Raw genomic sequence first — 144179 nt, forward strand, 5'->3', positions numbered from 1 at the left:
ATTAATTTAAGAATGATGGAAGCCACTGTGTTCCTGGGAACATTCAATGCTGCAGAATTTTTTTCATACCCTTCCCCAGATCTGTGCCTCAGCTCAATCCTGTCTTGGAGGTCAACGGACAATTCCTTCAACCTCATGGCTTGGTTTTTGCTCTGACATGCACTGTCAACTGTGGGAACTTAAAAGACAGGTGTGTGCCTTTCCAAATCATGTCCAATCAATTGAATTTACCACAGGCGGACTCCAATCAAGTTATAAAAAAACAGCATGCCCCTGAGCTCAATTACGAGTCTCATAGCAAATGGTCCGAATATTTATGAAAATAGAGTATTTCTATTTATTTAGGAATTTGCAAAAATGTCTACAAACCTGTTTTCGCTTTGTCATTATGGGGTATTGTGTGTAGATTGATGAGGAAAAAAATAAATGTAATCAATTTTATAATAAGGCTGTAACTTAAACAAATGTGAAAAAAGGTTAAGGGTCTGAATACTTTATGAATGCACTGTATGTATACAGTACCAGTCAAAAGATTGGACACACCTACTCATTCAAGGCTTTTCTTTATCTTTACTATTTTCTACATCGTAGAATAATAGTGACGACATCAAAACTATAAAATAACACATATGGAATCATGTAGTAACCAAAAAAGTATTAAAACGAATCAAAATGTATGTTATATTTGAGATTCTTCAAAACAGCCACCCTTTGCCTGGAAGACAGCTTTGCACACTCTTGGCATTCTCTCAACCAGCTTCATGAGGTAGTCACCTGGAATGCATTTCAATTAATAGATGTGGAATTCCCTTTGTGGAATTTCTTTCCTTCTTAATGGGTTTGAGCCAATCAGTTGTGTTGTGACAAGGTAGGGTTGGTATACAGAAGATATCCCTATTTGGTAAAAGACCAAGTCCATATTGTGGCAAAATCAGCTAAAATAAGCAAAGAGAAATGACAGTCCATTACCTTAAGACATGAAGGTCAGTCAACGCGTAAAATTTCAAGAACTTTGAAAGTCTCTTCAAGTGCAGTCGCAAAAACCATCAAGCGCTATGATGAAACTGGCTCTCATGAGGACCGCCACACGAAAGGAGTTACAAGCCTCAGAAATTGCTGCCCAAATAAATGCTTCACAGAGTTCAAGTAACGGACACGTCTCCACATCAACTGTTCAGAGGAGGCTGCGTGAATACGGCCTTCATGGTCGAATAGCTGCAAAGAAACCACTACTAAAGGACACCAATAATAAGAAGAGACTTGCTTGGGCCAAGAAACACGAGCAATGGACATTAGACCGGTGGAAATCTGTCCTTTGGTTTGATGAGTCCAACTGTGAGATTTTTGGTTCCAACCGCTGTGTTTTTGTGAGATGTAGAGTAAGTGAAGGGATGATCTCTGCATTTGTGCTTCCTACCTACCGTGAAACATGGAGGTGGTGTGATGGTGTGGGGGTGCTTTGCTGGTGACACGGTTAGTGATTTATTTAGAATTCAAGGCTCACTTAACCAGCATGGCTACCACAGCATTCTGCAGCGATACGCCATCCCATCTCATTTGTTTTTCAACAGGACAATGACCCAACACACATCCAGGCTGTGTAAGGACTATTTGACCAAGGAGAGTGATAGTGCTGCATCAGATGACCTGGCCTCCACAATCACCCGACCTCAACCCAATTGAGATGGTTTGGGATGAGTGTGACCGCAGTGAAGGAAAAGCAGGTGCTCAGGATATATGGGAAAAGCATTCCAGGTGTAGCTGGTTGAGAGAATGCCAAAAGTGTGCAAAGCTGTCACCAAGGCAAAGGGTGGCTAATTTGAAGAATCTAAAAGCTAAAATAAATGTTGATTTATTCAAACTTTTTGGCCTACTAAACTCATAAAAAAAAAAAAAAATGTCCTCTCACTGTCAACTGCGTTTATTTTCAAACTTAACATGTAAATATTTGTATGAACATAAGATTCAACAACTGAGACATAAACTGAACAAGTTCCACAGACATGTGACTAACAGAAATTGAATAATGTGTCCCTGAACAAAGGGGGGATCAAAATCAAAAGTAACAGTCAGTATCTGGTGTGGCCACCAGCTGCATTAAGTACTGCAGTGCATCTACCTCCTCATGGACTGCACCAGATTTACTAGTTCTTGCTGTGAGATGTTACCCCACTCTTCCACCAAGGCACCTGCAAGTTCCCGGACATTTCTGGGGGGAATGGCCCTAGCCCTCACCCTCCGATCCAACAGGTCCCAGACGTGCTCAATGGGATTGAGTTCCGGGCTCTTCGCTGGCCATGACAGAACACAGACATTTCTGTCTTGCAGGAAATCACACACAGAACGAGCAGTATGGCTGGTGGCATTGTCATGCTGGAGGCTCATGTCAGGATGAGCCTGCAGGAAGGGTACCACATGAGGGAGGTCTTCCCTGTAACGCACAGCGTTGAGATTGCCTGCAATGACAACAGGCTCAGTCCGATGATGCTGTGACACACTGCCCCAGACCATGACGGACCCTCCAACTCCAAACGATCCCGCTCCAGAGTACAGGCCTCGGTGTAACGCTCATTCCTTCGACGATAAACACAAATCTGACCGTCACCCCTGGTGAGACAAAACTGTGACTCGTCAGTGAAGAGCACTTTTTGCCAGTCCTGTCTGGTTCAGCGACGGTGGGTTTGTGCCCATAGGCGACGTTGTTGCCGGTGATGTTTGCTGAGGTCCTGCCTTACAACAGGCCTAGAAGCACTCAGGCCATCCTCTCTCAGCCTATTGCGGATAGTCTGAGCACTGATGGCGGGATTGTGTGTTCCTGGTGTAACTTGGGCAGTTGTTGCCATCCTGTACCTGCCCCGCAGGTGTGATGTTCAGAAGTACCGATCCTGTGCATGTGGTCTGCCACTGTGAGAACGATCAGCTGTCTGTCCTGTCTCCCTGTAGCGTTGTCTAAGTCATCTCACAATATGAATTATCTTTGAAAGACAGGGTCCTGAAAAAGGGCTGTCTTTTTTTGCTGAGTTTATATATATATACACACACACACACACACACACACAGTTGAAGTCTGAAGTTTACATACACCTTAGTCAAATACATTTAAACTCAGTTTTTCACAATTCCTGACATTTAATCCTAGTAAGAATTCCCCGTCTTAGGTCAGTAAGGATCAACACTTTATTTTAAGAATGTGAAATATCAGAATAATAGTAGAGAGAATGATTTATTTCAGCTTTTATTTCTTTCATCACATTCCTAGTGGGTTAGAAGTTTTACACACACTCAATTAGTATTTGGTAGCATTGCCGTTAAATTGTTTAACTTGGGTCAAACGTTTTGGGTAGCCTTCCACAAGCTTCCCACAATAAGTTGGGTGAATCTTGGCCCATTACTCCTGACAGAGCTGGTGTAACTGAGTCAGGTTTGTAGGCCTCCTTGCTCACACAAACTTTTTCAGTTCTGCCCACTCCAATACCTTGACTTTGTTGTCCTTAAGCCATTTTGACACAACTTTGGAAGTATGCTTGGGGTCATTGTCCATTTGGAAAACACATTTGCAACCAAGCTTTAACTTCCTGATTGATGTCTTGAGATGTTGCTTCCATATATCCACAATTTCCCTCCCTCATGATGCCATCTATTTTGTGAAGTGCACCAGACCCTCCTGCAGCAAAACACCCCGACAACATGATGCTGCCACCCCCGCGCTTCACAGTTGGGATGGTGTTCTTCGGCTTGCAAGCATCCCCCTTTTCCTACAAACATAACGATGGTCATTATGGCCAAACAGTTCTATATTTGTTTCATCAGACCAAAGAACATTTCTACAAAAAGTATGATCTTTGTCCCCATGTGCAGTTGCAAACCGTAGTCTGGTGTTTTTATGGCGGTTTTGGAGCAGTGACTTCTTCCTTGCTGTGCGGCTTTTCAGGTTATGTCGATATAGGACTCGTTTTACTGTGGAAATAAATTGTTTTGTACCTGTTTCCTCTGGCATCTTCACAAGGTCCTTTGCTGTTGTTCTGGGAATGATTTGCACTTTTCGCACCAAAGTACGTTCATCTCTAGGAGACAGAACGTTTCTCCTTCCTGAGTGGTACGAGGGCTGCATGGTCCCATGGTGTTTATACTTGCGTACTATTGTTTGTACAGATGAACATGGTACCTTCAGGCGTTTGAAAATTGCTTCCAAGGATAAACCAGACTTGTGGAGGTTTACAATTTTTTCTGAGATCCTGGCTGATTTCTTTTGATTTTCCCATGTCCTCAAGCAAAGAGGCACTGAGTTTGAAGGTAGGCCTTGAAATACATCCACAGGTACACCTCCAATTGACTCAAATTATGTCAATTAGCCTATCAGAAGCTTCTAAAGCCATGACATCATTTTCTGGAATTTTCCAAGCTGTTTAAAGGCACAGTCAACTTAGTGTATGTAAACTTCTGACCAACTGGAATTGTGATACAGGGAATTATAAGTGAAATAATCTGTCTGTAAACAATTGTTGGAAAAATTACTTGTGTCATGCACAAAGTAAATGTCCTAACCGACTTGCCAAATCTATAGTTTGTTAACAAGAAATTTGTGGAGTGATTGAAAAGCGAGTTTTAATGACTAATGACAACCTAAGTGTATGTAAACTTCCGACTTCAACTATGTGTGTGTGTGTATGTATGTGTGTATATATATATATATATATATATATATATACACACACATACACACATAATCATGTTTTGTTGACCCGTAGAAAAAGTTCCGTATGAGAATTTGCTACTGATATGACAGCATTTGAGTGACACTTTGACAACAAAATGACAACCACAAAGTGAAAATGATTAACACCTTTTAATATAGTATCCTAGATAGTCAAATTGGCTTTGAGGTATAGTTATCCAAAACATATAGACAGCTTTCCTGCCACCCATGAGGGCCCACCACCCCATTCTTTGACAGTCTCCTTTGACATTTTGCCAAATGTCAGCCTAACATGTCAGTTTTCAATCAATGAGGGAGTTTGATTGAGTGCACCATGCTATGGCATGTGACGTGAATGGGCAAAGCGGTGAGGGAGGAGCGCCCTTCTCAAATAAGACAGTAATCTGCACATGTTGTCAACAAGCCAGCATCGTTCAGATACATATAACATCTATTATTGTTGCTTAATCTACGTCATTTCTGTTTAAAGCTGAATTCACCAACGGCTAAAATGGGGCACCTGGCTCACGCCCGGGAGGCAGTCCGGCTCCAAAACAAATGTAATCCATGCTAACCCGGTTCACCCGGGACATCAAAATTACTCCCTCATATGTTCTGTGCAGCAGATATGTATCTGGCCAGAAAGTTCTTGACCTCGGAGATGTGCATGGTCTCCTTGATGGTGGTGTCGCGGCTGCGCACCTGCAGTAGGCCACTCTCAAGCGTGTTGTCACTGATCACCACAGTGAACAGCACCCCCATCTCATCATACCTGGGCACACAGGCACCAAACGTAATACTTACAGTTGGGTCGCCACAGGGAAACAGTACAGCTATCGAGATCACCTTCAGTGAAGTCAAACGTCAACATGTTGCATAATTCTGTATACACCAAATTGCATGGCCACTTTTGATGTCAAAATTCTATCAACAATAAACGCATGAAATCCGTTACATGAAATGTTAAACCACAACATAAAGAAACTAAACTATAATGGTATGAAGAAGTTTTACTTTGTGTTCAGCTGCTCCATTGAGGTTGGCATGGTTTCAAGATATCCAGGCCATGCAGAGACTCCCCCTTCCAAGAACTCCTTCAGCAAGCCTTCACAAACCTAAGATGTAGAATATCGTTTTATATCTACAATCAAACATAGTCCTATTGAATAACTTTGTGTATATCTCAATAGTATCCTACCTGTCGTAGTTCCACAGTGGCTCCCCTTCCCATGTCCAAGGCCACTTTGACTGGAGACAAAATAGGATGGAGCTTCAAAACCTACAAGGGCCACAAGATGTCAGTGTGTGTAGCACATTCTAACAATTTCCACCAGTTCAAAAACCAGAAGTAAGATGCTGGATGCTCAAGTTCTCACCCGTGTTGTCAGAGACGTAAACCATACTAAAGCTAATGTGGAAAGGACTTAGGTGTTTCACCTTTCTCTGCTGTAGCCTCTGTTTGCTGTCGACTTTCTTCACTCGCTGGAGTGAGTTGTACAGGTACGCCAACACTCCTCGCTCTAGGTTTCCAGTTACGGAGATGGCATAGGGGACGACTGACTTCCTTCCATCTAGGCACTGTGAATGAGACGGGAAAAATATGGAGCACTGACATGATTAATATAATCTTACTTGAATAACAAAAATATGTTTTATTGTCACATACACCACATTTCACTGCACTTATCCGGTGTATTACAGGGTCAGCCATACTGCCCTACCAAGCAAAAAGGCAGTACCTGTTCATAGCGTGGAACTGAGAAAAATTGCTTTTATTTACTTTGGTTTCACAGAAACCTAGTGCAGTTACTGCTAATATGACCCCCATTTTACTCCAAAACACAAGAGAGGCAGGATACTTGTTCACGTGATTAAGCATGTATTTATTATTCCATTCCAGCCATTGTTATGAGCCGTCCTCTCCTCAGCAGCCTCCTGTGCAACTGACATATTGTGAAAAATGATTAAGATCTACTCCTAAGTCGTTGTATTGTGACAGCATGAGAGGGATAGGGTATTAACTGCAGTGTTGTCCCTGCAGTGAAAGGCAGCATTACACTGACCTGTAGTTTGTTGCGAGCGCTCTTGTGTGTCTGCAGCAGCTCCGCATCCCCTCGGCTCAACAGAGTCTCCAGGGCCTCTTGGCCCCATGGGAAATTGTACACAATTTTCACACCACGAGACGCCCGGCCTGCCAGCTCCTCTTCTGTTATGACACTGCAGCTGAAGTCGGACGGGCCCAGGGCAAACTGGATCATAGATGAAATGAGGGACAGGATTGGATGGACAGAGAGATTAGAGAAAAGTACTTTACTATCCACATTAAGTCAAGTTGTCTTTCAGTATTACAAATATCAACATAGAAACAATGTCGTTTCTATAGATTTCAAATCAAGATTCAGATTCATGTTCAAGATCCAGATTAATTTGCAGACAGAGAAACTTGACCACAATGTATTGAAATTGGATCAGAAAGTGACCCACCTTTCTCCACCACTGCAGCCGATGCCGTGCCCAGTAGTCCAGCCACTGTGAGGAGGTGCGGGGCGAGCAGAACCACACCAAAGAGGACTGGGTAACTTCATCTGGGCTGTCAGGAATGGACACAGAATAGGGGTTAAAGGTAGACTCAGCAAAATGAGAATGCCACAAGCAGCACCGCAGATATTGAGTTGAGCGATATGCAAGACTTTGCTCATAGTCACACACAGCATGTGCGCATATGCACAGGTTCGACATCATGCTGTTGAAATGTCATAGGTACGGGACCAAAACAGTGGCGAAGTTGAACCTCGCACTTCAGCGCTCTTAGTTGTTGCAGGAATTGAACCACTATGCTGTTAACTTTCTGAATGTACATCATATCGCTGAGTCTACCTTTAAAGCGCACAACTACTCTTTAGTCTGCTATAATAACACCTGGGCATAGCAATCTGCCATCTCAAACAACACAAGGACATATGACTTAGGTTAAATATATGCTCAATTAAATCTATTTGCACTTTGAATAACCACAATGGTAAATGATCACAGTGCAGGTGAATGGTTCATGTGATTTGAGGGAGGAGTAAGCCTCACCAACTAGGTCCACCTGATGGCTGGAAGCACAATCCGGTCTCAGCCAGGCCAAACGGCAGCTTTCTGTTCACTAGCTCCAAAGAGGGCACATATTGCTCCAAAGCACCTGGACAGGAGGGAAGAGCATTGTCCATGTTAGCCTGGAAACCCAACGTTGAATTTCATTTAACTCTACGAGTTGATTTCTATGTCCTGAAGCATGCGTACAAGTAAAAATAGCAGAGGTGTTCAATACAACACCCAATGATAGTTACCTTGGAAAAGACTAGTTCGAACAGATGCACCATTCTGGATATGGGTCTCAAGCTTCTGAATAAGTTGATCCTTGCTTAGCTCTCTCTGGGAAAGTATTTGACGAAGGTTCTCGGTGTCAACAACCCTCAATCGTCCATCCCTCTCGGTAGTTCTGTCCTTACTAGTGTGTAGAGTGCTTATCCCAAACACCTCTGCCCTGAACCCTATCACAGAGTTCCACCATTGTTCAAGAACGTTCTTTTTAAGTTCCATACCAAGTGGTCCATATCCACAGTTGGTTCCGCGCTGAAAAGAATCACTATGAAGTTGGCCAGAAGCTATGTAATACCTGTCAGTGCATAGCTGCATCAGTGTTTTGGTGTGGTCGGAGTCCTCAGCAACAGACCTGACAGGAGTTGCAGTACTGCAGCGCTGACGTGCAAAAGCTATCCTGCAGCATAGTGGGGTTCTTGGTATATTCTCACATCTCCAGATGAGTCGTCTAACACCGTAAGTGAGCATGTTTAATGGTCACTCATTTCGTCATTGAAAATAAGTTACGCACGCGCCAAGCTGCAATTAACCTAGCAATGCATTGCGTGCGGTCTCACATTTTAGAAGTCATTCATAGGCTGAAATCACGTTAGAAAAGGACATTTGAAAGTGAATGCAGTTGCCTGCGAATTACACCACGAGTAGTTTCGGCAATGCCTGGCAACTTAATATAAATACTCTTCTATTTCTAAAATACTTGCAACCATGTGTAAAACGTAAAATGGGCGCACCCGGAAGTAAAGCTATGTCTACGTCACTTCCGTGTCGACATGAAAACGAGACAAGTTCTCATCCATTACCTTACGTTAACGTGTTACCTTACGGTTTGCTATATTATTTGTGGCATGATTTAATTGTTTTAAAAGAAAATCCACTAAGATTAAATGCTGGATGAATACTCAATAGAACAATGAACCACCACAAAACTTCAATTTAATTGTTTTATTTGAAGGCCCATGCATGTCCCCCAAGTAAGATCTTAACATATCACTTTAAACATACCACTAACTCAAAATCGGCATTACTAAGTAAAAATAAATTACTGAGGAATGTAACAAATAAAAACAGTCAAGGAGACGTGCACCAGTTAAAGATGCACTTCAACAGCCCCATTGGGACTCATTTCAATGCTTGGGGTTACTGAAGAATTCCAACCCTGCTGTAAGCAAAAAAAGTTAAACAGTACAAAGGATAATAATAATATTAATATAAGATTTAAAGACGAGGGGGGAAAAAAATTGTGGTTTGGTTGTGAATTGTGCACACAATCTACACCTAGTCAGTTACTGTGGGAAAGATGGAGGCATAGAGTAGGGTACCATGGGTGGGGGTTGTTGGGGCTGCTGTGCCTGTGGGTTAAAGGGGAATGGCGGGCGACCCATGCCGTTTGGGGCAGCCGCCTGCGCGGCTCCAAACTGTGGAGGGGCCTGGAAGTTCTGGCCGCCGAACGCACCCACCTGGTTGGTGGCGCCGAAGCTAGCCTGTCCGTTGCTGCCGTAGCTGTTGCCGTAGCTACCGCCAGAGCTAGCGCCCTTGTCATAAGTGCTACCCCCGTAGCCCACTCCGTTTTGGGTTTTTGCGCCGAAGGCACTCTTTGGTCCCCCACCGAACCCCCTGTCGCTATCCTTGTCCCTGTAACTACCACCACCACCACCGTAACTCCTCCCCCCAGAATACCTATCTCGTCTGTCATCCCTAAAGCCACCTCTTCCCCCCCCTCCACGACCTGGAAAACAAGACAAAAACAAGAGACAGGGCAGTGGTGAGACTGTTAGCAGTGATGGGTGGAAAAGACATTTAAACTAAAATGACAGTTGACAAATATGGTGAGAACAAGGTGGGTCATCTTCGTATTTAATTTTTAAGAACCTCTGCCCCAAAACCCTTCAAATAGATTTCTCATCTAGAAAATCGAAATGTCTGCAGATGTAACCACAGCCTTGTTCGCATCTCACCCGCCATAGGAATTACCTCCTCTGGCCTCTGCCATCTGGAGGAGCTTGGGGTTGATAGCCTGGTTAGCTTCGCGGAGCACAGCTATGAGGTCACTGGCCTGTTTCATGTTGTTGGGGGTGAAGAAGGTGTAGGCGGTGCCTGTTTTTTGACTGCGGGCCGTGCGTCCAATGCGGTGGATATAGTCCTCAGAGGAGTTAGGATAGTCATAATTTATGACAAATTTCACATCCTCCACATCTGTAAAGTGTTGCAGTGTGGCAAAAAGGACACCATACAGGATTTTGCACACCACAACAGCCAGACCAAAGGACAAGGTTAGCATAGAGAATGGAGAGCTAAAATGTTCCAGAGACTGGATACTTAGCTGAGCTGCAAAGAACGGGGTTAACCAACACAATCCAAGAAAAACGTTCTACTCCATGGGAATACTACTGTGGGAAGAGAGAAACGAGATGCACACTCCGTTTGCTTACCATATCAAAAAATCCTAAGGCATTCTCCCTCCCTTTTTTAACCAGGGGAGGAAAAGAACTGGATTTGAAGTCTTACCATTAAGGAGTATGCATTCACTAGTCCTTTCCCAATGCAGCGAACTCCCCCACAAATTGTCAAGTGACATCCAGGAGCTTCTACGCAGTAGGGCCGCTATGTGCACTGTTGCCTCCTCGTGTGCCAATATAGGACCTTTCAGTTGGTATGGGTTCTGAAGGTCCTTTTTCCCAGTCACACTCATAAGAAGCTTGCTAATAAAGGCCTCACTGCACGTCTTGCCAAGACCGAATAGACCAAGTACTAATTTGAGGGGGGACCCAAAAAAGGCAAAAATGAAAAAGGTCCAAGTATTGACCCCTGTGGTGCCCCTCAAAGAGCATAAAGCACCCCGCCCCCATCAGTCTCGTCTAGGCAAGATCTTCCCAGAAGCCAGTGTTCGTTCACTTGAGAAAATGTCTCTCGTTGGCAGGTCTCGACATGACTTTAAAAAGCAGGCGAGGGAGGAACTTTGGTTTTTGAAGCTCTTCTATTTGTCACTTTCTCTAGATGTTCCCATAGCCCCTTAAACACGTGCCAGTTTCTCATCAATTTCGAGTCGACAACAGTAAGTTGAAAACTGCTCTCTCCATTTCAAGAAAACCAGTGCTTTGAGTGAGGGAGAAAAATATAGCAATGGAAAGCTGTGACATTCGCAACACCCATGCTTTTTTAAGGGACAAGCTCCGCAACTAACAGAATCGCTCCAAATCTCAAAACAGTGACTTGGAATACAGTGCCCTCTACAAAACGCATGCAAGGCAAATGGTCACGTAAAGCGTGTGTGTGTGTAACGTTTGAGTTGGAAACGTCTCGACGAAGGCATTTTTCAGGTAAAAATCCACGGACAGAGAACAAATAATGTCATGTATAAAAAATAAAAAAAAGATATCAGAAACAAGGCTTAGCCACACTGCCTTTTGACTTGAGGATTACTGGCACACAGAGCTTTCACCTCTCTAGGCCCACTGGGTGGCAGCCAGTGGGGCAACTTCATTTCCAATATGTCCTCCTTCCCCCTCGAGGCCTGGGACTTGTCATGCCTAGGCCCTGCCACAAAGACTGCACCTTTAGGTGAGAAACTCAGAAAATGCATAGAAGTTAAAGAAAGCCAAAACCACTTTCTTTAAAAAGTTAAAATATTGAGGAAAACAACCAGAGGGTTTAACCAAAGCCATACTGACCTAGACCGCGGGAGGCCACATCGGTGGCGATGAGGATGGGGGCCTTGCCGTATTTGAACTCTGTGGAAAGATCAACTTCAATTATACAAGTCCATTACATTGTCGTGACAAACAAAATATATTTAGAAAATATTTCAGGCATACCATTGAGAACCCAGTCCCTCTCCTGCTGGCTCTTGTCTCCGTGGATACCCATTGCTGGCCAGCTGTAACAGACAAACATGGACATCAGAGGCATGACACATTACAAGGAGAATGATTTACCAGTTAAACAAGACACTAGTGTGATGACACTTACCCATCTCGTCTCATCCTCCTGGTTAGCTCATCGCAGCGTCTCTTGGTCTCGGTAAAGATGATGGTCTTGTTCTCCTTCTCGCTCATGATCTCTTCCAGCAGCCGGAGGAGTCTTAAGTGGATAGACAAGAGACCCGGGTTCAAATTGACATGACTCACACTATATCCTGGATGAGACAAATTAATGACCAATTGTAGAGTTCTTCCGTTTGAATTCCTTCAATTATGAAGCAGTGTAAATGTGACGTTTGGCTTTGCTGAGGAGTAGTGTGTCACTCACTTGTCATCCTTCTCTCCGTCGTTGCACACGTCCACTATCTGCAGGATGTTGTGGTTGGCGCTGAGCTGCAGAGCGCCCACGTTGATTTGGACAGACTGCTTCAGGAAGTCCTCAGCCAGCTGGCGCACCTCCTTGGGCCAGGTGGCACTCCACATGAGGGTCTGACGATCCGGCTGAGAGAAGAACAGAGAAAATAGATCACTTAAAGGATTTGATAAAATACTAAATGGCTGATCCTACAGGAACATTTAATCAAATTCTATTTGTCGCATGCGCCGAATACAACGGGTGTAGATTTGACCATGAAATGCTTACTTACAAGCACTTAACCAACAATGCCGTTCAAGAAATAGAGTTCAGAAAATATTTAATAAAGAAGCGAAAGTTTTAAAAAACAAAAAAAATCCACAAAAACACAAAATAACAATCCCAAGGCTATATACACAGGGGGTATCGGTACCGAGTCAATGTGCAGGGGTACAGGTTAGTCATGGTATGCAGACTCTGCAATGATTTGTCAAAGTCCAATGGGAATTCTGCCAATTGAAATCAGCAGCAAGTATTGAGCAAGTCTACAAATCATTGCAGGAATGAGCCTTCATATTGAAGAATTCTAGCCAAAGGAATTGCGTTGAGTCAAAGCCACATACTCTAATTTGGTCCACAATTTTGCGGATTTGGGGCTCGAAGCCCATGTCCAGCATACGGTCAGCCTCGTCCAGCACAAGGTAGGTACATCTGCGAAGGTTGGTCTTCCCAGCCTCCAGGAAGTCAATGAGACGCCCTGGGGTGGCAATACAGATCTCAACACCTAGGGGGAAACAGAAAACACTCACTCAGATGTCTGCCTCCATCACCAAAGTTATTTAATACAGAACCAACGTATTGAGCAAACAAATGAAAGCAAAACAAGTGGTGGACAGATACCTCTCTCAAGGTCCCGAATCTGGGGTCCTTTGGGGGCTCCACCATAGACACAGACTGACTTCAGGCGGGAGGCCCTGCCGTACTCAGCGGCAACCTGCTGCACCTGCTGAGCCAGCTCACGGGTCGGGGCCAGCACCAAACACTGAGAGACAAATATAGAGACAAGTGTTATTCAGCTGGACTCACCCTGTAAAAACTAATAGGGATGTTCTCTATTCAAGAGGCTTATGGTGTACTTACTATAGGTCCGTCTCCATGCTCCAAGAATGGCTGGTGTTGAATGTGCACGATTGCAGGCAGCAGATACTGTGAGGGGGGAGGGGGGGAAACTGAGCCCAAATGGTCCAACTGCACAAATATGTACCAGAAAGATGCTACTAAGAGTAGTTATAAATCAATGTACTTACAGCAAGGGTTTTACCGGAGCCTGTCTGGGCGATGCCCACCATGTCTTTCCCACTGAGGGCCAGAGGCCAGCCCTGAGCCTGGATAGGAGTTGGCTCAGCCCATCCTTGTTTGGCAATCACATCCATCACATAATCTGAAAAAGACAAAGTTAGATTACATATGAGATTCAATTCCACCATTTTATACAACCAGCTTGTTCTTAAGCAAAGTTGGAAGAGCGGTTTTACTCACTTGGAAAATTGGCCTCGTGAAACTTCATCATGGGCTTGGGGCAGTCTCTGCCTTTCACTGTTACGTCTTTACTTCTCAGGTAGTTCTCCACCTCTTGCTGCAATTAGACACATAAAAAAGGTTGTTCATAGGCAAAGACCATTTGAATCAAAAGGTTTAGACCACACTCAAATCAGATGGAAAGAATTGCCTGGGTCACTTACAGGTGGTCTGCGGGTCACATCCGGGTGCTCCTGGTAGAAGTTTTTCTCGAACTTTGGGAGCTCATCCATGTTCCAGTGTTTTTTGCGCAGCCTTTCACCTGGGTTGCCAAATTTCCCCTGAGGGGGTCCACCCCTACTGCCACCACCGCCACCTCCAAAACGAGGCGCACCTCCATACCTGAAATAGTAGGGGGAACAACCTAATATTAGACGACTGAGCATACAGTGAATGGTGGGTTTAAGTCAGATAGTTATGCCAGCTACATTGAAGAACTGATACCCCACATTCCCCCATGAATGCATGGCTTGAGTACTACAACAGATAGCAGAGCACAAGTTAGGTTCCCTTTGTCCAAAATTTGGCAGACGTTACCCCTTAGTGTTCAATAATGGACGAATTGGCTCTGGAAGCCAAACACTCCATCTAAACGTGAATTGGTTATAGAAACAAATCTGTCTACTTTAATATCACGTCAAAATAATTTAACAAATGGAAAATATATTAACTTTTTTTTTTTTTTTTTACAATATGGGGACGGGGTAGTTGGGTGGGCTGTTTACAGATGGGCTGTGTACAGGTGCAATGATCAGTAAGCTGCTCTGACAGCTGATGCTTAAAGTTAGTGAGGGAGATATGAGTCTCAAGCTTCAGTGATTTTTACAATTCGTTCCAGTCATTGGCAGCAGAGAACTGGAAGGAAAGGCAGCCAAAGAGGAGTGGGCTTTGGGGGTGACCTGTGAAATAGCACTTGTTCCAGCAGGTATATGGGTGGGTGCTGCTATGGTGACCAGTGAGCTGAGATAAGGCAGGGCTTTACCTAGCAAAGACTTATAGATGACCTGGAGCCAGCGGGTTTGGCGATGAATATGAATTAAGGGCCAGCCAACGAGAGGATACAGGTCGCAGTGTTGGGTAGTATATGGGGCTCTGGTGACAAAACGGATGGCACTGTGATAGATTGCATCCAATTTGCTGAGTGTTGGAGGATTTTTTGTAAATGATAGCCGAAGTCAAGGATCGGTATGATAGTCAGTTTTACGAGGGTATGTTTGGCAGCATGAGTGAAGGATGCTTTGTTGCGAAATAGTAAGCCAATTCTAGATTTAAATTTTGGTATTTGTAGTTGTCCACATACTCTAAGTCAGAACCGTCCAGAGTAGTGATGCTAGACGGGTGAAGAGCATGCATTTAGTTTTACTTGCATTTAAGTGCAGTTGGAGGCCACGGAAGGAGTGTTGTATGGCATTGCTCATCTGGAGGTTTGTTAACACAGTGTCCAAAGGGCCAGAAGTATACATAATGGTGTCGTCTGCGTAGGTGGATCGGAGAATCACCAGCAGCGAGAGCGACATCATTGACATATACAGAGAAAAGAGTCAGCCCGAGAATTGAACCCTGTGAGAAATGGGGCAGGCTTAGGCAAGTTGCTGTAGGGGGTGTAGGGCTGTTGACCAGGGTAGGGGTAGCCAGGTGGAAAGTATGGCCAGCCATAGAAAAATGCTTATTGAAATTCTCGATTATCGTGGATTTATCTGAGTTGACAGTGTTTCCTAGCAACAGTGCAGTGGGCAGCTGGGAGGAGGTGCTCTTATTCTCCATGGACTTTACAGTATCCCAGAACTTTTTGGAGTTTGTGCTACAGGATGCACATTTCTGTTTGAAAAAGCTAGCCTTTGCTTTCCTAACTGCCTGTGTATATTGGTTCCTAACTACCCCAAAAAGTTGCATATCGCGGGGGCTATTCGATGCTAATGCAGTACGCCACCGGATGTTTTTGTGCTGGTCAAGGGCAGTCAAGTCTGGAGTGAAACAAGGGCTATATTTATTCGTAGTTCTACATTCTTTGAAGGGGTCATGCTTATTTAAAATGGTGAGGAAAGCACTTTTAATTACATGTGTAATGGAACTGAGAGCCTCGATCAAGGGCTGGACATTTGCTTACACATGCAAAGATGTGGTAGGTATAACTACATTCCTTTCTGCGTCACGTTTAAACCAGTTTAGCTGCCATTTTAATTCCGGCCGGTAGAGGAGGAACAAAGGGAGCCGGCATTTTGATTCGAAACAATTTGCAACATCCAAGCTGACCAAACATTCCAGGGTTCTTAACCAACATCACATACTATATTTTATGCGCCGATGTGCAAGTGTGGTGGATATGGTTATTATATCAAATATAGCATAGGCCTCTGAGAATCTCCCATTGCTAATGCGTTATTGAAGTTAGCTAATGTTAACTGCCAACTAAACATTTGCCCGACCTGTTTGTTACATCAATTAGATCAGGCAAAATGTACTTTAACAATTGATTAGGGTTCAAATAAGTCGTATTAACATTGCACATCAAGCCAATGGCATGGATAAACAAAACTTACCTAGCTAGCTACAGTACCGCGTTAAAACTAACCATCGCACCGTCTTTTCCTAGCTAACTACGTTAGCTAAACAGACATTAGCGTTACCTACTTACCCCCTGTCTCTGCCACGATCTCTGTCGGAAAATCCAGGCATGGTTAAGCAGAGTATGAAAGTAACAAATGGTAACTACGTCTATATCTCTAAACCAATCTGTGATAAATATAAGTGCGACACGAAAATAGAAATGCCGGGCAGACAAATGTCAGTCAAAACGGCGTACTAACTCATAACACATAGGAACATATCAACGCGCATGTCTGGTACTACTTTTTCTCCTTATTTGGTCACGGAAGTTAGCTGATTGGCACAGTTTGACGTGTTATTATCCCATTTTTACAATAACCTTCATTATTTGAGCCAAATGAAGTACTAATGTATTACTTTATTCAACATGGTCAATTTATAAATCATTTTAAAACAGCAATGCAGGTAGTAGACGCAACATTGTGTTTACACAGGAACACTACATTAGCTACAACTTCTACTCAATAGTCTACTAAAATAAGCAACAATACAATTTACCCCAAAAAAGAAGGGAACCAAATATGTACAAACGCAAATAGTGACCACCCCCAACGTTTGCAATTAACACCTATCTTCAAATCAAATTTGACCAATGTTCATTTTAATGCAGTCAACAGATAATGGATACCAAAGACAGTAACGTTACAGTATTAAGATGGGCAGAAACTGCTTCTCGAATACAAAACCCAGATTACACATGTAGGCGATGTTAAGGCGACTTTGGCTAGCTCATGTGCAAAAACACGTCATCGTGTTGTGCAAGCAGTCAAATCAAAAGGCACTTCTTCCATTTTTTTTATTTCACCTTTATTTAACCAGGTAGGCTAGTTGAGAACAAGTTCTCATTTGCAACTGCGACCTGGCCAAGATAAAGCATAGCAATTCGACACATACAACAACACAGAGGCAATAAAGGCAATAAATAGGCCATGGTGGCGAAGTAATTACAATATAGCAATTAAACACTGGAATGGTAGATGTGCAGAAGATGAATGTGCAAGTAGAGATACTGGGTTGCAAAGGAGCAAGATAAATCAAATAAATACAGTAAGGGGATGAGGGAGATAGATGGGGTGTTTACAGATGGGCTATGTACAGGTACAGTGATCTGTGAGCTGCTCTGACAGCTGGTGCTTAAAGCTAGTGAGGGAGATATGAGTCTACAGCATCCATATACAGATGTTTTTTTTAAAAATGAAAATGAAAAGTGTCAGTTTGTCACTTTCACGAGGTTGGAGTAATAACATGGCCATCTACTTAAGACATTGGCTCGAATCTAGGTTGTTCCTTTAGATTTTGAGAAAATTAACAACTAAGGAATAATTTTTCACTTCTGTCATTAGCAGGTTTCCATAGACCCAGGTTTATTCGACAAAAGCAATGTTGCCCCCCAACCCCCAAAAACATTTTTATATTTTCGACAGGGGTGGATTTTTCTTTTGTCTTACTTTCTTTTTTTAAATTATTATTATTTAACCTTTATTTAACTTGGCAAGTCAGTTAAGAACAAATTCTTATTTACAGTGACGGCCAACCAAAAGGCAAAAGGCCTCCTGCGGGGATGGGGCCTGGGATAAAAAATAAAACAAATACAAAATAAATATAGGACAAAACACACATCACAACAAGAGAGACAACACAACACTACATAAAGATAGACCTAAGAGAACAACATAGCAAGGCAGCAACACATGACAACACAGCATGGTAGCAACACAACATGATAGCAGCACAAAACATGGTACAAACATTATTGGGTACAGTCAACAGCACAAAGGTCAAGAAGGTAGAGACAACAATACATCACACAAAGCAACCACAACTGTCAGTAAGAGCGTGCATGATTGAGTCTTTGAATGAAGAGATTGAGATTAAACTGTCCCGTTGAGTGTTTGTTGCATTTCGTTCCAGTCGCTAGCTGCAGCGAACTGAAAAGAGGAGCGACCCAGGGATATGTGTGCTTGGGGACCTTTAACAGAATGTGTATGGCAGAACGGGTGTTGTATGTGGAGGATGAGGGCTGCAGGAGATATCTCAGGAGGGAGTGAGGCCTAAGTGGGTTTTATAAATAAGCATCAACCAGTGGGTCTTGCGACGGGTATACAAAGATGACCAGTTTACAGAGGAGTATAGAGTGCAGTGATGTGTCCTATAAGGAGCATCGGTGGTAAATCTGATGGCCGAATGGTAAAGAATGTCTAGCCGCTCGAGAGCACCCTTACCTGCCGATCTAAAATGATGTCTCCGTAATCTAGCATGGGTAGGATGGTCATCTGAATCAGGGTTAGTTTGGCAGCTAGGGTGAAAGAGGAGTGATTACAATAGAAGAAACCAAGTATAGATTTAACTTTAGCCTGCAGCTTTGATATGTGCTGAGAGAAGGACAGTGCACCATCTAGTCATACTCCCAAGTACTTGAATGAGGTGACTACCTCAAGCTCTAAACCCTCAGAGGTAGAAATAACACCTGTGGGAAGAGGGGCATTCTTCTTACCAAACCACATGACCTTTGTTTTGGAGGTGTTTAGAACAAGGTTAAGGGTAGAGAAAGCTCGTTGGACACTAAAAAAGCTTTGTTGTCGAGCATTTAGCACAAAATCCAGGGAGGGGCCAGCTTAGTATAAGACTGTATCATCTGCATATAAATGGATGAGAGAGCTTCCTACTGCCTGAGCTAAGTTGCTGATGTAAATTGAGAAGAGCGTGGGGCCTAGGATTGAGCCTTAGGGTACTCCCTTGGTGACAGGCAGTGGATGAGACAGCAGATTTTCTGACTTTATACATTGCACTCTTTGAGAGAGGTACAGTTGAAGTTGGAAGTTTACATATGTAACCGATGTGAAATGGCTAGCTAGTTAGCGGTGGTGCGCGCTAATAGTGTTTCAATCGGTGACGTCACTCGCTCTGAGACCTGAAGTAGTTGTTCCCCTTGCACTGCAAGGGCCGTGGCTTTTGAGGCGAGATGGGTAACAATGCTTCGTGGGTGACTGTTGTTGATGTGTGCAGAGGGTCCCTGGTTCGAGCCCAGGTTGGGGCGAGGAGAGGGACGGAAGCTAAACTGTTACACATACACCTTAAATAAATCATTCTCTGTACTATTATTCTGACATTTCACATTCTTAAAATAAAGTGGTGATCCTTTCTGACCTAAGAGGGAATTTTTACTAGGATTAAATATCAGGAATTGTGAAAAACTGAGTTTAAATGTATTTGGCTAAGGCGTATGTGTTCTTTCATCACATTCCCAGTGGGTCAGAAGTTTACATACACTCAATTAGCATTTGGTAGCATTGCCTTTAAATACACTGCTCAAAAAAATAAAGGGAACACTTAAACAACACAATGTAACTCCAAGTCAATCACGCTTCTGTGAAATCAAACTGTCCACTTAGGAAGCAACACTGATTGACAATGAATTTCACATGCTGTTGTGCAAATGGAATAGACAAAAGGTGGAAATTATAGGCAACTAGCAAGACACCCCCCAAAACAGGAGTGATTCTGCAGGTGGTGACCACAGACCACTTCTCAGTTCCTATGCTTCCTGGCTGATGTTTTGGTCACTTTTGAATGCTGGCGGTGCTCTCACTCTAGTGGTAGCATGAGACGGAGTCTACAACCCACACAAGTGGCTCAGGTAGTGCAGTTCATCCAGGATGGCACATCAATGCGAACTGTGTCAAAAAGGTTTGCTGTGTCTGTCAGCGTAGTGTCCAGAGCATGCAGGCGCTACCAGGAGACAGGCCAGTACATCAGGAGACGTGGAGGAGGCCGTAGGAGGGCAACAACCCAGCAGCAGGACCGCTACCTCCGCCTTTGTGCAAGGAGGTGCACTGCCAGAGCCCTGCAAAATGACCTCCAGCAGGCCACAAATGTGCATGTGTCAGCATATGGTCTCACAAGGGGTCTGAGGATCTCATCTCGGTACCTAATGGCAGTCAGGCTACCTCTGGCGAGCACATGGAGGGCTGTGCGGCCCCACAAAGAAATGCCACCCCACACCATGACTGACCCATCGCCAAACCGGTCATGCTGGAGGATATTGCAGGCAGCAGAACGTTCTCCACGGCGTCTCCAGACTCTGTCACGTCTGTCACATGTGCTCATGTGCTCAGTGTGAACCTGCTTTCATCTGTGAAGAGCACAGGGCACCAGTGGCGAATTTGCCAATCTTGGTGTTCTCTGGCAAATGCGAAACGTCCTGCACGGTGTTGGGATGTAAGCACAACCCCCACCTGTGGACGTCGGGCCCTAATACCACCCTCATGGAGTCTGTTTCTGACCGTTTGAGCAGACACATGCACATTTGTGGCCTGCTGGAGGTCATTTTGCAGGGCTCTGGCAGTGCACCTCCTTGCACAAAGGCGGAGGTAGCGGTCCTGCTGCTGGGTTGTTGCCCTCCTACGGCCTCCTCCACGTCTCCTGATGTACTGGCCTGTCTCCTGGTAGCGCCTGCATGCTCTGGACACTACGCTGACAGACACAGCAAACCTTTTTGACACAGTTCGCATTGATGTGCCATCCTGGATGAACTGCACTACCTGAGCCACTTGTGTGGGTTGTAGACTCCGTCTCATGCTACCACTAGAGTGAGAGCACCGCCAGCATTCAAAAGTGACCAAAACATCAGCCAGGAAGCATAGGAACTGAGAAGTGGTCTGTGGTCACCACCTGCAGAATCACTCCTGTTTTGGGGGGTGTCTTGCTAATTGCCTATAATTTCCACCTTTTGTCTATTCCATTTGCACAACAGCATGTGAAATTTATTGTCAATCAGTGTTGCTTCCTAAGTGGACAGTTTAATTTCACAGAAGTGTGATTGACTTGGAGTTACATTGTGTTGTTTAAGTGTTCCCTTTATTTTTTTGAGCAGTGTAGTTTTACTTGGGTCAAACGTTTTAGGTAGCCTTCCACAAGCTTCCCACAATAAGTTGGGTGAATTTTGGCCCATTCCTCATGACAGAGCTGGTGTAACTGAGTCAGCTTTGTAGGCCTCCTTGTTCACACATGCTTTTTCAGTTCTGCCCACAAATGGTCTATAGGATTGAGGTCAGGGCTTTGTGATGACCACTCCAATACCTTGACTTTGTTGTCCTTAAGCCATTTGTCCACAGCTTTGGAAGTATGCTATGGGTCATTGTCCATTTGGAAGACCCATTTGTGACCAAGCTTTAACTTCCTGACTGATGTCTTGAGATGTTGCTTCGATATATCCACATAATTTTCCTTCCTCATGTAGCCATATATTTTGTGAAGTGCACCAGTCCTTCCTGCAGCAAAGCACCCCCACAACATGATGCTGCCTGTTTCCTCCAGCATCTTCACAAGGTCCTTTGCTGTTGTTCTGGGATTGATTTGCACTTTTCGCACCACAGTACGTTAATCTCTAGGAGACAGAACGCGTCTCCTTCCTGAGCGGTATGACGGCTGCATGGTCCCATGGTGTTTATACTTGCGTACTATTGTTTGTACAGGTGAACATGGTACCTTCAGGCGTTTGGAAATTGCTCCCAAGGATGAACCAGACTTGTGGAGGTCTTGGCTGAGGTCTTGGCTGATTTCTTTAGATTTTCCCACGATGTCAAGCAAAGAGGCACTGAGTTTGAAGGTAGGCCTTGAAATACATCCACAGATACACCTCCAATTGACTCAAATTATGTCAATTAGCCTATCAGAAGCCTATAATTTTCTGGAATTTTCCAAGCTGTTCAAAGGCACAGTCAACTTAGTGTATGTAAACTTCTGACCCACTGGAATTGTGATACAGTGAATTATAAGTGAAATAATATGTCTGTAAACAATTGTTGGAAAAATTATTTGTGTCATGCACAAAGTAGATGTCCTAACCGACTTGCCAAAACTATAGTTTGTTAACAAGAAATTTGTGGAGTGGTTGAAAAACGAGTTTTAATGACTCCAACCTAAGTGTATGTAAACTTCCGACTTCAACTGTTAGCAAACCAGGCCAAAGACCCCTCAGAGACACCAATATTCCTTAGCCGGCCCACAATAATGGAATGGTCTATCGTATCAAAAGCTTTGGCCAAGTTAATAAAAATAGCAGCACATAATTGGTTAGAATCAAGGGCAATGGTGACATCATTGAGGACCTTTAAGGTTGCAGTGACACATCCATAACCTGGGCGGAAACCAGATTGCATACCCAAGAGAATACTATAGACATCAAGAAAGCCAGTCAGTTGATTATTGACAAGTTTTTTCCAACACTTTTGATAAACAGGGCAAAATATAAATAGGCCTATAACAGTTAGGATCAGCTTGATCTCCCCTTTAAATAAAGGACAAACTGTGGCTACCTTCCAAGCAATGGTAACCTCCCCAGAAAGCAGAGACAGGTTAAAAAAGTTGGAGATATGCTTGGCGATGATTTGGAAACAGTGTTTTGCGACAGACGATTATGGACACAGTGTTTTTTTAATAAATTATGATTGGTGAATAACTTTGAATGTACACCGGGCAGGTGATGTTATCAAGTAACTAAAAAGCTAAATTTCACATTTACTAAATGCTTACAAAATGATCGTTTTAAACTATACAAATAATGTTTCTTTGCAAGACAAGGATTGTCCTGACTTTCTAGAATGCCTGAATGCTTCGCCTTGCTTTTCTGTTTCGCTGGCAAGTTTCTCCATCCAATTATTACAATGGCACATAAGAATTAATGGAATATGGCAAATATTAGTCAATTCTCACATTCTATCCATGCAGGCTTTTGCAGCTACCTGAGACATTAAACAGATAGGTAGGAGGGCATACAGGCTGTCCGCCAATTTATTAATTCACAATTTGCCTAAATGGGTAAACACTTCAATCACTACATTTTTATTTGACACTGTAGTTGTTTGTGGTGTCATTATATCCAGCTGAGATATATATATATATTTAATTTTCATTGAAAGCAAGTCTAAGAAGCGGTAGATCTGTTCTATGTAACTATTTCTATGTTTCCTGTTAAGTTTCTCGTACACAAGCTGAAAACACAATATTTTTGGTTATGGGAAATATATTTTACAGCCGTTTAGATCAGTGTTTCCCAACCCTGGTCCTCAAGTACCCACAACAGTAAACATATTTATTGTAACTCTGGACAAGCACACCTGATTCAACTTGTCAACTAACCCACAAGCCCTCAATTAGTTGAATTAGATGTGTTAGTCAAGGGCTACAACGAAACTGTGTACTGTTGGGGCACTCGAGGACCAGGGTTGGGAAACACTGGTTTGGATGGTACAATGATTCTCTACACAATGACTGCTTATTTTGTCACATAAACTGAAATAAGGCGAACTATTAGAATGTTTGCAATCGGAAAATGGCGGAGTTTAAGTTTAAATGTACCCTAGCAGGCAATTGTCGCATCTATTTTCTATGCGAACTTTGAGTGTAGAAGTTAATGGAAACAAAGTTAATGACTTCTCAAACCCAGTCCTGGCCTGCTTGGTCTGTTTCGCTAGCCATCCCGGAAGTCTCGCGACGTTGGGCCTCTGGGTTTAGAAACTCTGGGAACTACTTTAAGACAGATACTCGGGAGAACACCCTGTCTACCATGTGATATTTTTATAACAGTTATGGTTAATTTATTAAATGTCTGTCTGTGCTATCTTGTAAAATAACTGAAGAGTCAACTGGACTAACTAGAACAAAGAGAAAAGAGTACAAGGAAGCAATTGTCCCGAACATTCATAAGCTACTTCCGGAAACAAAGTGCCAGTTTACCATGGTTGTCACTAGTTACCACAGCCACAAAGTCATAAATCCCGCCTATTTCTACAATGCATTTTCTTAAAATGTGATTTTAAACGTAACCCTAACATTGACCACACTGCTAAGCTCATTTCCGACTCAAACATCAAATTAAAACCAAAAAGCACATTTTAGTTTCATGAATGTTTACAATATATACATTTGGACTTTGTGTCTAGGGTAACTAGTGAAAACCGTTTACCACCCAATCAGAAAACACTTGCATTTTAAAATGTCGATTACTTTCTGGTTGGCAGCCGGCACCCTTTTAATTTCCGTTCTCATTATGAAGGTTAATCAGTGAGTGACTAACATCGAAATCTGGAAAACGTACTGCTACTAGCTAGCAATGCTAGTTCTTCTTTTCAGAGGTCAAGGGAGACAGTATTGTTGCTAATTGCTTCACTTTCGTTGTTGCCAGCTCGGCTGACTACCACACAGCTAGCAATCTGGCTAGCTTGCTAGTTAATGCCGAATGGGAACCCAAGAAGATGAGCGAGGTAAGCTAACGATTGTTAGTTAGTAAATTAACTGAGAAGAAATAGCACCTAACTTGGTGGTTACTGTGTTTGGTAGCTAGCGATACCAATCAGGATAATAACTACATATTAGGCTATTTAAGGAGTTATTCAGTACTTTTCACGAACCTAGCTATCTAGCTACTGTAACATACATAGCCAGTTTGCCAACTACAGTAGTGCTCTTTGCATTAATATTAACGTTAGCTGGCATACCACACTGTAGTTGGTGTTGCTAACATTTCTAACGTTAGCTAACATACTGTGCCTGCCTTCTGCCCGCGCATGCCCCCAAATTAGCCGCCAGTATGTCAACAATCATGTTGGGATGGTTGCTACCAACTGAGTAGTTTTGTTGTGCATTTCTGTCAACGTCTGTCAACAAACTGAATCAAATCACATTTATTTATAAAGTCCTTTTTTACATTAGCTGTTTTCACACAGTGCTTATACAGAAAACCAGCCTAAAACCCCAAACAGTAAGCAATGCAGATGTAGAAGCACGGTGGCAAGGGAAAAACACCCTAGAAAGGCAGATACCTAGGAAGAAACCTAGAGAGGAACCAGGCTCAAAGGGGTGGCCAGTCTTCTTCTGGAGAAAGGGTCAAAAACAGCAGGTCTGGGACAAGGTAGCACGTCAAGTGAACAGATTAGGGATCCATAGCCACAGGCAGAACAGTTGAAACTGGAGCAGCATCACGACCACATGGTCTGGGGTCAGCGACAGCTAGGAGTCATTTGGCCAGGTAGTCCTGAGGCAGTGTCCTAGGGCTCAGGTTGTTCGTGAGGAGAGATATACTTAAATTCACACAGAACACCAGATAAGATAGGAGAATTTCACCAGACAGGAGAGACTGACCCTAGTCCCCCGGCACATAGACTATTGCAGCATAGATAGTGGAGGTTGGGTCGGGGGACACTGGACATGATACCCCCGGACAGGGCCAACCAGGCAGGATATAATCCCACCTACTTTGCCAAAGCACAGCCCCCACACTACTAGAGGGATATCAACAGACCACTAACTTACTACCCTGAGCCAAGGCCGAGTATAGCCCACGAAGATCTCCTCCACGGCCCAAGCCCGAGGGGGGTGCAAAACCGGACAGGAAGGTCACGTTAGTGACTCAACCCACTCAAGTTGAGTCAAGCGAAAAAAGCCTCGCACGACGTGACGCACCCCTCCTAGGGACGGGATGGAAGAGCACTAGTAAGCCAGTGACACAGCCCCAATAGTTTCAGAGGCAGAGAATCTCAGTGGAGAGAGGGGAGCCGGCCAGGCATGGACAGCAAGGCGGTTCGTCACTCCAGTGCCTTGCCGTTCACCTTCACACCCCTGGGCCAGACTACACTCAATCATAGGGCCTGAAGATGAGTCTTAAGTAAAGACTTCAAGGTCGAGACAGCGTCTTCGTCTCTCACAATGATAGGCAGACCATTCCATAAAAATTGAGTTCTTTAGGAGAAAGCCCCTGCCTCCAGCTGTTTGCTTAGAAATTCTAGGGACAATAAGAAGGCCTGTGACTTTTGACCGTAGGTAGGAGCAGGTCCATGTAGCAAGTCCATGTAATGCTTTGTAGGTTAACAGTAAAACCTTGAAATCAGCCCTAGCGTTAACAGGAAGCCAGTGTAGAGAGGCTAGAATTGGAGTAATATGATCACATTTTTTGGTTCTAGTCAAGATTCTAGCAGCTGTATTTAACACTAACTGAAGTTTATTTGGTGCTTTATCTGGTTAGCCGGAGAGTAGAGCATTATAGTAGTCTTAAACTGGAAGTGACAAAAGCATGGATTAGCTTATCTGCATATTTATTTTGCAAAAAGTTTGATTTTTACAATGTTACGAAGATGGAAAGAAGCTGCCCTTGAAATATTCTTGATATGTTCGTCTCAAAAGAGAGATCGGTGTCCAGAGTAACGCAGAGGTCCTTCACAGTTTTATTTGAGACGACTGTACAACCATCAAGATTAATTGTAAAATCAAACAGCAGATGTCTTGGGTCCTAGAACTAACATCTGTTTTTTCCAAGTTTAAAGGGAAAACATTTGCCGCCATCCACTTCCTTATGTCTGAAACACAGACAGAATATATAATGAAAACAATGGTGGTCCTAAAACAGAATCTTGAGGAACACCGAAACTTACATTGATTTGTCAGAGGACAAACCATCCCACAGAGACAAACTGATATCTTTCCAACAGATAAGATCTAAACCAGACACAAACTTGTCCGTGTAGACCAATTGGGGTTTCCAATCTCTCCAAAATAATGTGCTGATTGATTGTGTCAAAAACGGCACTAAGATCTAGGAGCACGAGGAAAGATACTTGGTCTGATGCCATTAAAAGGTAATTTACCACCTTCACAATGCAGTCTCAGTACTATGATGGGGTATACAACCAGACTGGAGCGTTTTGAATACATTATCTGGCTCCGGGAAGGCAGCGAGTTTCTGCTCAACAGCATTGTCAAAACATTTTGAGAGGAATGGGAGATTCGATATAAGCCGGTAGTTTTACATTTTTCCGGGTCAAGGTTTGGCTTTTTCAGGAGAGGCGTTATTACTGCCACTTTTTAGTTTTAATGTAGCCTAGTTCATAACTGCTCCAAGAAGTATGATCTACACTATGTACTTTATTCATAAATTCAAGGTCTGCATTATGTTTGTAATGTCCCTTTTTACAGATTGGGTGGACGTGGCAAATGATATCCTTAGCAAGTGTCACATTAACCTAAGACTGAAGAAGGTGACCGACTGTAATGCCAATGTTTTTGCCACTTTGTATGAGGCCATCTTGGGGGAGAAAGTCCCAGGTAAGTTTACAACAAACATGACACAATAAATATGCCCACCAAAAGAGCACTATGTGTTTTTTGAGACCTATCAACTGTCCCATGTTAGTTCATGTTTAGATTTTTTGTTAAAGCTTCTACGCTGCATGCCGTTTAGGCCAACAACTGAGTGCTTTAGAGGAGACTATTCTTAGAATTTCAAGAATGCCACACAGTGCTACTTATGATCGTCAAACCTGCCAACACAAGGCTGTGTTTGTCAATGAGCTAGTAAGTTGCCAAAGTGCACAAGAGGTTGTGATTTGGAACCGTGTGTGTGTGTAGACTACATCGCCGCACCGAGCAGTCAGGAGGATGATGTCCACAACATCCAGTCTGTGATCGACTCCCTGGCTCTGGATTACCTTCAGATCAGCCTTTCACACATCACAGGTGAGCAGCTCTTACTCTTGACTCACTATTCACTAGTTAATTAACTAGTAACTACTAATTTATTCCCTAGGTATTCACTAGCTATTCAGTCATTCATCATCTGATCAAGTCAAATGTTATTTGTCACATGCTTCGTAAACAGGTGTAGGCTAACAGTGAAATGCTTACTTCCAAACAATGCAGAGAGAAATCAAATAAAAATAAAGAATAAATACACAATGAGTAATGATAACTTGGCTATATACATGGGGTACCAGTACTGAGTTGTTGTGCAGGGATACGAGGTAATTGAGGTAGATGTGTACATATAGGTAGGGATAAAGTGACTAGGCAACAGGATAGGTAAAACAGTAACAGCAGTGTATGTGATGAGTCAAAAGAGTTAGTGCAAAAAGGGTAAATGCAGATAACTAAATAGTAACCAATAGCTAACTATTTAGCAGTCTTATGTAGGGCTGGGCGGTATACCGTTTTGCGAAATACCGGTATTGATGCACGGACCGGTTTAGGTTTTTACTTTACCTTCTATTCCGGTATTTGAATGTTTGGTTTGTTAAATGTGACACGCAGCGTGTAACGTCCATTTTTATAGTTTACTTCTCTACTTGAGTCATCTCTCTCCACTCTCTCTATGCTGCTTTCCACACAGACCTAGCCACGCCCCCTGTAACTCAAGGAGCGCATTTGATGTTCGTCAAACAAGAGACACTTGCGTTCAGTCTGCATGGTCAATATGAAACACTGTTGATGACAACGATGCAGTGGGCACTTTGCTTCTTAATATAAATCTACTAGCATTCAATAATTACACTATTAGCTTGTGTTTCTTACATCTGCAAACAGCTAGTTTGTATTTTCTTAGCAAGTTGTTCCTAAATCTTGTTAGCCGCTGATTGTTAGCTAGCTAATAAATGTACCGAGTAAGAGCATGCGTAATTGGCTATACAGCCTGATAATACCAGGGGTTGTGTAGAGCTATATCAGCATGTTTGTGCAGCAGTGTCTTCTAAATTAAAGAGGTAAAGGCAAAGCAAGAATAAGAGAACATTCAATGTAGCCAAACATTATAGGGTCCCCCAGGAAACACCTATCAACACACTTCGTTTTTACCCTGTCACAATAACTCCTCCCTGGCATTTTCATTCGTTGTCATGTCAAACAACATTGTATTAAAAGTGCCCACTATTATATTCCAACTATATAATTATAATAGACTTTCTATTCCCATGATTCCAACAGTAAACCCAAGTGTTTTGCTCCAAATCGCAAGTGAAATTGCAGCATTTGGTTAAAAATAAGGCCCAGATTACTTGCCCATATCGTGCAGCCCTACGTGGCAGCGTGGAAATGATTTAAATGCAGAAATGTATGAAAATGATAATTTGTGGGGGGTTGAATTGAACAGTATAAAACAATCAGAATGGAGAAAGACCCATTGAAATCACTTAGAATGTATGTGTTGCCACCCTAGGGTCACACACTACTCATAAAGCAAATTTATAGCTTTTATTATTAAAAAACCTCAAATGCTGTCATTTAAAAAAATAAAATACAGTGATATAATATTTTGGCCATATCGCCCAGCCCTAGTCTTATGGCATGGGGGTAGAAGCTGTTCAGGGTCCTGTTGGTTCCAGACTTGGTGCATCGGTACTGCTTGCCGTGCGGTATCAGAGAGAACCGATGATGAATGCTGAAAGAAAATCAAGTGATCTATTTAGCTACAACCAGAGGGTCTCTGGTTAAATTGCTGTTTTAGATTTCAAAGCACAGCCTTGTTCAGAGCAAACACAGCCCTCTTTTTTTAGGAAAATTAACCGTAAAAAGATGCAGACTAGTTGGTTCTATTAAAAGGACAACAATGTGGTGTTGATTATAGTTCCACTGATTCATCGCTTGTCCTAATGGGTTTTTCCCCTGGCTCTAGGCGAGAACATTGTACGAGGGGACAAGGAGTCCATCAAGAACCTGTTGGAGATCTTTGACGGGCTGCTTGAGTATCTCACCGAGCAGATCAGTGAAGAGGAGTCGCAAAATGGAGGTAGACAAAAAAATCTTATTTTACTCCATTACCCTCTCAACTGTTATATTTAGGCAAACCTTTATTTAACCAGGAAGTCTTATTGAGGTCAGAAGACCTGCCTGGAAACATACCTAAACATACAGCTGTTCTTCCTGATCTCATATCACACCATCTCCCTCAAACCTTATTTGTGTCACTGAGTCACTGAGTGTCACTGGTTGGTGACTTGGCGTGAGTCCAAAAGGAGCTGTGAAGTATTGGCTGATAATCCACCGATAACCGATTTTTCAATCTATAGGATGAAAAAAGGGACTCTCGTGCTTACCTTAACACTTGCAGCCATTCTCATTGTCATTCATTTCACAATGTAAGAAATCGACTTTTGAACCATATTTCTTGGGCAATTGTTCTTTTGAGTAGCATTTTATGCGAATACAGTGTGGGGAAATTACACTTTTTAATTTCCCAGGCATAAAACAGTATATCGGCAGATACATAGGTATCAGTAAATTTTGTACCCCCCAAAAAATCTAAACCGCCATCGGACCCAGAATAACATATCGCCGGGCTCTAGTTTAAACCTCTTTATATTTCCAATTACTGGGATAGGCTATGCATGAGTCACTACAGATAATGTTACTGTCACACTCAATGATCTCTTCGATGCACTTTCACAATGACATGGCTAGAGCAGTTGCTTGTTTCACTTCAGCTTTCGGAAATGAGGTTGGATCATTGTCTATGAGCTCCAATGTCTATGGATCGCTATGTTCCGAGTGCTTATTCTACTACTCTGACCGAGTCCTTTTAATGCGACTTAAATATTTGTATAATTACGGACTGATTGGTAGTCTGAAAGTCGACTGGTAGCTTGTTCGTTTCGTCATTGCATCACAGCAGGAGCCTGTCAACTTCACCACATTGCGCCACACTGTAATCACCCTTATCTTCTTCAATCCTCCCCCTTTCCTCCTTCCAGACAAGGAACCAAACGGTGTTCCTGTTGAGGATGCCCCCCTCCCTACAGGGCCAGTGGTCCCCCAGACAGAGGAACAGGAGGCCCTAATGGAGAGATCCTCCCAATATTCTAGTGTGCAGTGAGTGTTTTCAAGACATTCCACGCTACAGGTTCTTTGTACATTTCCATGGTTTCAAATTCAGTTCCGTGTTCAAGCAGGCTTCCAGTTCTGTTGATACAACTAAAGACACCACATCACGAGACAAGACACTTATATATGCCATTTAGCAGACACTTTTATCCAAAGCGACTTAGTCATGCATGCATACATTTTTCATATGGGTGGCCTTGGGAATCGATCCCACTACCCTGGCATTGCAAATGTCATGCTCTAGCAACTGCACCAGACAGGACCACTTCAAATGTCATCATTGTGTACGTGAAGTCGGTTCATCCGATTGACACAACAGCCAGTCAGAGAGCACAACACAAATGTCAACAGTAACGGCGAATGCTAAGGTTGGACACGGAACACAAACATCTGTGACATCACTATGTCTACTCAGCCTGTTCCGTTGGCTGTCGCACAGAAAGGCTGGCTGGAAAGTCAACAAAGCTGAATGAGTCATTGTGGGTGAGGTAAACCTCTGCTCCTAAACCAGGAAACCCGATGCATTGTTTTGAATAAGTGCAAGTTGTACTTGTTCTAACTAACTGGTGTCACACAAACCAGACACACCGATGCACTTCCATTGAACTGTTTGCGTGGTCTTTCCTTTGATTTACTTTGATAGTGATACATCGGTAACTTTACGATGTTTCTTTTATCTTCCAGCTCTGCCGTCCAGTCTAGCAGCAAGCATTCCCTCCACTCTTGGAATGCAGAGGAGACGGGCTCGACCAATGAGCTTATCCTCCTGGGAGACTCCGCCCGCACGTTCACGGCCAAACAAGAAGGTAGGCGGAACCACGAGCTTGTTCCTGGCCCATGGCATAGAATGCTGAAAAAGGAAAAAGCTTTCCTCTGTCTTTCTGTATTTACATTTGGGCTCAAATCCCATTTTATTTGTCACATGCTTCGTACACAACCGGTGTAGAGTAACAGTGAAATGCTTACTGACGGGTCCTTTTCCAACAATGCAGAGTTAAAGATAGAAATAGTAACACAAGGAATACATACCCAATGAATAACAATAACGAGTAAAAAGAACATGGCTGTATACAGGGAGTACCTGTACCGAGTTGATGTGTAGGGGAACGAAGTCATAACATTTACATGACATTCAGACGCCCTTATCCAGAGCGACTTACAGGATTGGGGTTAAGTGCCTTGCTCAAGGTATTTAGCGATGTAGCTAATTGAGGTAGCTATGTACATATAGGTAGGGGTCAAGTGACTTGGCAATAGGATAGATAATAGACAGTAGCAGCAACGTATGTGTTGTGTGTGTGTGACGTCAGTTCATGTGTTGGGGTGTAAGTATGTGTGGGTAGAGTCGGTGCAAAAAAGGGTCAATGCAGGAAGTCCTGGTAGATATTTGATTAGCTATTTTTTGGGGTCTTCGTCCAACACCGCCTGGTATACAGGTCCTGGATGGCAGGGAGCTCGGCCCCAATGATGTACTGGGTGGGACTCACCACCCTCTGTAGCGCCTTGCGGTCTGGTGTCTTGCATTTGGTGTAACAAGCGGTGATGCAGCCAATCAAGATGCTCTCAATGGTGTAGCCGTATAACTTTTTGAGGATCTGATGGCCCATGCCAAATCTTTTCAGAGAGGTTATTGTCCTTGCACCACACCGCCAGGTCTCTGACATCCTCCCTATAGATTTTGTACATAGGTTTTTCTATTGTGTTATTGACTGTACGTTTGTTTATGTGTAAGTCTGTGTTGTTTTTGTTGCACTGCTTTGCTTTATCTTGGCCAGGTCGCAGTTGTAAACGAGAACTTGTTCTCAACTGGCCTACCTGGTTAAATAAAGGTGAAATAAAATAGGCTGCCTCGTTGTCGGTGATCAGTCTTACCACCGTTGTTGTCAGCAAACTTCATCCACCTTTCGCTTATCAAACAGCACATGATGCTGATGAGGTATCCAGTCTTTCCAGTCTTTTTTTGCTGTCTTTCCTATGGAATTCTTTATGGAGACAGTGTGGAATGTTGTGTGGTCAGGTTTTTCCTCAAGTGGAAGTATAAAAAAACAACCAGGATTATGTCACCTTTTCCTTTTTACAAGCCCCTGTCCTCTCATTCGTTTCCACTAAGTCCTTCTCTTGAGTCCCCACCTTTTGGTTTTAATGATAGTCTTCAACAACGGTTTAGTTAGTTAGAATATGAATGGCCCGTATACTTGTCTTTGCTCCGTTGTATGGATCTTGTGTATATTCGCTAGACAATGCCAGGGTTATTGGCAAGGCATCGATAGCTAGGAGTACAGAAGCGTATCTGAGAAAAGAATTCAGAACTGTAGGCTACTTAAAGAACAGTGAACCAGTTGAGGCAAATCTGATTGTATAGAAACATAAATAGTATTTTACTTGAACCTTTGTTCAATCAGCCTGCATAACACTATTATATCATGACACGAATAGCCATAGCATCTGTTAACCATGGGAACTACAGTACTGAACAGTGTACACATACTCCTACAATACATTGCCTACAAAATCTACACCTCTAACAGCTACCTATTTTACCCCTCACTAACAGTGGAAGCCTCTTCCCAAGCTCCGGGCCCCAGCACCACGGGTGCCCCGGGAACCCCAGGCACCCAGGCCACTCTACTGAGGGAGCCCCTGCGCTCGGCCATCCCCCTGCAGCCCCCCTACCAGACCACCCCCCACAGGCCCGACAGAGCTCCCCACTCGGGTAGCCAGTCTCCCCCAGCCAACGGTCTCGGCAGCGGGGCCGCAGTGGAGCAGGGGGCACCCGCTGGCACCTCAGAGGTATGGTCCATCTAGTCAAATATATCCATACTGAGTCTATTCAAATGACGCTTTTTAACACAGTATCAACTTTCCGAAGACACGTTTTAATCAGTATTTCAAAGCTCTCAGCAAACGACTGTGTTCTGAAGTGACCTCAGCCAAGTACAGTTTATAGAACTGTAGCTTCCTTCCTCCTCTGACAAAGGATGAGCTGTTGCTGACTCATGCCGACTCATCCAAAATGGCCACGAGACTCCTCACAGGAGTCACTTTTCCAATGCGTTCTTCCTCTCTGTTTACTGGTGGCAACACCTCCTAACCTGGGAATCACGTCACATCCCACCTGCATGCCTCTGGCAAGTCCAGACACGCTACCAGGGGCAAATACTTTCCACTTGTTATTCCATTACCAACTGGTACTTGCTATGTCTGAAGACTAGCCAATACTATGACTGAGAAATTGGTCAGCAGTGGATCTAGAGTTGGAGAGACCGGACTGAGAAACAGTTCTACATTCCCATGTCATTTACAATATGACCCAGGGCCATATGTCTCCACCCAACACAAGTTTCCACCCTAGAAGGAATGTCATGTTTCCACCTTCTAGTCTCTCCACTGGGAAGAAAGACTGCATCAGTGGAACAGACCAGTGACGCAACCAAAGATCTAGGCCCAGTCAGTTAGTCAGGATATAGATAGATAGATATATCCATCTCAGCAAAAAAATAAACGTCTTCTCACTGTCAACTGCATTTATTTTCAGCAAACTTAACATGTGTAAATGTTTTTATGTACATAACAAGATTCAACAACTGAGACACAAACTGAACAAGTTCCACAGACATGTGACTAACAGAAATGGAATGATGTTTCCCTGAACAAAGGGGGGGGGGGGTCAAAATCAAAAGTAACAATCAGTATCTGGTGTGGCCACCAGCTGCATTAAGTACTGCAGTGCATCTCCTCCTCATGGACAACACCAGATTTTCCAGTTCTTGCTGTGAGATGTTACCCCACTCTTCCACCAAGGCACCTGCAAGTTCCCGGACATTTCTGGAGGGAATGGCCCTAGCCCTCACCCTCCGATCCAACAGGTCCCAGACGTGCTCGATGGGATTGGGATCCGGGCTCTTCGCTGGCCATGGCAGAACACTGACATTCCTGTCTTGCAGGAAATCACGCACAGAACGAGCAGTATGGCTGGTGGCGTTTTCATGCTGGAGGGTCATGTCAGTATGAGCCTGCAGGAAGGGTACCACGTGAGGGAGGAAGATGTCTTCCCTGTAACGCACAGCGTTGAGATTGCCTGCAATGACAACAAGCTCAGTCCGATGATGCTGTGACACACCGCCCCAGACCATGATGGACCCTCCACCTCCAAATCGATCCCGCTCCAGAGTACAGGCCTCGGTGTAACGCTCATTCCTTTGACGATAAATGCGAATCTGACCATCACCCCTGGTGAGACAAAACTGTGACTCGTCAGTGAAGAGCACTTTTTGTCAGTCCTGTCTGGTCTAGCGACAGTGGGTTTGTGCCCATAGGCAACGTTGTTGCCGGTGATGTCTGGTGAGGACCTGCCTTACAACAGGCCTACAAGCCCTCAGTCCAGCCTCTCTCAGCCTATTGCAGACAGTCTGAGCACTGATGGTGTAACTTGGGCAGTTGTTGTTGCCGTTTAGTACCTGTCCTGCAGGTGTGGTGTGATCGGATGTACCGAGCCTGTGCAGGTGTTGTTACACGTGGTCTGCCACTGCGAGGACGATCAGCTGTCCATCCTGTCTCCCTGTAGCGCTGTCTTAGGCGTCTCACAGTACGGACATGGCAATCTATTGCCCTGGCCACATCTGCAGTCCTCATGCCTCCTTGCAGCATGCCTAAGACACGTTCACGCAGATGAGCAGGGACCCTGGGCATTTTTGGTGTTTTTCAGAGTCAGTAGAAAGACCTCTTTAGTGTCCTAAGTTTTCATAACTGTGACCTTAATTGCCTACCGTCTGTAAGCTGTTAGTCTCTTAACGACCGTTCCACAGGCGTATGTTCATTAATTGTTTATGGTTCATTGAACAAGCATGGGAAACGGTGTTAAAACCCTTTACAATGAAGATCTGTGAAGTTATTTGTTTAAAAAAATAAATAATTGCTAATTTTTTATGTATACCCATACCCCATGAGCTCACATACCATTATGGGTGATTATAAGGAGCTGTGGTATGGATGAAATAAAATCAATGTTTTGCCCAAAATGAGCTGCACACACTACTGCTATTCTTTCTGTGTCTCGTTCAAATTCACTGCAATAAGGCACTACTAATGTATTCTCTTAGCATTGCTTTACAGTTTAGTCATTTAGCAGACTTACAGGCGCAATTAGGATTAGGTGTCTTTCTCAAGGGCACATTGGCAGATTGGGGATTCGAACCAGCGACCTTAACCGCTAGACTACTCGTGACACTGGTATTTCAATGCTTTATACTGGTAGTGGTAGTTAACACCAGGCATCTCTTGCGTAATATGTCGTTAGCATCCGCTAGCTAGCCTCTGAGACTCCTACTCTTGCTGGGTTCTCTTTTATCACAGTGTGATTTGAGTGTGAATTCTTCGCCCTCCCCCACTAAGTGGAAATGCATCCACCCCTTTGTCTCTGTCCCCTTTTCTCTGACTAATGAATGACCCTCTCTCTCTCTCTCTCTCTCAGTCCCCAAGGCCAGTGGCTGACACAGTTACCAATGGAGTGCGCTCGCCAGCCCACAACCACTCACCTGGTGAGGACAAAGAACGGACTGCTCTGAACAGCACGGCTGTAGCCATTGAACTGACGTATTTTTGCACAATGTTCAATGCATCAGAAATAAACGTGTAGCACCTCAAAACCATGTATCAATTTCATTGATTGATTGATCTTACTCCTCCATGCTTTTCATTTGTAGTCGAGAGTGAGAAGTCTGTATCCAGTCAAACCAAGGTCAGGCTAGAGGAGGCCAAGGAGCAGCCGGAGGTAAGGCATAACAAACCACTCGCCCTCTACACTGTTGTAGTTACAATGCCTCAAATTAGGACTAATTCAATAATTCAGGTCTACCTCATGCCTAATTCCAATCTAATTATTTGCTAATGCATGTCCAATTTACAGCTAATTCATGACTAAATTGTTTGAATATTTCGATAATTTCTCTCTTTCTCTATAGCCTACCAGTGTGGGGCCCAGGAGGGTTCTATTCCGGACACAGCCAGACATTCATTTCCTCACCCTGCAGGATGAGCTGAAGGACAGGGCACCACTGGACACTGAGGAAGAGACCTACACGCAGCAGGACAGCTGGGCTCACAGGGGGCGGACGGGGATCAGGTAAGAACAACACAATGGGAGGTGGTTAGAATAGCATTGTAGATGCATAGCGAGAAAAGCAATGTACATGAACATAAGTTACACACAGAGTTCCTACACACTGCCACTCAATCTAACATTCACCTCCCTGCCTCGCCCTTTCTGTCTCTGATCTTCCTCTTTCTACCTTTTGCCCCCCTCTCCCTCTCTCTGTCCCCCTCTCTCCCTCTCTCCTGTCAGCAGTAGCAGGGTACTAGAGGAGGAGAATTGTGAGGAGCCTCTCTCCTGGCGTAGACAGAGAAACAGGAAGGCAGAACAGGAGCTGCACCACATGTCTGAGAAGCTGTCCCGACGCCTAGAGGAGCTGGACCTGGTGAGTGGTACACTCGTGTGAGTGACGCGCTTGTCATTATGTGAACCTTACTGGTTAGTCCCAGTGACTGTGTGTGTCAAGCTATATTTACATTGCGGGGATACGGGACGTGTTCGGAGCAGTCTAACTGCGTGTCGGATGCCTTACAATCCCGTTCACCGGGAGAACCTTCCCACCCGACGTGCTTTCGCTTTGCATGCGCCACGGCTGACCATTAAATTGTGTGTGTGGGGGGAAAACTAAGGCGTCGGGACCTGGGATTGTGTCACCCCCGGCATCGCAGCAATGTACATCTCGATTTAACGTGTGTGTTTCCACTCGTCAGATGTTAAAGAGAGCGCTAGGAGAGAGCGGAGAGCCCGACGAGGTCAAAGAGGAGGACAAACAGTCCCACCACAGTGACAGCGTCATGGAGTGTCGCAGGCCCCCAAGGAGGCCAACGGGTACATACACTCCACCTCCACGCCCGTGTTCATACAGCATCTCAGATCTAGGATCAGTTTAGCCTTTTAGATCTTAAGGAATACGATTTGTATGCGCAGATCCTAGATCAGCACTCCTACTCTGAGATGCACCACACTTCTCCAACAAAAGCACAGTTGACTCGCCTGAATGTAGAACTGTAATAAGTCATTATTGACCAACTCTATGATTTTAACATTTCCTCGGCTTTAACCTCTGACCCTTCTCCCAGGTACGCCGCGAGCCCCCACAGCCCCCTGTACCCGCTCCCTGTCCCCCTCCCCTCCCCGGGCCCGTCGCTCCCTCTCAGGTCAGCTAGAGGGCGCCATGAGAGAGGCGGTGAGCGGAGGGGTCGCACAGAGACCCGCCGCCCGTACGGGCCGACGAGAACTCCATCTACCGCCCCAACACAAACACAGCCAGGTCAGAGGGAATTGCCATATTCAGTATAAAGATGGTCACCTTTTAAAAGAGACAAGTTGAACGGTCTAACATAGTTGGTGTGTACACATCTCTCTCTAGCTGGAAAAAGCCTATGAGGAGGAGCTGAAAGTGTACGAGGACAGAGAACGGGCTGCTATGGCCAAGGAACGAACCAGAGCACAGGAGGCGGTGAGAGAGAGAGAGAGAGTGGTGTGTGTGTAAACTGCATCAGACTTACTCATTGTAGCCCTAGGGAGGTGTGTGCATTAGACACCATGTGACTGTGTATACAGTAGCCCTCCGTCAGAGACTGTGATAGAAAGACTGTCCCCCCCCAATATTATCTACAGCAGACGTTCTATGTGTGATTCTGCCCTGTAGGAGAGGGAATACAGAGAGGCCATACTGAGAGATGTTCCCCGAGCCCCCAAACCGTCCCAAGTGTACACCACAGCAGCCCAACACCGCTCCCCCAGGACCAGACAACCAACTCCGGGCCGCAGACGACAGGACAAAACCAGGAGAGCCCCACCAAGTAAGACCCCCAAGCTGGAGTCAGTATCAACTCAATCTAATCTAAGTACTGTACAAAGTGGCTTCCTCTCCTTCATTTGCCCTGAACTAAAAACACAGCATTGGCCTCTGAAACTAATATGGAGGATGCCTACCTGGTTATCTACTCAGTCCTTTCAGAACTACATATGTCTGAGGAGAAAGAGCTTGATATGGATTTGCGTATTAGTCTCTAAGTGCACGGTATGGATTTGTCCCTCTATATTAACCGTTTGTGCTTCTCTCTCTCCGTTTTCCAGTGAAGGTGAAGGACAACGACCTGCTCCCCCTGCTCCTGGAGGAGTTCCCCCACCTGCACCTCTCGCCCCACGCCCTGGGCAGGATGTGGCAGCAGCAGCTGAGCCAGGTGGATCGCCTCAACGCCTCCCTCTCCCTGGACAACCAGAGGCAGGGGCCACGCAGTAAACTCACCAGCCAGGTGGGGGCGCTATAACACACTATCCACCATATAAACCACAGGGAGAGCTGGGATGTTTTAGCTTGGCTTGACAGATGGATCTCTGCAAGTCTCCTACCTTTCTGTAATGTTAACACAGATGTCTAAGTGCGGGGAGCCTGTGATTGGGCAATGACCCCAGAGACCAGGGTTCACCCGTGCAGCTTTTCCACATCGATCTCCTCCCGTTAACTCGACAATGTTCTCTCTCCAGGTGGAGGAGGTTCAGAGGAGACACAACCTGCTGGGGGAGATCATCCGCAAAGAGCAAGAACACAACAGACGCCTGGTGAGCCAGTCAAAACATGCACGAGCTTCAGCACACATGTAGGCTAGACACACACACACACACATATTACCAGTCTTATTTCTCAAACACACACAGCAAGCAATAATACAAACAGCCCCTCTCACTGTACAGCCATCTCGCCCCCCCCCCCCCCCCCCCCCCCCCCCCCCCCACCAGAGGGATTTTAAGGAGCGCATCCAGCAACAGAAGTCGACTCAAAACCGTCTGAAGGAGCAAAGGCAGCAGATCGCCCGGGCCAAGAAGTACCACAGTGACTACCACGTCCAGCTCCGCGCGCGCATGATGAGGGCCCGCACGAAAGAGGAGAGGGTCAGTTAGTGACGCCACGCTACGCCTCGATACCCAACACGGTTTAGATGCTCCTCGAATTTCATGTTTCAACGCTTCACAGTACTTTCCATTCTCCATCCATGTGTTTTTTGAAGAGAAGATTTTACACAATTGTCATGTAATAAATTATATTGTAAAATACAGTCAAAAGTAAACAGGTCATGAACACAATGACTATACAAACACATGTAACGATATGGTGGTTTGTTTAGTGGTTATTAATTGGTTGTATAACACTGTGTGTGTTGTGTTCCAGATGTTTAAGCAGGTGTTTGAGGAGGGCTTGGAGGTGCAGAAGGCTCGTCTCCGAGAGCAGAGGGCCTACGCCAAGGAGCAGCGCCAGGAGCACCAGAACAAACACCGAGACCAGATCCAGTCTATGGAGAACTATTACAAGGACCAGGTAGGACCAACACACGGCCCTCTTTCATATTAACACACACGCGTGCCTCACAGATGTAGTAGGAGAGTAAGACCAAGAAACGGCTTCTTGATCTTCTCTGTTCCTACATCTGAAAGAACGGGACAGCTGAAAGCTAATTCCACGCTGTTCTGCACTATTTCAGTTTTCATTGTTGGCTGAGACTCTCGCTATAGAGCGACAGGATATCCAAGTACGGAAGAAGGCCCAAGAAAAGGTAAATGCATGCTAATGTAGACACAATTTACTACATATGCCTGTACTTTGTCTGCAAATTTTGGGGAGATTTGAGATACTTGGCAAGTGAACTTATTCAGGGTTCAGCATGTGACTACTACGTCCTACGGTATTGGGGTCAGGATATTAAAGCGTTTCTCTCTGCAGGCCCTTCAGAAGATGAAACGAGAGCTGCGCTCCAAGATGGAGAGGGAGATAGGCGAGCTGCAGGAGATTATCGTCCAGGACGACGACGACGACTACTTCCACGGCCTGGAGGTCCAAAGGTTACGGGGTCGCGTGCAGATGGCTTCCTTCCAGTACAACACCAGCTGTCAGCACTGACCCCGCTAACGAGCTAGCAATCTATAGCTACCTACCGCTGACTTTCCTTCGGCTGCTAAAAACAAACTCTAAAGTCTCTAAAACACACGGATCTGAGTCCTACTCCTCGATTTGTTTTAAATACTTGATTATTTAAGAATGTTAAAAACAAAAAATGACTCCCTCACTGTGTATTTTGTGTGCTGTCGTTTTGATTTTGTCATGTGGTAAAGATGAGTAGTTTAGTAAATTGTCTTTCACAGCCAAACGGGACCATTGTGAAAATTGGATGCAACACTAATTATGAATGTCATGCCAGGACAAGATCTTTCCCCCTCTTCCTTTTAATGCTATGCAGGATATGTCTCCCGTACCGTTTTTAACAATGTTGAATGATTTATTTAATTGTACTGTAAATGCCCTGTTAGTCTGGTTTTTAGGTTATTGATCTAACCTGTTACGCTTTTTGAACACCAGAGAGCGCTGAAAGTTCCCTTTGCCACTAAACCACCATACTAATAAACAAATCAGACCTGTTAAAAAGACATCCTAAGTTTACAAGGCCAAGTAGCATGAATGGGGCGGATTCATAATTAGGAAATGTACGCCTTTCCTATGCACTTCTCAGTAGTTGGTATTCAGACCGTATGGAGGCGTGGTTCAATAGGGCACACTGAATACATTTGAATTAAACCCCATGGGATTTGATTTTCTATTTCTCTAAACTGTCCCTTTTAAATAAGTTATCTTTTAATTTGAGTTTGATCAGCGCAAGCCTTGAATGTAGACTATGGAGAATGGTTCAGAATATAGAAAGATGGCCATGAAAACATGTGCATATTTGTCTCTGTTCAGGACCCATTATTTATTCCATGGAAAAATAGCCTTAAGGCACAAAAGGTAAAAGGTGGTTTGATTCATTCTGAATGTTGCCACATTCAGTTCATCAATGGTATTGTTGGAATTTTATTGCCTAATATAATATAGAGAATTAGTAGGGTATAATACATATACCCTAATTGCCTGCATTGATCGTGAAGCTGTGTGAGGGCAAGTGCAAAGTAACAGTTTGAGCGCCATAATGATTAATAAGCCTATAGGTCCCGATTTGATTTTTACTACAATTTGCATTTGTTAAATCAAATGATGTAATGGAATGATACATATGTAGGGAACAAACATTAAACTGTCTGTTAAAATATTGCCCTACCTGGTTATTACTTATGGTCACTACCGATTGTGGCTTAGAATATTTAACATATGCTAATGTCTACAAATGAAATTGAAGGTAACAGGAAAAGTAATATGATTAAAACATTCTAGGGAGCACAAAAGGTTACATTTGACGCCACTTTCCTTGTCATCCAATTTGGTTTGCGTCTCGATCCCTACAAATTACAAGGCCATACTTTATTTGATCTATTTATTTTTATTTCACCTTTATTTAACCAGGTAGGCAAGTTGAGAACAAGTTCTCATTTACAATTGCGACCTGGCCAAGATAAAGCAAAGCAGTTCGACACATACAACAACACAGAGTTACACATGGAGTAAAACAAACATAGTCAATAATACAGTAGAAAAATACGTCTATAGACAATGTGAGCAAATGAGGTGAGATAAGAGAGGTGAAGGCAAAAAAAAGGCCATGGTGGCGAAGTAAATACAATATAGCAAGTAAAACACTGGAATGGTAGATTTGCAGTGTAAGAATGTGCAAAGTAGAGATAGAAATAATGGGGTGCAAAGGAGCAAAATAGATAAATAAATACAGTAGGGGGAGAGGTAGTTGTTTGGGCTAAATTATAGATGGGCTATGTACAGGTGCAGTAATCTGAGCTGCTCTGACAGCTGGTGCTTAAAGCTAGTGAGGGAGATAAGTGTTTCCAGTTTGAGATTTTTGTAGTTCGTTCCAGTCATTGGCAGCAGAGAACTGGAAGGAGAGGCAGCCAAAGGAAAAATTGGTTTTGGGTGTGACCAGAGAGATATACCTGCTGGAGCGCGTGCTACAGGTGGGTGCTGCTATGGTGACCAGCGGGCTGAGATAAGGGGGGACTTTACCTAGCAGGGTCTTGTAGATGACCTGGAGCCAGTGGGTTTGGCAACGAGTATGAAGCGAGGGCCAGCCAACGAGAGCGTACAGGTTGCAGTGGTGGGTAGTATATGGGGCTTTGGTGACAAAACGGATGGCACTGTGATAGACTGCATCCAATTGATTGAGTAGGGTATTGGAGGCTATTTTGTAAATGACATCGCCGAAGTCGAGGATCGGTAGGATGGTCAGTTTTACAAGGGTATGTTTGGCAGCATGAGTGAAGGATGCTTTGTTGCGAAATAGGAAGCCAATTCTAGATTTAACTTTTGATGTGAGCCTGGAAGGAAAGTTTACAGTCTAACCAGACACCTAGGTATTTGTAGTTGTCCACATATTCTAAGTCAGAACCATCCAGAGTAGTGATGTTGGACGGGCGGGCAGGTGCAGGCAGCGATCGGTTGAAGAGCATGCATTTAGTTTTACTTGTATTTAAGAGCAATCGGAGGCCACGGAAGGAGAGTTGTATGGCATTGAAGCTTGTCTGGAGGGTTGTTAACACAGTGTCCAAAGAATGGCCAGAAGAATACAGAATGGTATCATCTGCGTAGAGGTGGATCAGAGACTCACCAGCAGCAAGAGCGACATCATTGATGTATACAGAGAAGAGAGTTGGTCCAAGAATTGAACCCTGTGGCACCCCCATAGAGACTGCCAGAGGCTCGGACAACAGGTCCTCCGATTTCACACACTGAACTCTATCAGAGAAGTAGTTGGTGAACCAGGCGAGGCAATCATTTGAGAAACCAAGGCTATCGAGTCTGCCGATGAGGATGTGGTGATTGACAGAGTCGAAAGCCTTGGCCAGGTCAATGAATACGGCTGCACAGTATTGTTTCTTATCGATGGCGGTTAAGATATCGTTTAGGACCTTAAGCGTGGCTGAGGTGCACCTATGACCAGCTCTGTAACCAGATTGCATAGTGGAGAAGTTATGGTGGGATTCGAAATGGTCGGTAAACTGTTTGTTGACTTGGCTTTCAAAGACCTTAGAAAGGCAGGGTAGGATAGATATAGGTCTGTAGCAGTTTGGGTCAAGAGTGTCCCCCCCTTTGAAGAGGGGGATGACCGCAGCTGCTTTCCAATCTTTGGAAATCTCAGACGACACGAAAGAGAGGTTGAACAGGCTAGTAATAGGGGTTGCAACAATTTCGGCAGATCATTTTAGAAAGAAAGGGTCCAGATTGTCTAGGCCGGCTGATTTGTAGGGGTTCAGATTTTGCAGCTCTTTCAGAACATCAGCTGACTGGATTTGGGAGAAGGAGAAATGGGGAAGGCTTGGGCGAGTTGCTGTGGGGGGTGTAGTGCTGTTGACCGGGGTAGGGGTAGCCAGGTCGAAAGCATGGCCAGCTGTAGAAAAATGCTTATTGAAATTCTCAATTATAGTGGATTTATCGGTGGTGACAGTGTTTCCTATCCTCAGTGCAGTGGGCAGCTGGGAGGAGGTGTTCTTATTCTCCATGGACTTTACAGTGTCCCAGAACTTTTTTGAGTTTGTGTTGCAGGAAGCAAATTTCTGCTTGAAAAAGCTAGCCTTGGCTTTTCTAGCTGTCTGTGTATATTGGTTTCTAGCTTCCCTGAAAAGTTGCATATCACAGGGGCTGTTCGATGCTAATGCAGAACGCCATAGGATGTTTTTGTGTTGGTTAAGTGCAGTCAGGTCTGGAGAGAACCAAGGGCTATATCTGTTCCTGATTCTAAATTTCTTGAATGGGGCATGCGTATTTAAGATGGAGAAGGCGGCATTTAAAAAAAATAACCAGGCATCCTCTACTGACGGGACGAGATCAATATCCTTCCAGGATACCCCGGCCAGGTCGATTAGAAAGGCCTACTCGCTGAAGTGTTTCAGGGAGCATTTGACAGTGATGAGGGGTGGTCGTTTGACCGCTGACCCATTACGGACGCAGGCAATAAAGCAGTGATCGCTGGGATCTTGGTTGAAAACAGCAGAGGTGTATTTAGAGGGCAAGTTGGTTAGGATGATATCTATGAGGGTGCCCGTGTTTACGGCTTTGGGGTGGTACCTACAACATACAATAAAGATTCTGCATAATGACACAGCATTTCATACTCCACTGTAGGAAAGGGGCATAAATAGCCCTGCCTATCATGTCAGTCTCCTGCCATGACTAGATTCACATTAATCTCCAAGTAAAATAGATCTATAACAATGGTCATTTATCCTATATTTACAATCCCTTTATCCATAGGTCTTATATCAATTGATTTAATCAATTGATTTATATCAGAAAAATCAGTTGATTTTTCCACTTGAAACCGGCAAGTTCTCTTGACCTTATTCATGGTTGCGTATAAAGGTGGTGGAATTAAGTCTTCAGAATATGGACAAGCACCCACAACTCCATTTTTTGGGATCTCCAACCTAAATGCCTACCTTGCTGTCACTGGCATTTCCCGCATGCTTAAATTCAAGATTAGAATACCATAGAAAGAAAAGTGCATTAAAATAGGAATAAAGTTCATTTTACCCACGCTAATCTGAAGTCTAAATTTCCCCTATATGAACAGACATTATGTCGGTGTGAGAACATCACTTGTCAGTGTCAAGGCCACTCGTTGCAGGGACCACACTGGTAGCTGACCGGTCCCTTGTGCAGTGCACCGGTCTGAACTGACCAGGGACGTTTCCCAAAAGCATGTTAAGGCTAAGTTCATGATGCTTTTGGGAAATGAGCCCTGGTGAAAGCCATCTTAAAGACCTTCCACTCCATTGTTTTCACCTGTCAAGTCTTTTCAAGTCATTGCAGATGAATGGGAGATGAGAATGATTTTGAAATTGAGAGCCTACATGGTAAATAATTGACCCTCAAATTGTGTGCAACTTGTCTTACCAATTCCCTTCATTTTATGAGATCTAGGAAAGAAAAAAAGCACTTCATTCTATGAAACATTATGCTGTGATTTTCAAACAGCATAGAGTTTATTGCTTGTTTTCTGCAAGGGTACAAGAGGTTTATAATTTCCGCTTTTATTTTTCTTATTTACAGTGTCAGTTGAAGCTCACAGAGCAGCTGATGTGAAAAAACTATGAACACACTAATAAATACAACAGACTGAAAAATGAGAAATAAAAACATGTTAAAATTTCAGACAAAAGTTTAGCAAATTTAATCAGAAGAAAACTAATTTACACACACAATACTTACATACACATAGAATAAAGGAAAGTGGGTTTTACACCATGTGAGAAATTGCACCGGTCAGCGACCAAATGTCGCAGGGCTCGGCTGGCAAAGCATGCTAAGAGAAGCAACAGTCCATATTGTCTGATCTATTATCCAGAAACAACTCCACCTCATAAGACTGAGTGAAAGTCAATTATGGTTAGACGTAGATAGCAGAAAACAGTACTGTGTGTGTGCATATGAGCTTTGTGTGTGCATATCTATACGCGTATATATCTACATAAAAAGTCAATCAGTCCATTAACTATTTAGTAAATAGATGGAAGTTGCTGATTATAAACGGCAACACAAGTCTGCGTGTGCAAAAATGTCTTGTTTTTTCTAATGCATTTTATTCATTTTCTGTCAAATTTTAAAAAAGGTTGCTTGTGATCCACCACATGAACAATATCTTATACTGTACAAAAGCACAATTTCAGGATACTTGATAATTGTCTATCTGAAGAGAATCTGCTTCACCTTTGAACACACTGGGACTGGGTTTATTTTATTTTGCATGTACGCAGGTGAATATAGTCCATGGTCATAGTCCACGTCCACTGCTATTAAACAGGCAGTATTTTTTTTAAAACACTGAACAGAACTTTTTCTCATGTCAACACACATTTTGCTCAGAAGGGACAAAATAATAGCAAATAAATATTGTTTAAAAAAAAAGTCCATTCATGCAAGGGTTGTGGTAGAGGCTCTATTAGGGTTATGTCTAGATGGTATACAGCATGTCAAACGGTGATTTTTCTATGCATTTTAGCTAACCCTAACCATGACCTAATTCTCATAACCTGCTACGTTAATTCTCCTAAACCTACGAAACGTCCATTTTGACAAAAGCTGTATCCCTTTTAGACAAAACCCTCTAGTAGGGAGAGCGCTCTAGTCCCAACCTCAGTCTCTTAGTGGCCAAAAGGTTAAAGGTTATGCACTCAGCTCTCATTCAAGGAGAGGGTCACGGATTTGACCTGACAACGGCTTCCATAACCAGAAGATACTCCCCCCTTTCACAAGTCAGCCTCACAAAGAAAGATGATTTCACCTGAGAATACAGAGGTCTGTGATAACACCAACATGCTAGCAAGTAAATTAATAGGAAGAGGAACAAGCCATATACAAAATAGGTATGTATTTGTACACATATATACTCAAAATTACAGGTAGATATACTTTTTTTTTATCTGTATATTTCCGTTGAATGCTGTATGGTTGGAATAAAATGTGGAATATTCATTTTAACTTAATATGAAGAAAGCACGTCCTTTGTCGCCATTCCGTTTGTAAAGTGCTCTAGAGCGGCAACGGGAGAAAAAAAACATCCTGCCATCTTAGGTTGGATGTCACTCTGAAAACACCGACATCTTCCTTGAATTGCCTTCAACTAGCCTGGTCCCTGGGACAGAGTTCCACTCACTAGACAACGACCCACTTTGAGCATTTGATAAGGAACTTCAAATGGTGTGATTTATAGGTACAGTGTGCTATAATGATGTTTAGCGTTAAGTTCAACTCAGACTTTCACCAAAGCGCAACATGTCTACTCTGTGTAGCTGGATGGGGTTAGGTGTTCAGGTTAGCATGTCCATTAGCTTTTGATGTCAAGAGGTGGCAGGAAGTTAGCTGTGTGAGATTGTATTGGTCATCAGTAAGACCTAGTTTCTGCTGGTTAACTCATGGTCAGGAAACCCCCCCCCCCCCCTGGCCCTAGTCATCTACTCAGCGTGGACCTTCACATTTCTCTCTCCCAGACTAAAGCCAACATACCTTCTCTAAAATACTCTCGTTGCAGTCTGGACCTTGGTATTCGATCGCACCAGACGACCCACAACAAAAGAAGTGTGCTTTCACGGAACGCACATACTAGGGACCAGAGTTTTCTTCGGTTAGGAAAAACTCCTGGTCCAACACAAAACTGGTTCTGTGGATTTCACCGTTATAATGACATAAGCTATTACAAAAAGAAAACGAAAAAACGAAATAAAAGCTGTCATTCTCGCAGGGTTTCAAGGTCAGTAATCGTCACTCGTCTGTAGCAGCTGAAAAAGTGATATTTCTAAAAAAGGATGCGGTGAGAGAGGAGAGTGCTCCCGTGTGGTCTGCCTCTCAGTCGGTCTCCATATTGTCCTGGGGGACTGGGCACCGGAAAGGGGTGTGGTCACAATCCTCATGGGCGTGCCTGAACGTCGCAGGGTTCCCGTGGTGACAGCAGAGTCTATAGTCTTGCTGCGCTGACCGCACAAAATACACACACGCTGACACACACTTCCCCACTGATGTGTCACTCATTCCACCGCAAAGCCACACGTCTCCTCGATGGCTGTCAGCAGCTTGTCGTACAGCTTGTCATAGTGCTCGTAGGCGGGAACGTCAATCCGGTTAAAGCTGGACAGAGAGGAAAGGGCAGAGAGGGAGAGAAAAGTACATTTTTAGTTTGAGTGGATAGTTTTGAGGCACCTTTATAACTTTCCCTATCGATGAACGAATGACATTTCATTTGTGTCAAATCACCAGTTGGCGAGCCATCCCTCACGGGATGAATTGACGCCAACAAACATTTCAATAATTCACTGTGATAATTCTATCTTTAAACTGTTCTACATACAAAACATTAACATTGGATTTGGACATGCATTTAAAACCGGTAATATCATACGAGTTGGGGGATTGGACACCCTTTTCATAGCATGTCTTCGCCTCATTGACAGGCCATTGTAATTAAGAATATGTTGTTAATTGACTAACCTGTATAAAAAGGTTAAATGTATGGAGTAGCAGTGTGTATCTGTGTGTCTAAGCGGAGCAGTGGTACTTTAACTGTACTCACCAGGTGTGGGCTTTGGGTAGATTGTTGGTGTTGGCATCGATCTGGTGGATGGTGAAGAGCCTTGGCCCCGCGGCACCTGGAGGGTCACACACACACACACACACACACACACACACACACACACACACACACACACACACACAGAGAGAGAAAAAGAGTCAGCATAAATTCTCAGGCTGTCCATCATTATATTTCTCTACACACAGACAGACAGTTCAGGACAACTGACCAGTTGAACTCAGTGTTTAGAACGTGAACAAACACGGCTGCTGTTTTAACAACACTGGGTGTATATTTTATATACTGTATATTTTCGTTCAGAAAGCCAGTTGGGTTGGCCTCAGACACTCACAGGCAGGCGCACACGCAGACACACAGACAGACGGGCACACGCACGGCTTGAACAGAAAGATCAACTCTCCAACACGCACACTCAGAAACACACACAGCTGCACTCTGAGGTCTTCTGTTCCCCCAGGGCTTCCTGTCTGTCTGGATTTAACCAAACCCACTGAGGTCGTCTACGACACTGTCATGAAGACGGGGTCACCTCAGGCAGTCTGAGAGACTCACAGTGTTTTCCACTAGCGTCGCCTGTCGGCTATATAACCAGTTAAAATCACTTTCAGCCCGGTACTTTCTCCACTTAAATTAAGCTACTTATTTTTCTTTTTTACAATTCGCGAGACAGAAAATGTATTAAAAACATATTCTAGCAATCTATTGATAGGACAAGTGCCTGTCAGTCACAAGGAAGCCCTGCTCGTTTGATAATCTGCCGTCTGTCCCGCCTCCCGGTACCTGGGTGTCTGTGTTGTGTACACTGTGGTTGCAGTCAAATTTCTTTACACAGAGGGAGAGCGCCTGATGCTCTCATCGTCTATGAGTCCATTTGCACGTCCCATATAAATGTGGTAACGATGAGTCGAAATCCACTTAGCCTATTATTTCTGGGCACATTCATTTATTTTCTTTTGTGTGTTTCATATGCAGCCACGAAGTGCTAGAGCACAGTCTTACTGAGCCGTTCATTTGGCTCCCTAACTTGCATAGCAGTAGGCTTTATGGAGATAATCTGCAGATAAATGATGAAAACAATCGATGAAGATGGTGAATCCTATTCACTGCAGGCACAATTGGTACGGTAGTGGAGTGATAGCCTCACTCTGCTCCAAAATATAATAAAAGAAAAGAGATTGAATTGTTTTAAAAGCTAATGACACTTAGTGACTTCAGAAAGAATTCACACTTTGGATGGTGTATCAATAAACCCAGTCATTACAAGGATACAGGCGTTCTTCCTAACTCAGTTGCCGGAGAGGAAGGAAACCGCTCAGGGATTTCACCATGAGGCCAATGGTGACTTTAAAACAGTTTAATGGCTGTGATAAGAGAAACCTGAGGATGGATCAACAACATTGCAGCTACTCCACAATATTAACCTAACTGACAGAGTGAAAAGGAGGAAGCCTGTACAGAATACAACATATTCCAAAACATGCATCCTGTTTGCAATAAGGCACTAAAGTAAAACTGCAAAAAATGTGGCAAAGAAAGTTACTTTATGTCCTGATTACAAAACGTTATGTTTGGGGCAAATCCAACATTTCTGAGTACCACTTCATATTTTCAAGAATGGTGGTGGCTGCATCATGTTATGGGTATACTTGTAATCAGCAAGAACTAGGGAGTCCTTGCCGATGCACAGGCAAGATGCTGGAGGAAAACCTGGTTCAGTCTGCTTTCTACCAGATACTGAGAGATGAACTCACCTTTCAGCAAGACAATAACCTAAAACAAGGCCAAATCTACACTGTAGTGGCTTACCAAGAAGACATTGAATGTTCCTGAGTGGCCTAGAAACAGTTCTTACTTAAATTGGCTTTAAAATCTATGGCTAGACTTGAAAATGGCTGTCTAGCATTGATCAACAACCAACTTGACAGAGCTTGAAGGATTTAAAAAATAATGTAAAAAGTATTGTACAATCCAGGTGTGTAAAGCTCTTAGAGACATACCCAGAAAGACTCACAGCTATAATTGCTGCCAAAGATGCCACCAAAAAGTATTGACTCAGGGGTGTGAATACTTATGTAAATAAGCCATTTCATTTTCCATAACTTAGCAGACATTTCTAAAAACATCTTATCACTTTGTCATTATGGGGTATTGTGTATATAGATGGGTGAGAAAAAAATATAATTGAATCAATTTTGAATTCAGGCTGTAACAAGGCTGTAACAACAAAATGCGGAATAAGTCAAGGGGTATGAATACTTTCTGAAGGCACTGTAAACACACCACCCATTCTCCATCACCCCCCCCCCCCCCCCAACACTTTACCTTGTAAAGCCTTGAATCCCTGCAGTGGGACTCTAGATGACCCGGTAACAAACTGCAGCAGTCTGGCCCTCCTCTCCTCGTCGTAGGACTCCACGGCCTTCCAGAACCACTTGACCACGTTGCTGTCCGTGGTGCAGTGCTTCAGGCGCGTGTTGCTCTTCCAGTCTGCTATGTCGATCTTCCCCAGGCCACACACTATCAACTGGGGTAGGGAGGAGAGGGAAGAAAATTGTTGATTAGATGGTTTGAAGCGGTGTATATTCATGGGAAATAGTATGGTAGCTGTCACCTTTCATGTAATTTAAAAAGTACATCCCAAGGTCTCAGATTCATCTTGGACCCCCCCCCCCCATTCAGGATTCCCACACAAAGATGTATGCTCTTGAGAAATGATGTCATGTTTCCAGTAAGTGAATAATTTCTTTCCTAAACCATGTTATATGCAACTGTCTACATACCTCTAGTTCCTTCTCGTCAAAGGACTTGAGCAGGTGCTGGGGGATGACCTCGTTGAAGCCCTTCTGCAGGGCCAGGAACTGAGCCTCGATGCCGTGGAGGAACCTCCAGTTCACATACAGCCTATAGAGAGAGAGAAGGTAAGACTTAAGTCAATATAAGTCCATACAACATTGCAACACGTGAAACCCCCACAGCAGTTCAACCAAAACCAGGGCTGGGGGATAAGTCTTTTTGCTGTGCTGGTAATCTTGGGTAGACAGAACCAAATTCAGATTTGTTCTGGGGGGGGGAGGGTTGAGATTTGGCCTAGTGCGAGAGGCGAAGTCCTTTTAAATCCCCGGCTATCTTTCCCGAAATTCAAAAGACGCCAGGTAACAACCATCTCCGCTTAATGGTGATTTGTCCAAATAATCAGTGACGCAAAAACCAGCTCACCAGAGGAATTATTCCTCTTAACCCTCATATCCCATACGTCCCAGACAGATGGAACTTCAGTTACGGATAGGGGAAGAGACTAGTGCTGCTGACTGGCTGGCATGCAGCTACTGTCTTGGTCGGACCAGGTCTCTCTTGAAAAATAGATTGTATCAATGAGACCAACCTGGATAAATGAAGGTTCAATCAAATCAAATTAAAAAAAATTAACCCCATTGGTTGTCAGAGGAACGACGTCACTCCATCACAAGGTATGCTTCAGGTGTATACTTGAGACGTGTGTATCGTGTCGGCCGAGTGTGTGTGTATCGTGTCGGCCGCACGCGCGTGTGTGTATCGTGTCGGCCGCACGCGCGTGTGTGTATCGTGTCGGCCGCGTGCGCGTGTGTATCGCGTCGGCCACGCGCGTGTGTGTGTATCGCGTCGGCCGCACGCGTGTGTGTGTGTATCGCGTCGGCCGCGCGTGTGTGTATCGTGTCGGCCGCGTGTATGCGCGTGCGTGGGACCCAGGCGGCGGTCTCCTCCGTACCTGACATACTCCTTCTTGGTGTCCTCGGAGACAGAGACAGTCTTGCCGTTGGGCTTCAGTTCGTGCTGGATGATCTCTCCGTAGGCATTGTGCTCCACACAGAACGTATGGTCCAGCACCCCCGTGATGTCATTGTCCCTGGAGGGGGGAGAAGACGGACATGTTAGTTAGTAATCGGACGTTTTAGGCTGTCTTGTCAACAGAGGGCGCTAGTGTTGACGGGAGAGTAGTTGGTTCATGGTGGGGTTGTTTTAGTGGCATTTCATGGACACACAACAACCAACATGTCAGCTCAACCAACATTACACATGCAATCATGTGTGTATTAATATGTGTGGCTGTGCTTGTACAGCATGTATGTCTCCGGGTGTTCACGTGAGTTCAATTGTGTATAATTGTGTCTGTGTACAAGCGTCTGTATATGTATGCATCTGTGTGTGTTTGTGTGTAGATGTATGTATCAACGCTGTGTGTGTGTCCAGGCCTAAACACTATATATACAAAAGTATGAGGACACTCCTTCAAATTAGTGGATTCAGCTATGTCAGCCACACCCGTTGCTGACAGGTGTATAAAATCGAGCACACAGCCGTGCAATCTCCATAGACAGACATTGGCAGTAGAATGGCATTACTGAAGAGCTCAGTGACATTCAATGTGGCACCGTCATAGGATGCCACCTTTCCAACAAGTCAGTTTGTCAAATTTCTGCGCAGCTAGAGCTGCCCGGGTCAACTGTAAGTGCTGTTATTGTGAAGTGGAAACGTCTAGGAGCAACAAGCTCACAGAGCGGGACCACAGAGTGCTGAAGCACACAGAGCGTAAAAATCGTCTGTCACTACCGTGTTCCAAACTGCCTCTAAAGCAACGCCAACGTCAGCACAAGAACTGTTCGTCGGGAGCTTCGTGAAACGGGTTTCCACGGCAGAGCAGCCACACACAAGCCTAAGATCACGATGCGCAATGCCAAGAGTGGGCTGGAGTGGTGTAGCTCGCCACCTTTGGACTCTGGTGCAGCCTTTATTGGACCTATATAAATTCTAGCTAGTTATGAAGCACATCGTGCCCTTGAAACTAACATGTAACCCTGTAAAGCTATTTATTTATTATCAAAGCTAAAATGTTGATATGAATCCCAGTCATTGAAATGGCAAAGTAATGTGTAGAATATCAGGTTTTTACATTGTGTAAAAAGCACCGTTTCTAACTGAGATGCATTACATTGAAAATTGTACACTGTCTGTCTAAGAATGTCAGTGACGTTCTGAGTGACACCATGCAAATCAGTCATTCGTTCATTGATCACCTGAAGAAGCGCTCTCTTTTCCATTCTTTCTGTGCCCCCTAAATGTTTGGACATACTGGTAAAGTTAACAGGTTGTTCGCTAGCTAGCTAATGAGGTAACATGACTGAACAAGTCGTTTTAGAACGGCCCACGGTTTATGAACGTAAAATGCGTCCCGTCACTGGAGATGCTTCCAGCTGCATCACCAAATGAGCAATAGAAGGAAAAACAGAGAGCTGGTAATGTGGGTCACAGCTTTTGAACAGTTTGCGCTTTTTTCTCTAGGGCACTCGGAAACAGCGGTACAGTGAAGCCTAATCATTACAACAATTATCATCTGCCAGTGTTTTTTTTCCCTTCAGGGCGCACTGCTGCTCCCAAATTTAAATTCCAAGTCGCACAGCAAAATATTTAGGAGCATATGTGACCAAAGTGGTCATGCGTTTGAGCCCCTGTACGTGTCGGTGTCTCCTACTCACAGGATCCAGACCAGGCTGTTGTGGAGGTCTGGGTCCACTGACTCCATGTCGTCCAGGGTGATGGGTTTCCCCAGCAGCTGTTTGTAGAAGGGCAGGGTGAAGCCCCCGTCTATGTAGTGGCCGTGGAACACCGCCATGCCCATGATACGACCCACAAAATGGAAATAGGACAGGTGCTCCTGGAGGAAAGGAGAAATTAGTATTGAGGTTGGCCATCGATGCATATTTTTTGGTTATTGACATGTGCGAGTGTGGTCACTATTGGCTTGTAGAGAAAAGCGTGATATAAATGTAGCTTATCATCATTATTATACCGAGGTCCCTCCCCTCTGACTTTCTCATCCAATGGGCTTGAGAAGGTGGTGAGAGGAAACGAGGAATCAAGAAAACGTAATTGAGATTCTCCCCATGTCTACTCCTCCACCTCCTTCAGTCTACAAGAACCTCCCTCTCTTAGGAATTCTGTTGGTGGCTCGTTCTCCTTCCTCCTCTCTGTTATTATGTGTCTCTCCCGATGTATCCATTGATTCCTCTAGTTCTCTCTCTCACCGGGTTGACGGCGCTGTCTGGGTTGATCTGCAGGGTGTAGATGTCGTCTCTGGAGTACTGGAACAGGCCGTAGTAGGGGTTCAACATCTCATGGGACAGCAGGTACAGCCACTCCCTGTACGACAGACAGACATCTTGTTAGTCACGTGACACCGGCATATTAAAAACACATTTTTGGGGGTTTGCATGTGGCCACATGCCTCCAAAAATATTCTGTTTGATGTATCAAGCTTTTGAAATGTGAATTTCCACAGTGGTTGTTTCTTTCTGGACTACTGTCCTATGAGGAAAATAAAATATTTTGAAAAGGCAGAATTTTTGGTTGACCTCATGGTATTATTAAACAGTGTTTTAGCCTGGAGGTGTGGATGACTGCAGTACCTGGCCACTCCTCCGTAGTCCAGGCCCTCCTCTCCTCTGAACTTGACCATCAATCTCTTCCACAGGTCCTTGGGACGCATCTTCATCACCTGACGGTACGACTCCTGCAACACAACAAACGAGAGCATGGGTATGTTAACCTTGGGTGTATTCACTAGGAACCAAAGGGAACCAAACGGGGAGGAACCTACCTGAAGCAGTCCAATAGAAACTCTTGTTTTTGTTGCAAAACATTGCTACGGTTTGCACTAAGGAATACACCCCTAATCTTAAGATGTGCCAACCTGCAGGCCATTCAACTTGACCCTCAATCATGCTGTTTCTGTTCTAAACAGCGCTTGTTGTTTTATGCAGCAGTAAGAGCAACAGTGGATTACAATGTTCCGAATTCGAATTCCACCACTGATCATGTAAAGTCAAGTCTGTTTTTTTTAAGTGGGGCAGAGAGTACAACAATATGCGGTCGACAATTTACCATTGTCATAATACTCCCTCAGATTAGTCAATTCACCATCCAGAACTGTTTGACAGCGCTGCACTCCTCTCCTCTTTCTCGTTCTCTCTCTCTCCTGGTAGACTAGGACCTAGTGGTGCCTGGGAGAAACCAGCAGCACCAACACCATGACATCTGTGCCTGGGCAAGAGAGTATGTGTGAGAGGGCTTCATGTGCACTAGCTCCCTTTACATTACGTAAGGGCCTTCTCTCTCGCTCACTCCCTATTTTCTCTATCAGGGTCCAGAGTAACTCAGGAGGGCTGCCATCAAAAACAAACTCCTGCCACCACAGCACAGAGCTGTGAGGAGTGTTGCAACTGGGAAGGCAGCAAAGCACGGGAAGCAGGCTCGAGGAGAAGCAGGAAAGTGAAGCAAGGGTTATTAGTTAGGAAATTACAGTGCAATGGTCAACGGCGAACAATGCCATCAGTCCCTGTTGAAAACCAGAGTCAATCGCAGGCAGGGCGCGCACACACACACACACACGCGCGCGCGCGCGCTTTGCTTTCTCGCACATCGTTTCCCCCCTTGCCGTCACGTCCCGAGGATGAAGTCATCTTTTTTTCTTTGCTCAAATTGTACCGCCGAAAGATGTCGGTCCCAAAAACTTGCCACTAGGCCCCCCCCCCCCTCTCCTTCTTCCCCCTACTTTTAACTGCTGAAATCATCCTGAAAGAATGCCTTGCCGTGGAAGAACAGATGATTGGAGGAGGAGAAAGAAAGAGGAAACTGTGGTGTTTGAAGGGGCCTTTTTCACGGCGAATCGTAACAAATTTGGGGGTATTACCGCTCAGTTGTCGTAGGCCTTCTCTTGCAGACTGTAAATGGATGCAAAGCCACCTATAAATCGTACGGGTGTGCATATTTGTAAACTTGTAACAGAGTGTGTTATAGTATGTTTATATATTTTTTTTCAGTATAAAGCGCTTGTTTGAGTTTTATGAGCATGCACAGTACTATTGCATGTGTCATTTTTACATGTATGCATTAGTGTGTGTACAAAACATTAAGAGCACCTGCTCTTTCCATGACAAAGTCTGCACCTCAATATTAGCAAGGTGTGTACAGCCTTCTTTAAAATGTATGCTTGATTTGTGAGTTACGCCTCTCAACGTAAAGCACTACCTATATACATGCAAATGCAATCCATTACGATACAGTATAAATTAAGCCATCAATCACATACAAACACACACACTTGGACAGGGTTTTCACACAGGGTCCCTCAGTTTACCTCAAAGATCTCCTCGCGGCAGACCTCGATGCGACAGTGTCCTGCCTGGGGCTGCTGATTGGACAGCTCCTGCCGGAGGATCTTGAGCTTCTGGACCAGGTCCCTCTTGTACTTGGGCACGGTGAGGCACTCGGCCTCCTCGGGGAGCTGGGCCGGGGACAACACCGGGACCTGCGGGGGGGGCTGCTGCTCCTTCAACTGGTTCGACTGACGACTACTGGGGAGGGAGACAAGCAGAAATGCTCAATGTTAAACAGTACAAGATTGCAATATGAAATCAAACAAAACAATTGTAACACATGGAATGAAATGATTAACACCATCTTTCTCTCTCTCTATTGAGTATTGTTTGTGGAGAATACGGTGTTAAAAGTGCATATATCTCAGCTTGTTGTAGACAGAGGGAGTTGTGGTCTGTCTGTGCCTTTAGCCCTCCGCCACCTCATTCTCTCCTTCCCTCTCATTTTAGGTGCTGGCAGACTAATTAAATACGCAGCCTTCGCTTTGTAAGACACCTCCGTTTCCTCTTTAAAGCCTCATAGTGCCTTCAAAGTGAAACTGGCGCCTTCGTTGGTGATCTCTGCCACCCTGACCCTGGCTAACTGCGGCTGGGGCCACCGCTGCCCTGGCTCTGTACCCACGTCAATCTATGCCCGTACGGGATGGTTACACGCCTGGGTGGGCCTCGTAAAAAACACAATTCACCCCCCCCCCCCAAAAAGGGCCAGAGTTTCCAACAGGACAGTACTGTACAGAAGACGGAGTCCCTAATAAAAGGACCTACTGTGCAGTAGCAGTACAGTTGCGGCCAAGCAATGGTGGTTCACAGAGAGGAAGTTCTTTAAACCGGTGTCTGAGAGGGGAGGCCACAGGCAGAACAGAACATAGCCACCCAAACACCCACTCACACACACACCCTCATTCACCCTGTCACTCCCTCATTCTTCAGGGGTGGAAAAAAGAAAAAGCGTGTTATATTTGGCGTTCCTCAAAGTAAAATGGGCCCAGTGTTCCGCCGGTCCGTATCCCTGTATAATCAAGTCAGCTGGTATTTATTTTATTGGCAGTGTCGAGGCCCTTCCATGTCAAAGTGAGGGTAAGGCTCGGCTCGCAGGGCTGAAAACCCCTAGGAACACACACACACGGAAAATAGGTCCTTAAACAAAATAGAATGAGTTTCTCTTGGCTCGGGTTGGGAAGCCCTTGAACCATATAATAAAACATAATTTGAGCATTTTCGTCGAGGGCGCGCAGGGTAATTAAAAATAAATGTCGGTATAGTTAGCCGTCTCGGGTTCGCGATTCGGAATGACCTCGGCATATTTCTAACTGTAAATATAGAAGTACAAGTGCGGCTCAGTTGAAAATCACTCTGGCGCGGAGACACACAAGGGGAAAGAGTCGAGGGTTCCTTTCTGTGACGAGCCTCGATGAAATACAACTATCCGGGTAGAAAGACAAACTTTCAAATTCAATCTAGGACTATTATTGTTATTCCAAGGTAGAAGAACAAGGCGAGGAGAGAGCGAGCGATGCCAGAACAGGATTCACTGGACTAAAGCGGTCACGATCATGAAGTTGGCACAGGTATGGTACCGAGGTCCCAGCGAATCAAAAGCTCCTTTATTGAGCCGGGCACTGGAAGTACTACCTAGGAATAACCTCCCTCTCCCTGGCCCTTTACACTTCGCCTGAACAGTGGGGAGAAGGCCCGCCAAGGGTCGTCCAAGCGGCACTGCCGTGCTGACTACTACCCACAAAGGAGTATGTGTTTGTTGCGCTGGAGCTCAACCCTCAATCACCAATCATCTACCCTGGCTCCGGAAAGGAGGGGAGACATTCCCATTGGCAGTGGATGGGAAGGGATGGCCAAGTTCTCCCTAAGGGAAGACAAGGGAAGTATTGCACTATATAGGGAATAGGATGTCAGCCAATCACTACCCTAGCACCACAAAGGTAGCTTTCACAAGCCTGGGGCTGCCTCCCTGTCTCACACTCACACAGAGCCCCCATAGACACTGACAATAACACTCTGCTTACAGGCAGGATGTTTATAGTATTTAGGCTACATAAAATATGCCTATAAGCCACAAAGACACAAACAAAACATGACAGACTAAAAATACATAAAGACCCATCCAAAGGCCTTGACAATATAACGCTCTGTTTACAGACATGACGTTTACAGAATTTAAGTGACATAAAAAGGTGTCTATACGCCACACACTGTGATACAAACAAAACATAAAACTTCAAATATATAAAGATCGCTTATAAAGACAGTTATGTTATTCATTCGCTCACCTTCATTTCACCAGGTAAGTTCGACGCCCCATTGCACACCAAATATAAACGACTCGCTTGATAAATATAACGCAGACATTGACGTAATGCTGCAGAAACAGAGAAGTTTAGTCAGGAACATACATGTGAGACAGACAGTGTGGCTGAGGGCAGACCACAGCAATGTGGATGTGTGAGACATGTCTAGCAGTCTTGGAACCAGCAACCAGCCAGTCAAATATAAACCGGTCGGTGCTGCGTTGACAGAACAGCAGGTAAATGCCACTCCATCCGATCATAGAAATTAATTTTTTCTCTATTCTAGCGATTATTTTTCTATCCCGCCGACCACCAAACCACTAGCAGTGGCCTAGTCTGTCTTCTCACAGTCTCTATGATTATCGGATTCAAATGAATTCATCTCGCCATCTTTCTACTCTTCTCCATTACTCTCATTTACTTCCTCTCCCTTTCCTCCACATCCAATCATACCTCTCTCTCACAAATCACATCTCATTCCACCCCTTACTATCCTACTCCTCTCCTTCTCTCGCTCTCTCTCCACTACAGGAGAGAGCGCGCGGAGGAGAGAGCGAGAGAGAGGCGGAGAAAGAGGAGAGCGGGAGAGAGAAGAAGAGCGAGAAGAGAGGAACCTCATTGCAGAACAGTAGTCTGCACTTTGGCGCATAACTCACATTCCTCTCCTTCCACATCCTCCTTTCTCTCTCTCATTCTCTAAATCTCTCCCTCGCTCTGGTATACAACTATGCATTGAATTCCTTCCTTTCCAACTTATTTTCAACCCTGTAAAGTGTGACAACTTAGCGATACCATCCTATGTTAAAACACCAATAAGTGGTCAGGCTATTTTCCTACCTTGCCTTACATGGAATCAAATAAGAACTCTAAACCTCAATCAAAAACCAAAGGAACATTAAGTACGGGCTCCGTTACCGTTCTAAGGGTCACACACTGCAACACCGCATACTGTCACCACACTGTCTCTAACAGCGAGGTAACACTTATCGTGAGGTCATCATCAACAGCATGTCCTCTCTGACAAACTTAAATGGCCTGAGGAATCCCGGCGAAAAACATTTATCAAGCATGGGCCACGGCGGTTGTTGGGTGAAATATTCTGAAATCCTGGGGCTGATCGAAGACAGATGTGCTTCTGATGGCAGGCCAGGCCTGGCTGCAGCACCGCTAGGCTAGCTATCTAATATGTTTTCCAGCAGCTTCGAGCAAAGCTTTCTGGGATGGGCCAGTAGGGGTGTTACTGGAGCCAGGGGAGACCTCAATGTTTGGAGGTGGTGACACACGTGCACACACACACAATCATAAACACATAATTGTGCAAACACACACACTCAATTCATAAACAGGGTTCACACACACACACACTGGGTCCACCCTCCCGGTCCCAGATAGCTCACTCTCCTCCCCAGACAGTGTGAACATCTCCATCAGACACATCAGCTGCATCATCTGGTCTCACTTTGCCTGTTTACTTGCCTATTGTCAGTCGGTACGGACTGTTTATAGTTCCGGCTGAGAACCAGACAGCAATCAAACAAGATGTCCGTGTTCTGCTAAGTGCCTTTAATACCCAATAAAACACGATTGTGCGAGTGACAACAAAGCAATAAAATAAAGAAAATGTTGCCTTCATCGAAGTGTGCTGACTGAGGGGGTGGAAGAAATGTTGTCTTCATAGAAGTGTGCTGACTGAGGGGGTGGAAGAAATGTTGTCTTCATAGAAGTGTGCTGACTGAGGGGGTGGAAGAAATGTTGTCTTCATAGAAGTGTGCTGACTGAGGGGGTGGAAGAAATGTTGTCTTCATCGAAGTGTGCTGACTGAGGGGGTGGAAGAAATGTTGTCTTCATCGAAGTGTGCTGACTGAGGGGGTGGAAGAAATGTTGTCTTCATAGAAGTGTGCTGACTGAGGGGGGTGGAAGAAATGTTGTCTTCATCGAAGTGTGCTGACTGAGGGGGTGGAAGAAATGTTGTCTTCATCGAAGTGTGCTGACTGAGGGGGTGGAAGAAATGTTGTCTTCATCGAAGTGTGCTGACTGAGGGGGTGGAAGAAATGTTGTCTTCATCGAAGTGTGCTGACTGAGGGGGTGGAAGAAATGTTGTCTTCATCGAAGTGTGCTGACTGAGGGGGTGGAAGAAATGTTGTCTTCATCGAAGTGTGCTGACTGAGGGGGTGGAAGAAATGTTGCCGAATTGTAGCCTTGTTTAAATGGAATGTACAGAAGTAGTCTGGGGGTTAAATTCCAGGGAGAGAGACAATTGGCTCTTGACTAACTGCCATCTGAGGAGAATAGTAACACACACAACCTGTGATCAGCACACACACACAGGTGCTTAAAACCATACTCGTATCTACTTACACAGCTATACAGACCACTCTCTAACAGTCTTTTGTAAAAATACTAAACAGCACTAAAACACTAGAATACGATATAGTAGTGACTAGTGGTGTAACACACTTTGAGGTACAAGAAAGGCCTATACATAGCCAAAGCAGCTTCTTTCAGAGTGCTGCAAATCTTGCCCTCAAAAGGGAATAAGACAGTGTTGTGCATCAGCATAACAGCAGACCTATAAGCTTGCTGCCAACTCTTAGCAAACTGTTGGGGGAAAATTGTGTTGGACCAAATACAATGCTATTTCTCGGTAAACAAATTAACAACAGACTTTCAGCATGCTTATAGAGAAGGGCACTTAACATGTACTGCACTGACACAAATGACTGATGATTGGTTGAAAGAAATTGATAATAATAAGATTGTGGGAGCTGTACTGTTAGATTTCAGTGCAGCCTTCGATATTATTGACCATAACCTGTTGTTGAGAAAACGTATGTGTTACGGCTTTTCAACCTCTGCCATATCGTGTATTCAGAGCCATCTAACAGAACTCAAAGGGTTTTCTTTAATGGAAGCGTCTCTAATGTCAAACATGTAAAGTGTGGTGTGCCGCAGGGCAGCTCTCTAGGCCCTCTACTCTTTTCTATTTTTTACCAATGACCTACCACTGGCATTAAACAAAGCATGTGTCTCCATGTATTCTGATGATACAGCCATACACACATCAGCAACCACAGCTAATGAAGTCACTGAAACCCTTAACAAAGAATTACAGTCTGTTTTAGAATGGGTGGTCAGTAATAAACTGGTCCTGAACATCTCTAAAACTAAGAGCATTGTATTTGCTACAAATCATTCCTTAAGTGCTAGACCTCAGCAGAATCTGGTAATGAATGGTGTGGCTGTTGAGGGGACTAAATTACTTGGTGTTACTTTAGATTGTAAACTGTCATGGTCAAAACATATAGATTCAATGGTTGCAAAGATGGGGAGAGGTCTAGTCGTAATAAAGAGATGCTCTGCTTTTTTGACACCACACTCCAAAAAAGCAAGTTCTACAGGCTCTAGTTTCGTCTAATCTTGATTATTGTCCAATTGTGTGGTCCTGCAAGGAAAGACCTAGTTAAGCTGCAGCTGTCCCAGAACAGAGCGGCACATTTAGCTCTTAATTGTAATCTGAAGGCTAATATTAACACTATGCATGCCAGTCTCTCTTGGCTAAGAGTTGAGGAGAGACGGACTGCATCACTTCTTTTTATAAGAAACATTGTGTTGAAAATCCCAAATTGTTTGCATAGTCAACTTACACACAGCTCTGACACACACACTTATCCCACCAGATATGCCACCAGGGGTCTTTTCATAGTCCCCAAATCCAGAACAAATTCAAGGAAACTTACAGTAATTATATAGAGCCCTTATTGCATGGAACTTCCTTCCATCTCATATTGCTCAAATAAACAGCAAACCTGGTTTCAAAAAACAGATAAAGCAACACCTCACGGCACACAAGCCTCTCCCCTATTTGACCTAGATAGTTTGTGTGTATGCATTGATATGTAGGCTACATGTGCCATCTTAAAAATGTATGTAGTTCTGTCCTTGAGCTGTTCTTGTCTAATGATGTTCTGTATTACGTCATTCTGTATTATGTTTCATGTTTTGTGTGGAGTGGACCCCAGGAAGAGAAGCTGTTGCTTTTGCAACTGCTAATGGGGATCCTAATAAAATAACTAACACCAAACTCACAAAGCTAGCGCCACTACCGGGGGCCATTTTGACACATATGGATACTATTTGTGCTGAATGACCAGATGTTGATTTCACAAACACGCATCTCGTGCCAAGCTCCGTTATTGCAAAGGTTTCAACAGAATTCTTTAAAAAAAAATGTTTTCTTACTAAAAGAAAAGGACACATTCTTTATGTAAGACCAGAAACACAAACTCCCTGTATCATAGCTTAGATTTACCTCGTTCCCAACTGGGTTTAGCTACTGCCCTTCACCTGCTCCCTCCGTGTCCACCTTACTATGTGCAAAGCAGCGTGGGTAATAGCGTGGTAACTGGACTGTTCCACTGAGGCGGACGGTACACGGTACACGGCTGGTGTTTGAACAGCTGCTCAGAAGGGGGGGGGGGGGGGGTACAGGCATGCCCGCACAACACACACACACCTGCTGGCTTACTGCAGAGAGAGGACTAGCCTAGCAGCATCTGATCCACATTACATTGAGTTTCCTCCGTAGTGGAATGGCTCCAGCCCTGACCCCAGATCCAGCCCAGAGGCCTTTCATGGCATACCTGAGGTTCAGCTGAGGCAGCGCGCTGACAGACTGTTTGCGCACAGACAGCCAGGAGTGTGTGTGCGCATGTTTAGGGAACCTGAATGGCATCTGTGAAAATCAACAGTGGCGAAGCTACACACACAGACAGCCCACCGGTAGGGTCACACGTCAGCATTTTTTTCAGTCTGCGTCTTACGCTGCTGTCGTGATGTCTGTGTGTGTATGTAAGTATGGTGAAAGGTTGCTGAGTTTGCACACACGTGTGTCTGGTTGAGGGGTGTGTGTCAGTGTTGTTGTTTGTCACCCCTGAAGTGTGGTGTGTGTGTGTGTGTATATGTATGTATGTATGTATGTATGTATGTATGTATGTATGTATATATGTATGTATGTATGTATGTATGTATAGGGAGGAGGGTTACCTGAGGTTAGTGTTCTGGCTCTGGCTCTGGCTCTCCATGGCCACGCGGGAACCGTTTGGACCAGGGCCGTTTGGACTAGGGAGGAAAAGAGGGAGAGAGCAACAAACCAACAGTGATATAAAATGGGACAAAAAGATTTGACGCCATCACACAGCAGATGGATTCACTTGCAGCAGGTAGAATGCTTCCTCTGCATTTTTGCTACCATGATATTTTACTGTGATCTAGAAAATAAGCAAACCCAGTGTTTTCAGCTACAAAGGCATAACCTCGGAGTAGACCACTAGATTAACAGTAAAGAGCCCAGGTCACAGCCTGAACGGTGACAGCGTTTGCACTCACTTGAGGACCAGGTGGAGGTTGGCGGAGAGGCGCGGGTCGGTGAACTGCGTGGTTCGGTTGTTGTGGTCCACAAAGTAGACGCGTCCCGTTGCCGTGTTGCGGATCTCCCAGCCCGGCGGCAGAGGACCCAGCTCCTCACAGTTGACGTTGCTCAGATCCCTGGGCATGAAAATAGGACCACAGGAGACTGTGAAGTCAACTAAACCATAACCACGTAAACCCCTCGCTCACTTAACCTAGGGTGCTAAAACAACAAGGGTATAACACAATGAGCATGATAATACAGTATTTACTACTATTATCATCATTATACTTTATTGAGTATTAATCATGTAGGTTAATGAGAGTATATTATCTTTTATAGTGTAAGAACCAGGCTATTATAGTACAAATCGACTTGTAAACAGTCACTGTTAGTCGTCTCTATTCTACCAGTTAGGTAGGATTATTGAGTGCAAATTGTATTTTCTAAGTACACAACAAATCTTTTCTCCAAGTATAAAAAGGACACCCCAGAGGCATTCCTAAAATCAACTCAAAAGAGTTGGATCGATCGCAAAACATCTGAGAAAACACTTGAATAAATTCCAAAAACTCCCTATCGGTCTCTACTACCCCATAGACCTACATTCTTTTCTGTTGAAACCTAAAACCCTGAAGTGGGATGTTTTAACTGTCCACTAAGGACTCATCGCTAAAGCAGTCTGCACATGCCTGGCTACACTGTTTCATTACATAATGGGTGTTTGTAACTCGTTCTGGGCCAAATGACCATGATTCAAGGTTGAATCTTAACTTCTTTGGGATAGGGGGGAGCACAGACAGCCAGGAGTGTAAAAAATCGTTCCCAAATTAAACTGCCTCGTACTCAATTCTTGCTCGTACAATATGCATATTATTATTACTATTGGATAGAAAACACTCTCAAGTTTCTAAAACCGTTTGAATTATATCTGTGAGAAAAACAGAACTCATTTTGCAGCAAACTTCCTGTCAGGAAGTGAAAATCTGAAATCGAGGCTCTGTTCCAGGGCCTTCCTATTCATTTGCTTGAAATCTATGGATATACATGCACTTCATACGCCTTCCACTAGATGTCAAGAGGCAGGAAGAGGTGGAATGGGGTGTCTAGCTTGATCTGAGGTCGAACAAGAGCTCTTGGAATGACGTGAGCACTATTTCCTTTGTTCAGCAAGGCGCGGGAAGGAACCCTGGATTGCGTTCTGAAAAGCTTTCGTTATAGACGGCTAATATCTCCGGCTTTGATTTTATTTGATACATGTGATAATATCATCGTAAAGTATGTTTTTTCAATATAGTTTTATCAGATTATTGAAAGTTTATCGGGAGTTTTGGCGGTTTCCGTTCTCTGCGTTTGGTGAAGATGGACAGCTTCGTGCCACTTGGCTAGCTTTGGTTGCTAACTCGACAGGAGAAAAGGACATTCTAAAACCAAACAACGATTGTTCTGGACAAAGGACCCCTTGTACAAGATTCTGATGGAAGCTCAGCAAAAGTAGGAACCATTTATGATGTTATTTCGTATTTCTGTGGAAAATGTTTAGTACTATTTTCCGCCCTCATTGCAGGCGCTGTCTCGCTATAACGTAAGCTGTATGTCTTACTAAAGTTATTTTTAGAATTCTAACACGGCGATTGCATTAAGAACTAGTGCATCTTTCATTTGCTGTACAACATATCTTTTTTAGTAAAGTTTATGATGAGTTATTTGGTCAGATTAGGTGAGTGTCAGAAATATATCCGGAGATTCTGGGAAAAAGTTGCTACGTTTTCACAAATGTATAACCACGGATTACAGCTCTAAATATGCACTTTTTCGAACAAAGCATAAGTGTATTGTATAACCTGATGTTATAGGACTGTCATCTGATGAAGGTTGTCAAGGTTAGTGAAAAATTATATATCTTTTGCTGTTTTTTTGCGATCGCTAACTTTTGCTGCTGATAAATGGGTTGTGTTTTTGGCTATTGTGGTAAGCTAATATAATGCTATATTGTGTTTTCGCTGGAAAACACTTAAAAAATCTGAAATATTGGCTGGATTCACAAGATGTTTGTCTTTCATTTGCTGTACACCATGTATTTTTCATAAATGTTTTATGATGAGTATTTAGGTATTTCACGTTGGTTTCTGTAATTGTTCTAGCTGCTTCGGTGCTATTTGTGATTGTAGCTGCAATGTAAAACTATGATTTATACCGGAAATATGCACATTTTTCGAACAAAACAGATTTATTGTATAACATGTTATAAGACTGTCATCTGATGAAGTTGTTTCTTGGTTAGTGACTAATTCTATCTCTATTTGGTCGGTTTTGTGCAAGCTACCTGTGCTGTGAAAGAAATGTCTGTGCTTTTTTGTATTTGGTGGTGAGCTAACAAATATACGTGGTGTTTTCGCTGTAAAACATTTAAAAAAATCGGACATGTTGGCTGGATTCACAAGATGTTTATCTTTCATTTGCTGTATTGGACTTGTTAATGTGTGAAAGTTAAATATTTCCCAAAAATATTTTTTGAATTTCGCGCCCTGCCTTTTCAGTGGAACCCAGGGGCTAGACAGGTTAAGGACATTGAATCTCTGAAGACCAAGACATTGATAAGTTCATTATTTGGGATAAATCGGTGTGCTTGTGTGTCGATCGATCGCAAAACATCTGAGATGATAATAATATAATGTTAATAATATGTTAATATTGTAAATCTCCAAAGTAAGCTTTATTACCTCATGTCAATAAAGCAAATTGAATTGAGAGAGAGACAGAGAGAGATGGAGGTGAGTGTGTGTGTGTGTTCATAGCAGTGTGTACCTGGGCACTCGAGGGTCGTGCCATGTGCTGACGCCCGTCTGGGTGTGGAGGAAGTACACCTGGCCCTGCTGCGTGGTTCTTTGCTCTGTGGGGGGGGGGGGGGGGGGGGGGCACATAAAGACAACGCCGTGAGAAAAGCAGAGGCAATCTTAAATGGCACACCCTTTTGTTCTTCAATTCTCTCAACTTAAACTGCACACAAATGAGTATTTATGTTCCAAACATCTGGACAGGACACCAGCGTGAACCACCCAGTATGAGTGCACTGACGGTGACAGGGCACCAGTGTGTGTGTGTGTGTGTGTGTGTGTGTGTGCGCCTCGTGCATGCACATGCAGTCCCTCATTCATCCCCATTAACGCCGATTTCCTTCCGACACCACAACACATATTCCACCCAGCTCTCTCACCTCGCACTCCCTCAGTTCCACCCAACTGGTCAGAGTCACTGACTGAGTCGAAGGAGAAAAATGCCCTCTGGCCTTAAGTGAGTCATCTCTGCCAACCTCTGCCAAGAATATTGGGCATTTTCAGGGGCACGGATCACCGCCATTCTAACGGAATGGCATTCATCACCACCATTATCATTTCCTTCACAGACTCTGGTTCAGTTCTTCTACAGAGCTCTGTGTTGAGCCTTGAGTTTATGCAGTTCAACACAGATGCCCAAGAGCTCTGCAGGAGATATACACAGTGTACAAAACATTCCAGGACATTGCCTATCATTTCACCTGGTCGGTCTATGATCCCTTATTGGATGTCACTTGTTAAATCCACTTCAAAACAGTGTAGATGAAGGGGAGGAGTCAGGTTAAAGGAGGATTTTTTGAAGCCTTCAGACATAGATGTGTATGTGTACCATTCAGAGGGTGACTGGGCAAGATGGAAAATGTAGGTGCCTTTGAACGAGGTATGGTAGCAGGTGCCAGGCGCACCGGTTTGTGTCAAGAACTACAACGCAGCTGAGTCTTTCACGCTCAACAGTTCCCCGTGTGTATCAAGAATGGTCCACCACCCAAAGGACATCCAGCCAACTTGACACAACTGTTGGAAGCATTGGAGTCACCATGGGCCAGCATCCCTGTGGAACGCTTTCGACACCTTGTAGAGTCCCTGCCCCGACGAATGTTTGGTATACTCCGTACATACTCATCATTTATGAACTTGCCAAGTTGTGTCGTATATTAAAATAGGAGGTAGAAATAGAGGATGGGGAACTTCCACAGAACAGGGAGATTGTGGTGACTGGTGGGCTGGCGTTGTAAATCAGTGTTTGGCTACAGCATATAAATAATGGTGCAATACACTCGACTGTTGACATCCGACATGTCAATGTTTTTAATTGTATCTGTCCCTATCAAATGAATCTCGTCCTCAGGCTAACCGCTACCATATATACAGAGAGAGAGAGAATTGGCTGGCGGATGAGACAACAAGCAAATAAGCTATTAAATACATCATTTAATTGTGTGTTGGTCTCTGGTTGTGAAAGTCAAACTGGTCCAACACTGTGTGCTTGGGGTGCTCGAAATAGCTGCAATCTATAGCAACAGCCTAGCAACCACCAGCCTGTAGTACTTAAATCATATTGCATAATGTATGTAATACGTTCCATCTGCATGTATAATGTATACAAGACTGAGGCTGTACAGACGTGGGGTTGACCAAAAACACCCAAATGAAAACCAGTTCCCCTCGAATGCACCCTTTCCTGTCCTCCACATGGGGGAAATGTTCTTTCTCTCCCTTCCCCTCAATCGCCCCCCCCCCTCTTTGGCTCGCTCCCCCTCTCCGTCTCTCCTTTGTGGGAATATCACTCTGCACTGCGAGAACACTTTGGAGCGCTGGGAAGTGTTCATAAACATGGGGAAGAGAGGAGAAGAGGGGTGAGGAGAGAAGAGGGGCCTTGAAAACACAGCCTGCGCTGATTGCAGCTGTCATGATGTGGTGCTGTGGGAAGAGGGAAGCTGAGAGAGGGAGGGAGGAAGGGAAGGAGAGAGAGGGAGGGACAGAGGGATCTAGAGAGACAGGGAGGGGGAGAGGGAAGGAGGGGTGAAGGCTGTGGTTGTAGCAGCAGGGAGATTGTTGTACTACCCTCTCAAAGGCTGATAACAAAGCCATGTTTGCCCTGGTATTACGCTGCTACAGTTGAAGTCGGAGGTTTACATACACCTTAGCCAAATACTTTTAAACTCAGTTTTTCACAATGCCTGACATTTAATCCTAGTAAAAATTCCCTGTCTTAGGTCAGTTAGGATCACCACTTTATTTTAAGAATGTGAAATATCAGAATAAAGGTAGAGAGAATGATTTATTTAAGCTATTTAACTAGCCTACTTGGTTAAATAAAGGTGAAATAAAAAATAAATAAAAATTCCCAGTGGGTCAGAAGTATACATGCACTCAATTCATATTTGGTAGCATTGCCTTTAAATGGTTTAACTTGGGTCAAACGTTTTGGGTAGCCTTCCACAAGCTTCCCACAATAAGTTGGGTGAATTTTGGCTCATTCCTCCTGACAGAGCTGGTGTAAGTCAGGTTTGTAGGCTTCCTTGCTCTCTTCCTTGAGGTCAAAGCTTTGTGATGGCCACTCCAATACCTTGACTTGTACTTAAGCCATTTTGCCACAACTTTGGATGTATGCTAAGGGTCATTGTCCATTTGGAAAACCCATTTGGACCAAGCTTTAACCTCCTGACTGATGTCTTGAGATGTTGCTTCAATATATCCACATCATTTTCCTCATGACGCCATCTATTTTGTGAAGTGTACCAGTCCCACCTGCAGCAAAGCACCCCCACAACATGATGCTGCCACCCCTGTGCTTCACGGTTGGGATGGTGTTCTTCGGCTTGCAAGCATCCTCCTTTTTCCTCCAAACATAACGATAGTCATTATGGCCAAACAGTTCTATTTTTGTTTCATCAGACCAGAGGACACCAAAAAAGTACGATCTTGTCCCTATGTGCAGTTGCAAACCACAGTCTGTTTTTTTTTATGGCGGTTTTAGAGCATTGGCTTCTTCCTTGCTGAGCGGCCTTTCAGGTTATGTCCATATAAGACTCTAGGAGACAGAACACATCTCCTTCCTGAGCGGTATGACGGCTGCGTGGTCCCATGGTGTTTATACTTGCGTACTATTATTTGTACAGATGAACGTGGTTCCTTCAGGCGTTTGGAAATTGCTCCCAAGGATGAACCAGACTTGTGGAGGTCTACCATTTTTTTCAGAGGTCTTGGCTGAGTTCTTTTGATTTTCCCATGATGTCAAGCAAAAAGGCACTGAGTTTGAAGGTAGGCCTTGAAATACATCCACAATTGACTCAAATTATGTCAATTAGCCTATAGGAAGCTTCTAATGCCATGACATCATTTTCTGGAATTTTCCAAGCTGTTTAAAGGCACAGTCAACTTAGTGTATGCAAACTTCTGACCCACTAGAATTGTGATAGTGAATTATACGTGAAATAATCTGTCTGTAAACAATTGTTGGAAAAATGACTTGTGTCATGCACAAAGTAGATGTCCTAACCGACTTGCCAAAAATATAGTTTGTTAACAAGAAATTTGTGGAGTGGTTGAAAAACAAGTTTTAATGACTCCAACCTAAGTGTATGTAAACTTCCGACTTCAACTGTACATGGATACTGCAGGGTCCATGAATTCCTTTCATTGATAATTACAGTGTGTGCGTTCATGTGTGCGTACGTGTGTGTGTGTGTTCGTGTGACACTGTAGCTCTGAGTCAGGTCAGTTGAGGTGTGTATATGTAAGCATGTGACTGTGCTTACAGAAGCCTTTGGCACATCATGCTGGCTGAGTGAGCAAGTGTGTCTCTCTCTCCTCGATAATGAGTAACTGTACACATATCCCTTAGGTAGGTCAAGCAGAGGGTGTTGTGTGTCTCTGACTGCACCCCTGTCCTCTGCCCTCTCCATATCCTTTGGGTAGGTCATGCGGGTTTGTAGGCTAGTGTGTGTGTGTGTGTGTGTGTGTGTGTGTGTGTGTGTGTGTGTGTGTGTGTGTGTGTGTGTGTGTGTGTGTGTGTGTGTGTGTGTGTCTGTAACCACATCACCTGACCACCATATCCTCTAGGCAGGTCAGGCAGTGTGAAAATGAGTGTGTATACATTAGTTATGTGAACGTGTGTGTGTGTTAGTGTACATGTTTGTGTGCAGGTCTTTGTATGCCGGTATGTTTTTGTGTGCGTCTCACCATATCCCTCTGGCAGGTCCGGCGGGGTGTGGAGGTGGGTCCTGCTCATGTAGTTCCTGTGTCTCTGGGAGCGGACGCGTCTCTCTTGGACCCGCGGGTCACTGCCACTGCTGGGCAGCACACCGATGGCCGCCCCGTTGGGTGTCATGACCGGCGTGTTCTCATCCACCACACAGCTAAGGGGCCGCCCGGTGGGGCTGGAGTACTCAGACGCCGGCCTGGAAAGGGGACACAAAGGTTGAAATAATATCTAAGAAAGTGTGCACATTTGATGGGGTATTGTTTGTGTGTGTGTGTGTGTGTAAACGTGTGACGGCGTCAGACTGTTTGTCCCCCTGCCTGTGTGTGTGTCTCAGTGGCAGTCTAGTCCATGAGAGTGGCAGGAAAGAAACTGATAAGATGACTGGTCAAAGGGAGCGAGAAAAGGAGAGGAGACGAGAGCCCCCCCCCCTCCACTCCCCCAGACCACTTTGTCTGGCCATCCAGGACCGCTGACGCCTTGGTTCTCCTTTGACAACTCCCCACCGCTTTAACCCCTGCCTCACCCATCTCCTCTCCCCTAACCCAATCCCACAGCACACCCCTCCCGCTTAAAGAAAAATAGGAAGGCCAGCTCCAGAGGGGTCATTTATTTGTTTGCTTACTTCCCTATCGGCTCCACTGATACAGGGGCCAAGTAAGGAAGGCAACAGTTGTTCCAGGAGAAAGGTGAGCCAAGCCAAACCTGGCTGGCCCTATTTATGGGACTGAGCCTTTCAGGAAATTGATAGGAACTCACTCATTAGGCTGCCCAGTGACTGGTTTGTTTTCCTTTTACAATAGTGCATGGACAGCCAATTTTCTGGGGCAGCAAGGCACAATATACTACCAGACAAGCTTGAGGTTGTTGTTGTGGCATATAAGCAACGGCTTCCCTTAGGACTTAGATGGGAAAGGTTGGGTGCCCTTTTTAAGGGCAACGTAAGGAAGATAGACTAATAAACAGGCCAGAGGTGAAGAGGGAGGTTGATGATGTGTTGTATTATAAAGAATGTCTGGACTATTTATGTAAATTACAGATGATGGATTTGACCTTTGGTACTCAGTGTGTGAACAAACGGTCTGCTGGATGTTGGCTGTACTCCAGGGTCAGTAGCTTCCGAGGGAGATTCCATCTGGTGCAAAGGTAGGTGTGTGTGTGTGTGTGTGTGTGTGTGTGTCTGTGTGTGTGTCTGTGTGTGTGTCTGTGTGTGTGTCTGTGTGTGTGTCTGTGTGTGTGTCTGTGTGTGTGTCTGTGTGTGTGTCTGTGTGTGTGTCTGTGTGTGTGTCTGTGTGTGTGTCTGTGTGTGTGTCTGTGTGTGTGTCTGTGTGTGTGTCTGTGTGTGTGTCTGTGTGTGTGTCTGTGTGTGTGTCTGTGTGTGTGTCTGTGTGTGTGTCTGTGTGTGTGTCTGTGTGTGTGTGTTGACGTACCGGGTGGGCCTCTCCCATTGCGTGGTGCGTGTGATGTGATTAAGGTACTGGATCCGACCAGAGGCTGTTCTCCGCTCCTCCCAGCTGATTCAGACAGACGGACAGACACACAGGAAGACAGACACAGTGAGCAACAGACCAAGGAACAAGTATTTCCATATGCATTAGAATTGTTTTTATACAACCAGATTCAATATGCCCCTATTCCAACCAGATTCAGATCAACGTTCAAGCTAAACCTTATACAATAACAAATAACTATCTCTACGTAAGAAAACGATGTAAATCTAATAGCTGATTTATGCTTGATCCGGCAATCCGGCTTGCAGAGGCCAAATCGAGCCCCTCACAAATTCTGTAACAACGCAGAGGGTTCCGTATAACATTGACATGACTGGTTGATGGTAGGTGGGGGCAGGATGTCCTGTATAAACACAAACTCACTTCCTTGACAACAGTTCTGCTCAACAGCTCTGCTACACAAAGTGAAATAAGTATGAATGCCCTGACATAAAAGGCTGTACGGCCAACGCAGACACCGGATTGGCCATGCAGAGCCTCTCTCATTGGATACATGCAAACTGGTACATCATGTAGCTTTAGTCTTAAGAAACATCCGGAAGCCTTACCCATCAGGTAAATCATTATCAAACAGACGGCTGCAGTCCACCACGGGGCCTCCTGTGCCGATACGGTCTCTGGACTGTAGACTCACTGGAGACAGGAGACAACAGCAGCAGTTAGACCAATATCATGCAATGCTGTATAACTAAGAATGAGATTATCCTAATCGTAACCTGACCAAGGGAAACTCTCGACCCTAGGTGAACTGTGGCTCAGAGTGCTTCCTGGTCAGGTCACAGTCTGGAAAAGATCTCCAACACTAAAAGCAGTGTGTGGTGAGGTAAACCCAGAGTACTGTGACACCGGATCCAGAGAGCCCCGTCTGTGTTGTGCAAACAGACTCCGTGGAAACCTAAGAGGTCAAAGGTGGTTTTACTTAGAAACGAGACGACGAGCTACTCAGACAGTCGTGGCTTTCCTTTCAGACAGTCCGATGATAGTGGCGAAACATCCACCAGACCTGTGGTTGTGTCAGACAGAACCACACCTCTGCTCCTCAGGCCAAAGTGTGTTTTTGTGTGTGTGTGTGTGTGTGTGTGTGTGTGTGTGTGTGTGCGTACTTGTGTGCGGTCCATAGCACTGCACAGATGTACTCACCAACTATCTGGCCTCTCACTGTGTCGTTGTCATTGGGGCCCAGCTTGTTCAGGTCCAGTCTCTGATCTGTGGGGTTAGAAGAGAACAATTGAATGAGCAAAGAATAACTTATTATTCCCCAAGGGAATTTCTAAAGCTTAATGGAATTATATCTGTCTGGCCTTAGCATTGAGTAAGCACAAGACAAACACTGCTATTACAATACTGCTATGTCATCACCACAAGAGCAACATCATACCAGCCAGCAGCATACTACCCTGCATCCCACTGATGGCTTGCCTCTGAAGCTAAGCAGGGTTGGTCCCTGGATGGGAGACCAGATGCTGATGGAAGTGGTGTTTGGAGGGACAGTAGGAGGCACTCTTTACCTCTGGTTTAAAAAAGATCCCAGGGCAGTAATTGTGGACATTTCCATGTGTAGGGTGCCATCTTTTGGAGGGGCGTTATAAACTGGTGTCCTGACTCCGTGGTCACTAAAGATCCCATGGCACTTATCGTAAGAGTAGGGGTGTTAACCCCGGTGTTCTGGCTAAATTCCCAATCTGGCCCTCATACCATCACGGCCACCTAATCATCCCCAGCTTACAATTGGCTCATTCTTCCCCCCTCCTCTCCCCTGTAACTATTCCCCACTTGTTGCTTTAAATAAGAATGCATTCTCAGTCAACTTACCTGGTAAAATAAGGGTTAAAACAGAATCCTCATACAACATACCACTTTCCCTTCAAAACAAGAGGTGAAGAAAACGTGAATACCTTGGACGACAAGAGAAATATGAACAGATGACGACTAAGATAGTCAGAACACCACATCAAATCTGCCTACGAACAAGACTGTCAGCCAAAGGAAGGAGGCCTACACTAATAAAGGGGTCTCCATTTCACAGTGCAGGTTAAGCCCTGATCCCAGATCAGCCATAGCTGCTCTCCCTCTACTCATCCCAAAACATCCTAGACATATGTCAGCTCCTATTAGCTAACTCTTTGGTCTGGGTCAGGGGGAGCAGAAAGTGAGAGCACACCCTAGGTTGTTTCCAGACTACGGGAGACAGGTGGTGGTGGGGGGGTGTCTTCCTGACAGACAGCACTGTACTGTGGATTGGGGATCTGTTCCGGATACGTGTCTAGACTAAACAGGGACGGCCTAGGGGTTACAAGGCTGGAATAGTAAGCAGCTTTCAGAGGAGTAAAAAAAAAGAGACTAAGTGAAACTGTATCCTGGCCCTGCAAACATCTGAGGTGCATTTAAAAAAACTAAAGGAAAGGGCGACGGGGGGGGGGACAGGCTCAGACGAAAGGAAAGAGCGGGGGAATACAAAGGGTACGGGAACCAAATATACCACAAAAAAATACACTGTCTACACAACATATGTAGGCTTAATTACCAGTGTATCAACAGTATACGTCTCTCTGTATACAAGTCTTGCCACCCAGACCGTGCATAGACGATATAACACTAAAATGATTGATCCATGTATACATTCTATACATACTGTCCACCATCACAGACGCACCAAAAGCAGTTTACATAAACTGTGGTAAAATAAGACAACAAAAAGTTTACAAATGGCAGGCCTCAGGATTCTAACTAGGACAAAGGGCTCTGAGGTTAGTGTCCGTGCGTGTGTGTGTGTGATGCTACAGTAAGTTGCAGTACAGGAAGTTGGAGAGCTGTACCGGGCCAGACTGTTAGGAAACGGCGCAGCAGCAGAAGAAGAAGAGGCCCCTAGAGACTGTGGTGGCTGGACCACAGACAGACAGGCAGGCGGGGGCAGGTTATGTGAGGACTGGTGCTTTGCGACAGCCTGTCTCCCTTGTTGTCCACTTGTTGTCCACATCAGCAGCATCTACCCATACTGACTGACTGGCTTCAGTGCCACACTGTCTGACTGACAAGTTCTAGAGGACTCTCACCACTTAGGGAGAAAACCGCTGAGTGGTATAGATAGTTATACAGATATACTATAGACGGAGGGTGAGGAAAGTAGGGCAGTTAGATGTACAATTAGGACTACATCACAGCATAGGCAATATACTGTAAGCGGAGACAGCTAGTTTAACAGCCTAGCTAGCATCTTTAACCGTTAACTGTTATAGCTTGGCTGAAAAGAGCAATGCTCTATACCTACGGTTGTTCACTGCTAATGCTAGCAGTCGGGGTGGGACCCAGTCTGAATGCAGCAGCTCACGGCTAACAAGCCAGGTAAAACAAAGGAAATAGACTTTCCAGTAAGTACTCATAAAGAAGCAGTCACTGCAAGAGTAGAAAAGGGAGACAGCACGTCTACTTCACATACAGTTAGTCTGTGTCTGAAGAGACAGCAGGCCGGGTGTGTGTGTGTGTGTGTGTGTTTCCCTTCACGCTAGAGGTGGAAACCCCAGGGAGTGTGTTTGAGCTGGCACCGCCAGGCATGGGCGAGACTCCCAACTCCCAGGAGCCCCCTATCCTGCTCTCGATGGCATCCGTCTCACCAGGCCAGGCAGCGCCAACAAGCTCCGTGCCCTAGCCAGCCAGACTGGCACCTGATACCCAGGGAGGGAGCGGGCAGAGCGGGGCAGCGACAGTGCCAGACTCCCAGATGGACGTCAATCAATAGGGTTTAATGGCAGGTGTGTGTGTGTGTGTGTGTGTGTGTGTAAGTAATAGGGCCTTCTAGGCAGTGGGGCAGGACAGAAACCTGTCTTGCCTTTGATGTGGTCTATAAATCAGATCATGCGTTGCGTACTCGGAGTGGAATAATGATGAATCAAGGGGGGAATGTGTGTCTGGGTTGAGTCATCGTTGGGAGGTTTTTTGCTGTCTCACACTAGACAGACCACCGCTAGACAGACACACACTGTGTAAAGCACATTCACATACATATTTGCTCAAATGTACACGGGCACAAATTAATTATTGCTCTAATACATGCTTGAACGCACACACACACACTTACAACCGGTGTCTTTGAGGCGGTTGATGGCGTTGGAGAGAAGGCGTACACAGCCCAGGAAGCCGGCCCCCTGCTTCTTGTGAATCTTCTTGTGGTTCCACACACTGATGGTGATGGAGTCAGACTTCCCAATGTACCTGTGGATGATAGAGACACAGTCCCTTTAATATGAGTCACTAAATACATAACAGACCAACCGATGTACCTGTATGTGTGCGTGTGCGTGTGTGTGTGTGTGTGTGTGAATGTGAGCGAGGTAGTCGCTTTAATATGCATCTTATAAGATCTTTAAATGCATCGCTTATAACACTGAGGCCCATCAGTGTGCTTTTGGAGTGCCGAGTCATTATCCCAGGGTAACAGCGAAGCTAATAGGGAGAGACATACATCTCATACACACACACACACACACCTGCACATACATACATACATACCGAAGAGGATGACCTACTAAAGAAACAAGTGTGTACACAAAGTCACGTCACAGAACGTATGGAGGGGTTCTGAGGTCTAAATGACTCTGATTACAGTGTGCCAACTGTTCACGATGACGACGATGAAGCTGCTTGTCTGGCTATAAGGTCAGCCTAGTCATCATTACCCCTCTCTCTCCTGCCCCACAGTCTCCCAGACAGACAGCACTTACAGTAACACACACACTGACTGGTCTAATTACAGCTTTCCCAACACTGCTGCCAACTCAGCCCTCCTTCATGGGTACGTATATATCATGAAGAGAAGGATCTCCAGGAGAAGGGTTTCCCAGAGCGCACATAGAAAATGCACATGGCCCATACTGCTAAAGTGAGTGGGAAGAGATTGTCTAGTCAGTTTTCAAATTTGCTCACACAGTGTCTCCTTTTGTCAATAGACAAGTCAGCTCAAATATCTGATACTAATATCACTGGCAACTGACGTCTGTGGACGATATAAATGCTGCCATTGAGGAGTATGTCTTTTTGCATAGTTCCGTCTTTAAAGGAGTGATGGACAGAAATGAAATAAAACTTTAATCTAAGCACATTAAATCTAATCTGTTTTTTTCTTCTTCATATTAAAAGCCTTGCATGCATTGTGGGTTGAAATGTCCACCTGCTGTCTGATCTAGATTTGGATAAAGGCTTCAAACCAAGCCAAGTTACTCCACCTCTACACTGTGGTGGTAATGCATGGGCCAACAACATGATTTGGAGTGTGTGTGTGTGTTGCAAAACCAGGCTGGGTTTAAGGGGAAATGAGAGAGCAGACCAGACAGTGACCTAGCGTCTGGGGCTTTGAAAATGAGGACAGGTAAACACAATTTCCTCAGTCAAAATGACTTGAGGAAGACACACGTGTACACACACACACCGTGATAAACACACGTTCACACACAAGCGCGCGCGCACACGCGCATTTGTGAAACCATGTGCAGTCTGGCTTTGCAGGTAGAGCCCGTGATTAGAACAGTGCTTACCGCAGCAAATTAAGGAGGAGAAAAAAAACAGAGAGAGAGAAGAAAACCCACTTGTCCGTGCATACGGCTAAGTATAGCTATATGATAATACCACAGTATGGTAAGTAATACTTACAGAGCCTCAGTCTAGCTAGTCCGAAGAGCTTTTCATTTCCAGTGGGTGTAAGTAGGCCAATCAGATCTCGGATCAGTTTACTCTTCCAAATCCCTTACCTCATTAGGGTGGAACACTTAACCGGCCTTCGATTAGTTTCTAGGCTGATGATGCAACAAGTTAGCCAATTCACTGGTTTGTGACTAATGGTGACTGGTGAGCTGGGGTGGCACAATGGGAGACATCTAGTCATGCCATTTGGTGCCCAGTCACGCCAGTCTCCCAGGTCAGACTGGGTTAGAAGTAATGAGGCTAGATATAGACATCTAGACTAATCAACGGCCCAGACAGACGACACCGTCACACTTCCTCCCCTGGCGGCTGGCGAAACCAGCTCTGCCTTCTGGGATGACAGCGCGGCAGCCACCTGCTCTCGGTTTCCTGGGCCGAGAGGGACGAGCGATTAGGGAACCGGGTAGGGAGAGAGAGGAGGCGGCTGGTGAGGAGGATAGCGTGGTCGGTGCAGTGAGAGGAGGAGTGTGAATGGGGTTTCACCAATCAAGGCCTCTGAAAAGTACAACCGTCAATTGTATCAATTAACTTCTCTATAGAAATATGAAATACCGCCTTCTACTGTATAAATCGATCAAGGGCTCTAACATACAGTATGAAGCTAAAATGGGTCACATATTCACCCACATTGGTTCCTACAGGAGGGCAGCGACAGCGCTTACGGGCCTTGTGCTCTAAAACAACCCCGTTACTATTCATGACGTCTCTAGCTTGCCTAAGGGATATACAGTGCATTAGCATCCCATTAGGAGCTCCATCACCTGGCAGTCTCTAATGCAGCCTGCCCTGCTGCAGGCGCTAGACGCACCGAATATGAAAACAGAGCGAGGCAGAATGTATGCTCCTCAAGCTCCAAACACCGTCTGAACTAATACATGTTTTGACAGCCCTCTCTTTTCTGGTTCAATGGCCTCTGGCTGCAAACGTATAGCTACATAAGTTACGCTGTAAATTGCAAAATCAATGACTATTAGTGAAAACTGCAACGACAAAACTCAGCCTGTTTTGCAGTACACAAGCACTAGTCAATGGGTGTGTCACACACTCCTTGACTGTGCCCTATTTCTTCAAAGTGTACACTCATACACTCAACCCTATGCATTTCAAACCAAAAGCATTGGATTGGTGTATTTCGCACACCAGTACCTTCCATGAATGTGCACATAGGGCGGATGAAGGATGTATTCTGCAGTAACTGTAATGGTCTGTAGTCCAGAGGGCTACACTACAGTAGCAGACCCACAGAAAGGGGGCTGCTGGGTAGGCTGTGTGCTGAGCACTTAGCTTGGCCTGGTGTGGAGGGAGGTGTGGAGAGCAGTGGCAACCTGCCAGCCAACAGGCTGAGGCTGGGGCTGAAGGCTCCATCTGTAACTGTGCTACTTGTCATGTCAGCCATTTCCTGTGACAGAGCTCTGGGGTCACTGGCAGGGGAGACTCCCCCAGGACCAGTGGAGAGGCGAGTGTTTGAAGACAAGCATGGCGGGGGGGGGGCAGGTGTGCAAACACACACAGAAAAATAGACACAGAGATGGACAGAGACATCTACATGTGTGCGCAAAGCTAGCAAATATGTCTTCCCGCTGCAGTGCCAAACGTATGTTTTTTTTGTTCTTTTCTTTCTTGGGGACCTAATTGATGATGTAACTACATTCCCTGTATTATTCAATCTGTGCATAGTGGTTTGGTGCCAAGACACCCACATCTCTGCATAGTTTCCCAATGCTTTTGTAACACACACACACACACCCCCACACACCTCTCTCCCCATGTCTAGCTTTCTCCTCACCCGCTCCCTCCCTTTACATCCCTCTCCTGTAATGCATTGCCAGTAGGTCCTTTGGGTCCGGTGGCGATTACTCCCTAGAAGAGCATGTAAAGCTTGCTGCTCAACATTCACAACACATGGCTCATTTCAGTCCAAATATTCAGTCGGACAGTCGCAATGGTTAGACTAGAGTTGCGTCTGAAATGGCACCCTATTCCCTATAAAGTGCACTACTTTTGACCAGGACTTTAGTCAAAAGTAGTGCACTACATAGGGAACAGGGTGCCATTTCAGACTAGCCTTAGAGCGTGCAGCAGCCCAGTTACAAGGCCTCAAATGGTTTATGGTGGGTGTTCCTGCACATTAGCACGGGAAGGGAGGGTAGCCTACTGCATTCCTCGCACGCTCATCATAGCAGCACATGGAGACGCCACAGCTTAGTCAATGAAACCAGAACAGTGTGATAACGTTGAAAACCATAGTCAACATGGGAGGTTGCGTTAGCAGTTGTCTGTGGTTCTTTGGCATCCATTATATAAAGTGGTTTCTTCAGGAGATGACAGTGAGTTCAAACAATTCCAGACCCTAGTCCATACACACGCCAGACGTTCCTCCTGCGGACGAGGTTATGCTACTACTTCCTACTAGGCACTTTTGAAGATCTGAAAGGATAAATTCCACCTAACTGAGACAAGGTGGAACTAGGAAGACATGGTGAACAAGGGTTTATAGGTCTAAGGTGGTCCCCCAGTTTAGAGTCTTCCCTGGTGACTTACAGGTCGTAATGTTGGTTCCACTTGGGGTCCAGCGTGTTCCTCACGGTGTCCGTGGAGTGGCATTGCCCCGAGCCGTCCACCACCACTTTGGCAAAGGGGTCAGGCAGCCCTGTGGAGGAGGAGCCAAAATGGAGGATTGTATTCACAACTGTGGATGGCATAGAAACAATGGAGTCAATGGAACTATATTCACAGTATGGTTCATTTATCTAGCATGGAAAAAGTGTTGATATGAAATGGAGATTATATGTTGCAATTGGAGACAAAATGGAGGATGTATGCCTGAATAAATTTCTAGGTAACTGTATTCACAAGCTGATGGCATAGAAACAATGACTATGAACAGACCTAAATTCACATAATATTAATTATCTAACATGAAGATATGTTACAGCTGAAATTGGATAGAAAACATGAGCTGGCGCACACCCAGAGAAAATTATTTTAATGTAAAAGGTGCTGACTAACGGCGAATAAACTTTAAGCTATAAAAATAAAGAGAGTCGCAAACTCTATATATAAACTCCCAGTAATTTATTGGGTAAATCACCAACATTTCAGCATCACCGTGCATCCTTCGAGATGATGCTGACACGTTGGTGATTTACACAATAAATGACTGGGAGTTTATATATAGAGTGTGCAACTCTTTTTATAGCTTATAGCTGAAATTGGAGCCAAAATGCAGGACATGCTCGTCAAAATGATAGTTTCTATTGAACTGCACTCAAATACAACAGCTGAGTCATAAGACGGCATACAAAACATTCATTGTCAACGGACCTTTATTTACACTGTGACTCATTCAGATAACATACATAGGAAATATTGTGTGTACATGTAGTTGTGCGAGCAGCTCAGAAGCATGTCTGTCCACGCCAGTCTATTAGACTCTTTGGAAATCTGTGCCGGTACACACACACTGCTACCGACCTACGCAAGATCAACATATCCCGCTCGTGTCATGTGTAGTATAAAGACTTGGAATGGATTGATAGACTAGAGTAATGATGTGTATTTCAGTTGAGCTTATTCAGTAGTATTTGGAAACGAAACGTTGTTGCCAACTATTCAAATCGGAGAGTTACAATGTTGCAATCACTAGGCAGCCAACTGCATATAGGAAACAGAGTTCTCAATAAATCCACGTTAATCACACGTGACACGACCTCGCGATAGTTCAAACTACAATAAACATAACATTTATTAACATTATCCAGGGGAACCGTATAGAGTGCGATATCATTTGAGCTTTGGAAACAAGTGCTCTCATAAATGCATGGTATGGGCCTCGTTTCACATTAGCATTGTAATAAGCTTCCTCGCAATGAACCAGCCTTAATACATTTTGATTTATTTACATATCGAATTTGATTGTTCAACATCAGTTTGACGATTTCTCATTTTGTGGCCGCCTAGCGGATCCTCTTTCCACTGCTGTGGTGCTGATTTACAGCGGGAATGGGGAGTGGTGCGGCCCGGCCCAGTCATGACTAGAAGAGATCCAACTTTTGTCAAATTAAAGTCAAAAGTTGAATTGTTTTGTATTTTAGCTAACCCTAACATTAACCTAATTTTCCCAACTTGCTACCAAAAATCAAATCTGAAGTTAATTTGACAAAAACTACCATGACCGACCGGCCGGCCCTGGTTTTAGTAGAAAGCCATGTTTAGTTAGTTATTAGGCTTACTTAAAATGTTCATGCCTAGGCTAAATTAGAAAGGCTAGATTGTATTTGAAGACAGCTGTGTTTTGCTATTTATTAATGAAAGTGTTCATACAAATAGCCTATAGGTCAGGTCTTTCGCAAATTATATTATACAAATATGATATTTTGAAGTTGTGTTTTACTGTGTAGGAGACTTGTTTTTCCTACACTAAATCTTTAAATCTTTAAAAAAAATAATATTCATTGATGATTTATAGCAGGGATGAATATGCAACGGGTAATGTTTCGCTTTTCAATAAAACCTGTCACGTTGGTACAAGAACATTGTTGTACTTTATTTACAGGCTCTTTTATATTCTGTTAAGATGAATTACAATAATCTAAAATGTGATTTTGAGCCCCGTGGGTGGATGCCCTAATGAGTTACGCATATGGATGTCCGGGAAATTAAAATCTTGCCGGTCACGTTGTTCGGCACCAAATTTTCCTAACGGAAACTTGGTATACATGCATACACACACACACACAAACCACACACACGGACTGTGCTCCATAGAAATGACATACTGTGTGTGACTATAGTTAGGAGGGTGTGTTGCTCCAGGCAATGATACCTCCCACAGGTCAAACTTGTTGAGTCACATTCAACCCTATGCCATACTGGCAGAGGAAGCAGGGACTTCCCTCTACAGGTGTGTGTGTGTGTGTGTGTGTGTGTGTGTGTGTGTGTGTGTGTGTGTGTGTGTGTGTGTGTGTGTGTGTGTGTGTGTGTGTGTGTGTGTGTGAGAGAGAGAGAATGCGTCATTTACAGGAAACTGTGCCTTAAAGCCCACAGTAATCCAATACATTCAAAGGAGATGTGCTACTGTAAAGCCTAAAGAATGCTCCAATTCACTCTTTACCAAAATCCTACACTATGATAATTAGCCTACGAAGAGGACGTACCTGTGCTTTGTGTTCCAGAGGTATTTATTTGTGGCGAGTATCTCCGTCTCGCCATGATATAAAACTACACCAGACCTTCTGGCATAATGCCAATGTGAAGATAGTAAGATACAGAAACTCCACAGTTAACGACCGGGTAGCCTTTCACAGTCAGCCTAATGACAGAGTAACATTAAAATACTATTAAAACTACATTAATGGCTGCTCATCTGTGTCGGTCATAACAGCATGCGTCAGGCATTACTAGCTCATCACCGACGCTCTTCTACTTCATTGGATATCATCGGGGACCAGCGTCGATGTGCATCATGTGTTCTATCTTTAATCTGTATTCGTCAGCCAATACTTCAGGCAGACTGAGCTCCTATGGGACTCCATCTACTGAAGGCTTCAAAGCCAGTCAGCTAGCTGACAATCCCATCCCAATGCACGGGGGGAGAACAGAAATAGCACTGATACAAAAAAATTGGTTACTACTCACGGAAGAAGTCTTTCTTTGACAAGTTCTTCGCACACAGCACTGCAAGAGAAGAGAAGAAACGTTAGATGAGTAAAATGATCGGTGTGGTACAATGGAAGAGCAATATTATGGAGTTCTAAATACAACGCAAAGCAGCTGTGGGGGGGGGGGGGGGAAACCCTATGAGCTTACATATTAAATAAAACCAAAAGCACAAGAGACAGCATGTGGGTCAAATAGGGGCACTGTTAGACCTATATGACTAGGCATAGTCCTGTTTAGGCCTACACAAATAGCCTAAGCTACACTCCATTTCAATCCTTCACTCCAGGTATTTGGAGTCTGACAGCTATTATGAAATGAGAACCAACTTTAGCTTGGAATCTGACCCCTGCCAGTACCTTGGATTCCTGCTCTGAATCCCAGACCTCTTTTGCGATAACCTCACTTTTGGATGGTGCTCCCTCAGAATGTTCAACAGCTCAATTATTGGAGGATTTCTGGCTTGGCTCTACTTTGTCGTCTTCATGGTTGCCCTGGGTAACCGCTGTTGTACGTCAGTCTGTCCGCCCATTACGAGCTAGCAGAGAGAGCAGTTAAAGAGGCTTCCCTTGTAAAATATTGAGCAGACAAGCATTCTTTCCAATACGGAGCGAATCCCTGAGGTAAGCATCGCAGCCAAGAGCCAACACACAATGGCTTCCAGAAGAGAAGCTAAGATGCGTTTCAGCAGCACTATGCCTAGCGCTCTCGCTCACGTACACAGTTCTCTCAACCATCTCTGTAAATCTCTCTCTCTCCTGGTGTAACAGGGTCCAGGTGAGCCAAAGTGGGCCAAAGTCATGAATGTCTTCCTAGTACTGCCAAGTTCTTATTGGGAGCAATAGAAACTCCGTAGGTTTGAGCAGTATACTGTATATACTGTATACTGGGGTATTTGGAAAAAGCCACCGGATGTTTTTCCAATACCGTCAACAAAAGTTTTTTCATAAATTGGAATATTTGTAGCTACTTAAGTAAATACCTGCAGTCAACTTGTGCAATATGTTAGGAGAAAAAGAACATTACATTCTTCATTTCACCCGTCACAGTATTATGAAACTTACGGTACTCCCCAATCACATGGTGTTTGTTTACAAGCACACAATGACAAGAAACCGGAGCCTTCTGTTCTGCAGCATGCGCCAGGTGATCTAATTACAGTATGGAATTCACAACTAAATGTTTGCCAGCTAGATATCTTATAACTATTAGGTTAACTGTGCTAAATGCTCTGCAGTTCTGCATTTGGTTTGCTAATTTAGTAGCTAGTTAGCCAAGTGGTTAACTTCTTCCAAAATCAAGCATTCACTTGCTAACAGCAGAAAATCCCCTCCTGGATCAAGAGTCTTGCTGGATAATATTTAGTTAATTGTATAGTTTAGGTCAGAAACTGTACAAAATGTTCGCACTGCGCTCGTTAGCATTTAGTTAGCATTCTCTATTGGATTTTACATTTACTTGTTAGCTTTGCTAACCTCTGGATTACAGAGTATCAGTGGTGTTTGAAAACAGCACCCCTTGTGTTCAGTGCCAATATTACAGAATATCCTAGTATGGCACAAGGTCGGTATGAAGTTATGACAATCTGGATACGGCCCAAGCCTAAAACTACATGACACACACACAGGCTACACTTAGTTCTACCCCCCCATCCCCTCCCAGCAGCCAGATGGCAGGCTACTACCCAGCCAGGCCCCTACAGATTAGCCAGAGGAGTGGAAAGCCATTCCAAGGAGATGTTTCTGGACCCTGGAGGTACCCAGTTGGCCGGTCTCATCAAGACACACTGGTGCTGATTGGGGGATATTAGGGGTGGAACAGTGGAGCAATGGAGGGGGGGGTGGAAGGGAATGTTGAGGTAAGGGTGTAGCAGCCCCAGCGTAGTCTAGGAGTCTGACCTCCATGACTTCTTAGCTCACCACGAGCCTGGAGGAGTCTGGGCCAGAGTCTGACCCAGACAGATAGATAGATGACCCTGGAGAAAATGAGGACACAAAATGGAGGAGGGGTGTCTGGGTCTCCTTCCATCATATCACTGCTGTGTCTCAGTGTCTAGGCTACTTTCCTATGCCCACAAAGTGACAGGTGAAATGTCGAGATGAGAGATAGTACTTCATTAATCCCCAAGGGGAAATGATCGTCAAGGTATCCAACCTTTCTGGTATCCAACACCACAAAAAAACGATTGACTCAGAAACACATGACTAGACTACACACGTACAACAATTGCCTACCTAAATTAGCGTAACTAAAACTCTCCCCATACTGACAAGAGACAGGAAAGGTATTTTCCCTTGCAGGCGCTGGGAGGACAGACTGGGGGGGGGGGGGGTATCCTTTACACAGGCGGTCCTGGGGAATGCACTGCTCTCAAAGCCCACCTCATTACTCAAAGCTGTGGTATGCACTCATTCTCAATGTCTGCAGTGTCTGTCACGACACACACTCATTTCAACGTCCCACAGACTCAACGGTCATTATTTATGCAGGGTGAGGAGTAGGGAGCAGGTGATGGGGCACTTTCCATTCCCATACCGCAACACACACACACTAGTTCTGGATGAGGTCAGAGAGTTGGTGGTTTGTGTGATCCTGTCTGTTTAGGGAAAGAAGAAAAGTGATAGCAGGGTGGGTAGTGGAACCAGTCTCACCATGGAGTTATGTATGGAGGCTGGGGGGGAAGTGCACTCAGCACTGACAGCGTCATGATACTGCCAGGAAAAGCCAGTCTGTCACATACACTGTCACACTTACCAGTCCCCAACAGACAGACTGCTGGGCCAGACAACACACACACGTCCCGGAGACGACGTGAAAATTGATTACACTCAAGAATGTCGAGAGAGGAAAAGACAGCCACCAAAATACCACAGAAATGACACAGGGAAGCACGAAGCAAGGAAGTTACGGCTCAAATCACGCACGTATAATCCGGAGACCAGGACAGCGACCAAAATTACACAGCCAATCGAACAGAATCACAACATCATGACCCAGACAATCACAACACAAACCAATTTACACCGCGAAGACTAACAATCAGCTCGTCAGGGGAAATTACACAGTGAGAGCCGACAGTTTGGCTGTGAGCCAAGAACACAAGACAGACTAAACTGATCCTGCAGGGACCAAATGGACATGTTGTCAGGATGAAATGAGGAGAAAACGAGTATCATAAGAGGTCACAGTCTTGGCAAAAGCAAGTGTAGGCTTATATACTGAAAATGGATTTGTGATTTTAAACGCTAGCAACATGCTGTCAAAAGCTGATTCTAAGGAACACAAAATCCCACGAATTTCACAGTCAAATTGCTAAAAAATATATTAAAATAGCTTAGCCTTAGTGAATTAATCAGTCACTGTAAAGGTTAGTGACAGGCTGGATAGCCAGATCCTTAGAGTGCCCCTAACCACTGATACAGGGTAAGATATTTGTTCATTCCCGTAATGTTAAGGTTAGGATTATGACCTGGTTAAGGTTAGGATTACTCAGTGAACTCTCAGTGGGACATGTCACAGTCATAACCCATGGAGATGGAACTCGGGAGGTCGTAACCCATGGAGACCTGATCAACCCTGCGCCCTTCCATTCACCACAACGTAATAAAGTCGGTACCAATAGATCTCCTTTTACCCTAATACTAATGGAGAAAATGGGATTACCTGCACCCTGCTCCAATGTCTGACCATGCTAAAATAAAAGCCTCTTTTCACCGATCACCACATCATTGACTTCCCAGATGCACTGTTACCGGGCAGAATTGGCCCGGATGAAGGGGATGTTATGTGAGAAGTGAAAGGGAACGCCAAAATTCAAGAATTTCTCTTATGTGAGTCGCTTCTCATCAAATATGGATACCATTTCAAATTCTAGAAATTCTAAAACGGGAGACAGCAGACACGATTCTTGTCGAGAACATTAATTCAGATGAATGCTGAAGTTCTGCCTTGGAAGAGGCCTATACCTCCCCATCATCTTCCAGACGTAAACACCAAGTTTAGTTTTTGTGGAACCCTGCCGAGTAGAGCAATCATAGGGTGTCAAGGCGTGTACTTCCATGCCTCTGAAAGCAACTGTGCATGCCAAGGGGATATCTTGATTGTGTAAGTGTGTGTCCACTCCACACACACACACTCTGATAATAGTGTGAAGGCCTAGATAACATATGGCACTACGGACCACCCTCATGAGAGCCGTGCTGTGAGAGACTTCAAGCCTCTTAAACTCCATTTGACCTCTCTGGGTGAAGCTACACTCAGACAGAATACGTATCTAACATGCAAAGATGTTATGGAAGCGTCTAGATAGGAGAGGAAGTAGCACTCACACTGTCTTTAACACTAGACAGCTATCTGTTGCGTCTCCTTCACACCAACATGCTGCATTATTAATAAACTGGTTAACTTTTCACCCCCGAAACTAAGCCATCCCCAATTCCACAGTTCAGTTGAACTTTTCAACCTGGGATGGTTTACGTTTTCTGGAAAGTAATCTCAGCGATTGACTTCATTGGCAACACTTTTTGATAATGAGTGGGGATACAGAATTAAATGGCGTGATCGGGGGTGGGAAACATCAAGATGACAACCTTTCTGTACCGTAGCCTACAGGTCTATTGCCTAATACATTAGATATTATTTGAAGAAATTAATCAACATCTATTTCAAAATAGGCGGCGGAAGAAATGGCACCAGTTTTACGGGCGCCCAACCAATTGTGCTATTATGTGTTTGTTTTTTTTACGTTATTTGTAACTTATTTTTTTACATAATATTTCTGCAACCGTATCTTATGGCACTAAAAGAGCTTCTGGATATCAGCACAGCGATCACTCACCTCAGATAAGATAAATATTTTTTCGTCAACAAGCAAGACGCACAGGACATTCTCCAAACACCCGACAGGGCCAACATCCCTGTTATTTGTAAGAGGAACCGACACAGGTACAGAGGACAAAGAGCCGGATACCTGGTCAGGACCCGGAAAAAGCGAGTGGGAAAGCTGCCGTTACCGTCAATACTACTCGCCAACGTGCAATTACTGGACAATAAACTAGACGAGGTATGATCACGAATATCCTAACAGGACATCAAAAACTTAATATACTATGTTTCACGGAATCGTGGCTGAATGACGACATGGATATTCAGCTAGTGGGATATACGCTGCATCAGCAAGATAGAACAGCACACTCCGGTAAGACGAGGGGGCGGCGGTCTGTGCATATTTGTAAACAGCTGGTGCACGAAATCTAAGGACGTCTCTAGATTTTGCGCGCCTGAAGTAGAGTATATTGTGATAAATTGCAGGCCACACTACCTGCCTAGAGAGTTTTCAGCTATACTTTTCGTGTCTGTTTATTTACCACCACAGACAGATGCTGGCACTAAGACCACACTCAGTCAGCTGTATAAGGAAATAAGCAAACAGGAAACCACTCACCCGGCACAGCTAGTGGCCGGACACTTTAATGCAGGGAAACTTAAATCAGTTCTACCAAATTTCTATCAACATGTTAAATGTGTAACCAGAGGGGGGGAAAAAATTCTAGATCACCAGTACTCCACACACAGAGACGCATACAAAGCTCTCCCTCGCCCTCCATTTGATAAATCCGACCACAACTCTATCCTTCTGATTCCTGCTTACACGCAAAAATTAAAGCATGAAGCACCAGTGACTCGGTCTATAAAAAAGGTGGTCAGATGAAGCAGGACTGTTTTGCTATCACAGACTGGAACATGTTCCGGGATTCTTCCGATGGCATTGAGGAGAACACCACATCAGTCACTGGCTTTATCAATAAGTGCATCGAGGACGTCGTCCCCACAGTGACTGTACGTACATACTCCAACCAGAAGCCATGGATTACAGGCAACATTCGCACGGAACTAAAGGGTAGAGCTGCCGCTTTCAAGGTGCGGGACTAACCCGGAAGCTTACAAGAAATCCTGCTATGCCCTGCGACAAACCATCAAACAGGCAAAGCGTCAATACAGGGCTAAGATTGAATCATACTACACAGGCTCCGACGCTCATCTTATGTGGCAGGGCTTGCAAACTATTACAGACTACAAAGGGAAGCACAGCCGCGAGCTGCCCAGTGACACGAGCCTACCAGACGAGCTTAATGACTTCTATGCTCGCTTCGAAGCAAGCAACACTGAGGCATGCATGAGAGCATCAGCTGTTCCGGACGACTGTGTAATCACACTCTCCGTAGCCGACGTGTGTAAGACCTTTAAACAGATCAACATACACAAGGCTGCGGTGCCAGACGGATTACCAGGATGTGTTCTCCTGGCATGTGCTGACCAACTGGCAGGTGTCTTCACTGACATTTTCAACATGTCCCTGATTGAGTCTGTAATACCAACATGTTTCAAGCAGGCCACCATAGTCCCTGTGCCCAAGAACACAAAGGCAACCTGCCTAAATGACTACAGACCCGTAGCACTCACGTCCGTAGCCATGAAGTGCTTTGAAAGGTTGGTAATGGCATACATCAACAACCCCTCTTTTTACCCTAATACTCTGTTTATCATATATGCATAGTCACTTTAACTACACATTCATGTACATACTACCTCAAATTGGGCCGACCAACCAGTGCTCCCGCACATTGGCTAACCGGGCTATCTGCACTGAGTCCCATCCACCTCTTTTACACTACTGCTACTCTGTTCATCATATATGCATAGTCACTTTAACCATATCTACATGTACACACTATTCAATCAGCCTGACTAGCCGGTGTCTGTACGTAGCCTTGCTACTTTTATAGCCTCGCTACTGTATATAGCCTGTCTTTTTACTGTTGTTTTATTTCTTTACATACCTATTGTTCCCCTAATACCTTTTTTGCACTATTGGTTAGAGCTGGTAAGTAAGCATTTCACTGTAAGGTCTACACCTGTTGCATTCGGCGCACGTGACAAATAAACGTTGATCTGATTTGAGCATTAGGTAGGCAGCTATGTATTTTACAAAACAGAATAGGCTGCAGCTTCTATGGGTTTAAGCAGCGTTTCCCAAACTCAGTTCTCGTTTTGGGTTTTGCCCTAGCACTACACAGCTGACTCAAATCAAAGCTTGATGATTAGTTTATTATTTGAATCAGATGTGTAGTGGTATGGCAACAAACAAAAAAACATGCAACCCTTGGGGTCCCAAGGACCAAGTTTGGGAAACTGAGGTGACCACTTCTCAGCCCAGCCTGAGGACCAAGCGTTCTCAGATGTTGACCTGGGAAACAGGGGTCAGTGGAGCCTCTTGTAAACACAGAACCTGCTGACAGCCCATGTCAAACTAGCAGGAATCCTCTTTATAAGCCTTTTCTGAAGAGGATACCCTGAAGATCACGATTCCCCAACCCTCTCCTTCACATTTTTTGTTTTTAACCTAAACTGGCACATCTGATTCAATTAGTCAACTAATCATCAAGCCTTTGGACTAATTGAAACAGGTGTGCCAGTTTAGGGTTGAAACAAACATTTGAAACATCTGGGGGGCCCAAGGAGAGGGTTTGGAAACCCTGCTGTAGATGGTCACTCCTAAAAATGTGATTTATGCTTGATCCGGAAATGCAGTACGGAGGGTTTGACGCAACCACCATAATGTTGGCACATGTTTGACTAGGCCTACCTCCTGGCCAAACCAGTAAAGAGAGGGTTAACAACGTTATCTTCCAACTGAGGGTGAGGCGGCAAGAGACAGTGGCCACAATGCACTGTCCACACACTGAGACATCACCATCCATCACAGAGGTCAACCCAGAGCTCCTCTCCCCTCCATTATGAGTTATACCATGAGGACCACGTCACTGCAGGCAGACCGTCATCCAACTACTTACTCAGAGTATTGAATTAGCCAAGGTCATTGATCTCACCGTCTGAAACAATAGCCATTGTGGATGGTGGATGTGGACCTTAGCTCTGGATGAGGGCTAAAGGGTCATTATAGGGCCAGGAGTGTTTCCTGAACAGCATGACCACGAAAAGCTCTGTCCCTCTGGCAGACACAGGTCAGAAATTCTCCCTCTGTCTCTTTGCTGACAGTGTACCTCACTATAAGCTTTGTGAAGTCGAGTGGGGACCATATGTTGCAATAAGCCGATTCTAAAAAAAGGGACACATCCACATTGCACAGTGGAATAATGTTCAAACAGCCTTGTAGGACATCTGTGTTGTCCAACATGATGAAATGTGGATAAGTGAGTCCAATGAGGGAACTAACTACAATCACCCCAGGCCTCTTAAATTCTGATTATGGTATGATGAAACCATACCACCCTGAGCCAAAGGTTTGTGGCTGCCTGGTAGCTGGGGGAGATTGCGTGACTGGACAAGTCTCCCACAGTCAACTAGGCCATTTTCTGGTCCATTTGTTCACATTAGAATACAATTGCTGGCGGGCTGAGAAGGGATTGCAGTGAAGCGATTGTAGCCGAAGGGGCCTATCAGCCTCCAAAGAGGCCTTATTGTTGGTAGTGCAATGCCTAGATAGTAGAGCCTCAAACCATGAGAGGACTGCTTATAGTATTGAAGTGACTTCATCCCTGCAGTCAGCATTCTAAAAATCCCCTCATCCAGTTGAGGAGCAACAACATACAAGTTATTTTTATGCCTAATGCATGCTTTCTAAATGATTTATGCTAACAAACTCTGCTTGTAGGCTATTTCAATTTCAGTCCAGTTCAAGTAGGCCTATTGGCTGTGCCATTTTACATCCTCTAGCTCCTGGTGTGACAGATACTGTCAAACGTAATCCCATACAGTGTGTCCATAGAGGGCTGACATTGAGAGAAAATTGCACCATATTGACAGTCTGCATCTGGATGGACAAGTAAAATGTGCTTTAGGGAAGCTTTTAGAGTATTGTCTTTTCAAACTATCAAAGAAAAATAGTGTAAGAAAGACTGTCAACAATTTAAAAAATTTCAATTACACAAAATTCTTGCAACCAATAGAATGTCATATACAGTTGAAGTCGGAAGTTTACATACACTAGGTTGGAGTCATTAAAACTCGTTTTTCAACCACTCCACAAATTTCTTGTTAACAAACTATAGTTTTGGCAAGTCGGTTAAGACATCTACTTTGTGCATGACACAAGTCATTTTTCCAACAATTGTTTACAGACATATTATTTCACTGTATCACAATTCTAGTGGGTCAGAAGTTTGCATACACTAAGTTGACTGTGCCTTTAAACAGCTTGGAAAATTCCAGAAAATGATGTCATGGCTTTAGAAGCTTCTGATAGGCTAATTGACATCATTTGAGTCAATTGGAGGTGTACCTGTGGATGTATTTCAAGGCCTGCCTTCAAACTCAGTGCCTCTTTGCTTGACATCATGGAAAAATCAAAAGTAATCAGCCAAGACCTCAGGAAAAAAATAATGGTAGACCTCCACAAGTCTGATTCATCCTTGGGAGCAACTTCCAAACACCTGAAGGTACCATGTTCATCTGTACTAACAGTAGTACGCAAGTATAAACACCATGGGACCACGCAGCCGTCATACCGCTCAGGAAGGAGACGCGTTCTTTCTCCTAGAGATGAACGTACTTTGGTGCGAAAAGTGCAAACCAATCCCAGAACAGCAAAGGACCTTGTGAAGATGCTGGAGGAAACAGGTACGAAAGTATCTATATCCACAGTAAAACGAGTCCTATATGGACATAACCTGAAAGGCCGCTCCGCAAGGAAGAAGCAACTGCTCTAAAACTGCCATAAAATAGCCAGACTACAGTTTGCAACTGCACATAGGGACAAGATCGTACTTTTTGGATTAATGTCCTCTGGTCTAATGAAACAAAAACAGAACGGTTTGGCCATAATGACTATTGTTATGTTCGGAGGAAAAAGGGGGAGGCTTGCAAGCCGAAGAACACCATCCCAGCCGTGAAGCACGGGGGTGGCAGCATCATGTTGTCGGGGTGCTTTGCTACAGGAGGGACTGGTGCACTTCACAAAACAGATGGCATCATGAGAAGGAAAATTATGTGGATATATTGAAGCAACATCTCAAGACATCAGTCAGGAAGTTAAAGCTTGATCGCAATTGGATTTTCCAAATGGACAACGACACCAAGCATACTTCCAAAGTTGTGGCTTAACGACAACAAAGGTATTGGAGTGGCCATCACAAAGCCCTGACCTCAATCCCATAGAAAATTTGTGGGCAGATAAAGCATGTGTGAGCAAGGAGGCCTACAAACCTGACTCAGTTACACCAGCTCTGTCAGAAGGAATGGGCCAAAATTCCCCCAACTTATTGTGGGAAGCTTGCGGAAGGCTACCCAAAACATTTGACCCAAGTTAAACAATTTAAAGGCAATGCTACCAAATACTAATTGAATGTATTTAAACTTCTGACCCACTGGGAATGTGATGAAAAAATAAAAGCTGAAATAAATAATTCTCTACTATTATTCTGACATTTCACATTCTTAAAATAAAGTGGTGATCCTAACTGACCTAAGACAGGGAATTTTTACTAGGATTAAATGTCAGGAATTGTGAAAAACTGAGTTTACATGTATTTGGCTAAGGTGTATAAACTTCTGACTTCACATGTATATGGGGGATACAAACATCCCAGCTCTACAGATTTTGCTGCGAAGAGATCATTTGTTTTGGAAAATTAGATCATTTGTTTTGGTACTGGTCATATGTAGCTTGTTTTTGGTCGCAGGTTCAGGAATGGCTGAAAAATGTTAACATTTACCTGGAGCTAACTCTGCAAATAGCACTGCTGGGTGATTAGAAAAGTCATACCGTGAACCGATCAATAATACTCTTAGCAAAACAATGTATCTTTAATTTACAATCTGTAGAAACTATCAGAATAGCAAGGTTCAGAACTTTTGTGAAACATAACAGCACAGTTGAAAAATATATGGCAAATATAAATCAAAACTGGATGGTGTTCAGAGATAGATTGGAGGGGTTAAGTGGTGCTGAAGGGTGGGTCTAAAAATAAGAAAACTAAATGTAAAATATACTGTGAACGTAAAATGTATATAGGTATAGAACTTTTGTGAAACAACAGTTGGAAAATATACAGCAAATTTGGACACACTTACTCATTCAAGGGTTTTTCTTAATTTTTTGCTATTTCTACATTGTAGAATAATAGTGAAGACATCAACATTATGTAATAACACATATGGAATCATGTAGTAACCCAAAAAAAGTTTTATATCAAAATATATTTTATACTTTAGATTCTTCAAAGTAGCCACCTTTTGCCTTGATTACAGCTTTGCACACTCTTGGCGTTCTCTCAACCAGCTTCATGAGGTAGTCACCTGGAATGCATTTCAGTTAACAGGTGTGCCTTGTTAAGTTAATTAGTGGAATCTTTCCTTTAATTTAGGCTAGGGGGTGCTGTTGTCACTTTTTCTGGAAATCGTGTAATTTTTAAATGGCTTCCTACTCAATTCTTGCTCGTACATTATGCATATTATTATTATTATTGGATAGAAAACAGTCTCTAGTTTCTATAGCCGTTGAAATTTTGTCTCTGAGTGGAACAGAACTCATTCTACAGCAATTTCCCTGACATGGAGTCAGATTTCACACATCTTGGCCCCTGATCTGGAGTCAGTTTAAAGGCCACTGTGAATGCTATGAGGATACAGACACTGCTTGCGTCTTCCCCTGGATGCCTTTACGTGATGACGCTTTGAATGGTGTCGATTGCGCAATCACAGCCACTATAAAACAAAAAAACGTGTAGGTAGGAACTCTTTTCCAGCTGCGCCGGACACGCGGTGGACACCGACCTGCTCTTTTTCCAAGCATTAGTGTAGCCAGTAATATTTCTCCGGTCATGTTTTTACTCGTTTTAGGAGTTAAAAACATCATAAGGTAGTTAATTTAACCTGTTGGGGATGGGGGCGCTGTTTAGACTATTTATGCTAATGTGGCTAATTTTTTAAACGGCTTCCCACAAAATCCTTGATCGTACAATATGCATATTATTATTATTATTGGATAGAAAACAGTCTATAGTTTCTATAGGAGTTGAAATTTTGTCTCTAAGTGGAACAGAGCCCATTCTACAGCAATTTCCCTGACATGGAGTCAGATTTGAGAAATGTTGGGCACTTTTCTGAAGTCAGTTAAAAGGGCACTGTCGTTGCTATGACTATACGGACACTTCTTACGTCTTCCCCTGGATGCCTTTACGTGATGACGATTCCAACGGGCTCGATTGCTCGTTCACAGGCCCTACAAATGAAAAAAACCTTTAGCTAGCAAGTCTTTTCTTGCTGCGTAACGCGCGTGGAAGACACCGACCCTCTCCTGTTCCAAGCGTTAGTTTAGCCTGTTATATTTCTCCGGTCATCTTTTCACTCGTTATAGGAGTTACAAACATCACAAAGTAGTTAATTTAAAGCGTTTTATAGCAATTTATATCCGTTTAGTGCGATTTTGGGACATTTATTTTTGCAACGATGTGAAAAGTTGGGCACGCTTTTCAGTTCATCCCGAACGTAGTTGACATTTCCACATGGCAAGAGGACAGCTTTCCACCAAAAGACGATTCCTCCCAAGAAAGGATCCTTTGCCCAAGATACTGATGGAAGAACAGCTCAAGGTAGGACATTTTTATTATGATAAATCGTGTTTCTGTCGAAACATTTTAGTGGCTTAGGACGCCATGTTTTTTGACGTAGCTTCGCTTGGCGCAAACTGTATTGAAAAGTAAGGATAAATTAAAAAATGTAATAACGCAATTGTATTAAGAATTAAATTGTCTATCAATCCCTGTCCACCCTATATTTTTTAGTCACGTTTATGAGTATTTATGTATAAGAGTAGATCACTGTCTAAGTGGCGCAAGGACAAATTCTGACCAGCCGAGTTACATTTCACATTGTCTAACCATGATTTTGGTGGCTAAATATAAACATTTTCGATCAAACTGTATATGCATGTTGTAATGTGATGTTACAGGAGTGTCATCGGAAGAATTCTGAGAAGGTTAGTGAAAAAATTAATATCTTTTGGCGATGTTGACTTTTATCGCTCACTTTGGCTAGAATCAATGCTGGGCTGCTAATTGCTATGTGCTAAGCTAATATAACGATTTATTGTGTTTTCGCTGTAAGACACTTAGAAAATCTGAAATATTGTCTGTATTCACAGGATCTGTGTCTTTCGATTCGTGTATGCTGTGTATTTTTACGAAATGTTTGATGATTAGTAGTTAGGTAAACACGTTGCTCATTGTAATTATTCTAGTCCATTTGTGATGGTGGGTGCAATTGTAAACTATGCCATATACCTGAAATATGCACTTTTTTCTAACAAAACCTATCCCATACCATAAATATGTTATCAGACTGTCATCTAATGAGTTTTTTTGTTGGTTAGGGGCTATAAATATCTTAGTTTAGCCGAATTGGTGATGGCTACTGGTGTTGGTGGACAAATAAAAGATGGTGGATTATGCTAATGTGTTTTTAGGTAATAGATGTACATCTTTACATATTGTGTCTTCCCTGTAAAACATTTTAAAAATCGGAAATGTTGACTGGATTCATAAGATCTGTGTCTTTCATTAGCTGTATTGGACTTTAATGTGTGAAAGTTAAATATTTTAAAAAAATATTCTTTTTGAATTTCGCGGCACTGGTTTTTCAGTGGGGGGGGGGGGGGGGGTGTGCCGCTAGCGCCACGCTGATCCTAGACAGGTTAAACCGTTTTATAGCAATTTATATCCGTTTAGTGCGATTTTGGGACATTTATTTCTGAGACACTTTGAATCTCTGGGCACGTTTCCAGTTCATGCCGAACGCAATGGGCATTTCCACATGGCAAGAGGACAGCTTTCGACCAAAAGACGATTAGACCCAAGAAAGGATTCTTTGCCCAAGATTCTGATGGAAGAACAGCTCAAAGTAAGAACTATTTATTATGATAAATCGTGTTTGTCGAAAAATGTTAATCGCTTATGACGCCATTTTGTTAGACGTAGCTTCGCTTGGCGCAAATTGTATTGAAAAGTAAGGATAATTAAAAAAAATGTAAATCAGCGTTTGTATTAAGAATTAAATTGTCTATCAATCGCTGTCCACCCTATATTTTTTTGTCATGTTTATGAGTATTTATGTATACGACTAGATCACTGTCTAATATGGCGCACGACATTGTCTGACCAGCTGGGCAACTTTTGTCATTGTCTAACCATGATGTTGGTGGCTAAATATGCACATTTTCGAACAAACTGTATATGTATGTTGTAATATGATGTTACAGGAGTGTCCTCTGAAGAATTCTGAGAAGGTTAGTGAAAAAATTAATATTTTTTGGCGATGTTGACGTTATCGCTCTCTTTGGCTAGAATCTATGCTCTGGTAATGTTTGCACATGTGGTATGCTAATATAACGATTTATTGTGTTTTGCAGTAAGACACTTAAAAAATTTGAAATATTGTCTGTATTCACAGGATCTGTGTCTTTCGATTAGTGTTTATTTTATTTATTTTACCGTTATTTTACCAGGTAAGTTGACTGAGAACACGTTCTCATTTGCAGCAACGACCTGGGGAATAGTTACAGGGGAGAGGAGGGGGATGAATGAGCCAATTGTACACAGTGTATGCTGTGTATTTTTACGAAATGTTTGATGATTAGTAATTAGGTAATACACGTTGCTCTATGTATTTATTCTAGTCCATTTGTGACGGTGGGTGCAATTGTAAACTATGATATCTACCTGAAATATGCACATTTTTCTAACAAAACCTATCCTATACCATAAATATGTTATCAGACTGTCATCTGATGAGGTTTTGTCTTGGTTAGTGGCTATCAATATCTTAGTTTAGCCGAATTGGTGATAGCTACTGGTGTTGGTGGACAAAGAAAAGATGGTGTCTTATGCTAAGGTGTTTAGCTAATAGATTTACATATTGTGTCTTCCCTGTAAAACATTTTAAAAATCGGACATGTTGGCTGGATTCACACGATCTGTGTCTTTCATCAGCTGTATTGGACTTGTTAATGTGTGAAAGTTAAATATTTAAAAAATATATTTTTTTTGAATTTCGCGCTCTGCCTTTTCAGTGGAATGTGGGAGGAGTGCCGCTAGCGGCACCCCAGTCCTAGACAGGTTAATATAGACTTGGTATTTTACCAAATAGGGCTTTCTTCTGTATACCACAACTACCTTGTCACAACACAACTGATTGGCTCAAACGCATTAAAGAAGTTAAGAAATTCACACAAAAAAAATATATATAGTGGATTGCATTGATGAAGCCACAATCTGCAGTATTAAAGCTGATCTACCCACAAAAAAAGGGGGGGGGGGGGGGGGGAAAGAAATTAAAAAAGGACAGCATTGTTTCCCACGTGAATCGCAAACTTGCGTTTCTATCCCTCAGCTCTCTACTGCCATGCTAAATTACATAAATTCGCACATTAGCTTGTAAAATGTTGTGGCGGTACTAAATATTAGCACGGTCAATACACTGCGGCTAAGAAGCTGCTTAGAAGGAAGTTTTCTACTTTGGGGCACGGAAGCATGAAACATTGCAGGAATTGCCAGCAACATGAATAGCCTATAAGCTCGGCTAAGTGCAGTAAAATGTAGCCTAGCCTAACTTAATGAAAGGCAAAGTAACAATTCAAATTACATTAGAATGTTATTTTATTCCTTTATGGAATTATGTTTCAATGAAAAATGAAAAGCTGAAATGTCTTGAATCAACCCCTTTGTTATGGCAAGCCTAATACGTTAAGGTGTAAAAATGTGCTTAACAAGTCTAATAATAAATTGCATGGACTCACTCTGTGTGCAATAATAGTGTTTGACATGATTTTTGAATGACTACCTTATCTCTGTACCCCACACATATAATTATCTGTAAAGTCGCTCAGTCAACCAAAGACCAAGGAGGTTTTCCAATGCCTCGCAAAGAAGGGCACCTACTGGTAGATGGGTAAAAATGTCAAAAGCAGACACTGAATATCCCTTTGAGCATGGTGAAGTTATTAATTAGACTTTGGATGGTGTATTAATATTCCAAATCACTACAAAGATATAGGTGTCCTTCCTAACTCAGTTGCCGGAGAGGACGGAAAAATCTCAGGGATTTCACCATGAGGCCAATGGTGACTTTAAAACAGGTGCAGAGTTTAAGGCTGTGCTATGAGAAAACTGAGGATGGATCAACAACATTGTAGTTACTCCACAATACTAACCTAATTGACAGAGTGAAAGGGAGCCTGTACAGAATAAAAATATTCCAAAACATGCATCCTGTTTGCAACAAGGCACTAAAGTAATACTGCAAAAAATGTGGCAAGACAATTCACTTTTTGTCCTGAATACAGTGTTATTGTATTTGCCCCAAACTCCATATTTTCAAACATAGTGGTGGCTGCATCATGTTAAGGGCATGCTTGTAATCGTTAAGGACTGGGGAGTTTTTCAGGATAAAAAGAAACATAATGGAGCTAAGCACCGGTAGAATCCTAGAGGAAAAACTGGTTCAGTCTGCTTTCCACCAGACACTGGGAGTTGAACTCGCCTTTCAGCAGGACAATAACCTAAAACAAGGCCAAATCTACACTGGAATGGCTTACCAAGAGGACAGTGAATGTTCCCAAGTGGCCAAGTTAGTTTTGACTTAAATCTACTTGAAAATCTATGGCACTAGCAATGATGAAAACTATGACAGAGCTTGAAGAATTTAGAAAATAAAAATGTGAAAATGTTGCACAATCCAGGTATGGAAAGCTCTTAGACTTACCCAGAAATACTCACAGCTGTAATCGATGCCAAAGGTGCTTCGGCAAAGTATTGAATCAGGGGTGTGAATACTTATGTTAATTAGATATTTCTGAATTTCTTTTCAATCATTTGCACACATTTCTAGAAACATTTTCATTTTGTCATTTTGGTGTATTGTGTGTAGATGGGCGAGAGACAATTATTTCATCCATTTTGAATTCAGGCTGTAACATAATGTGGAATAAGTCAAGGCGTATGAATACTTTCTGAAGGCACTGTATGTGGAATCTATACAGCCATCTATACAGTCAGACATTAACCTGTCAACTCAACTGTATATTAGCATAATGAGACAGAACACTGACCCAACGTTAGTTCAGCTATTGACCCCCCTTGGATTGGGATAAACTGAATGTTCTAGACTTCTGAAGAGCTTTGGCGACACTGACCACAGTGTGAAAAGACTATGACAACGTGGGCTGGGATGGAAAACTACTGAGAAGGGGGAAGGACAGGCTGCTTGAGGTAGCAGGGGGGGGGGGGTGAAAACCAGGGAGAAAAGAGTCAACGGATGGATTCCCAGCTAGTTTAGGTCGTGTATGAGTTTGTGTATGCAGTTGCCAAGAGACAGACACACCTCACCCACCTCCCTGCAATGGGCTCTGTATTATGACCCAGGCCATGCTTTGCTGTCGAACAAGACTCTCCCCTAACACACCACCCACGTTGCAAACCTCATTACCGACAGACAGGGCCTGTAGACGCCCATCAGTCACCTCTGTCCTGTTTGGACTCCTGTTTCAGCCCCACACTGTCTCATTCACAGCATTGTGCCAGTACAAACAAAAGGCTTCCCCTTCACCACGGCTCCCTCCCTGGCCTGTCTGCTTTCAGTGGAGAAACGTATGGCATGTATGTATGGAGTTTAGGGTAGTAAACTGACCAAGCCGCTAGAACAATTCGGGACGTCTACACACAAACTGATGCGGAGGACATCAAACAAGAGTTCTTATCTACAGCACACTTCCTTTGGCCAGCCATTACTCCCTCCATCCCTCTGCCTCCCAGCTCTGCGAATGCTCAGGATGCCAATTATGTCATCCATTAAATAGCCCCTCCTCAACCATGGCTCCCTGCTCCAGTTGACACTCCCCTCATCAGCGCCCAGACGCTAACCTGAAATCTGGAGAGGAACGCAGAGCAGCGCTGCCACTCACAACAAGCTGGCATGCTGCCTGACAAACGGGAGAACGGAGGGAGGGTTTGTTTATTGGGAGAGTAGAGGAGAGAGGGAGGGAGCGAGCAAGAGGGAGCTAGGCTAGTGTAAATACAGAGTATTACAGAATACGCTCAGTAGGAGAAGTATGCTAGCTGAGGCAAAATAATAGATGCTAAATTAGAGCTCCATCATTTGTACTTTCCAAATTAATGTTTCATGCTGCGCCTGATGAATAATATGGTCTAGCCTAACTAGAAATGTATCAATCACGTGCCAACAAGAGCGCGTTGTGGTTGTCTAAAAATGAAGAGGATATGACGCTCTTTGGAATGCTGCTCTACCTGTGACCAATGACAAAGTCATTTCCTGCGGGGCCTCTCCGGTTGAGGCTCTGCCTGGCTGAAGCTACGGGAGGGAGAGCCTCACAGATACTCGACTCAGGGTTCGACCAACCCTGCTATTCTTCCTTGACCTGGAACTATGTCAGAAAGAGAGTGGACAGGAAGAGAGCGGATGTGTGCGCGTGTCGGCGTCTGTCCTACTGTGCACGTTTGCAGTCTGTAAGAACACCATACGTGTTGTACGTGCAGACACCGTAGTTCTCCCTGCACGCATCCACTTGACTTCCCATTTTTCCCATGATATCGACATAACCCCTAAAGCAGGAGCAGCTGGGGAGGAAAGGAGGGAGGTTCGGGAATAGCGCCGGTCGCATCACATCGGCTTATATACATTTCATCTCGTTTGGGCCTTTCCAAACCAAACAGTCTGACTTTTCATCAATCCCCAGGCGTGCACACACACAGACCCATACACACCCACAGGCCCATACACACAGCAGCCCATACACACCCGCACACACAGTGGCCCATACAGAGACGATGAATCATTTCCCATCTGGCGCTGCGGATCTGCCCAAGGAACGGGGGAAGAGGAAGAAAGAAGAGGAGGAGAAGAGGAGGACCTCGCCCTGGGAAATGGATGCGCCAGTATTTCAATTCAAAACCCCTACGACAGGGATGAGCCACTTTGGGGTTGGAGGAAGACCGCTGAAGCGGGAGCTCCGTTAAGGGGACTTAGTATGTTAATAAATGCACTTCGTGAAAATGTGGCCGGGGAGGAATCTGTGGACACATACTGTATCAACTAAGCCTATACAGTAGATTGAGCTGAGATGAGGGGTATGGGTGAGCCATGAGAGTGCGAGACTAGAGTTGGTTTACATGGCTTCCGGGGGATTTTAGGGACACATATCAAGTCTCTCTAGAATGGAGGAGGGGGAGCCGTGAGAGTGCTAGATGAGACAACTTTCGCCTGAGAGGAAGAAGTGCACTGGCAGTAACATCACATCTAGCTCATCATTCACGCTAATGATAACGTGTGTGGGTTATGGGCCGCATGGATGGATGCTCTGGCAGACTGGCACACAACGGCGGGGAACAGATTCTCGCCACCAGCTCACATGATGTATACCTCCCCCCCTTGACAATATGGCAGTGGAACTGGTGGGAGGGTGTTACAGCACTTTGTGCTTCCATTACAGATGAGAGCCCACTCTCGTCTGACATCCGTCATCATCATCAACGTTAAGATGGGTGGAAAAAGAGAGCGCGCGCGAGAGAGCCACGCAGAGAGCGCGAGAGAGCCACGCAGAGAGAGCGCGAGAGAGCCACGCAGAGAGAGCGCGAGAGAGCCACGCAGAGAGAGCGCGAGAGAGCCACGCAGAGAGAGCGCGAGAGAGCCACGCAGAGAGAGCGCGAGAGAGCCACGCAGAGAGAGCGCGAGAGAGCCACGCAGAGAGAGCGCGAGAGAGCCACGCAGAGAGAGCGCGAGAGAGCCACGCAGAGAGAGCGCGAGAGAGCCACGCAGAGAGAGCGCGAGAGAGCCACGCAGAGAGAGCGCGAGAGAGCCACGCAGAGAGCGCGCGAGAGAGCCACGCAGAGAGCGCGCGAGAGAGCCACGCAGAGAGAGCGCGAGAGAGCCACGCAGAGAGAGCGCGAGAGAGCCACGCAGAGAGAGCGCGAGAGAGCCACGCAGAGAGAGCGCGAGAGAGCCACGCAGAGAGAGCGCGAGAGAGCCACGCAGAGAGAGCGCGAGAGAGCCACGCAGAGAGAGCGCGAGAGAGCCACGCAGAGAGAGCGCGAGAGAGCCACGCAGAGAGAGCGCGAGAGAGCCACGCAGAGAGAGCGCGAGAGAGCCACGCAGAGAGAGCGCGAGAGAGCCACGCAGAGAGAGCGCGAGAGAGCCACGCAGAGAGAGCGCGAGAGAGCCACGCAGAGAGAGCGCGAGAGAGCCACGCAGAGAGAGCGCGAGAGAGCCACGCAGAGAAAGCGCGAGAGAGCCACGCAGAGAGAGCGCGAGAGAGCCACGCAGAGAGAGCGCGAGAGAGCCACGCAGAGAGAGCGCGAGAGAGCCACGCAGAGAGAGCGCGAGAGCCACGCAGAGAGAGCGCGAGAGAGCCACGCAGAGAGAGCGCGAGAGAGCCACGCAGAGAGCGCGCGAGAGAGCCACGCAGAGAGCGCGAGAGAGCCACGCAGAGAGCGCGAGAGAGCCACGCAGAGAGCGCGAGAGAGCCACACAGAGAGCGCGAGAGAGCCACACAGAGAGCGCGAGAGAGCCACACAGAGAGCGCGAGAGAGCCACACAGAGAGCGCGAGAGAGCCACACAGAGAGCGCCACACAGAGAGCGCGAGAGAGCCACACAGTGAGCGCGCGACAGAGACACAGAGAGAGAGCGCAAGAGAGAAAAGGAAAGAGAAAGACAGCATAGCCTGTCATGTTCTCTAGCCGTCTGTGTAATTCCCCTAGAGAGAGAGAGAGAGAGAGAGAAAGGTTACTCAGGCTGCAGTTCCTGAGTCTCTGTTGTACACTGGTGTGGTGGTAAGCATTTCACGGTAAGGTCTACACCTGTTGTATTTGGCGCATGTGACAAATACATTTGATTTAGTGGACAGTAAAGACCGACCGCCAAACAAAAACATTGATTGTGCGACAGCCTCACCTTCACCACTTCCTCAAGGGTTTAGAGACACACCCCGCCTCCCCAGAGTCAGGCCTGTCTGCTACATCCAACAACCTGACCATAGAATGACTGGGAAAGTCAATTGACGGAGGACAGCCAATGCACTCTCTCTAGTCTTTAGTCGACAAAGGCTCTACAGATCCTCAAAAACCCCTCTCTGTGCTTGATTACCCAAATGGCTAGTCAGTTAAGTTGAGTGACATTTGAAGCTGAACTGAAGCAAAACTGTTCCAACACCTTCATGCAAAGATGTTATCAATGACGGTCTCTCATGTCGTGCCACCAGCAGTTCTTAGAAGCAGCAGCAGAACAGTCACTTGGCAAGTTGGCCACAAATCTTACACCTTTATGCATGACGTCAGCTATGTCAACGTCAATAGTTCTCTCTAAGAAGCCATGCTAGGTCGCGGCGGCTAGGTATCTGTTGTGATGCGGTGGCGGCGGTGCACGGGCTAGACAGGAAGAGAGAAGCCGTCGGCAGCGCTGTCTGTACGCCGTCTGGGCCAGATCCGGCTAGCGATCGCTAACAGCAGAGCGCGAGAGAGATGGAGAGAGACAAGACAGGATACAGTATCGCTTGTCATCTTACAGGGCACTGAGGTCAGAGTGTAAAAATAGCTCAAAGTGGAGCAGTATCAGCACCTGCAAACCGACTTGGCTGCATCTTGACAATGTGACCACGTGCATTGAGATACATTTGGGCGAATTCACAGCAAGATAGAATATTAAAAAGGCATATAGTAAGACACAGTAAGGTGGTCCTTCTACCAGATGATACTAGCTTACACTAAGACATAAGCCCAAGAACGCACTTTCAGAAAGTTGAATGTATTTTGCATATCAAGTGTGGTCTTTCAGCCCACCTCAAACTCTCCTCCCAGCCTCCGTTCTCACCCGTAATATTGTTATGCAAGTCATGAGGTGTGACTCATCATGACTCTTTCCACTGTCGTACTCTAAAGCACACGAATGCACACAAAGTTCAAGTATAATTTGAATAACAGATGAAGCTCCCTCTTGCTCTCCTTTGTGCAGACCTAGACGAAGAGAGGATTTAACCAACCGTGATATAGCACTGTAAAAAGTGCTTTGTAGCTGGTGGGCCCTGAAGCACCAGACACTTCAACCAAACTTGATGCACGCTGTGCTGCTCTTCCGCTTGCCAAACCTGGGCTTCGCCCATAGGAACCCTTATTTGAAGGAGAACGAACATTCGACTGCTTCTGGTTCGGTGAGCAGGTACTACTGTTAGTTGGACCAATAGGGGAATCCGTTTTAGTTTGGTGAGAATGTCGACCTGAGAACCAGCCACGGCAACCGCCTTGGAAAGAGCCTGGCAAAAGATCCAGACAAAGGTTTTTTAACTTTGAATGCAAAACCCACTGTGAGACAATATTCTATTACAGAATATCTGTATTATTCAGACCAAGGCACAATTTACATTTCCTTGAGACTTCATGGGCCAGCCTTGGTTCAAATGATGCTTTAAATCATATCAAAACCCTACCGAATATCAAGAGCATCATCTAGGGCTAAATCACGGCCAAATCCCCTACTTGCCGGCAGCAGACTTCTCACTGCATAGCAGTGTTCCACACAAACGCATCTACTCTATACCTAGTATTACGTACGCAAGATATATCGGTGACATATCGGAATGGGACGATATTAGCCAAAAATGCCAACATCAGTATCGTCCGATGTCTAGTTTAACGCCCGACGTGCAAAACCGATGTCAAAGCTGACATGCATACCTATATAACGAAGGTACATGACATAAAGACGCCACGTAAAATGTGGCGCTATACGTGCAACACAGCACTCCTAAACCAGCCCACAATGTCTGCTGTGTGGATCGAGAAGTCAACAAGTCGAGCAGTCATTTGAAAGAGAAAGAAAATGTCAGCGAGGCAACTCAAAGTCGAAATCATTTTAAACCAAGATAATGGAATTCATTGCCCTTGACAATCAACCGTTTTCTGTCGTGTGTGATGTTGGCTTTCGCCGACTGGTCGAGCACCGGTACACACTATCAAGCGCGCTATTTTTCCAGATGTTGCCCTACCGGAGTTACACAGTAATAGCGTCACTGCTATTAGCTTCACGACATGTATACTACGGAACGCTGTTTGTGTCTTTGCGTGTCAAAAAAGAAACAGTAGCACTGTCAAAGCTGTACAAAAACAAAGGCAGCAAACACCAGCCACAAACGATATGTATACAAGACCGCATTTACAATAAAGCATCATTTGTTCGACAGCAACTTCTGGGGTAGCTAGCTTTAGCATGGTACCTAGCTAGCACCAATACAACCAGCCTAAAAAACAACAACCAGTAAAAACTGCAGTCATTTTCATTATTTTTATCAATGATTTAGGAATCCTTGTGAGTAAGTATTAGCTAGGTTGCCACTTGTTGTTCCCCTATTGAAATTGAACTTTAGTTCATGAAAATAAATAGCTAGCCAGATACTTAACCCTGTTGCCCAAAGCTAACGTTATAAGCAGCCAGCTAGCTTCATCTGGCTAGTGAGGCTCGACCGGACCGGGTTATGTGTTGTGAAGCTAGCCACAACAAGAATTAGGCACAGTAGTGGAATTTGCAGTTTGCCTTCAAAATAAAAGTATGTAATTGACAGTGATGCAAATTAATACAAATAGGAGAATTGTGCCACACTTTTATTTTGAAGGCTGACCACAAAGTCCACTGTTGTGGCTAATCCTTATTATGGCTAGTGTCACAAATGGGTCCGACCACCATTAATCAAATAAGAACTGTCTTATAAATTAGCCAAATTTTAGATGACACCTAGCTATATAATTAGTTAGGTAGCTAACTATAGCTAATGAAACAGTTTTGGGGGAAGAACATTGTTTGCATCCATGACCTAGCTAGCTTTTTAAAAATGTTTTATCACCAGCACTGTAGCTGAGCGAGACAACTTTACCAGCATCATAGCATATGTATCGATGAATTGTTTTGACATATGACATGAGTGATAGTGTAATCAGTGTAATAACTACGTAAAAAAATGTATGAACACGTAAAATTATTATTTCACGTGCAGTCATATTCAGGTCCTGATTGGTCAACAAGCTTATTTGACACAAAGTGTTAAATAGTATATTTTTTGACACGCAAAGACCCAAACGGCGTTCCATAGAAATCCTGATAGAAAATTAAATGACAGAATAAATGAACAATGAAACAGCACAGCAAGTAAGTGAAAGAAATAGGTTTTTATTATGTTTTACTGGTAATGGGGACATACGTAAATGCCAACAAAATTACCTTTTGGTCAGTGTGTGTGTGTAATCTTTATTTAACTAGGCAAGTCAGCTAAGAACAAATTCTTATTTACATTGACGGCCTACCCCGGATGACATTGGGCCAATTGTGAGCCGCCCTATGGGACTCCCAATCACTGCCAGATGTGATACAGCCTGGATTCAGACCAGGGACTGTAGTGACACCTCTTGCACTGAGATGCAGTGCCTTAGACAGCTGTGTCCGTGTGTGTGTGTGTGTGTTAACTATTTAACTGTACTAGAATGCTTAAAAGGACGCTAAAAAAAAAGTTGGGCAAGGAAAATATTGGATATCAGTATCGGCCAAAAATGTAATATCGGTGCATCATTACCTAGTATACAGCGCATTCGGAAAGTATTCATCCCTTCACTTTTTCCAGGGCCTTGGTCGGGGACGGGACCAAGAACCCGATGGTCACTCTGACAGAGCTCCAGAGTTCCTCTGTGGAGATGGAGAACCTTCCAGAAGGACAACCATCTCTGCAGCACTACACTAATTAGGCCTTCGTGGTAGTGGCCAGACAGCAGCCACTCCTCAGTAAAAGGCACCTAGAGGACTCTCAGACAATGAGAAACAAGATTCTCTGGTCTGATGAAACCAAGATTGAACTCGCTGGCCTGAATGCCAAGCATCACGTCTGGAGGAAACCTGGCACCATCTCTATGGTGAAGCATGGTGGCAGTATCATGCTGTGGGGATGTTTTTCAGCGGCAGGGACTGGGAGACTAGTCAGGACTGAGGGAAAGATGAAAGGAACAAAAGTACAGAGACATCCTTGATGAACCCAATAAAACATCTCTGGAGAGACCTGAAAATAGCTGTGCAGCGATGCTCCTCATCCAAACCCGACACAGCTTGAGAGGATCTGCAGAGAAGAATGGGAGAAACTCCTCAAATGCAGGTGTGCCAAGCTTGTAGCGCCATACCCAAGAAGACTAAAGAGTGTAATTGTTGCCAAAGGTGCTTCAGCAAAGTACTAAGTAAAGGGTCTGAGGTCTGAATACTTATGTAAATGTGATACTTCAGTTATTTGTAATACATTTGGAAGATTTTCCCAAAAAATGGGTTTTGCTTTGTTATGGGGTATTGTGTGTGTAGATTGTTGGGGGAAAAAACTATCTATTCCATTTTAGATTAAGGCTGTAACGTAACAAACTGTGGAAAAAGTCACGAGGTCTGAATACTTTCCAAATACACTGTATGTCCATGTAAACTTAAAAGAAATGTATCAATGAAACACAAGCCATAATCTTACACACCATACAGGGGCTCCCTCGCAGCATGAAAACCAAGAGAATGAAACTGAGATGGCCACAAACAGCATGGTGCGCCGTTCCCCGCCCGCAATATGGGACATGCCAGAATCAAAAACAAAAACACAGGACCTTGTCAGACCATACCAATCTCCCACTTCTGGGAGTTAATACTTAATCCTAGGATTCAGGGCTATAATAACAATAACATTATTTGCTTGTTGTCTAGACCAAAGTTCAGTGTCTGCCAGAATTCTTAAGCCATAATTCTGAGAGTGCAGAGTGCAGAACTTGCATGAATCATCAAAATGAGTAGAAACTCAGCACCAGAGAGGTTGAAGGTGCAGGTAGTTTTACAGATGCTTGTTGTGCGTCCCAAATGGCACCCTATCGCCTTTCTAGTGCACTACTTTTGCCCAGTGCCCTATGGGTCCTGGTCAAAAGAAATGCACTATGCAGGGAATAGGTTGCCATTTCAGACGACGGTTTAAAACAGCCACATTAGGCTAGACTACATTTTCCAATGACATGGCAAAACATTCAGCAGACGTTTAGACAATCACTCCCTTTTAACGACTGAAACGCTTCATCTGTTAAACTGAAAAATCGAAGGGAAGTTGAATGGAGAACCATTGCTGAAGGAAACAGCTTCCTAAAAAGGGTCCTAAATCTATGTACTCTGTCTAAACCTCCCACACCTGCTGGCTCGGAGAAAAAGCAAAGTATTTCATGTGTGGTATCAACATGACAAAAATACATTTTAGTCTACCCAACCTCCCTCCCTTTCCTGTCTTGTCTGGTCAGGTGAACCGTGGATAAACTTACGTGTACACACGACTACATGTTGACGCTCCATCAGAGCCTTTCAATTCCCCACAGAAAATGTCAAACCACTGTCGATCCAGAGCGGCTAACTGAGCTGAGAACAAGACATGTCATCTTCTATCCAGAAAACACAGTTTGGCAATAAAGCAATCAACTGCCCAATTGCCAGTGATGTGCCAATTTCCAAACGGTCCAGTCAGACAGCTGTACATTGCAAATCCATTAGGCAGATAAAAACAGTCAGACCCCATCTGCTAAGAGAGGGGCAGGCTAAAGTTGAACTGTCTAGAGGACTCGTGATGATTAGACTTACGAATAACGTGAGGAAGTTCTAGTAATTTTAAGATCGGCAGTCGTTTAGACAAAATCCTCTTATCTGTTATTGATAAGCGAATTCCCTGAAGTGCATAATTCAAACAAATGTCTAACCAACACATGCAACAGATTAGCCTAACTACCAGTGCCAGCTGGCAGCATGCATTAAACCCCACCAGACAGGCTATGTAGCAGCAGGGCCCGCGTTAATGCAGAATACACGGAAGAAAAAAGAAATACGCATATAAAGTATCTTGCTGTGTTTTGTAAACAGATATAAAATGTTTCTTATTGTAATTTCTTCTCAGCAGACGAATTGTCAGAATTTTTATTTATTTTTTATAAATAGGGGAAAAACGTTTTTTTTTTTTTAACACTTTACTTTCAATATAAAACAGATGAAATTGTTTAAAACAGATTTTTGGAAGGTAGGTGTTTTGAAAATGCAGATTTCTAAACTGTATTGCGACCCCTGACCTGACAATTAAGACACGATAAAGCCAATGACTGTACGTACAACAACTAGTAATGAAGATAACCAAACCATTAAATCAATAATATTGCTCTGAGTTATCACTCGCTCTGTTTGTTGGCTCACTGGCACACAGCGCAACGCATATAAGGCAGACAGGCAGCCTGCCAGATAGAGACAGGATATGAAGGTTTCCATGTAAGAGGCGCCGTCCGCCACGTGAACAGAACAGTGGACTGTGTGGGGGGACCCCTGGGGCAGCTCTGCCGTGAAGCCCAGTCATCTGGAGTGAAGAGTGGAGTGGGTGGGCTTCTGGGGCAGCTCTGACGTTAAGCCCAGTCATCTGGAGTGAAGAGTGTAGTGAGGGGGGGGGGGGGGTGGCTTCTGGGGCAGCGCTGCGTCGGAGCCCAGTCATCTAGAGTGGTGTGAGAGTGGCCGGGGCAGACTAAACAAAGCCGAGGAAGTCTGGATGTGCGTGGCAGCACCTGGCCGCAACACAAGCCCCCTCTCTCTCCATCCACAGATCACTGAAAAAAAAGCTCTGGCTCGGACAAGGGCCATGCACACAGACTACACTGCACAATTCAGACTTCAATACAGATGACACAGGACTCCCTACATAGCCACGTAATGACCACAGCCAACACATATCACTAACTGCTCTTGGTCCTTTGTTGCTCAGTTGGTAGAGAATGGTGCTTGTAACGGCAGGGTAGTGGGTTCGATTCCCGGGACCACCCATTTGAAAAATGCATGCATAAATGACTAAGTCACTTTGGATAAATGGCCTATTACAAGGGCCATGCACACAGACTACACTATTCGGCTATAGACTACACCGCTCAGAGAGGGGTCTATTCAACGCAGATGACACAAGACCTCCTAAGTTACTGCTAACTGACCATAGCCGGAGCCCACACACTCAAACAGACCTGCTCACTATATCACTCCCACAATGGCCATTCATTCACAGGTTAGAAAGACTAGCTCTGGTCTCCACCACACTCCTACTGACATTCCTGGGGTTACTGATAAACTAGAGCAGGGGCATCAAACACATTGTTTCCCCCGGGGGCCACATTCGGTCTGGAACGAGTTCAGGAGGGCTGCACTGAAAAGTGATTATATTTCCTTGCCGGCAAAAATCGGCAAAATAATTGTCCTCCATGCATCGTTTTTGGAATTTCCGATGCTCCCTGACTGTCTACTGATTGTTAGCGAGCTGGACAGTCAAGAAAATGTATGAAAATAGGTTGAATATCATTTCTGGTTTAAGTCATTTGAAAGTATATTGAGTTTGTTTCCCCCCCAACAATTTAGTACTTTCTTATTCAACCCCTCCCCCACCGGCCGTTACCTGCCCACCGGCCGTATGTTTGACACCCTGACCTAGACACCCGGAGTCTAGATCCTGTGTTGTCAATCACTGCAGCTAGGAGGATTCATGATCTACAATACCATATAGACATAATAGTGGATGAGTCATCTGATGATTACCTTAAGGAAACAGTCAAGATTGATGATGAATGAGCTTTTGACAGGAGCCTTCAGAAAACTGAAGTTGACCTTCAGGTCATTCTCTATTAAACCTTACCGATTCTCCATTCCTCTGTTTCTCCTGTAACTTGTATGTATGAAGCAGACAGAGGCAAATAGAAAAAACAACCTTGACTGAGGAAAGACCCGGGTAGGAAAAACCAGAGAAGAACAGACACAGCAGGCCATCCCAGATGGGCTGCTTCGCTTCAGTAGGCTACAATGAGTGTGAAATGTTTGAGCAGGCGCACACACACACACACACACACACACTACCCCCCCCGCTAGACACTTATCACACAGAAGAGTTGTCATAGGGGGACTGTTGTATTGACGTACAGAAAACTGAGTGACAGCTCATAGAAGAAACATGTAAAAGAACAGCGAGAGGAGAGAGAGAAAAATAAAGCCAACTGTATGCAGTATGGAAAGGAGCCTGTAGGCTGGTTTACAATACATACTAGTACCCTTGTGTCTTATAGAAAGGCATCAAGCCCCACATTTCAAGGCAGTGAACTGCAATACAGCCAATTCACCTGACTCTCCTCCCATTGATATTCAGCTGGAGAGGCAAGGCAACACTGAGAAGCCTTTTCATTCCAACACAGAAACTTCGAGGAGATTGCTGCAATGGATTTCTGACAAAGCCTATTGATTGCGCTTTAAAATGGGTCAGACCGCTCTGCAGAGCTGGGCGGGCGGAGAGAGCCGCGTGGCCAAATTAAGCCTCTGTCTGGACGGATGCTGTGCTGCCTTATTTAAAAATGTTTTATCGAATCCCCCCCAAAAAATGATCTAATTTGCTAATCAATATGGCTGCTAGGCTAAAACGTATTTGCAGCGGCCTTCGCCTTGCGCGTGGATCTAGTTTGACCTGGGAAAATGGGTTTCACGCGGCGGTAAACAACTAGCCAACACCAAGTGACAACAATAACACATGGGCCTGGTCTCTTCTCACTGTGTCGATTTAGATTAACAGCAAACGAATGCCTCTAATCTGCTTTCATTCAAAACATCTGGCCCAGCCTGCTAGACTGTGTAAACCAGCATTAACTTAATCCAGCTAGGAGGGTGGGTGGGACAGGACAGCGCTGAGGGCAGTAAAACCAGCTCCCAATGCCATTTCAATTGTCTTGTTGGCGTCCCTTTACCACATGTAGGTTATCCTTCACAAAACACAATCAAATACATTTCCTTCATTTTAGCGGCAGGAGTCAACAGGGATCCTAATTTAGCTCGGCATCACGTGCGGACGATACATCCTGTGGAAGAGTGTGTGTGTTCCCTTTGAGGACACACACAGGCTTCAATTTCCTGACCACTGACAGTGAATGCTGAAACAGTGGCCCCTGCTAACTTTCCAAAAATGCTCTCTCTCCACCGGCTAATGATCGGCCTAGAAAGGACGGAGGCGGGGCCTTTATCTTAAAAATCACCAGCTTCCTGGCTTTTCCCCACTCGCACACACTCAGCTCCTCCAGGGTCACTTCCCAAAATGCTAGAGAGACTCAACAGTCTAAAGTGGCTTCCTCGTCTGCACTGACCTTCAGTCATGTGATAGTAGGCATCTAATATTTTACATGAATCTAAGTAGGCTAGGCTAATAGCTTTCACCGGGCAATTTTTGTCACATCGGTGCAGGAGGAAAAGAGGCCTAGATGGTGAGAAAAAGCCACTTATGACAGCTGAGATGCACCTGCTGTGATTGCAGACTGTGCTGCATAAGAGTGGATGAAACAATTCTTCCAGGCTGGCACTATATGCTCATGGTGCCAACTGGAGGCGAAGGAGCAAATGGAGTTAGAATAGCTAGCCGTTTAGTAGTTAGCTCACAGCAGCAGGCAGTGTTATAGACAGACTAGATGCTAGCAGTGCGAACAGAAGCAATTATCACCTCCCTGTAGTGTTGGGAATAGCGGCTTAGCGCCAGACTGTTCCATTTACTGCTTGGCAACGGCATTCCATTCAAAACGGCAGGTGACTTCATCAGACAGCGAGTGAAGGAAAAAGCCCAGTGAGCAAACAATAACAGGACCGGTTCACACTAAACAATCTATCAATCCTGATCTGGGACCAGCAGTCGGGTGCCAAAGACTGTGGCTGGTGGAAAACAGTGCAGAAAAACACCTCAGCGTCTCCCCTCACAGACTAGCACTGATCTTAGATGTCTGTGGAATGCGACCTAAACGCTAGGGCCTTGATTAGCCCTAGCTATTCCTTGAGCGAAATTGCATCTGAGAGGAGAGGAAATGGTAAATAAATTGCAAGGCAAAGCTGCAACTACTGACAGTTTGAATGTGGCCTCTAAATGGCAAACGCACAGACAAATGGCCTGAGAATACCTTCAGGCGTCTCCCAGACTGCTGGTAGCAGACACAGTAGTTTATTGACGATTACATTACGATTAGACAATAATGGCGGCTCAGGTCTGAATAGACTCTATAGACACAAAGAAGCTATAAGTGCTTAAGAGTAACCCAGCGAGCTCTACTGATCGAGCTTTACTGTCTGCAGCCCATCCTAAATGACAAGCGAGCACTCAGTGAAACCACAGAGCAGACACACAGACCAGGGCAGAGAGGCCCGTCTACGACACACACTTAAAAAAATGTGCAACATTAAAATGTGTGGTGGTGTTCCCCAGTTTGAGAGGAGCAGTGTTTTGAAGCGTTCTTCCCCTCCTCCGTGGCGTGAACGAGACAGAGGATGTTCCTACGATCTGGAGAGACTCACGGTTCCTCTCCGTTTCACATTCCTGGGATTCTGAGTGAAGACCACTGCAGCAGCCCATTTAAAACCATTTCCCAAATGGAAATAAAACAGACCCAGGCCTTCACTGCACTAAGAGAAATTATTATTTATTATTATTGCAGGATGCCTCATTATTGAAGAATAGCCTTGGCTTACTGCATCATAGAGGTCATGGGCAAAATATAAAATGTACAGCCTTTTAAAAAGGTCAAACTAAGTACTAAGTAAACACTTTCAAAGTAATGGAATATTCCAAACCACCAGACAACTCTTGCCAGACCGTGCGGAACTCTTGTTCACTCAGTGCTTTTATCCAGCTAGTACATTACAAGATTAAATATTTAATTTGGCTGGTCCCAGAAGATAGAGGGGTCTGGAAATCGATCTGACCATGAAGAAACATGAAACGCAGGGCATGCCATCGCCTCCTCTCCCCAGTCAAAACACTGCTTTCTCAAGTAAACAGACAAAATGTTTGGGTTGTAAGAAACTGTGAATAGGACAGAAAGTAAAAGAGGCTCATGCTGGCTTCTTTCCCTAAGGAATAGTGTCTTAAAACAAGGGGAATGCAGTACAAGCTGAGGCTATGTAGGGGTGCTGAAAGTTCATTACCAACACAAATCAAAGTACTGATGGAAAATCTTGAAACACTAGTGCAGTAAACAATGGAAATATTAGCTACAAATGCAAACTATTTGGAACAGGCTTGCTGGTCTAAATCATTACTACATTTGGTAATGGTGCGTCAGTCTGCAGAGCCCTGGCTACTATGGGCAGTCTCTGCACACTCGGGCGACAGGTAGCCTAGCGTTTAAGAGCTTTGGGCCATTAACCCGAAAAGTCACTAGTTCGAATCACAGTGCAGATTGTTAAAAATATGTCGATGTGCCCTTGAGCAAGGCATTTAACCCTAATTGCTCATGTAAATCGCTCCTGAATGACTAAAATGTGTAACTATGTATAATAATGTCACTGATCAATTAATAGCACTGTAATTCAGATTATATGACAATACATGCAAGTAGTGACGAAGGGTGGGCAAACAACTGTTGCAAGTTGTAACAATTAATTCATGCAGCCATTGTGATAACCCCAAATGTGTTGGCTTTTTTTATTTGGAGAGTTCGCTAGCTAACAGTAAATCAACGTTATTCACGACTATGTCAGCTAACTAGCTAACTGGCTAGCTAGGTCAACTAACGTTGGCTAGTATTACAAACTGAAAAAATAAACATTTACTTGTTAGAAAAACAGTATGCTTATTCGAAGCGTAGCTAACGACATTTGATCAGTGTGTTAGTAAATATAATATGGCGTTGTTGTGAATAACAAAGTGTAAACATTCACGCAGAAAACTAGCCAACTACTGTAGCTAGCTAGTAACGTTAGCTTGATAACGCCATTAGCTAACAAGCAAGTGAAGCTAGAGACAGCGAGAGGGTTTTACATTCTTACCTGTCAACCGCAGTTTCACTGGGCCATTTCTCCTAACTCCTTGATTAGACATGCCCGTTTGTGTTCCAGCTTGACGTGGGGTTATCAAAAATATGTATAATACATGTGTCTAGCTATTTCACAAAAATGAATTCCTATTTAACTCCTATGGCTATGGCAGTTTCACAGTGAATGAAGAAGAATGGAGTCACGGCACAGTTGCCCGGATGAGCACAGCTCTAGTGCTATACACCACCGTCCCGAGCACATACTCCTAAAGAAACTAAAATAAAAGGCTAATTTCCAATAAGCCAGGATCTCCTCCCGAAAGAAACGGTGCTATATGACGTCCAAGGCTGCTTCAAAAGCCAAGGGTGAGCTCCTCTACCGCTGGGGGTGGCAGTTCTGCTTGAAGTGGTGGTAGCTGAAATTTCCAAGCAGAGATGTCTTGCTGGTCTCAATTTTTGGTAGTGACCCTCCCCTCTAGTGACATCGCTCACAAGGTTAAAACACAAGCACTAAATTGATGTACAATGTTAATTTAAATGAGAGGAAATTATTGGACATATTTAACCTTTTTTATGTTGTGTTCATCAATATAGTACTGGTAGGCAACCACAGCCTCTGTCACTGAGGACTGCCTCACTAGACTGATCTAAGGTCAGTTTTATGTTTCACCCATCCTCATGGTTATGAATGAAGGTTTTGTGGAGCCAGTGGAGGGTAAGCTGATCCTACACTTGTGTGTCCATAAAAGCATTGTCTGGACCTTTATGGCACAGGACTGTGGACATACCCCACTTTCTGTCGGTTTCCCTTGAACCACTACATTACCAAACATAGCACAAGTATGCAGCACTAACTGGAGAGACCTAACTGGAGAGAAGGGGACGGATATGTAGTAGTCTACATCAGTGTTTCTCAATCAGGTATAGTAAACTACCCCTCATACTATACCTCATTCCTATCATAGACTATCCACGGGAGGGGCTACTAGGGAGACATAAGAACATAGGCCTAATGATTGGTTGCACGTAAGGAGTGCTTCTGGCAGAACATAATGTGATTGGAGGTAGGCCTACATTAACCTAAAAGAACCACTGGTCTACATGTCTAGCGCTCCCAAGTGGTGCAGGGGTCTAAGGCACTGCATCTCAGTGCTATAGGCGTCACTACAGACCCTGGTTTGATTCCAGGCTATATCACAACCGGACGTGATTGGGAGTCCCATAGGGCGGCGCACAATTGGTCCAGCGCTGTCCGGGTTTGACCGGGGTAGGTCGTCATTGTAAATAGGAATTTGTTCCTGACTGACTTGCCTAGTTAAATAAAGGTTAAATAAAATTTAAAAAAATAAAAATTGTCATTGGCACTTTTCCCCAGACACTTTATTGACATAAAATGGTTTATTTCTCCATCTACTGGCTGCTTTCAGAAGTGCATGAGACAAGCTAGAAGCCAGATCACAGAATATATCAGATTCAACGAACAACATAGGGAAAGTTTGGCCCACACAATGACAGATAGGTCAGATCATAAACCAGCATGGTTACATTTCCCAGGACCCATCACTTAGCTGTTTCCCCAAAAAGTGTCTGGGTGCTCACTTTGTTGTAGTTTAAATCTCAGATTGACCCTTTAAATTGGTAAAAAAATATTGTTTAAAAGGCCAGATGCAGATGTTGTTATATCAATATCAAATCATTTCTGGGTAACAACTAAGTACCTTACTGTAATAGATTTCCATTCAAATTGACAAAATTAGCTTTTCGACAAAAATATATTTCTCAAGCAAGAATTTTGATAGGACTCTCTGGGAATGGTCTGAGTGGGGAGGGGAAAACTGAAAACTAGCTGTCAGAGGTTTGGAACTTTGTTATTGGTGTATTAATCAATTTACTGCATGGTGATGTCACCATGGAAAGCTGAAACTCCTGCCTATGGAAACCTGCTGATTGGAAAGTCCTATGTAGATTGTATTTTCAACCAGCAACTATCAGGAAACAACACTGATCAGTGTTAGTTTCATCATCTGTTGTACAATATGATATAAAAGACATGAAAAACAGAATTTTGACTGCACTGGGCCTTTAAAATTTGGCATCAAAATGAACATCAACAGGCTATATTATATCTTAGTTTACTTTTTAATATTACTTTAATGGAAAACGCACACTTTTATTGAACTTAGTTAAAGGCGCAATCTGTAATATCAACAGCCTGAGTATCACTATATTTGGTAAACTGAGGGATGAAGCTGGACACACACACAAATAAGGACATTGCAACAGTAACGTTCTCCTACAATCTCTAACAACAGGAATAGAGCCACCACCAAACACGTCACTAGATAGGGTACTGACTTTCATATACACCTCTGGCCAGGACAGGAATACACTTATCTATGTACTGTAATTCAATTCAATACATCTTTATTCTCCCCAAAGAGCAATTCTTGTATAGTGTAAAAATATGTTTACATACATTAAAAAAACATGCACACAGTAAATATACATCGACAAAGGAAGATTAAAAAGCCTTGAAAATAGAGCCACACATGTACAAAATATACATTTTATATATACACATACAGAAACATATGTACATAACAGTAGGCCAGTCAGATAGGTCTATACACATTGCACTACCAGCAACAGGGGAGAGCTACAGGAAGAGGCCATTGATGGCAGCTATAGCCGTAATGATGATGAAGCCACGAGCTCTGGCGGTCCTCAGGCTAGGCACTCTTGAACTGATGCCCTGAGGACAGCAGCTGGAACTTCTGTTACAGGGGGTGAGAGGGGTCCCCCAAAAATAGTGGTCGACTTACATGCTTGTTAAACAGGTCAGTTAGACTGGATTGAGTGACACCTGTAATCTTAGAACAAAGGTTTAACATTATGTACCCTAGGACTACTTTCTGATGGACTACAGACTAGATTTGAAGGTGAGCCTAGGTTTTGAAAAAGTTTATAGGAAAGGAGAAATGTGATTTGTGTGTGTCTGAGATGCGCTGTTGGCTTTGATCGGTGGGTCTTTTTAGGGTTTGTGTGTGTGTGTGTGTGTGTGTGTGTGTGTGTGTGTGTGTGTGTGTGTGTGTGTGTGTGTGTGTGTGTGTGTGTGTAATTCGCTCATTCTCTTTATGTCCATTCTGAAAGTTTCCTAAAGTAGCCTGTCATAATATACACCTCTGGGGCCCCGTGTGGCTCAGTTGGTAGAGCATGGCGCTTGCAACGCCAGGGTTGTGGGTTCACTTCCCACGGGGGGCCAGTACAAAAAAAAAAAAAAAAAAGTATGAATGTATGTACTTGTAAGTCGCTCTGGATAAGAGCGTCTGCTAAATGACTTAAATGTAAATGTAATAATATAATGGAAATGAGCATAACAACATTTGTACAATTTAAACAAATCAGGATGACCATCATGTGTGGGGAATGACGGCAGCTGACAATTTCGTGTTTCTTTCCAGTCCTTAATGCAATGCAACTGAAGCTGGGATTGAGGGGGAATTTTTGTCTGACGAGTTTTTTTCTCCACTCATACCGGAGTATCAAATCAAACAGATAGATTTTCGCTGATGATAGTTGTAAACTGGGTGGTTCGAGCCCTGAATGCTGATTGGCTGACAGCCTGGTATATCAGACCATATACCACGGGTATGACAAAACATTTATTTTTACTGCTCTAATGACGTTGGTAACCAGTTTATAATAGCAATAAGGCACCTTGAGGGTTTGTGATCTATGGCCAATATACCAAGGCTAAGGGCTGTGTCCAGGCACTCCATAAAGCGTCGTGCCTAAGAACAGCTCTTAGCCGTGGTATATTGGCCATATACCACACCTCCTCAGGTCTTATTGCTTAATTATACAACGTCAAATATTTCTTAAAAGTAAACATTCTCCTTGATTAAACATTTCTTACCTTATGGCGAAAAAATGCTTGAGTGTTACTTAAATACAACATTCAAAACAAGGAAAGCATAACTACATAAAACCGTTAAATACAGTTGGAATGTAGTTAGAACTCTCAAATTGTTTCCATCAAAAGGAAAAGCAACAAGAAAGTTGGTACAACACATTTAGATTGCAGATACTGCACCTTGCTTTTGCATTACCCATATAGTTGTTTAAGGTCGTACAAATGCAGAGTGCAGTATCAATATAGGGGTTAGATCAGTGGTCAGGGTTGATATGCATAAAAAAAATATGTTTTATTCATAATAAGATCATCCATCAATGCATTACCACTTACATTGCCTTCATAATGTATACACACCCCTTGACTTTTTCCACATTTTGTTGTTAGAAATTGGGACTAAAATGAATTTTGTCCATTTTCAAAGATCTACTGTAATAAATAAAACAAATATCTTAATTAGATAATTATTCAACCACCTGAGTTAATACATGTTAGAATCACCTTTAGCAGCGATTACAACTGTCTTTTTCGGTAAACACACCTGGATTGTACAATATTATTTGCACATTATTCTTTTTAATACCCCTCAAGCTTTGTCAAGTTAGTTGTTGATCATCGCTAGACGGCCATTTTCAAGTCTTGTCATAGATTTTCAAGCTGGTTTAAGTCAAAACCGTAACTAGGCCACTCAGGAACATTCAATGTCATCTTGGTAAGCAACTTCAGTGTATATTTGGCCTTGAGTTTTAGGTTATTGTCCTGCTGAAAGGTGAATTTGTCTTTAGAAAGCAGACTGAACCAGGTTTTCCTCTATGATTTTGCCTGTGCTTAGCTCTTCATTTATTTTTAGCGTTAAAAAACGTCATAGTCCTTGCCGAAGAAGGGCATATCCATAACATGATGCAGCCACCACCTGCCTGAAAATAATGTATGAAGTGTGGTACTCAGTGATGTGATGGAATTGCCCCAAACATACAGTGCCTTCAGAAAGTATTAATATATTCTTACCCATCTACACACAATACCCCATAACGATCAAGTGAAAACATGTTTTTAGGCATTTTAGCAAATGTATTGAAAATTAAATACAGAAATATCTCATTTGCATAAGTATTCACACCCCTTTGCTCCGAAACTCCAAATTGGAGCTTGTGTGCATCCAATTTCCTTTGATCATTCTTGAACTATAACTACAACTTGATTGTCTATATAAGGTACCACAGTTGACAGTGTATGTCAGAGCAGAAACTACCATGAAGTCCAAGGAACTGTATGTAGAACTCTGAGATAGAATTGTGATGAGGCGTATAGCTGGGGAAGGGTATAAAACAATTTCTAGGATGTTGAATGTTACCAAGAGCATAGTGGTCTCCATTATTGGGAAATTTAAAAAATATGGAACTACCCAGACTCTGCCTAGAGCTGCCCGTCCAAACAAACTGAACAACTGGGCAAGAAGGACCTTGGTCAGAGAGGTGACCAAGAACCCAGTGACCAACCTGAAGTCTCTATTGCACTTCACCAATCTGGGCTTTATGGGAGGGTGGCCAGAAGGAAGCCACTCCCGAGAGCATAAGGCAAAATATTCTGTGGTCTGATTAGACAAAATTGTTACTCTTTGGCCTGAACGCAAAGCACTATGTCTGGAGGAAACCAGGCACAGCTTATCACCTGTCTAACACCAACCCTACCATGAAGCATGGTGACGGCAGCATTATGCTTTGGGGATGCTTTTCAGCGAAAGGGACTGGGAGGGAGACTGGAAATGATAGAGGGAACAGTGAATGGAGCCAAATACAGGCAAATCCTAGATGAGAACATGCTTCAGAGTGCAAATGACCTTTGACTGGGGGCAAAGATTTACATTCCAATAGGACAATGACCCAAAGCATACAGCCAAAGCATTGCTGGAATGGCTTCAGAATAATAATGCAAAAGTAATTGAGTGGCCCAGCCAAAGCTTGAACTTGAATCCAATTGAAATTCTGTGTAAAGACTTGAAGATTGCTGTTCACAACCACTCCACATCTAATTTAACGGGGCTTGAGACTATCTGCAAAGAAGAATGTGAGAAAATTCACAAATCCAAAGCTGATACAGACATACCCAAGATGACTCAAAGCTGTAATTGCTGCCAAAAGAGCTTCTACAAAGTATTGACTCAGGAGTGTGAATACTTATGTAAATGAGATTTAATTTTCAATAAATAATGTCAGATGTTTTCACTTTGTCATTATGGGTTATTGTGTGTAGATGGGTGCGATTTTTTTATTTAATCCATTTACAATTCAGGCTGTAACACAACAAAATGTGTAAAAAGTCAAAGGGTGTGAATACTTTAAGGCACTGTATCTACCTACACCATATTTGGCTGGGTAGCAAAAAAACTCCAGGCATTTTTCTCAAGTTTCACTGTTTGCATAGTTAGTCCTCTTTGCCTTTGTAGGGCAGTATAAATATCTAGTTAAAACTCGACTTGATGTTCAGTATCTTCTCTTTCAAGTCGAAACACAGCTTGTCCTGCATTGACGAATCAGGGATATAGCTTGAAAAATGTACCTCAATCCAGGATGGAAGGTGTCGCTGATAATGATATAATTAGAAGATTGAAATGCTGCTTGCTAATGCTAAACCAGCCCTTTGGATTCCACAACCCTTCCGGCAGCTACTCACCCAAACACTAGGCGCCACCTTTCATGGAATCCAATGGGCTGCTTTAGAATTAGTGAGCCTTTATAGAACAGTTTGTATGCATTTTTTACTGTGCATGATTTAAAAGTTGTCTGTCATGAAAAACGTATTGAAATAGCATATTGCTTGGTATGTGCACTCAGGTATGTCTAAAGGCTGTAGATCTATATAACATAGAGATCTATCATTCAGTTGTATCATTCAGTTCTGTTTAATTCTGTGGTGTACAAATAACCTCTGCACCTTCCCTCCAGACTCCTTGCAGCTCTCTCTCGCTGTTTCTGAAGAGAATGTTCCCCTTGAGCAGCAACACTTTGAGCAGGAGTGGATCCACAGTCTGTGGAAGGAGGACCCAGAGCCCACACAGATTAAACAAGAACATGAGGAACTCGAGGCCAGTCAGGAGGAAGAGCAGATTCAAGGGCAGGAGGCTGATATCATCGAGTTCAAATTACCTCTTCTTTATTTGAAAAGTGATTGTGATCAGGTGAACCCACTTCATTCCTTGACTCTTCTCCAAACCCAGACTGTGGAGAACAGAGAGAGTGCCTCTAAACCAGTGGATCTCACACCTTTTGTCACTGTTACCCACCTGAAGGGTCATGACATTCCCTGTGACCTTCCAAATAATCAAAACAATGCCTACAGCCACAGCTCAGCTGTAAGCAGTGACCCAGTAGGACTTGACAGCAGCCCACCATTGGATCCCAACCCATCAATGGGGGAACACTGTTCCAAACCCAGCACCACGTCTAGAAAAACTCACCGCTGCTGTGACTGTGGTGAAACGTTTGCTCTGAAAGCTGACCTGCAGGGGCATGTGACTCTCGCCAAGAAGAGACGCAGCAAATTATGCCTCTGCAAAAAATGCTACAACTCCACCTGTAAATTGAAGGCCCATGTCAGACTCTGTCACGTGGAGAAACTCTTCACCTGACCCTTTTGTGGAAAGACCTTCAAACTCAAAGGACACCTGTCCAGACATATGAGGATTCACACAGGAGAGAAACCATTTAGCTGTGGTGACTGTGGGAAGAGTTTCATTCAGAAGGGGGACCTAAGGAGGAATGTACTGACTCAGACTGGAGAGAAACCATTTAGCTGTGGCGACTGTGGGAAAAGCTTCAATCAGAAGGGGAACCTGAACTTGCACATATTGACTCACACAGGAGAGAACGTCCACAAAGAAAGAAACAAAGAAAGAAAACACAATGAAAAAATAAAGAGGAAATGAATAAGGACAAAGACATCTTATTAGAAGATGGACAACACTTTGGAAAAGCAAAGGATCATTCATTCTGTGGGTTTCAGATAAATAGATGTCATGAATTTACTTTTGTAAAAAGTTCTATGTAAAGAAAAAGTTTGATTTGATCTAACAGTACAGAGTAGTTGAAAACTCACAGTCTGCTGTTCAAAGTCTCTTGATGTATTCACGTCATTATAAATACTGATTCTCATTCCTATCATCTTCTTCCACAGATTGTGTGGGATCAGACTCTCAGTAGATGGGTGGATAAGAGTGCAGAGCAGCTGCACAGGAGATGGTATCAACTTTCCACTGTCATTTTAAATCAGAGCATTTTAATTGTATTTGAACTTTGAGCGTGTTATATGGTTGCGTACTACTTCTTTTTACATTTTGTTGATATTTCATTTTACAGAGCAAGCCTCCACCTCCCCTACCAATGGGGATGTACCCCCTCCTCCAATGGGGAACGCATGCTAATTCCGGGCCTCTACATCACAAGCGATGTTCTCCCTGAATAAACAGCGGGGAAAGAATCTTCTGGAGTGACGGATCCAGCCGCCGAAAGCCCCCACATCAACTTCACCACATGTATCCTCCATTGCCTGGAGAAGAGGCATGCGTGCGAGGGGATGGTGGTCATACACCTTCCATCGCCATGCCGGAATAAACTCTTCAATTGGGTTTAGGAATGGGGAATGTGATTGGAGGTATAGAACAATAAATTGTGGCTGGTCGATGAACCAGTTGTGGACCAGAGCAGCCCGGTGGAAACTCACAGTGTCCCAGATGACAACATACCTGGGCTGCTCTGGTCCACCCCTCTGCTCGGCTGGAATGAGGATGCCATGTAGTGTGTCCAGGAATGTGATGAGAAGGGCGGTGTTGTATGGACCAAGCTTGGCATGGTGATGGAGGACGCCTTGCTGGCTAATGGCTGCGCACATGGTGATATTCCCTCCACGCTGTCCAGGGACATTCACAATGGCCAATAATGTCCCGTCCCCTTCTTTTGGCCAGGTTGAAGCCAGCCTCATCAATGTAAATATAAACTGGCTGAATTGCAGCGGCATCCAGCTCCAAGACTCTGAAACAGACAAGACAATATGTGACATAGACCTAGAGCAGTCACTATGGTGAGGCACAATACACTGGATTACAGTACTGTAATGTGTCTATACAGTGTTTATATGATAGTAAATTCACAGTATAGTACTTACTTGCACATATTCATAGCGCTGTTCTTTAACCCTCTCTCAGTTTCGCTCAAATGGGACCCTGTAGACCTGTTTCATCCGGACTCGGTTGCACTGTAATACACGGTCCAATGTAGACAAGCCCACCTGGTGAATGTTATTGAATATTGTGTTGTCTGTAATTATGTGCTTCTGGATTTCTCGTAGTCTAATGGTATTGTTTGCCACCACCATGTTTACAATAGCGGTCTCCTGTTCTGGTGTGAACAGCCGGTGTCTTCCACCATGGCCTAGCCGTCTCTCAGTTCTGCAGAAGATCCACAAATATGATATGATTGGTTACAGTAAACTAAAATAATCTATTTTCTTTCTATATGAAATTACATTACTGTAACATTGGCCAACAATCACTGAGTAACATAGGCCTACTGATATGACGGACTGAAGTATACTACAGTATACATACATACCGGTACTTACCGGTTCTCATTTCTGAATGTACGGATGATGGATGCAACCGTGTAGCAGCTCAGGTTAGGCTGAACTCTGCCCAGCCTCCCTCATACTCAATCCATGGTTGAGCACATTGTCAAACAATGTGGCCCTGATCTTATCTGAGACAACTGTCCTTCCTCGTCCTCATCTTACTCTCCTTCCCCTCTAGCCTCTTGCTTCACCCTTGACTTCCATTTTCCTCCAAAACAGGAGAGCTCATCTGTGTCACGCCCTGGCCTTAGTATTCTTTGTTTTCTTTATTATTTTAGTTAGGTCAGGGTGTGACATGGGGAATGTTTGTGTTTTGTCGGTTTTGGGTGGTTATATGGTAAAGGGGGTGTTGGGTGTAGTGTATGGGTTTGTGTTGAGTGAATGTGTCTAGCTGTGTCTATGGTTGAGTGTAGGTTCTAGGAAAGTCTATGGTTGCCTGAATTGGGTCTCAATTAAAGACAGCTGGTTATTGTTGTCTCTGATTGCGAGCCATATTTAAGGCAACCATAGGCTTTAGCTGTTTGTGGGGAATTGTCTATGTCTAAGTGTTTAGTGTCAGCACTTATGTTTGTATAGCTTCACGGTCGTCTGTTTTGTATAGTGTTCGTTTCGTTTTTCGTCTTCTTCCTTTAAATAAAGAAGATGTACTTTCCACGCGCTGCGCCTTGGTCCTCTCTCAGTCCCTTTGATGATCGTGACAATCTGTGGCCTTTTATAGTGCTAAAACTCTGATTTCTAAGTGAACAATTCAGCAACTAGTGTTTACACCTGTGAGGCGTGGGTGTTGCCAATTGGTGTATAGAGCTTGGCATTGTGATTGGCGTTGCTTTCCAAAGGGACTAAATATATTTTAATATTTATAATAATGTACAGAACTGTGTGTAGTGTTTCGCAAAAAGTGTGATATAGAATTGAAAACTTGTGTAAAGCAGAAATTGTGCTTGCAATTTTGCAGACTTGGTTTAGGGATTTGATACTTGAATTTCAGGTTTCTGTGATTGCGTTTCAACTTTCAAGTTCCAATTTGAGTGTGTAAACAATTGGGAAAAACTGCTCATTCATGACATTGTTAGAAGTTTTATATACACCTGATAAGTGCACCTTGAATAAGTGTACCTTGAATAAGTGCAAACTCTGTTTTAAGTGCATTGCAGTGTTTTTCAATAACATTCTTTATAATCGCTCCTGATAACCGCATTCTCTGGTTTATTGCAAACACTATCACATCAGTCCCTCTCAAGCCGTTACAGTTACCAGAAGTCGCGTGTTACAATGTGTTGTCTTTCAGTTCATGCAAGAAATGATCATAGACCATATCAGTTATTATAACTGTTTTCCCATTTGTAGTTTCTCTCTTTCCATTATTAGACTGTTTGGAAACTAACCTAAATCCAAGACGTGTTTGTTTTCGTCCCATGTAAATATAGTATTTTTCTGTTTTTTTTGTACACATTTCAATCTCTTTTTTCCATTTTCAAAATAAATATACATTCCTGCAACCTGCCTCACCCAATGTGGTACGGATCAGCAATTTTTTAGACCTTATAACTGGAACCTCCATCAGTAGCTAGCTAGCTAATAAGCTGCTAGCTATTTAGTCATTGTTAGCCTCTGCTAGCGGTCTTTACCTTTAGCTCGGACTCCTGCCTCTTTAGCCTGGAAAGCTCGGATAATACCTGCCAGTCTGCACAGTGCGATACCAGCCCTGAGCATATCGGACTGTTTTTTTCCACTACATCTCCGGATTCCTGCCGCAAGCTCTGGACCATTACACCGGATCTTCGCAGCTAGCTAGTTGCTACTGAGGAGCTATTGTGGCTAACGCCCTTGTCCAGAAGCATGCACAAGTTAGCCCCAAGCTAGGCCCATCTCCCGGCTAGCAAACGAAGTACACAACTACAACACTTCTCTTGCCAACTGGCCTGGACCCTTTGTCGACACGGAGCCCCGCCGATCCATCACAACTGGTCTGCTGACGTAACTCGGCCGATGTGCTCTCAATCGGTCTCTGCGTCGTGGATGTTTGGTGATGATCCATCTGCTAGCCCCGGCCTGCTCCCTGAACGCCATGTCTCCCGCTCGTTCAACGTAGTAATCGACTCTCGAACTGTTCCCTGTTTCATCTAGTGCTGCTTATTGGACCCTATGATCACTCGGCTACACAGCCGATGCTTGCTGGACTGTCCATTAACACCAACCGAAACCCCCAATAGAAGCTAGCCAGCTAACTAGCTACTAGCTAATAGTCAGTTAGTCACTGCTAGCGGTCATCAGCTAACCTTAGCCCGGGCAAACTCCTGACAGTCTGCATAGCACGATTCAACCCAGAGCATACCGGACTGCTTTTTCTCCACCAAATCTCCATATCTTCGGATTCCTAGCGCAAGTTCTGAACCTTTTCACCTGGATCAACACAGCTAGCTAGCTGCTATCCGAGTGGCTTCTCCTGGCTATCGTCTCTGTCCCGAAGCAAGCACCAGTTAGCCTGGAACTAGAACTAGAGGTTCATCAGCCACTCCTTGGGCTACAATACCTATTTTGCCAATTGGCATGGACCCCTTTTACTGCCAACACGGAGCCCCACCGATCCATCACGACTGGTCTACTGACGTAATCCGCCCGAAGGGGTTTCAACAGGCTCCTCCATTGCGACGTCCTCTGAAGGCCCATTCGCTAGCCTGCTAGCCACAGCCCGTTAGCTGTCTAGAGCATATCGGACTGTTAGCTGAAGAGGTCCATCAGCCAATTTCTTGGGCTACAATACCTATTTTGCCAATTGGCCTGGACCCTTTTACTGCCTACACAGAGCCCTGCCGATCCATCATGAGGGGGAAACAGACTCTTCCTCCGCGACGTCCCCCTAAGGTCCTTCTGCTAGCCTGCTAGCCCCGGCCCGCTAGCTGTCTGAATCACTGTGTCTACAGCTTGCCTAGCTACTGACTGGTCCCTATAATCACACGGCTATGCATGCCTCTCCCTAATGTCAATTTGCCTTGTCCATTGCTGTTTTGGTTAGTGACAATTGTCTTATTTCACTGTAGAGCCTCCAGCCCTGCTCAATATGCCTTGGCTAGCCCTTTTGTTCCACAACCCACACATGCGGTGACCTCACCTGGTTTAAATGGTGTCTCTAGACACAATTTCTCTCATTGTCACTCAATGCCTTGGTTTACCTCCACTGTATTCACATCCTACCATACCCTTGTCTGTACATTATGCCTTGAATCTATTCTTCCCCGCCCAGAAACTTGCTCCTTTTACTCTCTGTTCCGAACGCACCAGACGACCAGTTCTCATAGCCTTTAGCCGTACCCTTATCCTACTCCTCCTCTGTTCCTCTGGTGATGTAGAGGTTAATCCAGGCCCTGCAGGGCCTAGCTCCACTCCCATTCCCCAGGAACTCTCATTTGTTGACTTCTGTAACCGTAAAAGCCTTGGTTTCATGCATGTTAACATTAGAAGCCTCCTCCCTAGATTTGTTTTATTCACTGCTTTAGCACACTCTGCCAACCCGGATGTCCTAGCCGTGTCTGAATCCTGGCTTAGGAAGGCCACCAAAAATCCAGAAATTTCCATCCCTAACTATAACATTTTCCAACACGATAGAACTGCCAAAGGGGGTGGAGTTGCAATCTACTTCAGAGATAGCCTGCAGAGTTCTGTCATACTATCCAGGTCCATGCCCAAACAATTCGAGCTTCTACTTCTAAAAATACACCTTTCCAGAAACAAGTCTCTCACCGTTGCAGCTTGTTATAGACCACCTTCAGCCCCCAGCTGTGCCCTGGACACCATATGTGAATTGATTGCCCCCCATCTATCTTCAAAGCTTGTACTGTTAGTTGACCTAAAGTGGGACATGCTTAACACCCTGGCCATCCTACAATCTAAGCTAGCTGATATCTCACACAAATTATCAATGAACCTATCAGGTACAACCCCAAATCCATAAACACGGGCACCCTCATAGATATCATCCTGACCAACCTGCCCTCTAAATATACCTCTGCTGTCTTCAAACAGGATCTCAGCGATCACTGCCTCATTGCCTGCGTCCGTAAAGGGTCTGCGGTCAAACTACCACCCCTCATCACTGGCAAACGTTCCCTAAAACACTTCAGGGAGCAGGCCTTTCTAATCGACCTGGCCCGGGTATCCTGGAAGGATATAGACCTCATTCCGTCAGTAGAGGATGCCTGGTTATTCTTTAAAAGTGCTTTCCTCACCATCTTAAATAAGCATGCCCCATTCAAAAAAATGTAGAACTAGGAACAGATATAGCCCTTGGTTCACTCAAGACCCATCTGCCCTTGACCAGCACAAAAACATCCTGTGGCGTACCGCATTAGCATCGAATATCCCACACAGGCAGTTAGGAAAGTAAAGGCTAGCTTTTTCAAACAGAAATTTGCATCCTGTAGCACAAACTCCCAAAAGTTCTGGGACACTGTAAAGTCCATGGAGAATAAGAGCACCTCCTCCCAGCTGCCCACTGCACTGAGGCTAGGAAACACTGTCACCACCGATAAATCCACGATAATTGAGAATTTCAATAAGCATTTAACTACGGCTTGCCATGCTTTCCACCTGGCTACCCCTACAACGGTCAACAGCCCTGCACCCCCCACAGCAACTTGCCCAAGCCTGCACAATTTTTCCTTCACCCAAATCCAGATAGCTGATGTTCTGAAAGAGTTGCAAAATCTGGAACCCTACAAATCAGCTGGGCTAGACAATCTGGACCCTCTCTTTCTAAATTTATCCAGCGCAATTGTTGCAACTCCTATTACTAGCCTGTTCAACCTTATTTGTATCGTCTGAGATCCCCAAAAACTGGAATGCTGCCGCGGTCATCCCCCTCTTCAAAGGGGGAGACACTCTAGACCCAAACTGTTTCAGACCTATATCTATCCTACCCTGCCTTTCTAAGGTCTTCGAAAGCCAAGTTAACAAACAGATCACCGACCATTTCGAATCCCACCATACCTTCTCCGCTATGCAATCTGGTTTCCGAGCTGGTCATGGGTGCACCTCAGCCACGCTCAAGGTCCTAAACGATATCACCTGGCTAAGGCTTTCGACTCTGTCAATCACCACATTCTTATCGGCAGACTCAACAGCCTTGGTTTCTCAAATGACTGCCTCGCCTGGTTCAACTACTTCTCAGACAGAGTTCAGTGTGTCAAATCAGAGGGCCTGTTGTCCGGACCTCTGGCAGTCTCTATGGGGGTGCATCAGGGTTCAATTCTCGGGCCGACTCTTTTCTCTGTATACATCAATGATGTTGCTCTTGCTGCTGGTGATTCTCTGATCCACCTCTACGCACACAACACCATTCTGTATACCTCTGGCCCATCTTTGGACACTGTGTTAACTAACCTCCAGACGAGCTTCAATGCCATACAATTCTCCTTCCGTGGCCTCTAACTGCTCTTAAATGCAAGTAAAACTAAATGCATGCTCTTCAACCGATCGCTGCCCGCACCTGACTTCGGCAATGTAATTTACAAAATATCCTCCAACACTCTACTCAACAAATTGGATGCAATCTATCACAGTGCCATCCGTTTTGTCACCAAAGCCCCATATACTACCCACCACTGCGACCTATATGCTCTCGTTGGCTGGGCCTCGCTTCATATTCGTTGCCAAACCCACTGGCTCCAGGTCATCTATAAGTCTTTGCTAAGTAAAGCCCTGCCTTGTCTCAGCTCACTGGTCACTATAGCAGCACCCACCCATAGCACGCGCTCCAGAAGGTATATTTCACTGGTCACCCTCAAAGCCAATTCTTCTTTTGGCCGCCTTTCCTTCCAGTTCTCTGCTGCCAATGACTGTAACGAATTGCAAAAATCACTGAAGCTTGCGACTCATATCTCCCTCACTAACTTTAAGCATCAGCTGTCAGAGCAGCTCACAGATCATTGCACCTGTACATAGCCCATCTGTAAATAGCCCATCCAACTACCTCATCCCTATATAGTTTTTTTCTCCTTTGAACCCAAGTATCTCTACTTGCGCATTCATCTACTGCACATCTATCACTTGTGTTTAATTGCTAAATTGTATTTACTTCGTCACTACGACCTATTTATTGCCTTACCTCCCTAATCTTACCTCATTTGCACACACTGTATATAGATTTGTTCTATTGTGTTATTGACTGTACGTTTGTTTATTCTATGTGTAACTCTGTGTTGTTGTTTGTGTCGCACTGCTTTGCTTTATCGTCGCCAGGTCGCAGTTGTAAATGAGAACTTGTTCTCAACTGGCCTACCTGGTTATATAAAAGGTGTTTATTTTTATTTTTTATGTCTGTGTACCTTCTAGTAAACATCCATCCACGTGGGGATGCTGTGATGTGTTTACTGGCTCACAACCGACTGATACAAACAGAAGAAGACAATGCGGAAGTAAAACTGGGAGATGGTTTGTTTTGTGGACAGCGGCAACCATTACTTTCTCGTGGATAAAACCATACCACAGACAAAAGAGGTTCGTTATCAGTGCATTTGCCATACTAGTTGAGTACTCACCTCTCAGTCGACTAAACATGTCTACATTACAAATGTTGCGCGTGTTCTTAAATGAGCGTTTAACGGTGGCTGCTGTGGAGATTTTCGGGGCAGTTGAGAAAACGGTAGTCGAGTACCAGGAAGAGAATGATCGGCTACGGAGACTGCTCCGGACTGCACCGGACATAAAACTATGTAGAGAAGGTTCGTATGTAGATTTACAAATACCTAGCTACAATAATGTTTTATGAACAGCTAAGTTGTTTAGACAAACAGTGATTACCATTTAATAAATGTTTAAATAGTTCAATGTAACGTTTATTGTGCATTATGAAAACGTTGTCACGAAAAGCTTATTGAAATAGCATATAGCTCGGTATGTGTACACCGGCATGTCTTAACGTTAGTTATATACAGTACCAGTCAAGAGTTTGGACACACCTACTCATTCAAGGTTATTCTTTGTTTTTACTATTTTCTACATTGCAGAATAATAGTGAAGACTTCAAAACTATGAAATAACACATGGAATCATGTAGTAGACAAAAAAGTGTTAAACAAATCAAAATATATTTTTGATTCTTCAAAGTAGCCACTCTTTGTCTTGATGACAGCTTTGCACACTCTTGGAATTCTCTCAACCAGCTTCACGAGGAATGCTTTTCCAACAGTCTTGAAGGAGTTCCCACATATGCTGAGCACTTGTTGGCTGCTTTTCCTTCACTCTGCGGTCCAACTCATCCCAAACCATTTCAATTGGGTTAAGATCGGGTGATTGTGTAGGCCAGGTCATCTGATGCAGCACTCCATCACTCTTTCTTACTTAAATATCCCTTACACAGACTGGAGGTGTGTTGGGTCATTGTTCTGTTGAAAAACAAATGATAGTCCCACTAAGCGCAAACCAGATGGGATGGTGTATCAATGCAGCATGCTGTGGTAGCCATGTGGGTTAAGTGTGGATTGAATTCTAAATAAATCACTGACAGTGTCACCAGCAAAGCACCATAACACCTCCACCTCCATGCTTCACGGTGGGAACTACACATGCGGAGATCATGCGTTCGCCTACTCTGCGTCTCACAAAGACATGGCGGTTGAAACCAAAAATCTCAAATTTGGACTCATCAGACCAAAGGACTGTTTCCACTTGTCTAATGTCCATTGCTTGTGTTTCTTGGCCCAAGCAAGTCTCTTCTTCTTATTGGTGTCCTTTAGTAGTGGTTTCTTTGTAGCAATTCGACCATGAAGGCCTGATTCACGCAGTCTCCTCTAAACAGTTGATGTTGGGATGTGTCTGTTACTTTAACTCGGAAGCATTTGGGCTGCAATCTGAGGTTCAATTAACTCTAATGAACTTATCCTTAGCAGCAGAGGTAACTCTGGGTCTTCCTTTCCTGTGGCGGTCCTCATGAGACCCAGTTTCATCATAGCGCTTGAGTGTTTTTGCGACTGCATTTGAAAAAAACGTTCAAAGTTCTTCACATTTCCTGGATTGACTGACTTTCATGTCTTAAAGTAATGGACTGTTGTTTCTCTTTGCTTATTTGACCTGTTCTTGCCATAATTTGGACTTGGTCTTTTATCAAATAGGGCTATCTTCCTTACCACCCTTACCATGTCTCAACACAACTGAATAGCTCAAATGCATTAAGAAGGAAAGAAATTCCACACATTTAACAGGCACACCTGTTAATTGAAATGCATTCCAGGTGACTACCTCATGAAGCTAGTTGAGAGAATGCCAATAGTGTGCAAAGCTGTCAAGGCAAACGGTGGCTATTTGAAGAATCTCAAATATAAAATATATTTTGATTTAACACCTTTTGGTTACTACATGATTCCATGTGTGTTATTTCATAGTTTGATGTCTTCACTATTGTAAAATGTAGAAAATGGTCAAAATAAAGAAAAACCCTTGAATGACTGTGTCCAAACTTTTGACTGGTACTGTATATCTTTTATAGAGATGAAGGGTTTTTATTTATATGGTATAGATAACCTCTGCTCCTCCTCGCCTTCCCTCCAGAGTCCCTTCGGTTATCTGTTGCTGTCACTGAAAACGAGGTTCCCCCTAAGCAGCAGGAGTGGAGAACCAGTCTGCAGCAGGAGGACCTAGAACCCACACAGATTAAAGAGGAACAGGAGGAACTCTGGACCTGTCAAGAGGAAGAGCAGCTTCAAGAGCAAGAGTGTGTAAAAAGTAAATGTGATCAGGAGAACCCAATTCAGTCCTTTTCTCTTCCCCAAACCCAGACAGTGGAGAACAGAGACAGTAACTCTAAACCAGTTGATCTTCCACATTTTGTCACTGTTACCCACCTAGAGGGTCTCGACATTCCCTGTGACCCTCCAGATAATCAAAACAATGCCTACAGCCACAGCTCAACTGTAAGCAGCGACCCAGTAGGACTTGACAGCAGCCAACCATTGAATTCCAACCCATCAATGAGGGAATACTGTTCCAAACCCAGCACCACGTCTAGAAAAACTCACCGCTGCTTTGACTGTGGTGAAATATTTGCTCTGACAGCTGACCTACAGGGGCATGTGACTCTCGCCAAGAAGAGACCCAGCGAATGCCGCCTCTGCAAAAAACACTACAACTCCACCTGTAAATTGAAGGCCCATGTCAGACTCTGTCACGTGGAGAAACCCTGCACCTGCCCCTTTTGTGGAAAGACTTTTAAACTCAAAGGACATCTGTCCAGACATATGAGGATTCACACAGGAGAGAAACCATTTAGCTGTGCTGACTGTGGGAAGAGTTTCATTCAGAAGGGGGACCTAAGGAGGCATGTACTGACTCACACTGGAGAGAAACCATTTAGCTGTGGTGACTGTGGGAAAAGCTTCAATCGGAAAGGGAACTTGAACTTGCACATGCTGACTCACACAGGAGTGAACGTCCACAAAGAAAGAAACAAATAAAGAAAACTGAATAAATGCACAGAGAGAATTAGCACAAAGACTTTGGAACACTTTGGAAAAGCAAAGCAACTGGATCATTCATTCTCTGGGTTTTAGAATAATAAATGTCATGATTTTACTTTTGTAAAACATTCCATGAACAATAAAGTTTGATTTTATTTAACAGTACAGGGTACAGTAGTTAAACATACATGTCTGTTCAGTCTCTTGATGTTTTCATGTCATTATAAACCGGAATTCCTGGTAGTTTGTTTTGGAATGTCTCCAGAATAGTCTGACATATGTTATTGATACATAAAAATAAAAAATGAATACTTCCAGAAAATATAATTTTCCAATATAATTTTTATATATATATTTATATATATATACACACACACACAGTTGAAGTCAGAAGTTTACATACACCTTAGCCAAATACATTTAAACTCAATTTTTCACAATTCCTGACATTTAATCCTAGTAAAGATTCCCTGTCTTAGGTCAGTTAGGATCACCACTTTATTTTAAGAATGTGAAATGTCAGAATAATAGTAGAGAACTATTTATTTCATCACATTCCCAGTGGGTCAGAAGTTTACAAGCACTCAATTAGTATTTGGTAGCATTGGCTTTAAATGGTTTAACTTGGGTCAAATGTTTTGGGTAGCCTTCCACAAGCTTCCCACGATAAGTTGGGTGAATTTTGGCCCATTCCTCCTGACAGAGCTGGTGTAACTGAGTCAGGTTTGTAAGCTTCCTTGCTCGCACACGCTTTTTCAATTCTGCCCACAAAATTTCTATAGGATTGAGGTCAGGTCTTTGTGATGGCCACTCCAATACCTTGACTTTGTTGTCCTTAAGCCAATTTGCCACAACTTTGGAAGTATGCTTGGGGTCATTGTCCATTTGGAAGACCCATTTGGACCAAGCTTTAACTTCCTGACTGATGTCTTGAGATGTTGCTTCAATATATCCACGTCATTTTCCATACACATAATTTTCCTTCCTCATGATGCCATTTATTTTGTGAAGTGCACCAGTCCCTCCTGCAGCAAAGTCCCCCCACAACATGATGCTGCCACCTTCGTGTTTCACGGTTGGGATGGTGTTCTTCGGCTTGTAAGCCTAACCCTTTTTCCTCCAAACATAACGAGCCAAATTTCTTCAGCCTCCTGAGGTTGAAGAGGCGCTGTTGCGCCTTCTTCACCACACTGTCTGTGTGGGTGGACCATTTCAGTTTGTCTGTCATGTGTACGCCGAGGAACTTAAAACTTTCCACCTTCTCCACTACTGTCCCGTCGATGTGGATAGGGGGGTGCTCCCTCTGGTGTTTCCTGAAGTCCACGATCATCTCCTTTGTTTTGTTGACGTTGAGTGAGAGGTTGTTTTCCTGACACCACACTCCGAGTGTTCTCACCTCCTCCCTGTAGGCTGTCTCGTCGTTGTTGGTAATCAAGCCCACTGCTGTTGTGTCGTCTGCAAACTTGATGATTGAGTTGGAGGCGTGTATGGCCACGCAGTCATGGGTGAACAGGGAGTACAGGAGAGGGCTGAGCACGCACCATTGTGGGGCCCCAGTGTTGAGGGTCAGCGAAGTGGAGATGTTGTTTCCTACCTTCACCACCTGGGGGCGGCCTGTCAGAAAGTCCAGGAGACAATTGCACAGGGCAGAGTTGAGACCCAGGGCCTCAAGCTTAATGATGAGCTTGGAGGGTACTATGGTGTTGAATGCTGAGCTGTAGTCAATGAACAGCATTCTTACATAGGTATTCCTCTTGTCCAGGTGGGATAGGGCAGTGTGCAGTGTGATGGCGATTGCATCTGTGGACCTGTTGGGGCGGTATGGTCTAGGGTGGCAGGTAAGGTGGAGGTGATATGATCCTTGACTAGTCTCTCAAACCACTTCATGATGACAGAAGTGAGTGCTACGGGGCGATAGTCATTTAGTTCAGTTATCTTTGTTCCTGTACCCAAGAAGGCAATGGTGGCCATCTTGAAGCATGTGGGGACAGCAGACTGGGATAGGGAGTGATTGTATATGTCTGTAAACACACCAGCCAGCTGGTTTGCGCATGCTCCGAGGACGTGGCTAGGAATGCCATCTGGGCCAGCAGCCTTGCGAGGGTTAACACGTTTAAAATAACCAGAGGGGGGTCTGCCGTCCTTGGTAGCGGGCCGCATCGGTGACACTTTTTTATCCTCAAAGCAGGAAAGGAAGGTGTTTAGTTTGTCTGGAAGCAAGACATTGGTGTCTATGACGTAGCTAGTTTTCTTTTTGTAGTCCGTAAATGCCTGTAGACCCTGACACATACGTCTCGTGTCTGAGCCGTTGAATTGAGACTCCACTTTGTCCCTATACCGACATTTCGCTTGTTTGATTGTCTTGCGGAGGGAAGAACTACACTGTTTATATTTGGCCATATTCCCAGTCATCTTTCCATGGTTAAATGGGGTGGTTTGCGATTTCAGTTTTGCGCGAATGCCGCCATCCAGCCACGGTTTCTGGTTAGGGTAGGTTTTAATAGTCACAGTGGATACAACATCTCCAACCCAATTCCTTATAAACTCACTCACTTAGTCAGCGTATAAATCAATGTTATTCTCTGAGGCTGCCTGGAACATTTCCCAGTCCGCGTGATCAAAACAATCTTGAACCGTGGATTCTGATTGGTCAGACCAGCGTTGAATGGTTCTAGTCACGGGTACATCCTGTTTGAGTTTCTGCCTATAGGATGGTAGGAGCAAAATGGAGTCATGGTCGTATTTGCCGAAGGGAGAGCGGGGGAGGGCCTTGTATGCTTTGCGGGAAGTTAGAGTAGCAGTGGTCCAGTGTACTGCCCTCGCGAGTGCTGCAATCAATATGCTGGTAGAATTTAGGTAGCCTTGTTCTCAAATTTGCTTTGTTAAAATCCCCAGCTACAATAAATGCAGCCTTGGGACTCAAGAGTCCAGTGAAGTTTCTTAAGGGCCGTCGTGGTGTCTGCTTGAGGGGGGATATACACAGCTGTGACAATAACTGACAAGAATTCTCTTGGGAGATATGGTCGGCATTTGATTGTAAGGAATTCTAGGTCAGGTGAACAGGACTTGAGTTCCCGTATGTTGTTATGATTACACCATGAGTAATTAATCATGAAGCCCTTCTTCTTCTCAGAGAGATGTTTATTTCTGTCGGCGCGACACATGAAGAAACCCGATGGCTGTACCGACTCCAACAACATATCCCGAGAGCCATGTTTCCGTGAAACAGAATGTTACAATCTCTGATGTCTCTCTGGAAGGCAACCCTTGCCCTAATTTCATCCACCTTGTTGTCTAGAGACTGGATATTGGCGAGTAATATACTCGGAAGCGGTGACTGGACATTCATTTGTGGCCACTAGATTGTTTTGATATAGCTTAAAGCTATTAACAAACCATAGCACCCAATTTGAAGAAGACAATGCTCTGATCATTGGCAGATCGCTCCCAACCCATAGGAATCCCCACTACTTTAAAATGGTGGAAGCCAGAGATACTGAAGGAATTGAGAACGCGGTAAAGCGTCTTCCCATTGGAAAAAAGGTAAACGCTCTGGTCTGTGTAAGTGGGCGATCCCCCTCTTGCGTTAGCATGCTTTCTCACATGAGCCGTCCTAGGCTGCTTCAGGCGCTTTGAGAAATTGCACAGACCTCAAACAGTGGCTTTTCTCCTAATCTACGAATTGAAAATATGTCAGTTTGGGCTCATAATGCGCATAACACGTTTGGTTTGTCACAAAATTAGGCAAAAATATACTACCGTGACTGTGTGTGGGGGAAATCTGTAATATACGGCCAAATCTTTGGCTCTCCTTTAGGCACCAATGCAGTAACGGCTGGCTCTGGTCTACTTAGCCTCCCCATACTCCCCCGACCACAGAAAACAAACCAATGAGATGTCTCGCTTTCTGTAATGTCTCTGAGAGAAGCCCTAAATGGCAATTAACATGAAAAAAATGGTTATATCCAAGCTAAGTCCTCTAACTATATCTATGAGATATACTGATATACAGATACAGTACCAGTCAAAAGTTTGGACACACCTACTAATTTAAGGGTTTTTCTTCATTTTTACTATTTTCTAACACTTTTGGTTACTACATGATTCCATATGTGTTATTTCATAATTTTGATGTCTTCACTATTATTCTACAATGTAGAAAATAGTAAGATTTAGTAGGTGTGTCCAAACCCTCAACATACTGTACATACCGTTATATAGCTGTGGTGACTGTGGGAAAAGCTTCAATCGGAGGGGGCAGCTTAAGGTGCACATACAGACGCACACAGGAGAGTAACAACATGGCTGCTTAGTCTGCGGTAAAAGATTCACTCATAAGGTTTATCTAGGGAAGCATGTGGATAAGGTCCACAAAGGAAGAAAGAAAGAAAACAGGAGGAAAACTGAAAGAAAGTGAAATAGGACAAATATATTCTATCAACAGGTGGGAATAAAAAAGCAGGACGTGGACAACAGTCTAAGCAAAGCACCTCTGGACCATTCATGCCGTTGTCTTAAGATAAATGGATGTGTGATGAATTTACTTTTACAGAACATTCTATGTAAACAAGGTTTCATTGTATTTGAAGGGTGAGGTAATGATCAAACAGTAGTATGCAGTATTATGTGAATCTCACAGGTCTGCTGTAGAAAGTCTGTTGATGTTTTCACATTATTACCAACAGGAATATCTGGTTGTTTGTTTTGGAATGTCTCTTCGGATGATGAGAGAATGGTAAGGCGGGTGTTATTGACGCATTGAAAATATCTCCTTCCACATGTCTTTTTGTCATAAATTGACCTAATGCTGCTCATTCATGATATTCTTTGAGTCTTTATGGAAGTAATGATTTAAAGTCGATTCCTGATAAGTGCACTTTGTATGAGTGAAAACTCTAAGTGCACAACAGTGTTTGTCCAGTCCCATTTCAGTGACATTCTTTGTAATTGTTCTGATAAGCGCATTCTCGTTTTTAAATGCAGTCCCAAGCCGTCGCAGTTGTCAGGAGTCGCCTGTGTTAAAATGTATTGTCTTTCAGTTCATGTTTCCCCACATGAAGTTATCTATTTCTGGAGCTTGAAGTAAAACTCCATCCACATGGAGGTGCTGTGTCATCAGAATCTTGGTATATAGGCCTATGCAATTAGGGTCTTGATTCAATCCTTATCGCGGGAGATTCGTGGCATAGTCAGATTGAAATTTAAAGGCACTGTTCCTGCCTTCGCGGCGATTTGCAGTCACAGTAAACATTGCGTACAGTATGTCGACTCAATAGGAAATTACCTTTAAATATCAATTGCGCTATACCGTAGATGCTCTGCGATATGGATTGAATCGAGCCCTAGATTTACAATGTCTGAGGACAGTTTCTCCAGTTAGTGCTGCAGATTGTGCTATGTTTGGTGATGTAGTGATTCTGGGGGAACAGACAACAAAGAGGGCTATGGCCACAGTCCTTGGCCATAAAGGTCCAGACATTGCCCTTAGACATACAGGTCTAGGATCAGCTTACCCTCCACTGGCTCCACAAATCCTACTCAAAACCATGAGAAGGGGAAACACAAAATGGACCATAGATCAGTCTGTAGTTGCCTACCAAATACATTGTGTCAACATTAACAGTATTTAAAAATGTAATATACAAGATTACATCAATATCATAAATTAGCAACATTAAGACAAAATGTATAAAAAATATTATTGGACAAATGCAAGGACACATTTTCTTAGAGAACATATATTTTTATGTATCAATAACATCAGTCAGACTATTCTGGAGACAAACTAGCAGGAATTCCTGTTTATAATGATGTGAAAACATCAAGAGACTGAACAGCAGACCTGTGAGTTGAAGTACTCTGTACTCTTAGATCAAATCAAACTTTATTTACATAGAACGTTTTACAAAAGTAAATTCATGACATCTATTTATCTGAAACCCACAGAATGAATGATCCAGAGTTACTTTGCTTTTCCAAAGAGTGTTTTCCATCTTCTAACAAGATGTCTTTGTCCTAATTAGTTTCTTCTTTGTGTTTTCATTGTGTTTTCTTCATTTGTTTCTTTCTTCGCTCCTATGTGAGTCAGTATGTGTAAGTTCAGGTTCCCTTTCCGATTTAAGCTTTTCCCACAGTTAACACAGCTAAATGGTTTCTCTCCTGTGAATCCTCATATGTCTGGACAGATGTCCTTTGTGTTTGAAGGTATTTCCACAAAAGGGGCAGGTGCAGGGTTTCTCCACGTGACAGAGTCTGACATGGGCCTTCAATTTACAGGTGGATTTGTAGTGTTTTTTTGCAGATGTGGCATTCGCTGGGTCTCTTCTTGGCGAGAGTAACATGCAATTTCAGCATACCACCCTGCATCCCACTGCTGGCTTACTTCTGAAGCTAAGCAGGGTTGGTCCTGGTCATTTCCTGGATGGGAGACCAGATGCTGCTGGAAGTGGTGTTGGAGGGCCAGTAGGAGGCTGTCTTTCCTCTGGTCTAAAATAATATACCAATACACCAGGGTAGTGATTTGGGATATCGCCCTGTGTAGGGTGCAGTCTTTTGGATGGGATGTTAAATGGGTGTCCTGAGACTCTGTGGTCACTAAAGATCCCATGGCACTTATCATAAGAGTAGGGGTGTTAACCCTGGTTTCCTGGATAAATTCCCAATCTGGCCCTCAAACCATCATGGCCACCTAATCATCCCCAGCTTACAATTGGCTCATGCATCCCCCTCCTCTCCCCTGTAACTCTGCCCCAGGTTGTTGCTGTAAATGAGAGTGTTCTCAGATAACTTACCTGGTCAAATAAAAAAGCCCCTGCAAGTCAGCTCTCGAGCAAATGTTTCACGATAATCACAGCAGCTGTGAGTTTTTCTAGAAGTGATGCTGGGTTTGGAACAGTATTCCCCAATTGATAGGTTGGGATCCAATGGTGGGCTGCTGTCAAGTCCTACTGGGTCGCTGCTTTCAGCCGAGCTGTTGCTGGGGGCATTCTTTTGATTATCTGTAGGGTCACAGGGAATGTCAAGACCCTTTGGATGGGTCACAGTGACAAAAGGTGTGAGGTCTCTTTGTTCTCCACAGTCTGAGTTTGGGAATTATGAAATGGGTTCTCCTGATCATATTAATTTTTCACCCAGCGATGAGGGAATTTTAACTCTGACATCTAGCCTCCTGCCCTTGATTCTGCTCTTCCTCCTGACTGGTCCTGACTTCCTCCAGTTCCTGTTTAA

General features: G+C 44.1%; 5 protein-coding genes across 12 annotated transcripts; 2 read left to right on the forward strand and 3 right to left on the reverse strand.

The window, feature by feature from the left end:
- Nucleotides 1–4831: 4831 nt before the first annotated feature.
- Nucleotides 4832–8902, reverse strand: polg2 (polymerase (DNA directed), gamma 2, accessory subunit). The gene is made up of 8 exons (XM_055904705.1): nt 8029–8902; nt 7775–7880; nt 7181–7286; nt 6760–6945; nt 6134–6274; nt 5895–5975; nt 5711–5811; nt 4832–5468 (listed from the first exon to the last, which is right to left on the reverse strand). The coding sequence occupies exons 1-8, from the start codon at nt 8528–8530 to the stop codon at nt 5303–5305; spliced, it is 1389 nt and encodes a 462-aa protein (XP_055760680.1). The 5' UTR covers nt 8531–8902; the 3' UTR covers nt 4832–5302.
- An 87-nt stretch (nt 8903–8989) lies between these two features.
- LOC129838027 (probable ATP-dependent RNA helicase DDX5) lies at nt 8990–16736 on the reverse strand. Its single transcript, XM_055904695.1, has 13 exons — nt 16548–16736; nt 14077–14254; nt 13874–13970; nt 13642–13775; nt 13475–13540; nt 13235–13376; nt 12958–13118; nt 12308–12480; nt 12029–12139; nt 11875–11936; nt 11731–11790; nt 10034–10255; nt 8990–9788 (listed from the first exon to the last, which is right to left on the reverse strand). The coding sequence occupies exons 1-13, from the start codon at nt 16586–16588 to the stop codon at nt 9346–9348; spliced, it is 1890 nt and encodes a 629-aa protein (XP_055760670.1). The 5' UTR covers nt 16589–16736; the 3' UTR covers nt 8990–9345.
- LOC129837993 (centrosomal protein of 95 kDa-like) lies at nt 15637–46990 on the forward strand. Of its 5 annotated transcripts, none has more exons than XM_055904612.1 (21): nt 15637–16034; nt 27488–27616; nt 27920–28027; nt 29955–30068; nt 31030–31147; nt 31844–31965; nt 33714–33949; nt 36630–36696; nt 36862–36929; nt 37120–37280; nt 37500–37632; nt 37958–38075; nt 38327–38517; nt 38617–38727; nt 38899–39052; nt 39330–39508; nt 39741–39815; nt 39993–40145; nt 40423–40569; nt 40733–40804; nt 40972–46990. In XM_055904612.1, the coding sequence occupies exons 1-21, from the start codon at nt 15971–15973 to the stop codon at nt 41146–41148; spliced, it is 2697 nt and encodes an 898-aa protein (XP_055760587.1). In that variant the 5' UTR covers nt 15637–15970; the 3' UTR covers nt 41149–46990. The 5 variants fall into 5 exon arrangements, with proteins under 5 accessions (XP_055760587.1, XP_055760596.1, XP_055760598.1 ...); XM_055904621.1 differs by having other exon boundaries at nt 37503–37632; XM_055904623.1 differs by having other exon boundaries at nt 15640–16034; nt 38617–38706.
- Nucleotides 46122–118444, reverse strand: LOC129838013 (E3 ubiquitin-protein ligase SMURF2-like). 4 transcript variants are annotated; one of them, XM_055904665.1, is made up of 20 exons: nt 117982–118444; nt 85047–85085; nt 81951–82098; nt 77791–77924; nt 74856–74921; nt 74264–74348; nt 73635–73718; nt 72186–72403; nt 67972–68056; nt 65142–65300; nt 64800–64874; nt 57435–57648; nt 55705–55808; nt 55324–55438; nt 54775–54953; nt 53010–53147; nt 52045–52165; nt 51587–51788; nt 49244–49319; nt 46122–48801 (listed from the first exon to the last, which is right to left on the reverse strand). In XM_055904665.1, exons 1-20 carry the CDS (start codon nt 118031–118033, stop codon nt 48702–48704), a joined length of 2394 nt encoding a protein of 797 aa, XP_055760640.1. In that variant the 5' UTR covers nt 118034–118444; the 3' UTR covers nt 46122–48701. The 4 variants fall into 4 exon arrangements, with proteins under 4 accessions (XP_055760640.1, XP_055760630.1, XP_055760658.1 ...); XM_055904655.1 differs by having other exon boundaries at nt 57435–57651; XM_055904683.1 differs by having other exon boundaries at nt 81951–82059; nt 117982–118443.
- A 15459-nt stretch (nt 118445–133903) lies between these two features.
- On the forward strand, nt 133904–137114 carry LOC129838044 (zinc finger protein 568-like). The gene is made up of 2 exons (XM_055904712.1): nt 133904–134222; nt 136048–137114. Exons 1-2 carry the CDS (start codon nt 134057–134059, stop codon nt 136947–136949), a joined length of 1068 nt encoding a protein of 355 aa, XP_055760687.1. The 5' UTR covers nt 133904–134056; the 3' UTR covers nt 136950–137114.
- The last annotated feature ends 7065 nt before the right edge of the window (nt 137115–144179 follow it).

Source organism: Salvelinus fontinalis, chromosome 3 (genome assembly GCF_029448725.1).
Source record: "Salvelinus fontinalis isolate EN_2023a chromosome 3, ASM2944872v1, whole genome shotgun sequence".
In the NCBI taxonomy this organism is placed as follows: Eukaryota; Metazoa; Chordata; class Actinopteri; order Salmoniformes; family Salmonidae; genus Salvelinus; species Salvelinus fontinalis.

Bases quoted from the DNA above. Each gene is read 5' to 3' on its own strand.
- polg2 (XM_055904705.1), bottom strand. From the start codon at position 8,530: ATGCTCACTTACGGTGTTAGACGACTCATCTGGAGATGTGAGAATATA. The intron at 7,881-8,028 runs GTAACTATCATT...CCTCCTGTCCAG, and splicing joins TCGAACTAGTCTTTTCCAAG to GTGCTTTGGAGCAATATGTG. The intron at 5,976-6,133 runs GTGAAACACCTA...TGGCCCTTGTAG, and splicing joins AGAGGCTACAGCAGAGAAAG to GTTTTGAAGCTCCATCCTAT.
- LOC129837993 (XM_055904612.1), top strand. From the start codon at position 15,971: ATGTGTAATGGAACTGAGAGCCTCGATCAAGGGCTGGACATTTGCTTA. The intron at 27,617-27,919 runs GTAAGTTTACAA...GTGTGTGTGTAG, and splicing joins CTTGGGGGAGAAAGTCCCAG to ACTACATCGCCGCACCGAGC. The intron at 38,728-38,898 runs GTGTGTGTGTAA...TCTGCCCTGTAG, and splicing joins TGAGAGAGAGAGAGAGAGTG to GAGAGGGAATACAGAGAGGC.
- LOC129838027 (XM_055904695.1), bottom strand. From the start codon at position 16,588: ATGCCTGGATTTTCCGACAGAGATCGTGGCAGAGACAGGGG. The intron at 12,140-12,307 runs GTGAGTGACACA...TATCCACTTAAG, and splicing joins GACGGAGAGAAGGATGACAA to ACTCCTCCGGCTGCTGGAAG. The intron at 9,789-10,033 runs GTAATTCCTATG...CTTGTTTTCCAG, and splicing joins GATGGCAGAGGCCAGAGGAG to GTCGTGGAGGGGGGGGAAGA.
- LOC129838013 (XM_055904655.1), bottom strand. From the start codon at position 118,033: ATGTCTAATCAAGGAGTTAGGAGAAATGGCCCAGTGAAACTGCGGTTG. The intron at 72,404-73,634 runs GTACGTCAACAC...TCCCCTTTCCAG, and splicing joins CAATGGGAGAGGCCCACCCG to GCCGGCGTCTGAGTACTCCA. The intron at 54,954-55,323 runs GTGAGAGAGAGA...CCTTTCCTCCAG, and splicing joins CAGACAGCGCCGTCAACCCG to GAGCACCTGTCCTATTTCCA.
- LOC129838044 (XM_055904712.1), top strand. From the start codon at position 134,057: ATGTCTACATTACAAATGTTGCGCGTGTTCTTAAATGAGCGTTTAACG. The intron at 134,223-136,047 runs GTTCGTATGTAG...CCTTCCCTCCAG, and splicing joins CATAAAACTATGTAGAGAAG to AGTCCCTTCGGTTATCTGTT.